The sequence below is a fragment of the Meriones unguiculatus genome, chromosome 4 (assembly GCF_030254825.1).
Source record: "Meriones unguiculatus strain TT.TT164.6M chromosome 4, Bangor_MerUng_6.1, whole genome shotgun sequence".
NCBI classification, from domain to species: domain Eukaryota; kingdom Metazoa; phylum Chordata; class Mammalia; order Rodentia; family Muridae; genus Meriones; species Meriones unguiculatus.
The window spans coordinates 45,000,956-45,145,134 of NC_083352.1; the positions used below are offsets into that span (position 1 = coordinate 45,000,956).

Below are 144,179 nucleotides of genomic sequence, written 5' to 3' on the forward strand. Positions count from 1 at the left end.
CATACATGGTCCTTGGTTGGAGAAACAGTCTCATAAAAGACCCCTGTGCCCTGATATATTTGGCCCTTGTGGAGCTCCTGTCCTCTCCAGGTCATATTAACTCCCCCTTCTTTCTTATGATTCCCTGCACTCTGCCCAAGGTTTGGTTATGAGTCTTAATATATGTTTTGATACACTGCTAGGTAGAGTCTTTCAGAGGCCCTCTGTGGTAGGCTCCTGTCCTGTTACTTGCTTTCTCCTACATCCAGTGTCAATGGCTCAGCTGTTAAAGGCTAGGCTCACACCAAAAATATAAGAAAACCACATTTTTAAGTGAAAAAAATATGTGTAATTCACACACACACACACACACACACACACACACACGTTTAGTCCTTTTAATAAGATAGTTAAGAGAGATCACCAGACAACGTATAAATCAAGTTTGAACCTAAAATAAAAAGTATGACTAAGACACACATATGAAAGAAACATTACTACTCTATCCCTAGTCACTGTCCTGTCTTTTATTTCCAATTTTATGACATTTTTAGTCATTGATAATATATTTGCTTAGTTCCAGTTGAAGATCTATAGTCAAGGAAGTCCTAAATGGCCCTATGCAATCAAACATTAGACTCTGTTCCTAATTTTGTTTCAGAGTGACACTCCCACCAAGTACAAGACACAGCTAATAACTCTCCTTCCCACATGAAGTCTCCATGTATGATAAAAAATGGGATAGTTGAGTTTTTGCAGCTGTTCACAAGCTAATTATCTGCAATCATTTCTGATTATTTAATAGGCCATGGTAGGATGTGTGTTTGCTGCTATGTGGAGTTTACACATTAGGCTTTAATGTGCTGATATGGTTAATTGTTTCCTCATTGCTGCCTGCTAATAGACCGTTCCTGAAAATGAGACCATATCTCAATGGGATTTGCTTGCTTATTTTAAATAAGTAATAACTACAAAGTCAGGTCCTAGATCCAGTGTTTACCATTTTAAGAATGCACTTTGTACATGATGCATCATTTCTAATGCACTTGACTTATTCAAGTTTGCAAAACCAAGTTATTAAACTAATGAGTCAATAACCTACTCAAATATACAGATTTAACATTTTTCCTACTCTGATCAGCTTTCTAAATTGTTTTCAGCCATTGATAGCAAAGTGAATTCTTTTAAATGGCACCAAACAAGCTAATGGGATAACATAATGATGAGAAAAAAAAATGGAGGCATAGTAAAAGCAGACAAGCATTTATTAATAGGCAGCCAAGATGTCCACTATACCATTTGGGAGCAATACAGACCGGTTAATATGGAAGATAGGTATGGAGTTTTGCCGTGAGACTATTGGTTTGTTTCGTAGTTTTGTCTTTTGTAGTAACATTTACTCAGAAAAGCTTGAACACAGTTGAAAAAATTAGAAGGCTGGGGTTGTTGTTGTTGTTGTTAATACATGTTTGATCTCTGTTCTTAACATGGACATAAGGCACACAGGTAGATGTCTTAGGTGCTTCCCTTCATTCTTATTGTCTCTAAGTTCAATTCTTTGCCATGTTACCACTTTTTCATTGCTTCACCTATTTTAAACATTGTGTATTTCCTCCTCCAGTGTTGTTTTATTAGAGAAGTTCAGTAGGTGTCAAATAATAATAGATATTAGCCTTGTTTTTGTCTCTGCAACTTCTAAGAAAAAACAAACCCTTCCATTCTCTGGCATTCCCAAGGCAGGCCCTGCTCTGTCTCTTGTAGCACTGGATTCACCCCATATTAACATATTTCACTGAATAGTACCCTGTCACATTTTTTATACCCATGACACTGACTCTACAAGATACTGCCTTCTGATCCTACCAGCCTGATCTTCTGGAAACTGTATTTCTTGAACTTAAGGCCACAGCAGGAAAGAAATGGAGAAACAATGGGATTAGAATATTTTTAATAACGAGTCAGACTCATTATTCCCATGCACAGTTTCTCTTTTATAATCTTGGGGAGGGGGCGCATTGTGTATGCTGAGAATGTACGATGTGTTTCTGAGTGCTGGTGTATCACACCAGAATGCTCATGTCGGTCAGCCTGGGGCATGGATTCTTGCCATCAAGTTATTGAGGTTGGCTCTCTCTTATTTCAGTTGTTTGCTGTGTACTCCAGGGTAGGTGGCTTGTGTTTTTTCTGTCTTTGTCTCACATCTTGCTGTAGAAGTGCTGGACTAACAGACGTGTCACTGTAGGTTCTGGTGTTCCGACCCAAGTTGGTAAGCTTGTGTGGCTTACTTTTACCAGCTGAGCTATCTGCCCAAATGCCATTTCTACTAAAAAAAAATAATAGATATGATAAAGATTAGAGAGTCCAGTTTTCATGACATGGCCCTTTAATTTATTTTCATTTTAAATATTGATGTAATAATGTTCACTCTAGCATTTTTCTAATATCTGTTTTTTTTTAACTTTAACTTTATATATATAGTTGTTCCCTTTATATCCCAATCATAGTCCCCATCTTCTTCTCCTCCTGGTCCCACCCTTCCTCACTCCCTCTTCCTCCCTCATCCTCCCACCCATACACCTCAGAGAAGGGGGGGCCACTAACCCACCCCAGCACTTCAAGTCGAATCAGGACTGCACAATCCTCTTCCAGGGTGGCATGGCAAGGCAGCCCCACCAGGGGGAAATTATCAGAAAGCATGCAACAAAGTCCATGTCAGAAACAGTCTCTGCACACCTTGCTAGGAAACCTGCAAGAAGAACAGTTACCCATCAGAGACCTAGATTTAGTAAATGCATGATTCTTGGTTGATGTTTCAGTCTCTGCAAGGCCCCCTGGGTCCAGGTTAATTTGCTCTGTTGGTCATCTTGTGAAGCTCCTGACCCTCTGGGTTCTTCTATCTTTCCACCAGCTCTTCCACAAGACCCCCTACACTCTGCCCAATCTTTGGCTATCTCAGTATCTGTTTCGATCTTTTGCTCTAATATCTTTTCAATAAAAAAAAAAAAAGTTCTGGCATTAAAATGTTCTTTTCTCAAACACATCATGTTTTTCCTCAAGTTCTGTTGTTTCTTTCTCTGTTCCTTTTGTTCATTCTTTCCTTCTATGACTAAATTTGAGCCTTTAGCCTGGCATGGTGGTTCCCAACTTTAATCCCAGTACTTGGGAGGCAGAGGCAGGTGGATCTCTGTGAGTTCAAAGCTAGCCTGGTATACAAAGTGAGATTCAGGTACAGCCAAGGCTACAAACAGAAAAACCTTGTCCCAAAGAGAAAAAAAAAATCAAGTCCTTTAACATTTTTACCATTACTATTTCTTCTCTGTAATATTAGTTAAGAAAAATTTGGACAGATAGAGTGGTAGTGCTATTAATAATGATAATAAATTTAATCCAGACTCTAACTGTTAGAGATGTGAAACCCCTTCCATTGATGTTTACATTTTATTTTCACAACAGTCCTGTAAGACTCTTACCATTATGGACATCTAGCTGATGAAGCAACTAAGACTCTGTACACAGTCACCCAAACTTTGTAAAATATTGAGTTCAAGGTCCTGTAGTCAAGGTATAACCTGCATATAATAAATGTTTCTACACAATTCTTCAGTGTGAAACCTGTTCCCATAGAACCCTGTTTACTCCCCTGGGAGGAATGCCTTGGATTGTGGACAGGACAAGGTGATTTCCTGCCTTAGCAATGAAGCTTAGTCAACTCAAAGGCGTTATACAAACAGTCCTATTTGCCAGGAGACCTTTTGTATCTTGAGCACATCTGGTGATAGCAATGAGAAATATTCTGTATGTTTTTCATTGTTCTCTGTTCCTGCCTTGAACTCTGAGCTATCCATAATAAAAGCTTCCTAGAATGCCAGGAAATGACTCTTGATCAGCATAGCCTTGAGTGCCCTGGTTCTACTCAATCTTGAATTTGACTTCAGTTCCTGGGGAACAGTCACTAGCATGGAAAGGATTAGTGCAGGCTTTGGAAATAACAGTGTGACTCCAAAACTCTTGTCTCAGAGTCTAATTGACTAATCTTTCCCTCCCAATCCTTACCTCTGTATTTATTGAGCTATTACCCCTTATATCAACTTTATTGTCTATGGGATCTTTATCCAAAAGTTCCCCAGTGTTGAATTTTTTACACAATAAATGCTTAATAGCAATTACATGAATTTGAAACTCAGTTAAAGTACTTGGCTTGTTTTTAGATAAAATGAAGAAGTTCAAACTTATGAAAATGTAAAAAAAAAAAATACTGTGGCATTTGTTCAGCTCTATTGTCATTAAAAATGGCATAGATGTAAGCTATTTTTTCTTTACAGTGAATACAGAAATACAGACCTTTTAATCCAATTAATTCTGACTTATTTGTAAGTAGATTTCTAAAAAATGTCAAAATGAGTTTCTTTCATTTATTCTATTACAAAAGTTTAATAGTTTTTAGATACTGAGAAATTTTGTTATTTTATACAAACCAGTAAATCTACTTTTCAAAGACATTTCAGGATATTCATGTTTACTAATCAAGAGAGAGGACCCTGACTAAAATGCTCAATCCCCATCCCGAAAGGCAAAGAGGAAGGACATCAGAAGAAGAAAACAGGAAAACAGGAAACAAGCTAGGAACCTGCCACAGAAGGCCTCTGAAAGGCTCTGCCCTGCAGACTATCAAAGCAGACACTGAGACTTATCGCCAACTGCTAGGTGGTGTGCATGGAATTTTATGTAAGAAGTGGGAAATAGTAAGATCTGGAGAGAACAGGAACTCCACAAGGAGAGCAACAGAACAAGAAAATTTGAACCAGAGACTCATACTCCAACCAAGTACCATGCATGGAGATAACCTAGAACCCCTGCACAGATATAGCCCATGGCAGTTTAGTGTCCAAGTGGGTTCCATAGTAATGGGAAGAGGGACTGCCTCTGACATAAACTGATTGGCCTGCTCTTTGATCACTTCCCTCTGAGGGGGGAGCAGCCTTACTAGGCCACAGAAGATGACAATGCAGCCACTCCTGATGTGATCTGATAGAGTAAGATCAGAAGGAAGAAGAGGAGGACCTCCCCTATCAGTGAACTTGCGCAGGGGCATGCATGAAGAAGGGGATGGGAGGGTGGGATCGGGAGCGGAGGAGGGAGGAGCTTATGGGGGAATACAAAGTGAATAAAGTGTAATTAATTAAAAAAATAAAATAAAATAAAAAAATAAAATAAAAATTAAAAAAGATTACTACTAAAAAAAGATTGTCGACAAGTTCTAAATTGTTTAATAGATTAAAAGCCTATTAAAGCTTATCTACTTCTAAATTCAATACATGTCTGTAATTTTCTACTACATGTAAGGAAAAACATTTGGTATAATTACATAATGAGTAAGTACGAGTTTTATGTCTGACCTGAAGTTTCTTGAAAAAAATGCAATACCTTCCTAGAAGATTCTACAAATTGATTACAACTTGATTGGAGAAAGTGGGAATGTTTTATCTTGTGCTGTCTTTCTCTCCCTTAATAGCCATTTATCTCCAAACTCTGCATCTAGCTTAACATACCTTTCATTTGCAAGCCTTTTGATTACATTAATATGTTAGCTGACCACTAGCTTCCACAAACTCAAATGTTATCAGAAGGGATCTGTGACCTATAGCAGAGATTTTCCCATTTTGTTGTAACCACCTATGGATAGCCTCCTTCAAATTGTCTGGTAAATACATTGATTTATGAATGTCTTCGCTATATAATTACAAGAGTTATATTCACTTCTATAGCAGAACAACATGTCATTTGAAATAACTTAAATTGTTCTTGGGCCATGGTCACTTATATGTGGTTTAGAATAAACTATCTTCATCCTCTTTGAAGCAGGGTCTGTGTTTTATATCAATGTATACAATTTCTAAAAGAATTTAATGTTAAGAAATGTGAAGGGTTAAAGGATGCTCCATCATACCACAAGGACGCTTGCTCAACTATGACCATGGCAACTTTATTCATATTAGCCAGAAACTGGAAACAACCTAAATATCCCTCAACTGAAGAATGGATAAAGAAAAGTGTGGTACACATGAATCTCACTCGGAAAATAAAATAGACATCTGGGGTAAATAGAGAGAAGGAACTGGGTGAGAGAGGAGGTGGGAAAAGAAACAGGGGGGTCAAGTGTCGGGAAGCTGGAGGGAGAGAATACTGGGAGAGACAACAGGCATTCTGGAATCATGGAACATCTAAGGAATGAGCTAGAAACCTAGTTCAATGGAAAAAATCCTAAGAATCTATGAGGGTGAGCCTAGTAAAGATTCCTAGCAATGGGTGATATGGAGCCATCTCTAAGCAGCCAAAACTTCTAAAGGAATAATTGGGACACCAACCCAGACATAAAACCTTCAACCTACAGTTTGTCCTGCCTATAAGATGTGTTGGGGTAAAGGCATTGAGGAAATTGTGGGACTTGCCAACCAGTGAGTGACTGGTCCACCTTATGATGAGACCCACATCATAAGAGGAGACCCATCACTAACACTGCTTGAATGGACAGGAACCGGAGCCAACAGAATTAGGAGAGAGAGGAGAAAGGGGAAACTGGCAGGATGTGAAATAAGCAATAAATAATAAATGAAATGTGAAGGTTTTAACACTAACTATAGTTGTTCAGCATTATAAGTAGAAAAAGAATAAGAAGGCAGCAATGGTATTAACATACAAAAGATATGAGGTGCTGCAAAGGTTTGTTTGTTTGTTTGTTTGTTTGTTTGTTTCAAAAGATTTTGCTTGGACACTGACCTGCCATGGGCTACATCTGTGCAGGGGTTCTAGGTTATCTCCATGAATAGTCCTTGGTTGGAGTATGAGTCTCTGGGAAGTTCCCTATGTTCAAATTATCTTGTTCTGTTGCTAAGTGGGTTACCTAGTAATGGGAAGAGGGACTGCCTCTGACATAATCTAATTGGCCTGCTCTTTGATCACCTCCCCGTGAGAGGGGAGCAGCCTTACCAGGCCACAGTAGAGGACAATGCAGCCACTTTTGATGAGAACTGATAGACTAAGATCAGAAAGGAGAGGAGAACCTCCCCTATTAGTGGACTTGGGAGGGGCATGCATGCAGAAACAGGAGGGAGGCGAGGAGGGAGGGGCTTATGGGGGGATACAAAATGAATAAAGTGTAATTAATAAAAAAAAAGAATAAATAATTAAAAAAAAAGATTTTGCTTTGCAAAATTTGTTGGTCTTTGTTTTCTCAATACCAGTTTGGATATTGGTAATATCTGACAAAGGCATTTTGTTGAGCCAAACATCAGCCAGGATTTAAAGTCTTCTGCTGTGCCCATCTATGCATTTCCTTGTAAAATCTGTTTTAGCAAAGAATCCTGTCAGATTTGTCAGAATTGCTTCCTGTTTCCTGTTTCACATTTGAACAAGTTCTCCATCATCTACCAAGCGCCAGGTGTTGTTTAATCATATTGGCTTGTCTTCAATAAGAATCCTGTTAGATGCAGGACAGCTGGCCCCACCCCTCTCAAGCCATGGCAGGGCTCTTCTCAGTTAATGGCTTCTGTCAGGTTGCAGGCAGAAAGAGACTCATCCTTGCTTGTTGGGGCTGGCCACTAGGAATTTGACCAACTTCCAGTAAGTATATGGAAAAAAGAAGATAGATTTTTTTTTATTTTATTCTATTTTATTTTATTTATTTTTGAACAAGGTATCATCATGCTGCCTTGACTGATCTTGAACTTTATATATACATAAGACTGGCTTTAAGTTTATAGATATCCATCAGCCTCTGCCTATTGATGCTGGAATTAGAAGCATATACCACAATGTCCTGCTTCTATGGTTCTTTTGAAGGTCCTGAATAAGATGTTTCACAATCATGCTTGATCAAGTGCAATTGAACATCTTTAGTATGTATAAATTGTTATAATTTAATAAAAAAAATTTAGGACAGTATATTAAAATATTTTTCCAAAGAAGAGAAATTAAAGTACCAGAATTAAAATTTTTAAAAATATTAAACATACTATAATCTATACACCTAAAGAAGCTAAGCAAGAAGGACGACCCTGGGTAAGAGATCAATCCTCACTTGAAAAGGTAAATAGGAAGGACACTGAAGAGGGAGAAAACAAGGCACAGGACAGGAGGGGACAGGAGCTCCACAAGGAGAGCAACAGAACCAAGAAATCTGGGCACAGGGGCCTTTTCTGAGACTGATACTCCAACCAAGGACCATGCATGGAGATAACCTAGAACCCCTGCTCAGATGTAGCCTATGGCAGCTCAGTCTCCAAGTGGGTACCCTAGTAATGGGAACAGGGACTGTCTCTAACATGAACTCAGAGGCTTGCTCTTTGATTACCTCCCCCTGAGGAGGGAGCAGCCTTACCAGGCCACAGAGGAAGACAATGCAGCCAGTCCTGATGAGACCTGATAGCTAGGGTCAGATGATAGCGGAGGAGGACCTCCCCTATCAGTGGACTTAGAGAGGGGCATGGGAGGAGATGAAGGAAAGAGGGTGGGTTTGGGAGGGGAAGAGAGAGGGTGCTACAGCGGGGATACAAAGTAAATAAACTGTAATTAATTAAAAAAAGAAAAAAAATTATAATTAAGAATTTTAATTTAAAAATTATGAAAAACTAATGTATTTTATAATAAATTTTATAGGAAACCAACCATTCCTCATCTTATTTGCAGTTATTATCATTTGTATGTTTCTTTTCTTTTATTTTCACTACATCTTTGATTGTTAGTTGTTTTAAACATACATTTCTGGGTACTGGAATTTTTGTTTAAAAGGTGGCAAAAAGAATATACTTAGATTATGAACTGTTAACACTTCATAAAAGTTCACTTAAACCATGATTAAATGGAACATAAATACCTTTCCTACTTAATTTACACAAGGCTTGGTTTCATAGACTGGAAAATTACTGGCAATGCTGAAAGCAAGAAAAGAAAAATCTATTTCACAGGGTGAACAAGAGGATTAAATGAAGTAATCATAGAAAATGCTCAGGAAAACAACTATGCTTGGTAAGAACTCAACAAGTAATGGCTCCTACAGTCACCTTCTTTATATTTTGTGATTTTCTTTTCTGATTTCATCTCTCATTAAAATATCTCATATTTGTCTTGAAATTTCAGGAAACAACAGTCTACCCCAGAAAGACAAACATGAAAAAAAAAATTACACAGCATCTTCCAAAAGTGAAAGATTAGCAAATGGAGGCTCTGAAATACAGCAGCCTAGTCCTGAGTCTGCTTTGTAGGATCCATATTGTCTGAATTAGTTCAAGACTTGGGTTTTCATCTTATATAGTTTTCTGAAACATTCACAGCTATGGTTACCATAATATAACGGTTTTAATATCCTTTTTAGAAACATTTCACATCTGGATTATACTAGAGTTGGTCTTGATTGGTTGTTCTCTGAAATGGACAAATTACCTGATCTTGTCTTTTTATTTGACAGCGTATTGTGCACTACAGCATAAATAGTATGAATACAATCTGGTGGATACTCTGCGTTCTCTGCCTCTCTAAATAGGGCTCATGTTTTCATCTCAGCAGCTAGTTCATTCAGTCAGAATTAACTGCAAAACAAGTAGTATTTTAAATTTATTCCTTGAGAATTTCATATATGCATGCAATATAATTTGGTCATATCTACCCCCAAACTCCTCTTTTGTCCCCAATACTTCCTATCTCTAGACTCAGTCAACATGTCAGTCTTCTATGTTCCTGTTTTTCTTAAATGTCTCACTGAGTCCAATTATTGCCAGCCCTATGGTTGTGAGTGTGGGGACATCCATTGGAGCACAGCCGATCTACCTCTGATTACATACCCTAAAGAAAATTGTTTCTCTCCACAAGTTATCAACTTTCAGTCTCTTCAGCTAAAAATAGGGTCTCACTAGATTCTGTTCCTCATCTATGATTTTTTACTCACTTGATTTTGTGCAGTTCTTATACTTTTAACTACAGCTATTGTGAAATCACAAGTGTCCAGAAGATAGCGGGACTCTTAAATTCTTTGTGTCCTCTCTTCCATGTGTTCTTTAAGCATGGGGAGTTGATACAGACATTCTGTTATTCATGAATTCCTAGTATGTTGACCAGTTACTCTGACCTCTACAGGCATGGGCTTTTGATCAGGTTTATAGCACCAGGCATGCATTGTCTCCTGTGGAACACATGCTAAATCTAATCAGAAAGTGGTTGGTTATTCCCATATCCTTCCTGTCATTATTGCACCAGTGAGCACATCTGGCAGGTCACAGAACTAAATAAGAGCACTGACTTCCCCACACCAGAAGCCTGCATAGCACCACCCACCACCATGCAAGCTGCCCAGTAAAGAGAGAATATCCTGATCAATTCCAACTGATTTCTCAAAGTAATCAAAGTGCCTTCAGCAATATCATCTTACTATCTAATTAGAGTGGGCAAACACAAACAATGGCAATATTCTATGTTGTTTTAGAAACCTGTAGGACCTGTTTGAGCAACAACTCAAAAAAGCAACCTATACCTTATACTAAAATTTACACTTAAGCACCCATATCTTTTTTTATTTTATTTTACTTTATTAATTACACTTTATTCACTTTGTATCTCCCCATAAGCCCCTCCCTCCTCACCTCCCAACCCCACCTTTCCTCCCCCTTCTTCACGTATGCCCCTCCACCAGTCCACTGATAGGGGAGGTCTTCCTCTCCTTCCTTCTGATCTTACTCTATCAGATCACATCAGGAGTGGCTGCATTGTCATCTTCTGTGGCCTGGTAAGGCTGCTCCCCCCTCAGAAGGAGGTGATCAAAGAGCAGGCCAATCAGATTATATCTGAGGCAGTCCCTCTTCCCATTACTATGTAACCCACTTGGACACTAAACTGCCATGGCTATATCTGTTCAGGGGTTCTAGGTTATCTCCATGCATGTACTTGGTTGGAGTATAAGTCTCAGAGAAGACCCCTGTGTTCAAATTTTCTGGTTCTGTTGCTCTCCTTGTAAGCACCCATATCTTTTAAGAGCAGCGTTTTTCACTAACGCAGAGTAGCTCTGTACATACTCCTTAAATTTTTCCTCTAATTTCTTTCTTAGCCCATTTGTCTTTTGTATACTGGAAGGCTACTGTTTTTGTTGTTGTTTTGTTTTTTTTTTTTCCTTTGAGTAAATCCTTCAAAAAAGCCACAAAAAACATAAAGTAACTTGGATTAATTCTAACTAAGCAAGTGAAAGATTTATATGAAAAAAACTTCAAGTCTCTCAAGAAAGAAATTGAACAAGATATCAGAAGATGCAAAGATCTCCCATGTTCATGAATTAGTAGGATCAACATAGTAAAAATGGCTATCTTATCAATGAGAGGACTAGGCCTGACCCCCCCCCCCAAAGTCCTCAGTTCCAGGAAGTAGGCCATAGGTCTCCAATTCCGGGAATAAGATCATGAAATCCCCACCCAAGAAACAGCCTGGAAATAGCCACAAGAATGGGAAGATATCTTATCTCAGGATGGGGTATTTGTGCTAGGCAGCCTTATCTTATAGCAAAACATTCATGGCACAGGAATGCAGCCTACCAACCACCTAAACACAGGCCAGCAGGAGTCAACCCTTGTCATGTCCTTGGGATCCACCAATAAGGTTTTAGATTACCTAACCTTTGCTATAATTTCTCTAGTTTCTTTTTTTTTTAATTTTTTTTTTAATTTTTTTTATCAGTTACATTTTATTAACTCTGTATCCCAGCCGAGTCCCGATCCCTCATTCCCTCCCAGTCCCTCCCTCCCTCCCTCATCTCCACCGTGCCCCTTTCCAAGTCCACTGATAGGGGGGACCTCCTCCCCATTCATTGCTCTTTGGTCTCCCCACCCCTGAAGGGAGGAGCAGTCCTGTTAGGCCACAGAGGAGGGCTTTGCAGCCAGTCCTGAAGATACCCTAGTTTCTTATAAAAAGGCCTATGAGCCTTTATCTGGGGTCAGTCGCCATGTTTTTTTGTTTGTTTGTTGGTTGGTTTGTTTGTTTTTTAACAAGTGGCCCACCCCTGCACACAGGCTTCTTGTTTTTGAGAAATAAAACACTCTTGCCAATTGCATATATGAATGGTGGTCACTGAACAGTGATTTTGGACTTAAAAACTGATAACCATCTAGAGATTCAATGGGATTGCAATAAAAATACCAACACAATTCTTTGCAGACCTTTAAAGAGCAATTCTTAACATCATATGGAAAAACAAAAACCTAGAATAGCTAAAACAATACTATACAGTGAAAGATTTTTTGGAGGTATCACCACCCCTTATCATAAGCTGTACTACAGAGTAATGGAAATAAAAAACTGTATGGTACTGGAATAGAAACAGACTGGTGGATCACTGGAATTAAATCAAAGACCCAGAAATACACCCACATTCCAAAAGGACACTTATTTTTGAAAAAGGAGTCAAAACCATACAATGGAAAAAAGATAGCATCTTCAGCAAATGGTACTGGTCTAACTGTATGTCTACATGTAGAAAATGCAAATTGATCCATATTTATCACCCTGCAGAAAACTAAAGTCCAAGTGGATCAAAGACTGCAACATAAAACTAGACACATTAAGTCCACTAGAAAAAAAGTGGGGAAAAACTTTGAACTCATTGGCACCCAAGACAATTTCCTGAACAGAACACCAACAGCTCAGGCTTTAAGATCATCAATAAATACATGGGACCTCATAAAACTGAAGAGCTTCTGTAAAGCAAAGGACACTGTCAATAGAACAAAATGACATCCTACAGACTCTGAAATATCTCCAATGACCCTATTTTCGACAGAGGACTAACATCCAGAATATATAAAGAACTCAATAAATTAAACACCAATAAATTAAATAATCTAAATAAAAATTGGGTACAGCACTAAACATAGACTTCTCAACAGAGGACTATCAAATAGCACTTAAAGAAATGCTTCATGTCCTTAGTCATCAGGAAAATGCAAATCAAAACAACTCTGAGATTCCAGCTTACACCCATTAGAATGGCCAGGATAAAAAACTCAAGTAACAGCACATCCTGGCAAGGTTATGAAGAAAGAGAACACTCCTCCATTGCTAGTACGAGTGCAAATTTATACAGCTACTTTGGACATAAATCTGGCACTTTCTCAGAAAATTGGGAATAGCTCTACATCAAGACACAGCTTTACCTCTCCTGGGCATGTACCCAAAAGATGTTCTACAATACAGCAAGGACATTTTCTCAACTATGTTCATAGCAGCTTTATTCATAATAGCCAGTATCTGCAAACAATCTAGATGTCCCCCAATGGAAGAAAGATAAAGAAACTGTGGTACATGTACACAATAGAAAACTGTTCATCTCCTAAGAACAAGGACATCATGAAATTTGCAGACAACTGGATGAATCTGGAAAAGATCATGCTGAATGAGATAACCCAGATTCAGAAAGACACTTATGGTATATACTAATTTATAAGCCAATATTAGTCATACAATATAGGATAACCATACTGCAATCCACACACCTAAAGAAGTTAAGCAACAAGGAGGACTATGGGGCTCTGCTGGATAAGGTTGAAATATGACATCTCTTGATAGTCATTTATTTGTGCTCAATCTATCATTATGAACTCCCTTTTCTCAGGGGGATGCTAAAAGTCTCCTCTAATCTGGGTGATCCAGATCTTATAAGGAGTGTCACATAGCCCTCTGGGTATATTACAGGCCAGAACCTTTCCTGATAAGAAAACTGGTTCAGCTAGCTATCTATTTCTAGAAATGCCTCCACCCTACCAGGAGATCTTAGTCTTAAGCAATGACCTTCAACTCTATGGGGAGATTTTCTGCCCACCTATGGGATAATTAAGTTCTCTATTCTCCTTCTTGTGATAGGACCATGATATTGCATGGAAAATAGGCATATGTAAATCAGATATCCCTGACCCCAGTGAATCAAACACATTCACCCCTGAAATCTCTCCCACAGCCCAAGGTTTATAATGTTAATATTTAGGCAGCCTGCTTCTGTGTTACCTAGCAACCTATGATATCATCATGTGTCACCTGCCAGGTGTCGCACCTGAAAGGTGTGGTTAAGTTGTTCCTCAAAAGGATCAACCCTCCACTTTGCTCACTCTCTTGCCCTCTTGCTCTTTTCTCTCTTGCTTTCTTGCTCTCTCCCCTTTCTCTGTCAGGGTGCTCTTCCTTTTCCCCATCATGTCTCGATTTCTCCTTCTCTCTCTCTCTTCATCTCCATTCAATAAACCTCTTTCATATAAAATCTGTTGTGGGCATCATCATTTCATTGGTCCTAATATTGGTACGATGGGCTGGAAGGGCTCTCCTGGTAGTATCTGATCTCTTCATGCCAGGACCTCCTTAATCGGACCATGATGCCTGCCACAGATTTTTTTTTCTGTTCTACCTATCCCTAACTATCCCTCAACCGCTTCTGCCTTAAAACCTACACTTTCTCTTAACTGCCCTGCCCTTAAAGGGCACAACTATCCCTCTGCTCACAGCTGCTCAGACTTGTCATCATTCCATGTACTTCAAGCACCAGGGATAGGGCAGACATTCATGCTATGTCAGAATTGGCTTGGGGAAACTAAAACACTCACGCCAGAGACTGAAACTGCTGCTTCAGACACAAACATTGCCTGCTTCTAAACTATTGCTGTTAGTTAAGCAATTGCTGGGGATCCTGCACACACAGAGATGGCATTATATTGCAGGCTGCCGTAGGCCCCACCAGTGAGGTTTTAAATCTTCCATGGAATGCCTACCATGAGAGGCTGGTTTGCAGAGGAGGGTTTTCAGTTGTGCAGACTTCCTATCAGCCATTCCACAAGCATTTAGAGAATTTCGAACTGAACTAGGACCACCAACAAGCACCTGGTATCACTACACCACTATGGCCATGAACCACACATGGCTAGCCGCCATGTTGATTTTGGGATAAGGACGATGGAGCTATGGCTTCACTGCCATTTTCACTAAGGGCAAGCACATAGTTTCACTGCCATCTTAACTTAGGGCAATCAAGGGCAGTCACATGATTGGCAGCCATCTTGGTTATAAAAACAAAACAAACCAGACAAATGCTATGGTTTCCCCCACTGCCAGCTGATTTTACTACTTTGTTTCTGTCTCACTGTTTTCAGAGCTGCAAAACTGCACTCTGTTAGGATTGTATAGCAAAGTTACACAGTGGGCTCACAAATGACTCCATGTGACTGATTCCACCTGGGAGGTTTTGTTAAGGGAAGTGGTAGGGGGTCACAGAGACTGTCTCTGGGCAGGGTAGGAGAGAGGGAGGGAGAGGGGAAAGGGAAAAGGGGGAAGAGTAGAGAAGGGCGAGGAGAGAGGGGAGAGGGGAGACGGGAGAGGGGAGAAGGAAGAAGGAGGAGAGGGGAGAGGGAGGAGAGGGGAGAGGGAGATGCAGAGTTCCTTTATAATATGACCCAGAGCATGGGAAAGTGGTTTCAGGTGATTCACAGGTGGTCTGTAGGTGGCCTCACAGATGCCTGATAGCCAGTTTGTCAGGTCCCTTGGGGCTGGCTGTAGAGATGCCTGCTTATGGATTCCAACATTACTCCCTTTTTGTTTTATTAAAAAGTAAGGAGAAAAAAAAAGTAAGGAGATAGGAAGGGGGTGATGGTGGGTAGGGCATATGGGCAACTTTTGCTCTTCAAGCTAGTTTCTGCTGATTAGGGGCATTGTCATTCTCAGAGTATAGCTTGTCCCCACCATCAGGGTTGACTGGAAGATCATTGTCATCTGGTTCTGTGGGCAGAGGTTGATAATCCTGTAAGAGTAACTGATTAATGGTTTGGTTAGAGAATTTTTGTACTTGTGGTTGGAGGAACGTACAGAGGAAGTTAATAAAGTAGGGTGCAAAAAGCAAAAGAAGAAAGATGAGCAGAAGAGGTATGAGGAAGGGCAGAATCCATTTCCATATGAGGTTCTCGAAGGCCCAAAAGCTAGAAGCCTCGAGCTGTTCCCTTCACTTTTGTAGATTTGTCTGAGGTTGTTGGAGTTTGTCTTTTACTACACCCGACTGGTTGACATAAAAACAGCATTCCTCCTGGAGGAAGATGCAAATGCCATCTTCTTGAGCTGTGAGGAGATCCAATCCTCTTTGGTTTTGAAGTACTACTGCTGCCAGTGAGTTGATCTGTCCTTTGAGAGTTCAAACTGCCTGAGCCACTTGCTGGAGGTCCTGGATGAACTGGGAAGAAAGCTGATAATAGAAAGTTAGTGAAATGGCTAGTCCTGCTGTCCCAGTACTGACAGCTGCCATGATTCCTGCAATAGCCAAGTGGGGCAAGATTTAAATTGCCCTCTTATCCTGCTGGGCAGCTATTGAGTCCACCACTGGGATTGGTAGGGGCTCCTTTTCATTTATCACCCCCAGTTCAGGGAAGAGGAGCATCAGCATGCAAACTCCTGACCAACCAGCAGACAGACGACAGTCACCTGAGTACCACAAAGAATCAAGGTATTATTGTTAGTATGGCATTGGGGTTGAGATGAGGATTATAGTGTTATTACAGTCTAAGGAATTTAACATTCCTAGAGATTGTGTTCCAGATTCCTTGAAAAAGCTTTCCATGCCTGAAAGAGTGATATGAAAAAGGTGAGGGTTGTGGCAAGATCAGAGTCAGGGTAATTAGTGAATAGTGAAGTAAGGTTACTTGACAGAGTCTGGGAGAAGCTTTCAGCAGTAGTTCTGAGTTGAGCTCAGGTGGGTCACACTGAGGAGCTTGGAGGCTGAGGTCAGAGTCTGAAGTAGGTATGAACAATTTTAATCAAAATTAATTCTCTGTTTGTCTCCTTTTAGACTAGGATAGCAACATGTCTCATTTTAAATTGGTGTGGCTTTTTATAAAAATTCAAAGTTACATTTTGCAATGTATATGATTCAACCCTGGTTCAAAATAATAATGCTAAAATTTCAAAGTTATAAAGGTCTATTCAAATTAAGCTAATTTTAAATGTATGTCTAATTCTTTATGTTTTTATCAATTCCTAAATTAATAAATGCTGTTTCTCCTGCCATGAGCTACTTATAATCCAGATTCACCACTAAGCTTTCTGGCTAGTAGGTTTGCTATAATAAATTCAAATGTAATTTTAAAATTGCTTTATACTGTTATATTGTTGGTTTTAAAACTCACAACTCAGGGATTACTATGTATAAATTTTAACCAATACTATAAATTAAGATCTATTAATTTAAGAGGCATTTATTTATGTTAAAGCTTGATCATTTTGCTATATCTTCACTATCAAAAGGTTAAAATATGGTTGATCTTGTTTCCTAAAAAATGGTAATATTATTAATCTATAGTGTAGCCTTAGACTTTTATAAGCTATGATCTTTTTATATACTAAATCATAGAGGAAACTGTTATGCTGTCACTTTAATGGACTATATTTGACTTTTAAGGCTCCAACTTTACAGGCACAAAACCTAAAGTCCTAATATTTAATGGTTAACAAATGCAAATCAATAGTTCAGTCATCTTATAGATCAAGTCCTTTAACATGTTTAAAGATATATTTATAGTTGTACAGATGCAAACATGGCCACAATGCCATCTTTAATTAACAGATGAGGATGGTCCCTGAGTCACCATACAGAAGTTGGTAAAAATAATAAGAGAAAAGTCTTCTGTATAAGCTCATCTACAGCAAAAACTGTGCTCCAGACCTTGACTGCTGCTCTGAGGGTGTTGGCATTCCTGCACAAAAAACAAGAGGTCTGCCCATCCTGCTGGGGTAGAGCCAAAAGTCAACTCTGCCAGGCAACTCTTTCAAATGCAGGCAGGAAGGACACTGAAGGAAGGACAGGAAGGACAGCAGGAAGGCTGCCTCAACAAGCCTCATACTTCCTCCTGGAAGACTGGCTTTTGGAAGTAAAAATGCTCCCATGCAGGCTTGTCCTCTGTGCCCAGCCATGGAGGCTCAACCACCACAAGAATCACAGACACTTCCAGTCTTCGAGCTCCTTGGCCTGATGAAGGAGAAATGGCTCCTTGCTTCAGTGACCTCCACCACCATTGCCCAGACCAGGGTAGCATTGCAGGTATGCTTTGGCCTCACACCTGGGCCCCACAGATGTATTGCCAACTTCTGTCTTGGGAGACTTCAGATATCTTCTCAGTCTTCTTCATATGCAGGAGAGCAGGCCTTAAATCTGAGTCTTAGAGTTGCTATTTGTCAAGCCTAGACATAATATTCCTTGTTGCCAGACACAAGAAACAGGCCTCAGATATAACTAAAGGAAAATAAATGTTCATAGCAGTCTTGCCTATGTCTCACGGTAAAGAACTAGGCCTAAGAAAAATCTTATTTGAAGGTCTAAGAAAGTGTTTTAAGATTGGTAAAAAGGTTGTAAGGTCTACAGTGATTTAAGGTATCCTAAATAGGTAAAAATGTTTAATATTTCCTCCTGTTGCTATGCTACTGTTATATTGACTGTCCAGAGTCTTGACCTTTTTCAATAGAGCTCTGATTTATTAATCTAACTCCAATAAAAAACATTCCACTATATTACCCACTATCATGGTTCCAAGCTAAAGATTTTAAATCTCCTTTAAATCTCCCTAATGCGTAATCATACTAAAGGTTAAGGTCAAATGAGCTTTTGTTCCTTCTACTTCACAAAAGGCTTCTGCCTTTTTAGAACTTACCTTAAAGAATGTGTATGCTGTTAACACAAAAGTGTACGTCTACTGCCTTTCCTACAATGTATATTTCAGTACAGATTACAATTGTGATGCTAACATGTCTAAACTTTTATCTCCTTTGTAAAACTTAAAAGTAATTCTTGTAAGCTGCAGGAAATCCACTTGAATCCATCTCTCAGGTGAATTGGGCTCCAGATAAGTACTAAACCTATTGCCTATGTCAGCGCGTGAGATTCCTCCCCTTTCCCTCATTTTGGGACTCACCTTTCCTGGCTATTTTGATTGCTACAGTCATACAACCAACACTGGCCGATTGGTGAGTCTTTCATTCTGGTTGGGATCAATTCCTGGCTACTTGATTACTACATTCTTACCCAACACCAGCTGATTGGTGAGTCTTCACTTCTGGTTGGCACATACACTTCCTACTGCTCTCACCAACATACATCCAAACTCTTTATCTAAGACCTTCTCCCTAGGGTAAGATTTTTCCTCTACCCGGCACAATTTCTCTCCCTCCCCCTCTTACTTGTTTATGAAAATCCTAGCACTAGATAAACCATGTCTGCTATGGGAAACTGTGTCCTTGGTCTCTGGACAATGCTGATGAGCTGTTGGAACAGATTGTACCAATCTACTGAGTCAAACCTTGCTCTTGGGATGCCTTGACAGGTCACTAACTCCTAACCGCCCAATGGGAATAGTCCATTCATCTGATCCTCCAGATTCTCCTCTGGGATGTCTTCTGGAGAATTTCAGAGTTCTACATCTAGTGCTCATTTAAGGGCCTCTAAGCTTACATACTTTCATAACCAAATGTGGTCTCAATTTTCTTAGATAACAGATCCAAAGCAAAACCTGTTTAATTACTGCCAGTGATTGGGTAAATGGAGGCTCCCTCAGGTAAATGGAGGTTCCCCTGTTCAAGCCTCTTTGATCCAAACCTTTCACTACTGTTTGCTCTCCCAAAAGGTTTAAATGTACACCTAAAATAATTTTCTCATCAGGACTGGCTAGAATGTCTTCCTCTGTGGCCTGGCAAGGCTGCACTCTAGCCAGTCCTGAAGATACCTGATAAGCTAGGGTCAGATGGAAAGGGAGGAGGACCTCCCCTATCAGTGGACTTGGAGAGGGACATGGGAGGAGATGAGGGAGTGAGGGTGGGATTGGGAGGAGAGGAGAGAGGAGGGTTACAGCTGGGATACAAAGCAAATAAAATATAAATAATGTAAAAAACAAAAATTTAATTAAAAATTAAAAAAAACATGAAACCTTTGAACACCATAAAAAAAAAAAAGAATTTTCTCCATAACCTACTTAACTTTGTCTTCTGCCTGTATATAAGTTCCAGTATCCTGACAGACTCAGGTGTTTCCTATATCCACAAGAGCACCAAAGCAGGCACCACAAGTGTTCCAGTCTGACCTCACAGACTTCCATCAAGCTGGACCTGTACTTTCTCTCCCAGCCATGGATGTTCTCATAGACTCTGGACAGCATCAAAACAACCTGTTTTTCTTGGACTTGGACAGCATTTCAGCCTTTTGACCTCCCTACAGCACCCCCCCCCGTGTCATCAGGAAGTAGCCAGAAGAGAATCTATGCACGTTATTCACTAATTACTAATAAAAGGCTGGAATGGTATGCTTCAGGCCCAGGACAAGTAGCTCCAGGTTCTCCCAGCATTCTTTAGTCCCTACATGCTACCTTACATAGCTGGCAACTCTCTACTGGCAACCCACTACCCTGAACTTTCCAGGGAAAGAGCTTCCTCTCCTCCTCTTGACCATGTAATCTGGATATTTTTTGCTATTGTATTTTTTTCTCTCTCTCTTAACCCCTTGCATGGTAACCAAGAGCTGCTTCCAATGAACCTATATTTATATACTTTAACTTGCCTAACATGAAAGGCACTCCAAGCCCCTCATTTTTTTAATCATAGAGAAAGGGAGGAATGTTAGTATTTAGGTAGCTTGCTTCTGGGTTGCCTAGCAACCTATGATGTCATCATGTGGACCAGCTGTCACACCTGGCAGTGAGTAAGCTGCTCCTTAAAAGGATCAACCAGTCACTTTGTTTTTCTCTTGCCCTCTTACTCTCTTACTTTCTTGCTCTCTCCCCTTTCTCTGTCATGGCGCCTTCCTCCCTTCCCCCTATCATGTCATGCTACCCTCTCTCTTCATTTCCATCTAATAAACCTCTTTCATACAAAATCTGTTGTGTGCATCATCATTTCATTGGTCCTAACATAGAAGTCCCCGATTTCAAATAAATGTGATAGGGGTACATGCTGCTCACTGGCTGAATGATACTATAAGCCTTCCACCATGCCCATCTGACATTTTTCTTTTCTCCTTAACAGCGCCTCTTCTGACTGGGCCTGCACTCCAGCATACTGGACCCCGGCCCTATCAAGCTGTGCCTCTGTTTGTGTGCTTAGCACAGCAGCGTAACCAAGAGCTGTAACACTTTGGTATCACCTGAAGCTTTGGAACACCCAAGGTTCCATTGCTACCAGTCATCTCATGTTAAAAGACCTAAACTGAAACAGTGTGGAAAACTATTTCCACATCCCAGCCTAACACATGGGCCCCACCCTAGGGTACTCTAGCTGTCCCTGAGAGAAACAATATCCTCATTCTCTGTCTGGAAGTCAGTTTCAGGACATTGCCAAAACCAAGGACTCCACCAAGATAACCCTAGGGAGGGTGCTTAATTCTCATTCATAAAGGCAAATAGACAACAGATGTGGTTGAAGGAGAGAAACAGGATGGGAGCCTTCCATAAATGTCTTCTGAAAGACTCCATCCAGCAGAGGATTGAAATAGATGCTGAGACTCTCAGCAAAACTTTGAGTAGAGCACAGTGAGTCTTGTGGAAGAGTCAGGAGATAGAAGGACCTGGAGAGGAGTTCTACAAGGAGATCAACAGAGTCAACAAATCTGGGCCCAGGGGTCCCTGCAGAGGACCCGGGTTCGCTGCTCAGATATAGCCAGTAGGCAACTCAGTTTCCATATGGTTTACCTAGTAAGGGGAGCAGGGGCTGCCTCTGACATGAACTCTATTACCTGCTCTTCCACCACTTCCCCAAGGAGGGCAAGATGGCCTTCCTAGGCCACAGGGAAAGAAGATGCAGGCAGTCTTGGAGAGACTTGATAGTCTGAAGTCAGTTGGTAATGGAGAGCTCCCCCTTTCTGAGGACTAGGGGACAGAGATAGGGGTGGAGAGGACAGAGGATGGGCCAGACTGGAAGGAGTTGGGGATGATTGGAATGTAAAATGAACAAAAAAAAATTTTTTTTAAACCTGTGTATGAAGTAGTGGTTTTCCATATGGCTTTTCCAAACAGCCTTAGTTTTGTTAATCCAACCTCTTCTTCCTCTCCATCTCCACTTAAACTGTTGACCCTCAATGCCAACCACCTTTTGTTTTCTTCCTTTCGTCTTTATGAGCCCTGTGGTCAGTTTGTCCCACAGAAGGATTATATGATTTAGGTAGAATTTAAAGATAGAGCTTGGGTTTCCCCCTCTCTGAATATCTTTCTGAAACTTCTCTTCCTTTCTGGTGGCGTTGAGAGACACAATTGAATTAATTGGGCTTCCTACAGCCATCCTATGATTTTGTTTTACTCTCAAGAAAAATGCTGTAAGAAATGGGAAATCACCCCAGTGTTTTCTTCTTCCAAAGCATCCCTTAAAAAAAAAAATTCCATGTTCTGTATTATACCACTGAGCATTACAAATTGATTCAGAATTGTGCTATCTGTTGAGGGGGTTAGATAGTCAGATATTATTGGTAAAATGGAAAATCTTTCCTGATAGGGGAATTTTGTTCAAATTAAAAATTAAGATAGGAAGAATGGTATATTTTAAACATTCAGCCTTGCTAAGCATTAGTTTTGTCTACACATCTGAGCTTTTGGTATTCCTCAGTAAGATTCTCTTCATATAGATCCTACACATTTCCCAGTGAATAGGATGTAAGTTTGTTATACTAAACCAATTGTGGTTATATTTTCATTGCGCTTCTTATTTCAGCTGCATGTTTTAGAACTGGGATGTTATGGAAATCTTTTTGGCAGTGGCCTTTTTTTTTTCTTCTCTGCTGCACATCATTTGCTTTTTCCTCCATTACTAGCGCATATTCTCTACTTAATGTCAAGTCAGCTGAGAATATCAGTTGTCCAGTTCAGTTCCTGGTATGTCACATAGATTTGTTGCCTCATTGAGCTCTTGGGTAATGATCATTGATCTTAGGTTGTTTCTAACTTTGCCTTTTCAGTACAGAGTTAACATATAAAGACTATGAATGGGATGTGTTGTTGGCAATCATTTCATGTGCTATTAACTTCTACAGTTCTGCATGGGCAATTTAATGGCAGAATAGAAAAGGGTTTGCTGCCCATTTAAAAAATACATTGACCCTTCTCTGAAAGGATTTTTCTACAAACAAGCAAAAATACCTTATGAATGATAGTTCCCCCCCCCTTTGAGAAATATAGTTATTTGTCTAACTTTAAAGAAAGAAAGTACTATTAAAAAAAAACTAGAAATAAAATGGTAACATAGGAATGAAGATCTATGGTAGAATGCATGCGCATGGATCTTAGTTTTATCAGCAACACCATGCACAGACACACCCCAAATAAATTTTTTAAAAGGCTTTCGGATAACACTTCAGGCTATCATTAGAGCCTAGTAATACATTAAGATCTGGAAATGGATTTACTTGTTTAAAGTAACAAAGGACATTAAAATTAAAAGTAGTACAAACACCAATCCCCATGTCTTTAAGCATGTGACTTTTGTCCTAAGTGTTATACTAGGTTGGATCCCCACAATTTTCTATGGAAACACTGAAACTCATTGTAGATTTCAGTGCATCTCTAGCATCTAACAGGAACTTAATATTTGTTGAACAGAATATAGTATTTTTTTTTCATAAAAAGGATCTTAAATCTTAAATTGAGTTTAAAAAAATAAGGAATACATTTAATCACATGTTGTCCACAGTGGGGTGTCTGAGGAAGGGTTCCTAACAAAATGAATGTCATCTAATGCTATGCATTTAATCACATGTTGTCCACAGTGGGGTGTCTGAGGAAGGGTTCCTAACAAAATGAATGTCATCTAATGCTATGCATAACATAGTCTCCTACCAACAGATTACTGTAACCAAAGAACTCACAAGAGATCAAAAACAGACTAACAACACTTTATTGCCATTATTATTAAATATATTGAATATGCATTTGAAAGTGAATGTGCTATTAACTTCTACATTTCTGCATGGGCAATTTAATGGTAGAATAGAAAAAGGGTTGCTGCCCATTTAAAAAAATACATTGACCCTTCTCTGAAAGGACTTTTCTACAAACGTGCAAAAATACCTGTTTCCCTTGGTGAAACAGGGTTCACTATTACAAGAGAAAATGAGAAGGTGACACATTTAAACAAAGAATACTTCTCAAATACTACACTATCTTAATTTATATGGACCACAGGTATTCTACAAGCTTTCTACTAAATAAAGAGGACTGAACATTGTGAGTTTGTTGAGTTTGCTTGACATTTGTTTAAAAAGAGAAAATATTAGCGTCCTGGAATAATTTCCATTCCTGGTCTACTTTCTGCCCACTGGAAGAAATTACACTGCTTTTCTTTCTCAAAAGGACATACAAAAAATTTCTTCCCATTATTAGGTCCAATCTTCAGCACGGTTCTCATAATGGAGCGCTTGCCATGTCTGCAGAATGGGAAGGACAAGTCGGCCCACTAAGGGAGAAAGAAGAGGCGTTATAAAGAATACATGATGTGACAGCGCTGAACAGGCAGGACTAGACTCATTTGATGTGATACTGATTGGTGACTATCAATTTGGCATTGTGAAACAGAAACTATTAGTTGCTGCACTTTGAAAGAGTCAAAGAAGCCTTTTATTTGCAATTTGTTTGAATCACATCATAAATTGCCCAAATTCCAAGCTTCACTTCATCTAAAGGCATATAAATTTCCTTCCTTTATCCAGAGTAACTGAAAACTACCAGAGCCTTGGTATTAAGCTGTCACCAGTGTCCCATCTATATGTCTGTTTTAGGTAAAATATTATCAAATATTTGTTTTAACTGTAACACTAAATTCTAGTAGTCTACTAGACAAAAGAAGATCCCAGCAGGTAGTTGCACAGACTAAATTAGGCAAATGCCAGTCTTCTTTTAGTATTTGGTCTCAAGACAGGAATTAAGGGAGCTGTGGTAGTATTAGAAATATAAAATTACTAATATTTTTCCACTATTTAAAATAGTTTTTAAGAAAATCTGTGAATCTAGTATGAAATAAGTTTATCTTAAGTGTAGGACCAAAAGTCCTCAAATTTCATGTGGGAATGTCTTTAAGAAGGTTTACACACTGGGAAGAGTAACATTTTATTTCTCAATAAGACAAATCATCAATGTTGAGGCCTCAGCACTGAATCAGAACAATATTTACCTTTTTCTATTGGATGCTGTAATAAATGTAATTAGGGAAAATGTGTGTCCTTAAACATTGAAATAATACCTAGCGTGATGAGAATATGGCATGCTAAGGAAAACAAGGAGAATGACTGAAGGGAGCTACATTCCTGTCTCTATACCAGATGTAAAGAAGCATCGTGGCTGGATTACCATAGGCTGTTCTTCCCACCTCTTCCCTCAGCCAAGTTACACTCACAGTTGAATTCACTGAGGTTACTGCAAATGCACGTCACTCATTGGCAAATACACTGAGTTTTCTCATGTACTCTATCTAATGCTTAAGTCATGGGTTTTAAAGAGTTCTTACTTAGTATTTCTTAGCCCTTAAGGCCTTTTTTTTCTCCTTCCTTCATTCCTTCCTTTGTTCCTTCCTACCTTCCATTTCTCCTTCCTTCCTTCCTTCCTTCCTTCCTTCCTTCCTTCCTTCCTTCCTTCTTTCCTCTCTCGCTCACTTCCTCCCTCCCTTGCTATAGAGTCTGACCATCCAGGCTGGTCTGGAATTCATTGTATCAGTCTGGTCTCAAACTCCAGATCTTCTTGCCCAGGACTTGGAATAGAGATGCGAGTCACTACATTTTCCCTCAATTCTTCCCTATCTATCACTATGAACAGCAGCAACATTGTTATACTTGTGATTACAAATATGCTCTTTATGACCCAATAGCTATTCTGTCATTAATATTATTTGCTGAACCCCTTCACATTGGAAGTTATTTAACACCCATGCTTTACACTGAATATTAATATAGCCATTTAAAATGGAAAGGCAAATCCAGGCGTACTGGTATGTAATTGTCATCCTAGTACTTGAGAAGAGGATTCTATCTCAAACAAACAGACATACAAATAAATAACTGTGAAAGCAAAACTGATTATTTGCCACACTACAATAACCAGAATTCACTTGAACTACAGTAAGCATGGGGGATTTTATACATACTTCAAAAAATCCACACCGTGCTTCTCTGGGGAGAGGACAGGCATAAAACTGCCTCCACTTGTTTTCTCCATCTTTCCGCACAACTCGGAGAACACAAAGGCGGTTGTGCTTCTTACACCGAGGAACACCGGCATTTACAGAGTGAGTATCATGTGTTGTCTTGGCTTGGGGTTCACTGTAACAACAGGGAGCACAATAATGGTAGGATAGCAGCACGGAAAAGGTCACTCATGCCACTCTGCCTCATCCATTTAGTGTTACACCTACAGGAAGCCATTATAGGTTATTAAATTCTGAATTTTTTGATTCCTTGGGTAATCCTAATTGATTTCTAAACTATGTGTCAAAGGCATAAACCTTACATTTCTGAATAAAAACAGCTGAATTTGTAAGTAGTATATCAGGTTTTCTTAAGTTTTCACTTCTGATATTCATTTCTTCCCTTACCATGTATTGTAGTATATTCACTTTTATTTCCTCTAAGGTATTCTCAAGTCTACTTGGACGCCATCTCACAAAGCAAGCAGGGTAACAATCATCGCTAATTATTTTCTCATCTGTGGAAACTCTCATCAGTGCCCTGAGGAGGCCATCTTTTGACAATCTATTGTCCATTTAAAGACAATTTTCTATGCCTTCCTTTGATCAAAATTACTATTTTCATCATTATAACATTCTAGTAAGAAACAGGCTGCTTGGAAGAGAAGAAATGTACATTTTATGAAGCTTAGCAGGTGGGTTTCCTCTGTGTACAATTAACAGGAGTGTTTGAAGGTCGTCTCTGCACACAGTGAAGAGAGCCCAGGAGCTGATCCTGTCCTTCAGCTGTATATGCAGTTTCATTATAATTTTTAATTTTCTATATCTTGTATGTTTTAAATAATACGTGTAGACGGACCAACCGGTTCAGAAGAAAAGCATTCACAGCAATGAAAGAAAAGGGACAGGAACTTATCTCAGTTGTAGATGATGCACTTAGCATGTGCAAAGTGGGTTTGATTCCCAGCACCAAAACAAAACAAATGCAACAACAAAACAAGGCCTGAACCTCTCCATCAAGTCCCTATGTGTAATTCTCTTAATATACAAAAGTTCTGTTTTCACATTGGGGGAGATTTCAAAAAATAACAACAATAGCAATTTTCTTAACTACCTCGTGGTCAGGAATTTTTCCTGAATATTTTCCTTTTCTCCTGGCTTCCAAGATTTGCAACATTTGTTTCAATAATTATTCTCATAAAGATGCAGCATATCTAATTGGAATGTTCAGAGGATATACTCATTCACTTGTGAGGAAACTAATTTATATGTATGAAAGATAAGATTAAATACATTACTTTAAAAGTCTGCTGCCATAGACCTTAGGGAATCTAATACAGTTTTGAAAGCTTCCATTTGTAATATTGGAGTAGCTAGTGGGATTGCTGTTGGGATCAGCAAGCAGGCATTTCTACAGGCAGCCCCTGGGGCCTGACATACCAGGTAACAGGCATTTGGAAAGACACCCAGACCACCTGCTGACCACCTGGAATCACCTGCCATGCTCTGGACCACCCTATAAAAGAACTGGGGCCCCTCCCCTTACGCTTCTTCTTCTCTCTCTCCTTCCTTCTCTCTCTCTCTGTCTGTCTCTCTCTCTCCCTCTCTCTGTCTCTCTCTATATATCTACCTCCCTCTCTGTAACCTCTACATCTTTCTACAATTCCTAACAATTGCTATGGACAGTATTTTCATTAAATATTTCACCAGTAACTATTTTGTTGTTTCTCTCTTCAGAGTGGTCGGTAAGTGATCGTAAATCTTAGAGTGATGGGTCACACCAAATCAGGAATAGGAAATCTGGAAGGCAATGGCCAGGCTTTTGTTTTCCACAACCTCCCTTCCACCAGTGATCTGCAGATTCAAAACTGTAACTGTAAGACAAGCTAAGTATCCAGGTGACAACAGAGAAGTCAAGAGATTTGAAAATAGAAATGGTGTCCTAAACAATATAAAGCAAAATTCAAGGGAGAAACAAAATGAAGCTAAGTGTAGTAGTAGAAATGAATGAAAAGATGCATATTAAAGTGTGCAAACATAAATACACTGTTTTATATATACTTTTGATGGCCCTGGTGCTTCAGGCCTGTAATCCCAGCATCGAGAAGAATGAGACAAGAGATCTGTCTTTTCAAACGCAGCCTGGTAAGCCTGGAAAGAGCCTGTCTTAAATACAAAAGGAAGGGCTAGGAATCGAGTTCCACAGGCTTTGAGAGGAGCCTGGGATTAAAATACCAAAAAGAGAGCAACAACAACAGCAGCAAAAAAACTGAAACAATGTTACACGATGTTTGAAGTGTTAAACTTGGTAGCTTTTAGTTCAACATTTCTCAGTTCACTTGCCTTATATTTTATCCCAAAATTTCACAGACCTAAGGAGAGATTTAGTCTTTACTATTGTAGCTTTTCTGAGGAACAAAGGTGGGGGTGGGGGGAGACTCAAGAGGAGAGGCTCCAATGCCTTGCCTCTTCTTCATTTTGTCTTCCTTTAGGTGTCTTCCCTGGCATAAAGGTGAAGACAAAACTGTCTATATGTTGTCCAATCCTTGGTACCTACATTGGTACCTACATTGTGTTCCACTAACTAGAAACATTATTATCACCCAGGGGCTCCTCAGACTCACTGAACTACCCAGCCCTTCCTCCAAATCACTTTGGAATCAGCATCTGCTTGCTAACAAGATTCCCAGGTGATTCATATGCACATTGAGCAGTGAAGGGCTGAGTTAATGTAACCAAGAGTGCCACCTGTGATCACATTAGCTCTAAATATGCATAAGCTACCCTCAATTTTACCATAGAAAACATTATCCCGGCTAATGAAATGTTCTGCTTCATCGAGGATACCTTGGTTCCTCTTTGTTTCAATTACTATTTACAAACTTTCTAAAATGTAGCAGAGCATTTTCCTAGGTAAATTTAGGATTAAAAAAAAAAAAAAAAAACAGTTGAACTAGTTTGGTGAATTAGGCTCATCATTTGAATATTGGTTTATAAATGGCATAGTAATAAAGTAGACCAGGATTTGGCAAAACCATTTCAGACAACACATATTTTAAGCTTGTGAGTCTTTATGGCAACTACTCAATTCTGTTGTTTTTAATACAAAAATAACTAGACAAATGGAAATGAAACATTACACAGGTGTTAGGCTAGATCTGGCCTTGTTGGCTGTAGTTTTCTGCAGTAGACATCATTGGAATCAAGGACAAAGACTCAGGCATAACAAGTTCTCAATAAATAGTAAAATGATAAAATTGCTGTCTGGAACGTGCAAAACACATCTTTAGCGCCTTAAAAATAAATACATTAACAATAAAAAAATCAGATATTGATTCAAAACTATCTTTGTTATGACAAACTGCTCTATTATCAATAACTAATTAATTCATAAGTTATTGATTTTATATAACATAAATATACAACTTATTTTGGATTTTATATAACTTATATTGGAACTAGTTACTGACTGAATCGGTCCAACTAAATGTGTATCAGACCATCCAACATTATTTCAAAGATTAAAGTAAGCCGAAATTTAATAAGTGAGGCACTGAGAACTCCAAAGGTGAAGCAGCACAAGGGTATGGACTTGGAGACAGACTGACGAAGCAGACATGGGAAAATGGGAATGATTTCCGAGGTGTCCTTTTACTGTTCCCGTGACCCTCTGCATGGTACTCTAGCTAGAACACATGGCTTCTTTGAAAATGTACCACGTTTCTTCTGTGTTTACAGTAATTAGATCAAAGATTTTAAACTCGTTTTAGAAGCTATTGTTAACTGCTTAAAAATTGGTTCAATTATCTAATTTATCATCTGGTAAGTGAATAACATTCAAGTATATTTAGAGACCAATCCAAAAATAAGCCTTGTCAACGTAGCCTGCAACAGCATAGCAAAGAGATCACTAATTAAGGGAACAAAAGTCAAATTAATTACCCTATGATTACTAAAGAAAATAAACTGGCTATAAATTCTGAGTGGACCACCTGTTTTAACAGTGTTTTGTGGTGAACTTCTGGTAAGCATCTTGTCCAGGAGATGAACACTCTAGCTGCCAGACAAGGAGAAAAAAATGAAATAAATGACAGTAATTTGCAATTTATTCCTTGTAAAGTAGCTGGGTGCAGAAGGGCTGCTGGGTGAATTCATTTCATCACTTGACATTTATTCTGCTACTTGATCTTGATTGATTGTGGAGTTTCATCCCGATGCTCTTCTATTCAACACACACACACAGCTGTAACATTTCTAAGCAATGCTGTGCACTGTGATTAATCATATGATTCTACTGTTAATGGCTTATGAAGAAATCATTTAAATTTAAGGTTACATTAACGATTCTTTAAATTCTTAATTCATTAGTTAAATTATTTTTTTTAATAGCATGAAAGAAATAAAAATATGCCAGATATTTCATCTGGGTAACTTTAAAACAAGTACTTCTACTTCCTTCCAGTCATGCCGGTGAAGAGAAACATGATTAAAAGCAATTTTCTTCCACAGGACGGCCTCCCAACTCAGACTGTAGCTCTTCCTGATTTTTATTTTGAGGCACTAGTAAGAACTAGAGTGAAAAGATGTATTTATCTAGTCAGTTAAAAGTTCAGGCCGCCATAGCTTAGTTCAAATATATCACAAGCTGCAGTTATACCAGTAGTGTTAGATGATTATGAACAAAATATTAAAAAAAAATTCAGTTAAGGGTCAAATCATCAGGATTAACTCATGATAGAAGATTTAAAGGCAGGATAAGATGTTGTAAATAAATGCACATACTGGGCAAAAAACTGTCTGAGAATTGTTATGAAGCAAGCTTTAAGGATTCCCAGAGTGTGGATTACACCAATTGCCTGCAAATTTCATGATTTCCTTGTTTTTAATTGCTGAGTAGTATTCCACTGTGTAAATGTACCATAATTTCTGTATCCATTCCTTCCTTGGTTGAGGGACATCTGGGTTGTTTTCATGTTCTGGCTATTACGAGTAATGCTGCTACAAACATGGTTGAGCAAATGTCCTTGTTGTGTACTTGAGCATATTTTGGATATATGCCTAGGAGTGGTATAGCTGGATCTTGAGGTAGCACTATTCCTATATTTCTGAGAAAGTCCCAGATCGATTTCCACAGTGGTTGTACAAGTTTACATTCCTACCAACAATGGAGGAGGGCTCCCCTTTCTCTACATCCTCTCCAGCATGTGTTGTCACTTGAGTTTTTGATCTTAGCCATTCTGATGGGTGTAAGGTGAAATCTCAGGGTCATTTTGATTTGTGCAGATGAGACCTGATAGGCTAGGGTCAGATAGAAGGGGAGGAGGCTCTCCCCTATCAGTGCACTAGGGAAGGAGCATAAGGGGAGAAGAAGGAGGGAGGGTGGGACTGGGAGATGAGGGATGGGGCTACAGCCAGGATACAAAGTTAATAAATTGTAGTAAATAATAAATCAATTTTAAAAAGTTCACAACAGATGGTCCCTCATCCCACTGTTCAGTGGAGAAATCTCTTCATCAATAAAGCATAGATAAGGAACATCTATTAATCCAAATTCCCCTAAAAGTACTTCAGGTTCCATGGTAACTGTCTTCCTTTGGTAAGAAAAGACATCATTCATTTTATTTACTCTTCATTTAAAATGCAGTGAGATGGCTCAGTGGGCAAAGGGTGTCAGCCAGCAAGTGTGATTACCTGAGCGCAGCACCTGGAACCTACACAGGGGAGCTGAGGAGAGACTTCCGTAGACTGTCTTATGACCTCTGCGTGCCACCCTACCCCACACATGCATACCTCTAAAACAATAAATTCTACATGTGAGTGTAGCAAATGATTTGCAGTGAAGGCATTTGCAAAAACCACTTGTGGCGAGACGTCTTTTTCTGATGGATGCTTACTGGGCTGCGACAGGGAGCCTAGGTAAGGAGAGGGAATGAGGCCAGTAAGGGTGATCAGCAGAGACTGGCTGCCATACTCCTGAAGCAAAGGGGGATGCCCCACTTCTTACAGCTCAGCTAACAATTGGGGATCTTACCCTGGCCAGGTAGCTGATGGCAGTTTCATGAAACACATCTGGCATGTATAGTACTTAAAAGGAGTTGTAATCTCTCTTATCAATAAAATTAACATGGATGTTCTTTGAGAAAATTTGGTTAAAATAGAAGAAGGAAAATTCCACATCACCAAAGATACAGCCAGCTTTCTGACTTTCTGTAACAGAAATGCAACAAAGGGTCTCGGGTTTCGCTTTTTTAAAATAGAAGATGCACACTAAACTTTTGTAGATAATGGTTTCCCTCAGAACTTTGCTTTTCTAGGAAGAAATGCAGATGTGCCACTCACAATGCTTTGACTTTTCCGTGGTATAAAAGAAACTGGTACATAGTAAAAGCCAGGGCTCAAAATTTTGGTCTTTACTCAAGCTAGTGGCACACACGCTAATGATTTCTTTCAATTATTAACAAACTTTAACTCCCAGAAAGGCACATGACATGAAGGAGAAAACTGGGACCCTACAGTGCCATGTTTTGCTAGACTGATGTTAAGAAGACTAAGTGAAGATAATGAATTTTCAACTTATGACAGGCTTATTGGGCTATGACTACCTTGGAAATCAAGAAATATCTGTATATAAGATATCAGCAGATAACTGGTATGACTATGGGTGCTTTAAAGAGTTTTCTATATTTTCTGATATTTTCCAAATATATCATATTGAACATATGGTTGTATTCAGGAAAAGAAGAAAAAAAAAGCTTGTTGGAGATAAGGGAAAATATGTTCCATTTCTTTTCTGTGCTAACATTAATTAGCTAGAGAATGAAAAGCAAGCAAATTGTTATGATAATTTTTCAGGGCTTATGTTACTAAAAGCAATTTAACTTCCTTTGCAATGGATAAATTTTCCACCTGCTTTGAACCTGATGCAATACATTTGTATTGTCTGTATTGCTTTACAGATTGTAAAAATACTAAGGTGGGTGGTGATGGTGCAAGCCTTTAATATTAGTACTCAGGAGGCAGAGGCAGGTGGATCTCTGTGAATGACTTCCAGAGCAGTCAGGGATACACAGAGTAACCAGGTCTCGAAAAACCAAACAAGCAATAAAAACAAAAACAAAAACAAAACCTTTAATGCAAATACTCTAAAGACCAAAGTTAGAAATACCATACCTGTTAGAAAGTCCAGAGTTGTAACTCTTATGGTCTGTTGCCGAAGAATGAGCTGTTTTCAATTTTTTATGTGCTGAACTAAATAATTTAGACTGGGTACAAACTGTAGGTGATATGTTTGCCTTGTTGGATTGTTGAGTTATACAGTTTATTCCTTCTCTGGAGAGGTGCTGTGGATCACTGAAACACAGGTCTTTAGGAGGAAAGTTTTGAAATTCCCCACCTATTATCTGGTTTGGGCTTTCCTTTCTGGCCAAAGTACTGGATTTATTGCTGAAATCAGTCAAGACAAGGGTCATACTTCCAAATACAGTTTTCCTGTTGATCTTCAGTTCTGTATGTGTCTTCTCAAAATCATTACAAGGGTACTTCACTAAGCTGTTAGAGGCAGTGAAATTATTTTCATTCCTGAGCACTGAATCTGAAAAAAAGATAAGTAATTTTACAGTATTCCTAAAAATATAACATATACTGACTATTTGAAAGAGATTTGATTTTAAGTTTTAGTTCATTACAGTAAGCAAATAGGCACAGCCTCGAGGTGGTTGTGATGCTCACTTGGACACGAGATAGTGAGTCATCTTCAGCTTAGAAAATAAAACACCAACAACCTATAGGAACTGAAAGGTGGTGGTAACAACAATTTACATTTGCCTTTTGATGTTTAAATATCTAAAGATTAATCAGCTAGCAGTTCTGTTAATAGTAGGTGAAGCATTAAACAGTGGTAATTAAGAATGATACCCCACAAAGCCTCGGCTTGGCAGCTAGAGACTAATGTATGGACAAGAGTATCTCAATGACTGCAGGACCAAATGAAAAGTTTTCTTAACATTAGTAAAAAAGAAATAAGGACCCTTTATGCTGGTGAGACTAAAGGCTTCAACAAATATCCTAGAATTTTGGAATCAGCATCACAATATAATCGATATTATAGGTAAGACATGTCTTCATATACAAAAACTGAAAACAATAGTTAGTGAGACCCATAAAGGCATTACAGAATTCTGAAATAAATGTAGAAATCCAAGACTGATTTTCAGCAGCTTCTCTCTTGGGTGATACTAAAGGAGGTGCAGTCCCTGCGACTTAGCAAAGCTGTTGGAGGGGTGATTGCTGCCTCTCAGGCCCAGGGAACACAACACAATACAGCCCCTAATACAATGCAGGGGTCCTTAAGTCAAGAACGAACTTTCTCATCTCTAATTGGGGAAAGAAATAACACTCTGAGAACACAATGGAAGCTGCATCAGTGAGATGGCTCTTAATCACAGGTTTCCTCTGAGGTTTTACATTCTCTGAACGCATGAGGATTGTGAGCTGTAAAGAGTTATTTTGAAGGATTTCAATGAAATCAGTACAATTGTCTGGGTAAAGATTTTAATAACAAGGGGTAGGAAGGAGAAAGAAGAGAAAAAATTCAGCATTTTTCAATTCCACCTGCAAAGACATTCTTACAGAATTCCTCCCTTTCAATTTATGAAACACTTGGACTGAATAACAAACTAGAAAGTTGCTGAAATCTGCATAAAACAAAGCTTTATTGAATAATTCATTAGAAACAGTAGAGAACAGATGTGATCATCTCAGTGTTTGAGATACAAAGGCACATACTGTTTTAGGAAAAGCATGTTTTCCCTCTCTGCTTTTTTTTTTCCTTTCTTTTTTTTTTAATATTTTCAACAGACTATCAGCCTAGTTTACAAGAAAAGGCTGGCGATTCCTCTAAACATGAGACAGAAAGCACTTCATTTGGTTATGGACTATCAAGGTAGAGCACGATATCTACCTGCCTAGACAATAAATCCTCTTACAAGTTTTATGAACTCAAAACAAAATGTCATGCTTACCAACAGGCCTTGCGGTCAAGCAAGCATCACAGGCCTTAGCAGAGGGTTGGTTTATGAGAGTACAAACCACACAGGACCACTGCTCTTCAGATTTCTTAGCCACTGAGTCTGGAAGGCAATCCTCTCTCCTAGAAGTCCAGCTGATTGCAGCATTTCTTGCTGGCAGTTTGCTGTAAAATAATCTTCTAAATCAATCATACATAGACATGTTTTAATATATATATAAATCTTATTCTTACATGTTCTAGATATTTTAGAAACATTGATAATGCAATTCCATTTATTATTGTTTAAAAGTCACTGACTTGGAGAGGTGCATGGGAGGAGATGAAGGAGGGACAGTGAGACTGGGAGGGAATGAGGGAGGATGCTACAGCTGGGATACAAAGCAAATAAAATATAATTAATGTAAAAAAATAATTAAAAAAAGTCACTGACTTAGATAACTAAGTTTTACTGGTTGTTGCTAAATTCAGAAATAGTACCATGTTTAAAAAACAAAACAACAAAACAACCAAAAGCATTTGCTATAACCAGCAGGAAGCATTTTGCAAATATTTTAAATAGTATTTTCCAAAGCAAAGCTGAAATATTACTTATTCAATTAATTCAGAAAAAGAAAACGTTATTCTAAGGATAGAGCACTGAAAACAAAATGAAAAAGAAGACATGCATTTGAAAGAGAGCATGGATGAGTATATGGGAGGGCTTGGAGGGAAGAAAGGAAAGGGAGAGGTGAAGTAATTATAATATAATTACAAACATTTTTTTTAAATGGGGATAAAGGAGGAAATAAAATGAGAAAAGCTTTACCTGACTTCATGTTCCCAGAAAAGGAAATTCTAGAGATCCTAGACTTTTCAACAGTATTTCCTAAGCAATATACTGATTACTTAATCCATAATGATGAAGAAAGATATCCAAGTGTTAGTTCTCATGAAGCCTCTTTATGTCGACTAAGTCATCACTGTTACATATGTAGTTTTTAGGTTAAGGAACAGTAAGACCAAAGCTGATGTTTAGTGATGAATGAAAACCATGATTCTCTACCCACTGGTCATTACTAATTGACAAGTGTGCTTCTAGGGCTCTAATACACTTCCTGTCTCAGGACCCAGGCGGGTAGTGCTTCAGCAGTGCCACCAATTCCAAGTGTTAACCACGAGAAAAGCTCTTGCAGAATGCCCACACAGTACACATTGTTTTAAGAGCATAGCTTCTCTGACTCTCAAAGGTAGCCTTGCCTTCTGTAACACTTTCCCCTTTTTATGCAAACACACAAGCTCTTACATCCAGGCTTGTTTGGTAAAATAATGAATAGCACAAGGAAATCTAAAAGTTAAGATGCATCTCATTATGATCCCTTTATCTTTATCTTGATTTCTAACACAGTATCTCATGTGCATATGAAACTCTCAGCGTACAGAATTGTTCACCTGACCTAACTCCTGGGCACCACAACTTGCTCTGAAAGGCAGCAGGCTTTGTTGAACATGATGAACACAATTTAAATGACCTTCAGATTCCCAGTGTGCCTCAAGGCTTTATTATTGTCATCTTCTACTACACTAATCATGAAAGGAAGTATATAATTTTATCTGGAGGCTTCTGGATCTCTTTTGCTGTTGCTGCTCCATCTGTTAATCACACCAGTAATAAGTTCTCCCCAGTCTCTACAAGCACACACAGCAAGAATTCACATTCAATGTGCTGTAGTACACTGAAGAATGGCTTTCCAGGTCATAATGTGAGATAAAGGAAAATGTTGCTTTATGAAGAGTCTTCGCAGGTGAAATTGAGAATACTGACCTAAAGAGACCTGTCCTTATAAGGGGTGGAAAGGCAGACCTGATACACACAGAAACAAAGGTACTGTTAAAAAAGGCAACAACTATCATGACATAACCACATGTCAAAAATGCTGGCAACTAACAGAGGCTCAAAGAAGCAAAGATGGATCATCCCCTAGGACCTTCAGAAGGAAGAGAGACTTGTCAGCACTTTCTTTCAGATTGATGATATTACTCAGGCTTCTGGCATCCCAACTAGAAAGAATAAATTTCTCCTGCTTTACACTAAAAGCATGGTAATCTGTCATAAAACCCACATGACACTGGTACAGACAACATTCATGATCCCATAGTCTATAGCTCTGCCATTTTGTTTCAGTAGAAAGTATCAGCATTTTCTCAACAAAACAGAACTCTAGATGTCAACCTAACATGTGCTTACATCTTACATCCAGCCCTTCAACAAAATCCTAGGTTTAGCGTTCTAGAGCTTTGCATGTGCTTCTAACAGTATGAGGTGGAGAAGGCAGGTATGGTATGGAAGCAATGAGAGCAGCTTCCTGCCCGAGGCACATTGACAGCCCTGGTTAGCTGAGTTACCTGCACAGCTTCTAGTCCTTGAGGCTCTGGTTTCCTATAGCTTTTCTATTAAGTCTAAAGAATACCTCAATATTAATCTGACCTCTTTAGAGCATATTTTGTAGATGGCAATTGCAATCAAACTCTCTTCCCCAAAGAAGCTAATTGCATCAATACTAAGTGAGCACAGTGTTTCTTTCAGTCTTCCAAATGCCCTCAAGTTGTTCCAGCCCTTCAAATACCCCTGCAGGTGAGAATCATGGTAAGTTCTCATTAACCTACAACCTATCACAAGCGCTTTCTATTCTATATGGGGTTTTGAAGCTAGGGCTGTGTCCTTATATGAGAACAAATCACCTGAACACTCACCTTTGTAGGAGTCTCCAAATAAGATAGATGCTTTTTTCCTTATCTTTCTCCACATTCTGGTTTCCCTTCTCGGAAATTCCTCTTGTTTGTGATGAATCCCTACTTAAATCCACACTAGAAAATTGACCTTGTCCATCCTAGATACATTTGCTTCTGCCTCTGTAGCTCTCTTGCTAGTAAAACTGATATAGCCCTTCAGAGCGCCTCCACTTCTGTGCTTAACCATGCAGGTGCCCAGGGCCTACCTCAGAACTTGAGAGGTTTGAGGGGTTGTGATATTCTGCCTTGCATTCCCAGAGTCTAGCAGATTATAAGAGGTAAATAACACATCATAAAAATTATTTTTAAAAACCTGTTTAAGAAGCTGGGTGTGGTGGCACATACCTTTAATACCAGTACTCAGAGAAGCAGAGGCAGGCGAATCACTGTAAGTTCGAGAGCAGCCTTGTCTACAAAGCCGGTCCAGGACTACCAAGGCTATACAGAGAATCCCTGTTTCAAAAACCAAACCAAAACAAAAACCCACAACAAACAAACAAACCACCAAAAACCTTTATAAGACTGTAAGAGTCAGTTTCACCTAGTAGGGTAATATTCTTATACATAGGTTATGCTCACTATATATTAACAGTGAATAGAAAATTATATATGCCCTTAAAATGGGAGTTGTTTTTTTTTTTTTATTGTTGTTTTTTCCACAGAGACTGATACCCCAACTAAGTGTCATGCATGGAGAGGACCTAAAACTCCTGCTCAGTTGTAGCCCATAGACTCAATCTTCAAGTGGGTTCCCTAGTAAGGGGAGCAGGGAATGTCTCTGGCATGAACTCAGTGGCAGGCTCTCTGATCACTTCCCCCTGGGAGGGTGCAGCCTTGCCAGGCCACAGAGGAAGACAATGCAGCCAGTCCTGATGAGATCTGATAGGCTAGGGTCTGATAGAAGTGGAGGAGGACCTCCCCTATCAGTGGACTGGGGGAAAGGCATAAGGGGGAGAAGAGGAGGGAGAGTGGGATTGAGAGGAGAGGAGGGAGGGGGGTCACAGCTAGAATACAAAGTGAATAAATTGTAATAAATAATAATAATCAATAAAAATTGTAAAAAAGGGAGGTGACCACCAAAAATCAGAAACATCAGAAGGATTCATGACAGTTAATGGAGTTGATAGATTTTAATGTGTGGACAGCCATTTTGATTGTAGCTCTTGGGCTTCCCAGACTTTTTAAAGCTATGTTGAAATCCTCTCCTCTCCTCTCTCTTCCTCTTTCTCTCCCCCCTCGTTCTCTCTTGTCCCCCTACCGCTGCAAGTTCTCTAGCACCTAGGGATTGAATATTAGACTGAAGCCTTGCAAGGCAAGTGTGCTACCATCAAGCTGTAAGCTCAACTCTTGAAATAACTTTGTTAAAGTTAAAAAATATTAGTTAATATAAAAAGTGCTCAAATATTTAGCAGATATAGAGAATATATTTATCTTAAAAATAGGGCAAGTAGTATTGGTTTTTAAGCTTTAAAAATTATACATACATTTATCTTGCAGTGTGTGAATGGTTCTCCAAGGTCTTAAACTGAAATCCAGTATATAAAACAGGATTAGGGCGGGATGAAGGAGAGGGATTACATGCCCCATGACACTTCTAATATAGCAGGGCTCACAGGTAAACCTAAATCTCTTTCAGGAACCCAATGAGTCTTTAAAACCCCATTTCCAAACCCCTTGGAATTGACAAGTATCTTATTTATATGATTAAATATAATTTACTTCACTACTTAGAAGAAAGAGGAAAATGTTAACCTCATAAGCTGGAAAAAGTGATAGATTTCTAGACAAACATGGAACATTAGTCATTTATCCAGTAGGCAGATAAACCGAAGGTCTTCCATGCACTTGACAATGTGTTAAGTGCATGGAGTCACACAAACACATAACGGTATCGTGAAAAATAAAATCAGAACCCCCTACAACAAATCCAGTTAATTGTCTGATGATATTTTCTATCTCTGTGATAATAAAATAGGCTGACAGGAGAGGTATATAAAAAAACAGTTTAAAACAGGAAACCAGAGTATAGTTTCTACAGAAGTAGTATAGTGTTCTACAGAGTATAGTGTTCTACAGAAGTAGAACACTGTGGGAGAAATGGCAGGTAAATGTGGAAACAGTTATGAAAACATAAGTCGTGAGCCTGTGTTCTCCACAGAAACAAAGGCCCAGCCTCCTCCTCAGCTTCTATACAGCTGATCAGTACCTACTTTCTAGCTATTTCTAATTGAATCATTTTGTTTCCTCCCAACAAAAGCAATAGGTCATGGAAGCTCAGATCATTTCTTCATCTGTTCTCAGTGAGTGGAGCATTTTATGTTTCACCTAAAACTACCACGCAGGTAACCCTAATGGGTAGCATACTTACTACCACTTTTCTCAAAAATCTTCCTCACTCTACCCCTAATTTCTCAAAGCCAATAATTCTCATAATTGGTTTTGAGTTTTTTCTATCATCCTACAAATTAGACATATCATAATTCTTACTAACTTTAAAAACAAGCAGTTCCGGTTCTAGCTCTAGTGCATTGACTCTGGCCTGACAAATATTCTCAGGCATTCCTCTGTACTGTTGTTCATAGGTGTTTTCAGTCTCATTGTTCTATGCTAACTAAATGCTACCAGCAGCCTGGCAGTTCTGGTACATGCTCTGATTACTAGCTATCAGAGAGATAGTCCAAATCAGACATCTTACCATATTTGAGCATGTTGAGGGTTTTCTTTCTGACACTGAGGACAGAAATATGTCATCCTGCTGTTCTCCCCTAAGCGACACACAGTAATTTTGCAGTGACACTGACCACAGTTAGGACGCTTATAAACCTTATAGTGCTTAGAAATGGCAGATCCTTCTTTTTGGCACTAAAAAAAAAAAGGGGGGAAAATAAATAAAATTATGATGTTATGTTCTAGACTGTTACTATAGGAAACAAAGATATATTCTGGAAATCAAGTCATCTCTGAAAATGTCAAAAAATTATACATACTCTCATATAATAATTTTTCATCAAAGCAAAAGGTATTGACAAAATTCAGTAATGTCTATCAAATAAGGTTTGTATGAAATAATTGAGTCATTATGCTTTAACTTATTAGTATTCCAAACTGTTCCCAGCTTTATCCTCTTATCTAAATGATATATAAAAGTTCTGTATTTTAAAATGTCTTTTATGCTTTTAAGGCTTTCTTAATTAAACATAATTACATGGTTGTAAGAAAAGGGCTAGATTAGCTTCAAATCTGATTGCTTTTAGAACAAGGAAGCTGCTCACTCAGTTTCAACGGCCAAAAATACTTATTTTTAGGGGATAAAATTTAACGAGAGCATTTTCTTTGTTGGCCTGATAAAGGGCTTTTTTTTTTTTTTTTTTTTTTTTTTTAACTCTAGAGATTTGCTAGAAAAGAAAATAAAGCCTCAAATACATCCTAAGAGAGAATATGCTCTGTTTTGGTATAAGCTTCATTTCAAAGACATTTTATTTCTTCTGCTATAATTTTATTCTATATACATGTGTTTAAAGCACCTACAAAGATAATATTTTTGGTTTCCAACAGCAGTATGAAAAGGTAAAAACTCAGAAATATGACTATACATGGGTTGAAGCTACATAAACAACATATATTAATTTAAGCAAGGTAGTGAAACGCCCAATTTGATGTAGGCAGAATGGATTGTTTTCTATAGCCAATTTCCTCTGGAAGAATAAGTGGGCATGGGTCACTGTAAAATTGTCATTACTTCTGAAGGCAGCTAGGTACTGTAGGAAGTTCATTAAGTCTTTATCTCCTTAGATCAATTAATGAAGACCGTTATAATACCTTCATCTCTGAGCACGGTAAAAACATACATTTTGAATACAGAAAACAGATTGTGGTGGGAAAACAGGCTTAGTTATCCATCGTTTAAAAGATGAAGCACTTTTTACTGAGGCCTATATGAGCATTACACGGCTTGCTAATTAACATGTTAGTGAGTGCTTATGTCATCCATAGGACAGCTTTTATTGTACATGCAGAAACATAATCTCATACTGCAGATTTTTACAAACCTAAACATCATCTAAACAACCTAAACGACACATAACCAATGGTAGAACCTGAATGAACCCAAGTCTATTTATCCTTACAAAGTCTGTCTAAATGCTTTGTGTTTTCTATGTCTGAATACAACAGTAATTCAAGGCAAAATAACAACAAAGCTGTTATCAAACTTAGCATAACGATAACTAAATACATTCATAGTGAGGCAAGGTGAGACTGACTTATTGACCTAAAATTTTAAGACACTAATTGTGCCTGCCCTTCACGTGCCACTCTTGTACTCTTACCACTAGAGGGCTCCCTACCGCTGCAAGACCCTGGTAAAGGCAAAAGGCAACCACATGGTTGCATTGCACAGGGTTGAAAATCTTTGCTCTTACCCTGTAGAAGAGAATGCTGAAATCACGGATCATCTTCACAAGGTGCTGGGTCTGTTTGTCTGACAGCTGACACACCTTAATAGAGAAACATAATTTCATAATTTACTAACGACTATAACAATACCTCACCAGTTCTCTTAAACAGAACTACAGATGTAAAAATCCGGCACCTCTCCCAGTCCACTGATAGGGGAGGTCCTCCTCCCCTTCCCTCTGACCCTAGTCTATCAGGTCTCAACAGGAGTGGCTGCATTGTTTTCTTTTGTGGCCTGGTAAGGCCGTTTTCCTCTCTGGGGAAGGTGATCAAAGAGCAGGCCAATCAGTTCATGTCAGAGACAGCCCCTGTCCCCATTACTATGGAGGCCATTTGAATACTGAACTGCCATAGGCCACTTCTGTGCAGGGGTTCCAAGCCATCTCCATGAGTGGTCCTTGCATGAGTGGGGAAGAGGGAGAGTGGGATTGGGAGGAAAGGAGGGAAGAAGGTACGGGGGGATAGAAAGTGAATAAACTGTAATTAATAAAAATAAAAATAATAAAAAAAATCGGGCACATTCGCTTTCTTTACTGCGTTCTCGTATTTGCTAGATAAGCCATCATCCATGCCCTTGGTTCTGTTCCGAAAACATTCTCCAGAGAAGCCTAAGTGATCTTAAAAAGCTCATTTCTTTTAAAGCTTATTATTTTAGTATTGCTGCATTAAACTAAGTTTTTCTCAGTGCTATAAAGCAGAATCTAACCTAAAATTATCATTAACTCGTTTCTTTTAAATTTTAATTTCTAATGATTTGGATTTTATCAAAACCAGCCAGAAACTATGTGCAAAACACAAAGAGGTACACATGGACATATATAAAAAAAAGTTACTTAATATATTCTACTTAGTAGAAATAGTTGATACAGTTAGAATTTAGTTAGTAGTAACAAATCTGGATAGGAGCCTTAAATGCATACTAAGAAGAAACAAATAGATGGATGCTGCCATTTCAGTCTCTCCCTTCTCCGTACCTTATTCAGCTAGTCACTATTCTTTAACATCTCTCTCTACTAATTCTGCCTCCTAGAAAAACAAGAGCTCAAGTCTCTTCAGTTAGGGAAAAAAAAAGTTCCATTCCTTATCCTAGTATCCCATTCTAAAAGTCTAATTCTTTTCTCTTCGTGCCAATCTAAGCTAATTGAACAAGGCCTTTGAATTCTCTTTTGCTCCCTTCTCGTCCATTCTTTAGTGCCGGCTACCTGAATTCCATCCTTATCATTCACTGGAACAGTTTTTTTTTTTTCTATTGTCAACAGCTATAGATGGGAATACATGCATGTGGTGAAGAGTATATATTTAATATGCCAGATAGAAAAAGCAAATGGTAAGCCTAATTCATTCATTCATACATTCCACAGATACCTCTCTAAAGGCAAAAACTCAGAATTTAGGAAACAGCAATAAAGGGAACAAACTTACCCCCATTACAGGTGACATGCTAGCTGAAGGAGTCACTTTTTTTTTAAATAAAAAACAATTAAGTGTTAATGAGTAAAATACATTTAAAAGTAAAATCAATATATGGTATAGGGAAAATAAAACCAAAGAATGCTAAGGACAATTGAGGGCAGGAAATGGGTCACTGCAGAGCTGACACTTGAAGCCAAGAGTTAAAGATAACTGGAATTTGGGGAGCAGTGGTTTTCAACCTTCCTGATGCTGCTACTCTTTAATACAGTTCCTTATGCTCTGATGACCCTCAACCATAAAATTATTTTCATTGCTACTGCACAACTGTAATTTTGCTTCTTTTAAGAATCATAATGTAATAGGTGTGCTTTCCAATGGCCTTAGGTGACCTCTGTAAAAAGATCATTTGATCTCTGAAGGGGTCTCAACCCACTGGTTGAAAACCACTACTGTATAGATATGTTGCTACAGCACAGGTTCCTGTTTCACATTGGATCCGTACAGACCTTAAAAACAAGTTAGAGCTCCTTCCCCCTAGGAGAGCAACAGAACCAAAAAATCTGGACACAGGGGTCTTTTCTAAGACTGATACTCCAACCAAGGACCATTCATGGAGATAACCTAGAACCCTTCCACAAATGTAGCCCATGGTAGCTCAGTGTCCAAGTGGGTTCCCTAGTAATGGGAACAGGGACTGTCTCTGACATAAACTGATTGGCCTGCTCTTTGATTACCTCCTGTTGAGGTGGGAACAGCCTCACCAGACCACAGAGGAAGACAATGCAGCCAGACCTGATGAGGGTCAGAGGGAAGGGTGGGAGGACCTCCCATATCAGTGGACTGGGGGAGGGGCATGGGAGGATTAGACGGAGGGCAGGTAGGAGTGGATGAGGGAGAAGGCAAAAGCTGGGATACAAAGTGAATAAACTCAATTAATAAAAAATAAATTATTTTTAAAAAGTAAAAAATAAAATAAACAAGTTAGAAACAAATTTTAAAATGCTTCTACCTTAACAGCTGGATGGAGACCACTGTCAAAGAGAGCTTCATTCTTGATGATGTTCCCTATGCCAGGCAACACTCTCTGATCCAGTAACACATCACATAGCATCCGATCTTTCTGCTTCTTAACTTCACTTTCTGCTCTTGAGAAACTGAACTTCGGTGAGCACACATCCAGTTCTTCCATCATTTTTATTCTCTGTTGGCTTTCCATTGAATTTCTATAGAAATATATATACAACACATTAACCTTAGGTCTGCCTTATAGTTTTGGAGGCTTTGATATATCTTATCAAACACTTATCTATGTTATAGCATGTGAGTTATTTGGGTGAACACTATGGCCCTAATAACGGTAGTTGAAGGTCCCTTTACAATGATGTTTTATCGATTATAAACGTTTTATTATGCAACATGTATGATGTCAAAACCAAACTGCGGATCCAGGCTCTGCTGTTTTGTAGCTAGAGTACTTGATACCATTATCAGAAACTTGCTTTACTAATCTTTATTCTCGTTGCTACAATTTCAGCATCTCTGCTAGTTCTTCTGTCACCAAAACCCTGCCCCCCCAAAAAAAAGTTCAAGTCCAGCTGAAGAAAAATAAACAAAAACAAATCTATTCCTTGTCCTAGTATCTCGTTTTTATTTTATTTAATTTTTTATTAAAGAGTTAAAAAAATTTTTTTTCACCTGAGTTCTACTGAAGAGTCAAAGAAACAGATCAAGTCATTGGTGAGCTGCACTTCAAATGCTGGAGAAGCCCCACCTCTATTTTCACACTTGCGTGGGTTAATCAAAACGGAGCCTTTCATTCCAAAATGAATCCTGAAACAGAGCCAGGCAATTTTTGAGTAACAGAAGCATATCATTATCACTTTATTTGCTTTTTAAAAATTGCTTATAATAACCAATAGTTATTTATAAAGAGGAAAAAAAACAGTAGATAAAATCACTTCCTAGAGAAACAGTGAGGTCTGAACCCTTAGATTTCCTAAGTTGGATAAAATATTTTTGTTCACAGAAGAGTCTAGCATTTTCCCATATTTACTTATTCAAAAGCATAAGCCTAAAATTGGTCATAGTTTGTTTATATATTCTACAAAGCCCCTGACATTCAGATTCCTTGTTTTGGCCACAGTGAATTGGAAGATTTACCTACTGCAACCGAAGGTTTACGGGATAACATATGCTTCTCTTGCCCACGGTTTGAACTAAGCATGAGACGTCTTCACACACGCACGAGCACACACATACAAACCTGCACACACACAGATTTGTGAGAGACACAGATGGAAGGAGGATGAGTCAGAAAAGATACCTTGTACGATTCTTTTCATTTTCAGTTACTTTTACACATATTGGGAAAAGGGTATTTATAAATATTTACAGTTCACTTCAAAGCCACAATAGTGATGAAAAATTTATAAACTTTCAGATTTTGAAGAACTGATTAACCTGTCCAGTTAAAAAGAAGTGATTTTGTGAAACCTCTGATGAAGATCAAAAATTATTCTCAAGATGAAATACTGTGTTCTGCCTTTCAAATCTGTTTCCTTATAGCTTTGTTGAGTTAATAAATATGGTTCTTTTGGCAGCGAATGTTACTGCTATGTGCTTCTAATTCCAAAGTACTGTGTCACAGTATTGTACAAGGTTAACAAGCCTAACTTTTAAGATGCGGGTTTTAAACTCTGTGTGCCCCACTATCAATCATAAACAAATTTTACATGACCCATAGTTCTTGACAGGAAAAATGTGTGCCTGTAAGTATTCCATAATTTAGCTTATGGAGGTTTAGCCCCAGTGAAAGGTGTACAACTGTCATGCCCAGAAGCCATCGTATCTAAAATCCTTTCAGCTGCATGGCTCATAAAGTGGATTCTAAATCACTTCCCATAATGAAACCACACCACATAAAAAACCTCAGAGGTTAAGACCCAAGTCAAACTCAGGAGTAGCACCAATAAGAACTAGAAACAAAGCAAGCACACCTTTGTCTTGAAAATACATTCAATTTAGGGGGAACATGCACATAAAACAACTACTTTATCTCTTATTAATTTGTGCTGATATTATTAAATTGCTAATTATGGTTGAGCTCCAATCCACAAATAAATGTTGCCTGTATTGTTACTTGCCGTTTACAGTAAGAATATATTGGCACCATGAAAATCTTTGAGGCAAGGCAGCATCCATGCTGTTCTAACAATCAACACTGAGGATTTATGCTCTATCTATCAGCTTGTGAGCCCATATTACATTCAGGAAAGATATTTCAAGAGAAAGCCAGCATTGAAAAAAAATGGGTAAGGAGAAAACAGTTAATTTTTTTTTTTTTAACGTAAATAAGTTTGCAAGACGTGTAAAGACCCAAAATACCAAACTAGAATAAAGAATGACAGGGCCAGGTGTGGTGGCATGTGCCTTTAATGCCAGCACTCAAGAGGCAGAGACAGGCAGATCTCTGTGAGTTCGGGGCTATCCTCGTCTATACAGTGAGTTCCAGACCAGCCAGGACTACATACAGACACTAGCCGCAGGAGAACAACAACAGCTGGACCAAAAAAACAAAGCCACTCTCCCACCTTCAGAAGAACAGGAAGAAGGGTGCACAAAAACCACCTCATAGACAAACTCAGCCAGGAAGCAGTTTTACAGGTGTGGAAGCTCAGTGATATTTGTGAGCTCACCCCCCAACCCCAACCTTATCACTGGTGACAGAGGGGGTGCTGTCTAATGTAGAAACAGACCCCTGCATGACTGTCCATCCCTGGAAGGATGTGTGGAAGTGCTGGAAGGTGAGAAACATGTATGCAGCAGGCTGTGTTAATTGCTCTCTTCAGTTCTGGAGTGTAACCCCAAACTGTGGCATATTCTGGGGAAGATATTCTACCCTTTATCCTTGAGCTACATCTTAGCCATTTTCTTTTAAAATTCATGTTGGTATAATATTCTTGTGAAATGTGCCCTCATTCACTTAAATGCTGATTTCTCTACCCCACTATTTGGTTTCAATCTGGACATTGCATTGTGCTGCTTGTTCTAAGCATCATCTCTCTCAAGTTTGTGTAAACATGTCATTTGTTCGCTGTAATTGTCAATTAAATAACCAGCCAATGCTGTGCAATGGAGAATAGGGTAAGACATCCTGGTCCGGAGAGAGAGAGGAAGTGAGTAGGAGTAAGAGTAGAGACTTGGAACCATGTAGAGGTATGAAACAGATATCACTAAAAGCATATATAATGGGTGAAATCTGAATGGTAGGAAACTATGTGGGCCTGGAGGTTTAGGATGGAGTAACTATTGCCCAGCATTGTGCTATAAGTTAATTAAACAAATCCCAGTCTCTGTGTGGTGATTTCGGTATACAGCTGGTTTAGGACTAACCGCTGCTTAACTAAAAGATACATCAACAGTAAATATTAATACCCACAACAAATTAATTTATTTATTGAGACAAGATCACACTGAGTTGTTTAGGATGGCCTGGAACTTTTCATTCCTCCTGCCTCCGCCTCCTGAGTGGCTGGAATCACAGATGTCCACCAGCAAGCCCAGTTAATGCAATGTTTTTTGTTTCTAAAACATGCAAAATAAACCTGTCCTGGTGGTGCAATCACAGCACTGCGGTGGGAGGTTGGGGGGTGAGATGGAGGCAGGAGGGTCAGAAGTTCAAGGTTCTTCAAACTTGCTCTACTATAAAGCAAGTTTGAAGCCAGCCTAGGCCTTCGATAACTGTGCCTCAAAGAAACCAACAAATCACTGTTGATTACATGTGTAATTTTTATGTCTTTATATATGATTCAAAATGTAGTATTTGTGTTGGGCTTGGGATGAAGCTCAGTGGTGGAATGCTTACCTACCATTTGAGAAGTCCCTGAGACCAACCCTCTGTTGTCTAAGTTTCCTCTGGGATTAAAGTACTCCATCCTGCAGGGAAGCTCCTTAAGCGGAAGGTAAAAAGCGCAAAATGGCTCCAAGACTTCCCTGAAACTGAGTAGTTTCTCTAGGACTCTCCCTGCCGGAGTAAGCAATACAAGCTCTCAGAAAGGCAAAGTCAAGCTGCGAAAAGACTCTTGAGACCAGAACAGTGGCCCCAAAGAAGCAGAAACCAGAAGAGCTGCCCATAAGAGGTTTAGACCAACTGAGGCACCTGGAAAGGACACTCTTGAACCTGCTGAACAGCCTGCAGGCTGTGCAGTGTGCTCCAGGCTCCCAGCTTTTCTGAGCTGTCACACATGCAAGAGTGGGCTTTGGAGACACAGCTGTTTTTCAGTCATTTCTGCTCCTAAAAATAACCCATCATCCATACTCCATGAGTAACCCCAATAAAACTCATTGGTTCACCAATTCATATTTTGGTGGCATCCATACGTAATCTGTCTGTAATAGACTCCTTGTCTGGAGTGAGAGGACATATGTATTGTATTTCTCCAGGAAATAAAATACATACAATACCTTTAGCATCACATATACATACAAATAAAAGTAGAAAACCTTCCAGGAAGATATACAGCCAAGTAGTGATTCATGGAGAAAAGTGTGACTTCTGCATCTGGTCTGGGAAGGGATATTTTACTTTACAAACATGCTGATGTGTCCTGAACACTTACCATTTTGTTATTTAAATAACAGAGAACTATGAGCCAAAACCCAGAGTCCCTGGCTGGTCTCTCCTTCAGCTTTGCCAGATCTTCCCTTTAACCCTTAAAATTCCCCATATGGAGATAAGACTCACCTGATTTCTTCCTTAGAGGCTCTCAAGGCCTCCATGGCACCCCACATTGTTGGTCAGTGTTGCAGTTTGCCTGTGGGATAGACAGACAAGTCCTGCCTTTTCCTTGCTGTGCAGCTTCCTTGCTGTGGCTTAGCCTCTCTGAATTCACATAACTAAAACAAGACAGAATGCTGTGTCTTCCAGTCCTAGAGGTGTACAGCAAACTGAGAGACTGGATGAGAAGCAAAAGGCTTAATTTTAATGAAGACGGATTGAACACACAGAGGAAGCAGACAAGAAAGTGACAGGACCCAGGTATCTGAGGATGAGAAGGCCTTCAGGAATGTTTTTAACTTACAGAAGCCCGAAAAGGCCCCACATAAACCTGGGGACTAGTCACAGTTTCTTAGACCACAAGGTGATATGCCAATTGCATTTCAACACCAGCTTCCTACATCTGCCTCAACTTCTCGGCCTCTTCTTTGTTTGGGGCTTCTTGCAGTGCCAGCACAAAGCCAGGCTTTAGTATTTTCCTGGGACACATTTGAATACACACCCAGCGACTTGTAGTTTGCCACGGTGCTGGTGCTAGAGGCAACTAGGTGGACTGAGTTGTGGCAGCCATACTGTGGGCCTGAAGTAACATACCCCACCCCTAAGGATGGGAGAGGTGTGTATGTGAACTCAACTGCCACATTTATTACCCTTAATCATTACAGGCCTCATGATGGTGTCTGCCCCAGGGGCGGGGCTGACTGTCTGTCATCTGTTAAATTCATGTGTTAAATCTGTTAAATGCTCTTTCCATTTACCAACACTGACTGGAGCCTTCCACTCCTTCCTCAATACTGTCAGCTGGCCACTCTCCACAATGCGTTTATTTTGTTTGTTTGTTTGTTTGTTTTGTTTTCCTCCCTCACAATCTTGCACCCATTCACTATTTTTGTTGCTTCCAGATCAAATGTGAAAGACTTACATAGACCTCCTGGGTTTGCTTTTTAGCATCTGCCAGGGCTTCTTAGGCCTCAGACAGCAACCTGAATTTTTCTGCCTCCTGGCTGTTTGGTGAGTTCTTGTTGGGCTGCCAGTGCAAGGCCAGACTGCAATATGCTTCATTAATTTCCTTGAAGGAGGCATTTGATCTCACACCTATCAAAGAGTAATAGTTTGCCATTGTGGTGTAGGGACGGGGTGGACTGAATCTGTAATCTGGAGCTCAGTGTGTTATGGAGCCTGGCAGACAAAGATCTCCTGGGGGCGGGGCCTACACTGAGGTCACAGAGTGCCCTTTCAGAGTTAGAGCCCACGGCACAGCCTATAGCTACTGCTTAACCCAGAGTAGCACCACCTACACTGAGAGGGGCCAGGGAAGGGGAAGAGCAGTATTTTTTCCTAGGGAACTTGGGGAGTTCCAGTGTGCGCTGGGGGTAGAAGGATAGATGGGCTAGGTCAACAGCAGGCAGCCTCCACCCTCTCCACGGAGCAAGCCTACCACAGCCATTCCTGTTCTGCCCTTCAAGAATTGAGCCATCCTATTTTTACCACCGGCCTTAGCTTCCCCAGCTTCACGAAAGCAAAAATAAGGTGGGAGGAGGGAAGGACCTAGTGGGAGGATGCAGGCAGGCAGGCCCAGAACCACCCCACTGCATCCCACAGGCAGCCTTCAGCCCTACAGGAAAAGGACTTAGAAAGAAGGCGCTTGCTCAGCAACGGGCACTAGAAGGACCACTCTTTATTGTATGGCTTCTCAAAGGAACCTGTACCTGCTTCCTTCCTGTCGTCCTTACAGGAGGTCTGTAAGGAGCTGGAGTTCTGAAGCCATCAGAGCAGTGGAAAGCAACGACAACCCACCAAGCCCAATCAGCACACAACTACTTCCTAGATTCACTCAGTTCCATACTCTAAAGACACTACAGAAAAGTCATTACCATTTTTAATTTTAAATATTTTGTAAAGCTCTTCTAGAAATTTATGCAGGATTTTATGTATACATGCGTGTATTCATATATACAGATTATAATGAATGTATACGCTTATACATGTTTATGTGATACAAGAAATAAAAGACAGAATATCAACTGTGAAATAGGAAAGTAATTTTAATTAAATAGTACTTATAGTTATTTTACATTATATAATCACTCATTGATATATTAAATGACCTAGTACTAAGACACATGAACAGATGAAGTTTTAAAAAATTTAACTAAAAAATATCAGAGATAAATTCTTCAACAAGCAGATTAACAAACTGCACGTACAAATGAAATTAAACATAATGACAGAAATTAAAAAAAGATTGACTTACACACTAAACAACAACAACAACAAACTACTGCTGTTTTCTGTGTCTACTGTTCTTTTTTCCTGCAGACTAAAATTTTTTACCAGCTATTTATTCCACTGTGAGACAGACAGACTTCTCTCAATGTTGTGTGTCTGCTGTGTTGGATTCTCATGGCTTTGTTCATTTGTTTCCTTTAAAGTCTTTATCGTTCCTTCATTTTCAATACATTCTTTTGGTGAGTTTAGAATTCTCACTTGAGAAGTTTATTGTTCTGGCAATTTAGAGGCTTCCCTGCTGTCTTCTGTCTTGCAGAGTTTCTGATGAAAACCCCAATGCATTTTTCAACTTTGTTTCTTCATATGTCTTTTAACCTAGTTGTTTCCAGGATTTTTCTTCATCTGTGGTTTTTAGCACAATGACTTGGTATGTGTGAGGGATATTTGTTTTTATTTGAGGTTCTTTGAACTTCTACTATGTAGGGTTTGCTAAGGAAAATCCCAGCAATTTAACTCTATAAAAACATCTCTTCTTCCTTGGGGGTTACAGTTACAAGTATTTGTTTTAGACCATCTGACTTATCACAAATCTTCATTCATTCTGTACAAAACTTCTCTGTCTTTGTTAATTTGTGTGTTGTTGTGAAGAACCTCTGACAAAACAACCTAAGGAGGAGGAAAGGCTTGTTTTGACTCAAACTTCAAGGATGTATACATATATATCCCTATGGTTGCAGTATGTATCTCTATCAAGGCCGTGTATATCCATATCCAGGCAGTATATATATATATCTATAGAGGCAGTCAGAGCTTGACAAATCTTTCTATATTATCTCTGCAATAAGGAAGAAGAAAGCCATTTGTGTTCTGTTCAGCTATCTTCCTCCTTTTCATGCAGCCCAGGACCCAAGTTACTCTTCTTTGCACAGTTTTCATAGTTCATTTAACTTCATCAAGATAATCCTTTACAGGCATGGCTAGAGGATAATCTAATCTAGATAATCTTTCATAGGTAGGCCCAGAAGCTTATCTTCTAGGTGATTCTAGATCTTGTCAAGTTGAGAATATTAATCATATTGATTATTACAGTTTTTTAATGTTATCTGCTATGCTTTCTCCCTTCTTCAAAGGCCTTCAAACACACTGAGGAAGATAATAGTGTATCAGTACAAATTTACATAAAAATCAAATAGGACAGGAAAATTAACAATTCATTGGAAGACAGTATTATCCTAATACCAGAATTAAATAGAAAAGTATATAATAACAAAATTTTAAGCCAACATCTTTCATTGTTTTATGAAAACAAATAAAAACATTCTCAGTGAAAGAAACCTAGCAATATGTAAAAAGGAGAACCAACATAATGAAGTAAAGGGTACAATATACATATGATAAGAATTAATCTGTATTATTCACCATGTATGTGAACTGAAAGGAAAAGAGCATCAGCACAGAGTATGCCCTCAAACACTCTTTTCTATTCCCACATCAAGGGGCAGTAAAAGACTTGAACATGTAGATAAGGGCTCCCTGGAGGGCCTCAGAACCGAAACAAGGAAGCATGATCTAGAACAAGTTGTATTATTTAGAACAGACCTGTTTTCCTGGATGTTCAGTTATTTCTTGAAGGGCTGGGCATACAATGGCAAAGGAAGTTGAGCTAATGCCACCGTGATTAGTTTAAAACTCTACTCCTTGCATTAAGGAAAGTAAGGGAGCAAGCACTTTCCGTCCACTAGATTACACCAGCGTTGTGACGGCAGCACTCTCTGTTCAGTGTGAACAAAGGACTAGGGATTCTGGCGAGGACCCATGAGGGACAAAAATGCTTCTTGTCCAGCAGGCTACCACTGGACCTGAGCAGTGCTATAGAGCAGATAGTGGTCAACTCTTCACCTGTTAGCTTCCTTGTTAGCAGCTTTCAATAAACTGTTTTAGCTCCCAAACCCCCCTGCTTTGTTTTAACCTGTCTGCCAATGACCTATCCCCACTGCACTAGTGCAACGATGCCGTAGATGTTATACCATATACACAAGAAAGGTCCTACTTGATGCAGGAAAAAATTGAAGTGAAGCAAATATCAAAGAGAATAAGGGCAAGTTATCTCACGGTCTCTTCAACATCACAGCAGGGGTCCTAGTTAGTGAAAAATGGAGAAATAAAATATGTTTGGGAAGGAAAGAGTAAAAACATCTCATTAATAAATGGCATAACTGTTTACATAGATTTCCCACCTTAAAATAGAGCAAAACACATCATATATGCCAAGATATGCAATAAGAAAGCCAGAATAATTGAGGTCAGCAAAGTTGCAGGATACAAGGTCAAGGCACACTCAAAAGCTTTACTAGAGATGAACTGAAAGTTCAAATTTTTAAAAGAGCATCCTTTTTAATAATAGTCAACTGTTCTAGATAACGTTGACCGTCAGCTTGACACAACCTAGACTCATCTATGAGAAAAAGCCTCAGCTGAGAGCTTGCCAGGGTTAGGTTGGAGTGTGGGCATATCTGGGGCATGCTCTTGATGACTAATTAGTGTAAGAGGGCCTAGCCCACAGTGTGTGGTACCATCCCCAGGCAAATGATCCTGGGCTATAAAAGAAAGCTGCCTAAGTGTGAGCCAGTAAGCAGTGTTTCTCCATCGTTTTGTTTCACTTCCTGCTAGAATTACTGTCCAACTTCCCTCAATGATGAACCATAGCCTGGAATTGTAAACTAAAATAAACCTATTCTTACCTAAGGTGCTTTGGTCATAGTGTTCATTAGACCAAAAGAATGCAACTAAAAGCATCAACTTACCTAGAAATATAAACCATGCCTGAAACTTAAAACTAGAAACACAGAGAAAAGAAAAGAAAAAAAAAAAAAAAGACCTAATAAACATGTGTTCTGTGTTAATAGGGCAGGTCACAATATTGTTAACCTAACAACAATCAGCCAGTGATACACAAATTCAGTATAAACTCTGTCAAACCTTCAAGTATCCTTAGACAGACTTCTGTAGCAATCAAAAAGCTTAGTCTAAAATTTGAAAAATGCTAAGAAATAAAATAGCAAGAATAATCCTGAGTGCAGTGCTTAGCCTCGCATCCTGAGCGTATCATTTTAGCTTTTTATGGTATCCAACCATGCTTGGGGAGAATGTCCTGCTTCAATGGCTGTAAAGGCCTGAATGATCATGGCTGCATCACACTGTTGTGAGACTCTAATCTTGCATATATACCACAGGCAAACCAAGGAGACCAACACCAGAAGGCCTGCTAACACTCCCATGCCCGCCGCTTTGGACCCAGAGAAGAGCATGTCTGATTGCATGCGGGTTGATGCCCCAGGTCCCGCCTCTGAGAAAAAGGTATCGGACTGGTCTGATGCTCTTTGGGTGGATGACACCTAAATGAACATCAGTACAAAGTCCCAATTTATTTCTAATATCAGAGATCAGACCTCTACTCTTGCCTGATGCGTCTAAAACAAAAAGGGGGAACTGTAGAGAGCTGCGGAATGCTATGCCTTAAAGATGGAGCTGGTTTCCGCCTTCCACCTTCCCGATGGTGAGTGCTCTCTGTCACGAACAACTCCACATTTGGCTAAGGCCGAGGATCTGGCTTGCTTCCATGTATGTGGACCTATCTGCATTGCCCCCGTGGCACGCCTGGGTTGGCTACCCAGAGGCTATTTAAGCTGTGGGCTGGCTTTCCCCGGGGTCCGAGGATTGTTCAATGTTCCTGAATAAACTGCATTGAAAAAAAAAAAAAAGATATGAAAAAAAAAAAAGAATAATCCTGAAAGAAAATGGAAATCTATTACTATTAAAGCTTCCTAAAATATATGCACATTTAAATTTAATACAGAGCTACCGTATCATGGGGAAAACAAAACCCAAAGTAGACATTATATGCTACCAAATAAACCTCCAGTATTAGGAAAGGATGACATCTTTTTGTGTCATTGGGAAAACTGGTCCCAAGATCTTTCCCCCAAACATTACAGGCTATCACCAAACTGGATGGTAAGATACTGTTGCTGAAGATACCACATAGTGAGAGTATAGAAAATTAAGAAATCCAGCTGGTACTCAACTGCAAGCTTCTACTGGCTAGAGTTCATAGTACTAGAAGCTATTATACACATAACTGCAAGAGGAAAGGAGTCATGAATCTCACCCAACTTTGAACCCTGTAAACAATATACCCATTGCTACAATAGTAACAGGAATGTGATGGGAGCAACTGAACACTTTTTTTTTTTAATTTGTACTTAAGGCCCACTGTATTAGACAGAACCCAAACCTGACATTATTAATAAAGCCAAATACCTGAGACTAACTAGGTTACAGGCGCTATAGGATACCTACTACTATTATTTTGCTCAATGAACAAAGCAATAAAATGCTTCCTGATGACATATTGTTGTAACATAGATGAGTATATCACTAAACCCTAGTAGAAGCAGCTTCTTGTTGATGGTAATTAACACAGAGACCCATACTTGGACAACAAGCAATAAGTAAGAGACTTTAGAGTGTTCAACCCTATAAGGGATGTCTTCATCACATCCTTCCCCTCAAGACCCAGGGATCTATATGGAGGTAGTGGACAGAAAGATTGTAAGAGCCAGAGGTGGTGGATTACTTCAAGGACACAGTGTTTTCTACACACACCAGGAAAGGTGTACATATGAACTCAGAGACTGTAACAGCATGCAGAAGTAATGCATAAGTTCAAAGAAGGCAAAATCCCAGGATGGAGAGAAGAAAGCCCTATCTAAGAACTATTCACAATTGATAGCTTTGGGGAGAGATCTTCAATTGAGTATTTAGAGTATCACTAGATATATCATCCAGACTTCAGAGCAGGCCCCATGCTTAGGAAAAGCTGGGCAAAACAAACAGAACTTCATTTTTTGTTTATTTAAAGAGAGAAAAAGAATATGAAGTTTGCTAGGTAGAGTGGGTGGAAAGGCCTGGAAGTAGATGGGGGAAGGGAAAGAACAGAATCAAAATATATTGTAAGAAATTCTAGGGGCTGGAGAGATGGCACAGAGGTTAAGAGCACTGGCTGCTATTACAGAGGTCCTGAGTTCAATTCCCAGCAACCACATGGTGACTCACAGCCATCTATAATGAGATATGGTGCTCTCTTCTGGCTTGCAGATGTACATGCAGACAGAACACTGTATACATAATAAATGACTAAATAAATAAATAAATCTTAAAAAAAAAGAAATTCTCAAAGAATAAATAAAATGAATAAAGCAAGATGATTCATCTACCGTATTTGAACTTACTTCAATAGTTCTTTAAGATACTGTATTTAATGAAAATGAATATCTGAATCCATTTAACAATATGGTGGGCTCAGAAATACACATATGAGGTCAGCTGTTTCTCAATTACATTCAAAGAACTTTACTAGAGAAATGGTAATCCCTACAACAAAGGTCTCAGGACGATTGGATGTAAACAGGGAGAAAACAGCAAATAACAACAAAAAAACACAACACTTGACTTGTACTCTATTCAAAGTTAACTCAGACTACGTCAATATCCTAATTTTAAGTGCTAAGACAGTAAAAAAAATACAAAAATAAAACGAAGCAAGTGAATTTGTAGTGGGGAACATTTCAAACTTTTTACAAAATGTTTGATCCCAAGAAGAAAACAATAATTTAGAAGTCATTAATATTAAAAATAGTTGATCTTGCAAAGACATGATTAAGAAAATGAAGAGACAGGACACAGACCAGGAGCAGCTACTTGTCAAAAATATATATGAAACAAAGCCTTACATCCAGCAACACATATGGAGCTGGAGATATGGCTCAGTGGGTAAGAACATTTGCTTTATAAGCATGAAGGCCTGAGCATGAGTCCACCGCACGCATGGAAAACACCAGGCATGGTTGTGAACACCTATAATCCCAGCACCTGGGCAGAGACAGTGAATCTCAGAAGCTCACTGGATAGATAATAAGGTCAAATGACAAGTTCAGTGAGAATTCTTATATCTAAGCAATATAGTGGAGATCTATAGTTTCCGACATTTTCCTCAGGCCTCCCTCCTCACATGTGTAAACATCTATAGTCATATGCATTCATCAAACACATATACACAAACAAACAAACAAACACAAAAAGAAATCCAATCAAGGGCTAGAGAGATGGTTCAACTTTTTTTAAAAACAATATTTCATTAATTCTCTGAGAATTTTATAAAATGTGTTTTGAACATATCCCCTCTGTAATTCCTCCTAGATCCACCCCAACTCTTATACCTTCTTATACCTTCCAACTCTGTATTTTTTTATAATTTTTTTCTTTACAATTTATTCATTATATATCCCAATTGAAGCCCCCTCTCTCAACTTTCCCAGTCCCATCCTCTCTTCCTCTTCCTCTCATCTCCTTCCCTTAGTCCACTGAAAGGGGGAGTACTTCACCACTGCCATCTGCCTATAACTTGTTAAGTCTCATCAGAGCTGCCTGGATACTCTTCCTCCATGGCCTGGCAAGGCTGCATCACCAGGGGCAAGTGGTCAAAGAGAAGTCAACTGAGTTCATGACAGAGACATCCCCTGTTCCCCTCACTCAGAGATCCATATGGAGAATGAACTACCAATTGGCCACATCTGAGCAGGGGGTCTAGGTCCTCTCCATGCATGGTCCTCCATTGGTGCATCAGTCTCTTCAGAACCCCCTGGGCTCAGATCCTTTAGTCTTGTTGGTCTCCTTGTGGGGTCCCTGTCCTCTTGCCAAAGATGTTAAAACCACACAATGGAAAAAAAGATAGCATCTTCAACAAATGGTGCTGGTCTAATTGGAAGTCCACATGTAGAAAAATGCAAATAGACCCGTATCTATCACCTTGCACAAATTAAAATACAAGTGGATTAAAGATCTCAACATAAAACCAGACACACCAAATCTGTTGGAAGAAAAATTGGGAAAGAGCCTCGAACTCATTAGCAGAGGAGACAATTTCCTGAACACAACACCAATAGCTCTGGTTCTAAGATCTACAATTAATAAACGGGACCTTATGGAACTGAAAAGCTTCTATAAAGCAAAGGACACTGTCATAACAAAATGACAGCCTACAGACTGGGAAAAGATCTTCACCAACTCTACGTCCAATAGTGGGCTAATATCCATAAAATATAAAGAGCTCAAGAAATCAGACACCAACAAACCAAATAATCCAATTAAAAAATGGAGTGCAGAGGTAAGCAGAGAATTCTCAACAGAGGAATATTGAATGGCAGAGAAACATTTAAAGAAATGCTCAACATCCTTAGTCATCAGGGAGATGCAAATCAAAACAACTAATATTCCATTTTACACCAATCAGAATGGCTAAGATAAAAAAACTCAAGTGACAACACATGCTGGAGAGGATGTGGAGAAATGGCTCAACTTTTAAGAGCGCTTGTTTTTCAGGAGGAACTGGACATCTCTATTCTTTCTCAGGGGACCTGAGCACCCTCTACTGGTCACATAGGGCATGCATGCATGTGGTGAGCAAACATACATGCAGGCAAAACACCCCCACACATTAAAAATTTAAAAAGGGGGGAGGGGTGCTGGAGAGATGGCTCAGAGATTAAGAACACTGGTTGTTCTTCCAAAGATCCTGAGTTCAATTCCCAGCAAAAAAGTGGTGGCTCACAACCATCTATAATGGATCTTTTACTGTCTTCTGGGATGCAGGCAGAACACTGTATAAATAATAAATATTTTAAAAAGTTTAAAAAAGTGAAAGAAGATTAAATAAAAAATAAATGTAATCCAATAATGGGAGAAAACCCAAAAAGTCTCACCATAAAATGCCCCCATTTAAAAAAAAAAAAAAAAGACAGTCGTTACAGCTGATGATGACTAATTTCCAGAAAAACATTTTCCCCGAAGCTAAGTGGGGCAAGTGTCTGAAAACAATGTCTTTATGACTCTGATGTATATGGTTTAGTTCAGAATTCTTATCATACTTAAATTTCATCCCGCATGCTTTGTGATGGAATGTGAAAAAATTTTACGCTGTAGATGTCTTTTATAAGTAGTTTGTAGCTCCCATGAAGACAGGTTAGCAAACTAAGAAGGTTATACTACCTCCTGCATATCATGGGGAAGCTCATATCACTTAAACTACAAAACTGATTATGAAAGTTCAATGGCAAAATCCACAAAATACTACAAATATAATTTCTGGTCTCTGACTAGGTTTGCAAGTCATAGTCAGTACCAGCCACATAAGGCATAAGTTGGAAGGAGCCAAGTGCTTAGAACAGTTATATCCACTTTGGTGACGAAAGTCTGTGTGGTGGACCTGCCTAGCTGACTAGATAGATACATGCACATGCTGTGTTAGCCATGTCTGCATCTAAAGTAAGTAAAGGTTACATTTGCTAGTGCATTATTATATATATTTATTTTTCTTAGTTTATGGACATATTTGTTGCATGTATAGCAGAATTAAGAATTGGGGCTGGCAGGATGACTCAGTGGGTAAGGGCCCTTGCCATGTAAGCATGGTGACCCAAGTTTGCTGGCACCAACATAAAACGGAAGGTAAGCAGGGTCCACAAACTTGTCCTCTCACCTCCACATGTGTGCTGTAAGACTGTGCCCACATATACAAGCACATGCCAGACAATAATAGATACAAACATTATTTAGCCTTGTTTTAGTTGAAGAGGGTATTTGTATAGGTAGTAGTCCCACAGTACTACCACTGTGCCTGTAAAAGAAATGCATATGAAATACTGTTTACTGTTCCATGGTGCTATTATGATCCCTTGGATAAAGCTTTTACTAACAGAAATGATCACTCTTTAATTTGAATTTTTTTCTGAAGTGTAGCTTTTGATACAGCAAGCTCTCTTGTAGTGGACCGTGACATTATTCTCTTGTAGTATATTCTACTTTCACAAACAAATGCATCCCTGAAGACTGATAATTTCCCTGTCAGTGAATATGCATCATGACTAAAATTCACAGGGATATTGGTCATGCCATTCTGGGTATTTGGATAACTGGAAGAAATAATCTAAGTATGTTTCTTGCTATATACTCTCTAAGAAGCAGTATGGTTAGAAAGCAAGTTAAAACAGAAGACTAAATTTCTATCTACAGTGCACAGACCTGCAGTTTCACACAAAGATCATCTTTCTTTGATGCAGCCATTTATTCCCTAAGAAGCATAGGTTAGGAGTGCATTTTTTTTAAATGAAAGTCATATTGTAATATGGAATGCAGTTGAGTTTTGATTGCTAAGTTCAGATTCCAACAGCTGTCTGCCAGTGACCTTGAACTAATACACAGAATAGTCATTAGGACTGCAGGAAATTCAAAGTAAGCAAGCCAGTGAACTTTTTCCCACCCACTTACTGAGATAGGTACTCTCCAGGGACGGTACTGGTTCATGTAGCTTGGAGATGTGATTGCCCTTGTTTAGAACTTCATGGAACACTTACTGACAGCCCTTCACTGAGAAATGATTCCCTCTTTATCAGTCTGGTGGGGAACATTTGATAAAAAGCCTCCTTCTCATCCCACCAAAATAAATCTGCGCTTAACATCAAGAATCAATAACATATCAATGTTTGCAACTACCATCCATGGATCCCATTGTGCATGACTCTGTCTGGAGCTTAAGTGTTTTCAACGACATCTATCTGTTGAGGTAATAATATAACTGGCAATACATCATTACTGCCTGAACGAAAGGACATGTGCTGATGTTATCAGTTCCATGCAAAGGAAAATCATGAAGTGACAATGTGGCCCAAGGACAGAAGCTGCTGACAAGTAAGAGAACACCTGAAAGGAGAAGCAATTACAGAAAACTGAAGTACACCAATTATGCAGGAGAGGAGATGCAATAAATAACAATCAGAGAGTCATGCCACCTCCAGGAGTGTTTTACACCTTCAGTTAGAAGCACAGGGTCCAGGAACAGCTTTTCCTTGTAAGGTGATAACTGGCTGGTATCTTAAAGGACCACCAAAAAAGGCTCTAGGAAGCAAGCCAATATTCACAGTTTGCAAAACCTGAGGCTAGCCTCTAAAACCACATGGTGATTTGAGAGACATATTGACTCACAGACCTCTTCTTTTTCCCTGAAAAAGTTCAATAGGTGGTCATTCAAGTCCAACTGTTATCAACTTAGACAAGGCCATATATATATATGGCTTGTCCTTCTTTGCCAATATATTATCCATGCATTCCCATAAGAACTCTGAAACATGTATGGATATAACCTAGAACTTCCACTCAGATGTAGCCTGTGGTAGCTCAGTAACCAATTGGTTTCCCAAAGTGAGGGGAACAAGGACTATTTCTAACAGGAACTCAATGACTAGCTCTTTGGTCTCCCCACCCCCGAAGGGAGGAGCAGTCCTGTTAGGCCACAGAGGAGGGCTTTGCAGCCAGTCCTGAAGATACCTGATAAAACAGGATCAGATGAATGGGGAGGAGGTCCCCCCTATCAGTGGACTTGGAAAGGGGCACGGTGGAGATGAGGGAGAGAGGGAGGGACTGGGAGGGAATGAGGGATCGGGACATGGCTGGGATACAGAGTTAATAAAATGTAACTGATAAAAAAATAATAATAATAAAATTAAAAAAATTAAATTAAATTAAAAAAAAGAACTCTGAAACAATGGATAACTTAGTATATCTGTGGGAAGCTTGTGAATTCTTTAAGTTCCCAAATTCCATTTAGAGATTCAGAGAAAGAAGACAGAAAAATACAAAAAGTCTAGGGATGCGCTTAAGCCAAAATAGTCTGTCACAAGTACAAAACAGCCTATGTTACCATAAGTAAAATAACATCTGCTGAAAATCAAAACAAGCATGACTCTGCTGTACTAGAGAAGTCCTGCTAGCCTCTTAACATTTCTTTTTTAAAAGAAACAAACTGATTGTCCTACAAGTAATGATGACATCACAGAGCATTCCTCCCACACTTATTTCTTTCCATGATACAATCCCAGACTGGAACTCTCTTAAATCTGGGAGCACTTTCTACATGATTACATGTGAAACCTGGCAAACAGCACACAAGTCTTCCGCCCACCTTTAAACATGGAGCAGCATGATGTATTGGACAGGTTCATCTTACCGTAAAGCTCTTGGGCCAAAGTACATAAACAGCTCCTTCCCCAAGGTTTCCACGCCACTGTAAACATATCCGTTAGACAGGCTCAAGAACGTCCAGCCAGAATCCTTAGCATTCATTGTAGCGGCCTAGTAGAAAATACATACATATGTAACACACATATATGCAAACTCTACACACAATTACAATGCAATTCTTAAACCCAGTTCTATTACTCCATGATGAGGTTCATCCCTAAAAATAAAAAGGACCTCTAACAAGTCAAATAATGCAATTATCTATTTACATATATTTTGTCCAATTACTGTGCAGTCACTGGAAAAAGAGAATAGGCAATATTTAAATTGAAAAATAAAAGTCACTGTAAATAATTAAGATGACTTTTTCCAAGACCATATTGTGCATGTGTGCACACATACAATTACAGGAAAGCTATGAGAATGTTGTAAAAATAACAACTAGACTATAAAACTTTCTGCTTCTGAAATGCTATTTAAAGTTCCTTGGAACAAATATTCCAATCAGAGTGTACTGCTAAAAGTGATGATGAATAAAATAGGAAAACAAAGATTTTTAACTGCACTGGTGAAACTTTAGGGATAGTTGAGTCAAAAGTCTGCAATAAGAGAGACAACCAGCAAAGTCCAGGAGCTTTCTTTTTTTTTTTTTTTTTCTTTTAAAACAGGGCATTTAAGAATGAAGCCTGGCATCCAGCGTAGGAAATTTAATTCATGATCCGCCCCACCTAAGCCATAATGTGAATACAAAGAAAGGGAAATTCACTTTCCCATCAGCCTTCCAAAACAAAACAACATAGTTAGAATTGAAATTCATGTAATCACAAATAAAACATAATGTGAAACATAAATACAAAATATAGTTTCCTTCGTAGGGGAAGGTCCAAGGAATGGGATTTGATTTAAATATTGGTAATGTTTGTTTTCTTAATCTGCACATTATGTATACCAGTGTTTCTTATATCATGTTTTATTGTTTAAATGTTTCACAGGCATCATTTAAAGAACACTCAAAATTTAGTAAAAATGTTAAACTTATATATATATATATATATATATATGCGCACACATATATATTATAAGAAAAAGAGGATGGAGAGACATCTCAGTGATTAAACAGAGTACTTACTGCTGTTGCAGAAGATTTGAGTTTTGCTCACAGCACCTAGACAAAACTCATAACTAACTCCAATTCTAGAGGATTCTAGGCTTTTTTTCTAGTCTCTATAGGCATTAGATACACATATTCTTCATGAAATGATCTGAAGAGCTGAAGTGTCTCTCCAGCTCTCCCCTGCCCACCTGAAACAATTTTATACACACACATACACAACATGCTGCACAGTACACATAAAACATAAACTCTTAATCTGTCATTCCCCTCAAATTTCTTTTTCTTTCTTCTTAAAGGGCCAACAGTTGCCCAGAAGATTCTAAATAGGGCTGAAAATGTCTCATGTTGTCTTCAGTTTCAGGTGGAGTAATATTTTCCCACATTTTTTAAACTTTGGGCTCATGAATGCTTAGTTGTAATGTCTATCCTTTATTTTATTAAATTTGTCTTAGTTTCATATGTATATATATATATGAAACAATAGTGTTTATTTCTGAGAAATAATAAGCTGATATATAAGAAGACTGAGAATAGCCACCCTTCCACTATTCAAGGTTGTGGTAGACACGGCTCATGCCAGAATTTTCCACTACCTAAAGCTCAAGGATCTTTAAAGGGTTTTAAAATATGCCTTTACCTTTTCTTTTTTTTTTCTTGGTTTTTTGAGTTAAGAGTCTCATTACGTAGCCTTGGCTGTCCTGGAATGCACTATGAAGACCAGGCTTGCCTCAAATTCACAGAAATCCTCCTGCCTCATCCTTCCAAGTGCTGGCCATTAAAGGTGTGCACCACACCACAACTGACTTAGGTCCCATCTTCTGTGGTAAGTACTTGGGAATTAGTTATAGGCTCAGACTGATTGGCAAATGCATCAAACAATTGTTAAAAGCAAAAGCCTTCCACCTCTGCATAAAGCACAGGATGAGCCTGGGAGATTCTAGCATCAGCTAGAGGCCAGCTGTCACTATGTCCTCAGAACTTCTGCTTCTAAGTTACTTTTCAGAAATGGACTCAAGGTCCAATGGATGATTATTAAGTACTACTAAGGCAGGCTAGAGTACTGAGTGAGGAGAAAACGAATTCACATCTGCTTTGCGTTTTATAAATGAGTATGTTACTGTTGTAAATTGATAAAAAAAAAAAAAAACCCACAAGTCTTGCATTTCTGTCTCCTGGAGTCGCTAAGCCACTTCTATACACTTTGAGCCAAGTATAGACTGCAATAGCAGATTTCAAGGTAGGTTTCCATAGTGACCAATTAGTATGTACAAAGTTCTTTAAACTAGCCAGGACACTTTTAAGATGATGAAATACAGATCAGACATAGATCTATTATAAGTAACCTTTGTCTAAATATAGACTGGCTACATTTTCAGGATCTCATATTTAAAGGCTTACTTTTATTTTAATTCTTCTCTTATAAATGAATGGCTCAGAACCTTGTTTCTCCACCATTCCAATGTCAACTACCTCTTACCCAGCCCTATGATTTTTTTATTACTTTCTGGTTTTAACTATACTTACTCTCTAAAATGTTTTATTAAGGCTTCAAGCAGAGGGTCAGTGATGAATTGTACCCCATTTAACACACACACACACACACACACACACACACACACACACACGCACATATACACATGCGCACACACACTCTCATGTTCAGCAGGTTCCCCCAGTCCTTGGTTCAAAAGTAAGTAGCTACTTGTGCTATGTACCCAGTGTTTTGACCCAATGTTTTTACAAGTTAAATATCAAACTTAACATCTACCTACTATCTAACTGGCCAATTACAAATCCTTTCGTAAGGTGCCACATTACTGTTTGTCTCCTGAGGGTCCTATACCACATTGTCCACTTCCCTTCTCTATGTGGGAACTCACATAATTAGACGATTCTCACTTCCCATCTAGTCCCTGCCCATACATTTTTTCCTTCTTCCCTTCACCCAGTTCTGGCTTCACCTTGTTTTATAATGGCTCTTGGCAGAGACTCAGATGCTGTCACAATGCTGAATAAAGTAGTCAGTGAATCCTAATTGTCTCATGTGAAGTCTCCTCAAATTGCTAAATTAACAGCTTTGACAAGAACTTACATCATTTACGTAAAAACTGTAGAAGCCAACAGCTATGACAGCTTATGTTATTCTCCTTGCTTTGTCTACAACTGACATTCTCTGACAACCAAAATGGTACATGACACCTGGAAAGACAACTCTTTCCACTAAAAATGGCCGATTCATGGCTGTTTAATTGGATTAATTTATTTCAGAAAAGTTTATTGACTTCTTTGACTATTCAGGCTGTGTTCTAGAAGCTGGGCATATATCAACAAGTAAAAAAAAAAAAAAATTAAATTACACCACATGTAGAGTTTATCCTCTGGTAGGGAAAAAGACCAGGAGAGAAATAGAAGAATAAGGTTGAGGGCAGGGGGTACAACAAGTTGCAGTTTTAGAGGGGCATACCATAATTTCACTGGGGAGTTGGCATTTGATCAAGTTTTAAATGAGGTGAGGCAGTGAGCCACGGCTTTGGAGAAAGGAATTACAGTGTGGTGCCTTTCTTGTGTCACAGGCCAGGGTAGCCACTGCACAGAGGACTAGGAATGAGATAAGTGAGATTTGACATATAAAAGAAATCAGAATGCATGGCCCAAGGTCCAATGTAAGGAGTGGCTTTTTCTCCTTAATGGAGTTGAGCAAAAATATGACCTACATTAGTACTTTAAATGCACTCAGTGGCTGCTGGGTAGAATTTTGGCTGAAGGAGTTAAAGGTAAAAGCCTGAATATTACTTATGAGACAACTACAAAGATTCAGCTAAGCAACACAAGCATCTGGGTCATTGAGATGTTGTGGTGCTAAAAGGGCCAAATTTTTAAACATATTTTGAAAGTCAAACAAAGTGTTTGCAGATGAATTGAATGTGGAACAGGCGAGTCAGAGATCTAAGTCAATGAATTTGGGACCAGAATAATAAGAAAGAAAAGTCACTGAGATACCCAAGGAAAGAATAGAGGAAGGGAAAGCGCAGGTTTAGTTTAGCAATTAAAGTTGAGGCATTTGTTATGAAAATATCAAGACGATAAATATGGGATTTTGGGTTTTGCCGGATGTCTGAGCTTGAAGAAGTAAATTTTATTCAGTGTTCTGAAGAGAAACTGTCTGGACCAGTGATGTTAGAGGAGATAGAAGGGACTATGTACAGACAAATAGCATAGGCACAAGAAAAGTCTAGGGTACTCCAGAGTTAAACTGTTGGGAGGAAGAAGAACATGCTAAGAAGGCTTAAGATGTTAGGGAAAAGGGACAAGGAAGCAGCAAAGGAGACCAAGTAGGCAGCCAGCAAGGCAAGGGCAAAACCCAGCCACTGTGGCATCCCAGGAACACCTAAAAAACACATTCCAAGGAACAGGATAAGTCAAAGGCTGCTGACAAACCAAGACAAAGTCTGAGCCTAGACCCTGAACTCAGTCACACAGCAGTAATTTATAGCAATAGTTTCAGAGACATAATAATGGCAAAAACCTGATTAAGCACCAGGACTGAGAGATCATAGAGAACAGGAATAGCGGCAGGGAGGCAGTGAAATCACAAAATGTATGGAATATAGAAAGGGGGAGGATCTGAGAGGAAATGGAGATAAGTGGATTTTTGCTTGTTTTGAGATGACTCATGTTTGTGTGTTGATGGGAAAATTCGGTAATGGAAAATGATCATACAGCAGAGCAGCTGCAGAACCAGTTTTATGGAGCAGGAAGGTTCAAGGACACACAAAGTTTAATATCAGGATGGAGGGCAGACAACGCAGGTATAAATGGGAGTTGGTATGAAGTCATGCATGTGTTATTTATCTACTGACTGATTAAGTCTCTGAGTAAACAAGGAAATAAGATTATCAACTAAGAGAAATGCAGGCCCCAGGGATCTGGATCTTCAAAAATATCCTGTAGTATAGTAATGCTACTCTAACTCATCATTTTCAGGTTGAAGCCAATGTCCTCACACAAATGGTGTCACCGGCTCCATCCTATCACCTGAAATCTGCCATAAATCATCTATGAAAAAGATGGCATTGAAATTGCACTGGAGAGCACACAGCTCAATCCTGCTTACCCGAACTCAATCTCATCAGTTAATAGTCACTGAAAAAAAAAAAAAAAACACTCTCAGTCCTTTACTACCTAGTCTTTGCTTTACCTACATCAGAAAGCACCTGAATTTTGTTGTTGTTATTTTAATCATATAGATTCTGAAAGCCAGGCCGGTATCTGACAGATATTTTGTACCTTATAAGTACAACTATCTCACTATCAGAACACTTAAGTTTAATTAAGCAGCAAAATACGACTATTTATGATTGTAATTGGAGAACCAAAATATTTACAAGTAAAATTCATATCCAATTTTTAATGTTAAACCACCATATGACATATATTTCAAAAGCAAACTATAGAAAGTGGTTATTAGACATATAATAGAGGATAAACATACTAAATCTATATTCCTAAAGAAGCTAAACAACAAGGAAGACCCTAAAAAAGATGCTCAATTCTCATTCAGAAGGGCAAATCCCATAGACATTAGAAGCAGAAGAAGACAGGGAACAAGAACAGGAGCCTACCACATAGGGGCTTTGAAAGACTTTACTGACTGAGGTATCAAAGCAGAGGTTGAGACTCAGCCTAACTATGGGCAGAGGGCATGGAACTGTATGAAAGAAGGGGGGAAAAGAAAGCTGGAGGGGACAGGAGCTCCAAAAGGAGACCAACAGAGCCAAAAATCCTGGGTACATGAGTTTTTTTCTGAGACTGATACTCCAACCAAGGAACATGCGGGGACATAACCTTGAACCCCTGCACAGATGTAGCCCATAGACTCAGTCTCCAAGTGGGTTCCCTAGTAAGGGGAGTGGGGGCTGTCTCTGGCATGAACTCAGTGGCAGACTCTCTGGTCACCTCCCCTTGGGGGGTGCAGCCTTGCCAGGCCACAGAGGAAGACAATGCAGCCAGTACTGATGAGACTTGATAGGCCAGGGTCAGATAGAAGGGGAGAAGGACCTCCCCAATTAGTGGACTGGAGGGTCATAGGAGAAGAGGAAGGAAGGGTTGAATTGGGAGGAGATGAGGGAGGGGGGCCGCAGCCAGGATACAAAGTGAATAAGTTGTAATAAATAATAATAATAAAAGAAAATAAAAGGACAAATATGAGTTTTAATGGAAGTCTAAACTTTTTGCCCTAATATTAAAATATCCAGGGCTTCAAATAATACCTATTAGGGAGAGAACAAACCATCTTCATATTGATAACCATTCTGGATTTTTCTCAGATGATTTCTAACCATGTGCCAAGTTATGATACAAAGCATACAAGGTGGAGAATATATATATATATATATATATATATATATATATATATATATACAATGTATAGCATGTACAGTCTGTAAAGAACACATAAAACACATAAACCACCACACTCAGGTTAATTTCAACAAATTTTTGTTCTGTACCCCTACACACACACACACACACACACACACACACACACACACACATACACAGTGTAATTACTCAAGACAGAAAGGATTTTCTTAGAGCATCAATCAGTACATCTACTGTTATCTATCAGAAATAGTAGAAATATCTAAAGGTGGAAATTTTAGTCACATAGTATTATAAAGCAAAACCTTGGTGGATTGTCCTTCAAACCATAAACCAAACCTTTATGATCAATGGACCACATACTTATTAACAACTTAGAGGAGACCATATGCCCTTGCAAATCAATTCTGTTGTGCCTAGGAGGAGAAATCCAAAAATATAAAGGCCAATATACTTAAAATGCATGAGACCATTATATATCTTCACGCAGCTGTCAGTTCAAAGTGAAATATGTTGTCCTGGCTGAGAGAGCCTCAGAGAGCCTCAAACAAAATCCTTAAAGGTGTAATATGTGTCTCACTTGCTCTACTGGTATTTTATCCTATTCTCCATAACTAAAAACAATACACACTATGACATCATAGAAAAATTGAAAACAGTTATGAAATTGAAGGTTTTACCAAGTTGAAAAAAATGTTTATGGCCCAATGAATGTCAAAAGTCTAATGTAGGTGGTAGCAGAAGGGCAGGCAGAGGAATGAGCAGAGATGGGGAAAATAGTTACTTATGGAAAAACAATGACCTGAAACTATCAAGTGACTTCAACATGACAGAAAGTCATCCAGCCACAAATGCTGTGTGACCTTAGCTTGAATATGTTTTAAAGAAATGCATTTTTTTTTTTAACCTGATGAGGTATTCGGGAACTGGAGAAGAACATTGACATAGTTTCTTCCTTATTCATACACACACACACACACACACACACACACACATATTGTAAACCTCCCTAGCTCTCACATTTTCCTATGTGCTTACCTAGGGAGCTGAAAAATCTTGAGGCTCTCTGCTGGCTACGCTGAGGAGAGGTTTTCCTAGCTACCACTATGGTTTTATTACACTGAATTATTCCATATCCGTGACTTGTATTTCTCCCCTATCTATATAAGTTCCCTGGGGACAGAGATTCTGTTTAGCCAATATCCCCAAGGGCTTTCTACAATGTCTAGGGATATTTGTAATATTCATGGAATTAAATAGGCCCTTTCCCTCCTAAAGCCAGGACTGGATTTAAAATATAGGACTACTGTCTCCACCACCAACATTTTTTATAATTACCATAACCAAAAACTCTTCACACACAAAATCAATCAATCAATCAACAAATAAATAAATAAGAAACCTATCTTTTATTTTGTAATTATCTGCAACAGAAGGAACACAATTCTTACTACTATCAATGGTTTATACTCACTCCCTAAAATTTTCCATGAAGTAAACTACACACTCTATGGAAACTTTTTCTAATCAGATTAACTCATGTTTAACAACCAACCCCAATGTACCCCCCACACTGTGCCTCCACCTTTCTGACAGGTCCATTTGGCATTCAAACAATGGCTTTAAAACAGGCATTCAGATACTTCATTTTTGAAGGAAAATGATATAGATTAAATGTGCATTATCCATTATGCAGGTGCCTTGCCCAAGACAAACTGATTCAGTTTTAAATAATCAACTATACATAACACTTGGGACAAAATAAAAATTTTAGCTATGCTTGACTAAGTGTCACAAGCCCCTTCATATATTTTTTTCACCACTTTTTCTGCACCATCTCATTTTATGACCTTCTGCATACAGACTGGGCAAGGCTTTTGCAATAAACCTAAGATATTTACAAGATACTCGCTTGTCCTATTGTGGAATCTAAGGTTATCACCTCTTTCTATAAGCTTCTACTGCCCAGACAAATTCAAAAAATTAATTTCCACAAGGCTATTATCTTTGCTATAACTATACACAATTGCCCAATATGTACTTGACTTTCTCATGTTGACCCTTATAATCCTGTTACTGTGTTATTTGAACATTTGAACCTTTTCTTTCTTTGTCTGAAATAGAGATGAAAATCTCCTTTGCCACAATTTTAAGTATGATTGAGTAGGGTTCACCTTCCCATTTTCAAGTGGCTTAATAATATGAAATCTTGAAAACAACATATATTTTCAGAGACAGCACATGATTTATTGTGCTGATTACCATTTATCTTGCCTATTCGTGGGTGAACCAGGAATATGAACTTTGAAGAACAGAATAAGACTTTTTCCTAGACTAATGTTTTGACTCTCATTCAATTGCACATTGTTGTCAGAGAAAATGTCAAACTTTCAGAGTCTCAGTAATATACTTTTTTAAAATTATAGGTCACTTGTCTATCAATCTAAACCCTCAAAACCCCTAATTTCAAAAATGATTCCTAAAATCCAAAATAATATATTTAGGACCATACATGATAATGTGTTCCATAGCCTTTAGGACTTTTGTGTAGTCCAAATACTCTGTACCTCATCTTATGATATCAAGGGATCACACTCTTCATGAAAGAGAGGGTGTTCTAGCATGTTCTAACATAATTGAATCCGTAGAGAAAGCTATGCTCCAGGAAAAAGAGAAGCAATCACAGGGAAGTTTATTTTGCTAGCTTCTAAGCTAAGAGGCTTTAGGTACTCTAACTTGATGTGACCATAAACATCTCCAGAGGAGAAGGTAACAAAAGTAACAATGGCCAGATGTTCTTAACAGCATCTGGAACAGTGTTGGATCAAAGCTACAACAGCAACGGGACAACTCAGAACCTGCAGAAAAATTAGAATCTACTTCATTACCCCTCATTTCCCAAGTCCATGTGGGTGCAATAATGACCTTGAGTCTCTGGAAAAGTCATTATTATAAGTATCCATTTAAAAGACAAGACACACACTATGCATGCTCTATAAAATATATAGAAAACCCTTTTGGCTATTTAATTAGCTCATTCTTTCAAATAAAAGGCAAGAGAAACACCTAGAATTTTTTTCCTACTTTGAACAAGTTTCTACTTTGAAACTTTTACTGCAGGGCTTCTGTACTTTGATGTAGTCCATGTCTCCAAATGACACGTACAACTAAAGGTTGAAATAGTCATAATAAGACACTCCAGATAGACTCTTAAAAAATACTTAGCTATTTTACATTATCCAAAGCTTTGCTTTTCTCTATCCATTCAACTCATATTTAAATGCCTAGTCTGTTCATGAAGATCTAAAGTATCATATAGATGACTAAATGTAGGTGACACTAAATACATGTATGAAATCTTAAAGAGTCATCAGAGTAACCAGTGCATGCTTCAAAATGATGGATGCTTATAAATAGACTGTTTCTTTTTTTTTTGTGAAAGGAGATTAAAAACACATGCAGATTACACACTGATTTCACTAAAATACCATATCCACCCAACAATTAAAATTGGAGGATGGACTCGTTAAGGCTCATTAGCTAGACATGTTCATTTACATTCTGATATTGTATCTTACCATAAGGTTCCACAAACTCCAGCAGAGATTGATACAATGTGCAACCCAGTTGCTTGATTTTTAAGCTGACAAGAGAGTGGATCACAACTTAGAGAAGTGATGCAGTGTGTGGATGACTAGCAGATGACAAGATCTTCTACAGCAAGCTTTCTTCATAATATGAACCAGTTGTCACATGGGGAGAGGAATTAGTGGCTTTTCTATGGACTTTAAAATATAACCAAAAAATGCTATATGATAAACAAAGTAAGTAGTGCACTCTGGCAGTAGCTCCTGAGGTAAGAAATTTTATGTTTGGTTTTTAGAATAATGATTATCTGAAGTTTGAATCTTTTATATTAAGTGGCCACTTAATATTTCTTTAGCTCTCCTTTGTTATTTTTCATATTTATGGCACTGTAAAGAATACAATATGCAATTATTTTTAAATGCTGCTTTGAGAAAAACTAATCATTTCAAGCCAGTCGTAGAAACATTAAATAGCTTTAGCTCTTTGGCGAATATGCCTAAGAAATGGGGATCATCTGTTACAATAATGATCTTGCCAGAAGTTTGTGACAGTGGTCCATATTTTAATGAAATTTAGTATAGATCCAACATCCCTCTCAAGTGCAAAAGACTGTTGATATTTACACGGGTTGTTATTATGCTTTTTAGATCAAAGGCCCAGAAAATGAAGTCATAACAGAGTATTTAGGATTTCACTGAAAGCCACATTATTAATTCCATATTGATTTTCAATCCAGTGTCAATAGAAGCAGATCCGTCATTCTAATCATATGGCTCTTCTTTCTATTAAGGCACTATCCATAATGGCTTTAAATGCAGGGCTATTTATTTGTGGAACATAGCTTAGTGAGTAGTGTTGCCAAGTGCCTCTAATCATTGCTCAACCATTAAGGAAGCACTTCTATTAGGTTATCAAGATGCACTCTTTGGTGCCATCTGAACACAGAAATGAAGAGAATTATCAGAGCAGATAATTGACTGAGGTGAACAAAATTTAAATGGTGGAGGACACCTCCAAAACCCAAGGTCACACTTCTTCAGTTAATAAGAAATCGCTATCACGCACAGGACCTTATGGTGTGCCATCGCATTAACCAGTCTATTACTGAATCTTTTATTACTGAGAGTAGCTATAACATACATAAAAGTGTTGGCTGCAGAGTCTGGAGGGAGCTCAAACCTTGGCCCCACACCTTACAACATGTGATAGTGTTCAATTGACTTAAACTCACCTTCAGCTCCCATGTTCCTTTTCTGTAGTACCAGGCTTATCTTTATTGTAGTATTTATTCTTCCTCATGACTAACTTTTGTCACAGATAATCAAAATAAACGTAAAATGAATTGTTAATGCTATTTTGTCTAAATACCAGTAAGGTGATTATTTAAAACAGTCTTGGTTTCTTGCTACAGGAATCTTATTTTTATAAACAATAATTTTTTTAATAAATAGAACTGGTTTAGTTTACCAGGAACTAATAAAGAGTATACCACAAAATATTATTGTTGAATGACATCCATCATGGTATCAATAGGATGCTCATATCTTAGGTGCTGCTAAGTGCTACAGTCTTTACTTCTAAAATACTGACTGGCTTTCTTCACTTAATCTGTACCACCAGCAGCTGAGCCCAAGATTCTCACCTGGGTCAATGCAATGCCTACTTGAGATTTCTTCTAGCATTTTCTTCTCCAATATGCAGTGTTCTAGCCACACTGTAAATAAATCTTACTACAATTCAAAGTTTCTCACAATGCCTAAGATAAAGAAAAAGTCTTGAATGTGAAGCATTTGAGATGGCTCAGCAGGTAAAGGCACCAGTCACTAAGGCCGAAAGTTTGGTTTGGTCCTTGGAACCCACACTACATAGAAAACCCTGCAAGTTTCCCCGGCTTCCACATGCTCTGTGGCACACATGTAACTACTTCCACACAAACAAGTACACACAAAAATAAAATTCAGCTCAACTAATCAAAGTCCCAGTTGTGGTATATGGAGTTCTTGATAATCCACCTATCAAGCTGAATATCAAACCACCTTCTCATTCTTTTACATACACACAGGTTTTCGTTCAGGCCCTTTTATGCTATTTTTCTGCATGTATGGCCCACCTTCATCCCAGGGATCTGCTACGCCCCCTTCACATATCAGCTTTGTTCCCTCCAGAGGGAGACTCCTCTGGTCTCTTTGTTTGATCCAAGAGAGAACCACCACATACTTCCTCTGAAAACACATCAATTTCTAATTCTTTATGTTACCTTTTACTGAGTAGCTATGCATTTCCCCAACCAGAAGGACAAACTTATTTTCCCTCCCCTGTACTTTGAGACTATTCAAAATTTTGCTGAGTGATCTTCATCAACACTAATCTTTTAGAGAACTATTACCATAGATCTCTATAGTGCTCTGAAATAATTTCGAGAAACATGATAATTACAAAAAAAAAATACAGAGCACTTGCTGATATATCAAGTCAAAATAAAATAGAAGCACAACTGTTAAAAGATCCAAAACTTTTCCACCCCAGCTTCAAAATACATTTTCCTTCTTTTTTTTCTTTCCAAGTTGGGAGCATATGCTAATTTCATAGCAGGCAACTTCTTTCCTAGACCAAAGGCTATGAGGAAGCTTTGCAAAAGAAATTGAAGTACAGCACAATATTGCATGTATCCATAAAATACAATCAGCCACACATCTAGAGGGCTTTAAAAGCATGATAGTTTAATCAGAATATTTTCAGTATAGTTCTAAGTTCTTACCAAATGACTATCCAGCCATCTGCAATGTATGCCTGAGTGGCAAGAAGCTGAGCTACAATTTACTTTAAAAAGAAATAAATTCACTTAAGGAAACCAGAACTAGGTTTTACTGCCCCTTCATTAGATGGCAATATTCAGCTGAGTGGGAATTTAGTGCTAAATTTTCCATGTGCAACTTTAAAATTATATATTACTTGTCAACCACAGAGTTTTAGGCAAGCGAAGGGCTAGAATTTTAAAAAGTTCAGACTTACAATGTGAACAGAAAAACACACCAGACATTGCACAAGTCTGATGACATTGTCAGTGAAAGTAGACTGTAAACACTAGAAAACATTGTTTGCTGACTGACTTACAGAGTTGTAATAAAATACCTTCCCTGGATCTGGCACATTTGGCTAGGACTCACTTCTTAGGGAGCCATAAACACTGGGAAACAGTGGCCCTAAGCCACGTTGACCCAAGTAGATAGATATGCCACGGATCCCCGAAACCTGGTGATATTTTCACTCCAGTTCCCCCTGCAGGCTCCACGCAGGCATCAGACTGACTCACCTGGGAAGAGACCCCAGCCAGGGAGGCTGCCGGGGACCGCTCAGGGCCTACGGGGCTCTGGAGAGCTCTTCCCCGCAAGCCAATCACGGCCTGTCCCGGCAGCACACGCGCCCGAATCCTCTCTCCATTCAGTTTACAGCCTGGCCCTTCCACCATCTCAGTAGCCTGAGGGGAGCCCCGGCTAGGTGCAACGCCTAACAGAAAAACAATCAAACAACTGCACTTTCCCGCGGACACAGACTGGGCGGAAAGAAAGTTCAAATCTCCCGCGTGCCCAGCCCCTCCCAGGCCCCGCCCACATGGTGCTGACTCCTCCCCGAACCCTAAAGGCCAGCGCACTCCCGGGTGCAGCAGGTCACACCCAGGTCATTGGTCTTCCTGTGGAGCCGGTGCACAGTGAAAGGCGTCCACAGAACCAGGCTTAATGTAAGAACTCAGGAAAGGGAGCTGAAGACTTACAAACTACATTTGAGCTACTCAGCCAGCGCTTTTTAAGCTGAAATATAGCACTTTGAAACAACGTCAGTTTGTGGTTTTATAAAAGCTCAGCGCTATGCGCCAGTTAAAGTGGAAAAGTAAATGTGCAGATTTGTCTAACGGCTTTCCAGTGTGGAGTGATGAGTGTTTCTAATTGTCTGCATCAGACTCAGGACTGCCTGGAGTCTGCATTCTGGTTCACTCAAATTCAGTTCTGATCTCTGTGCTCTGAGGGAGAAGAGTCTGAAATAGCCTCTTCCCTTTCACCTTTGTGTTGTTTGTTGTTATCTAATGAATGACATCATTTGTTATTTGAAAGTTTCTGTGAGTCAGAAGTTGGCAAGGTCCAGCTAGCTCCACAGTTCTCTAAAGGTTACAGGGTAACCAACTTCCCATAATTCGGGAGGCTGAGAACCTCAAGGTCACAGTGGCAATAGTTCGGTTGTCTGGTGAGATCTGGTTTTGTTTACTAGCTGGTGATTTGAGTAGCATGAGCCCTTCCGGGAGAGTGGGGTGCTGTGTCCATGTCCTAAGACATCCTCAGGATAAAGGATATATAACCATATTCATGCAGACCCATTTTGCAAAGGCCACACTGGGAGTTAAATCGCACCATGAATTTTACATGAAGGACAAACACTGACACACACCAGTCTGTTACAGTCACTAATTCCTCATCACCATACACTTTGGTGCACTTTTAGTGCTCTATAATTAAACTGTCGGTAATCTCTGAATTTCCTTGCACTCTGTAATTTCTTTTTCATATTGTTTCATATTGTTCCTCATTATTTCCTGTTCTCCACAACTTACTCATTGATAACTTTATTCTTGTCATTAATTTTCCCTAAAACTCATTCTCATCAGCTGTACAATAAATAATGACATTTTGTTGTTGTTGTTGTTATAGTTGTTTGGAAGATGACATGAATTTTCTAAAACTCAGCCCAGGGGCAGCCCTATTCCTCAATGCAAGGTGGTTGAGGTCTGTCTTTGTTAGGGTTTCTATTACTGTGAAGTGACACCGTGATCATTGCAACTCTCACAAAGGAAAACATTTAATTGGGGTTTACTTACCGTTCAGAGGTTTAGACTATCGACATCATGATGGGAATAATGGCAATGTGCAGGCAGACATGGTGCTGGAGAAGTAACTTAGAAGTCTGCATTTGGATCCTTGGGCAGCAGGAAGAGAAAGTGACACTCGGCTTGACTTGAGCATCTCAAACATCAAAGTGACATACTTCCTCCCACAAAGCCACATCTCCTAATATTGCTTCTCCTTATAGGCCTATAGGGAGGGCATTTTCATTCAAACCACAATAAGATTGAAGCTATTTGAGGTGGTAAGTAGATGCTTTAAATGAATTACTGTTCACACAGAGGCTCTGACTCTCCTGGGACTACGGTTTACTTTTACAAACCAGTTATTGCATCAGCAAGATGCCTCAGAGTGTAAAGGCACTTGCCACCAAACCTAATGACCTGAGTTCACTAGGTCAATGTCTCAAGCCCACATACTGAAAGGTGAGAATTGCCCTCAAGGTGTTCTTTAACCTCACATATGACTGTGGCATGTACTAATCCACTGACACGCACACACACACTTTTGGACACTAATAAGTAGAAGTAAAAGATATTAGAACTCTAAGTGTTATCAATTGAGCCTGATAGCTTTGCTAAATTTTTCATGCCACCTTTGCACATGTGTCAAATATGTAAGCTTACCTTTTATGTTATGACATAGGAGGCCCTCGCTAGATGTAGACATCTGATCTACAACCAGAACTTTCACCCAAGTTCAAGATTCTTTATAAATAGCAAGTCCTGCATGTTTTGTATTGCACCCATCTGCACAAAATGGATGGAGACACGTTGCTCTAAACATTTTTTTGTTATTTCGTATTCTGGGAGCACTCTGTAAAGTCGAGGAGTTCATGTCTTGAAGTTCAAAGAAAGTCAGTCCTACTTTCTGTTTCCACAATGTGCTTTGTACTTTTTGTGTTTTCCTTTCTGTAGTAATTCTTTTTGTCTGCCTGCCTGTCTATCTATCTGTCTACCTATCTATCATCTATCTGTCTGTCTGTCTGTCTGTCTATCTATCTACCTACCTACCTACCCACCTACCTGTCTGTCTATCTATCTAGTCAGAGGAATAGAACCTAGTATGACTATATTAAAAGGGGATTTATTAAATTTTAATAGGTAGTCCAAAAATGGCTGTCATCATACTGGAGAGATCAAGAGCCCTTTTTTCAGACCATAATGAGGCCAAATACTTTAATAGTCCCAGTGTGATGCTGAAGACCTGGAGGAGTCCTGGAGAGCCACTGGTCTTTCATCTGTATTGAAAGTTCATAGAAGTCGAGTTCTGATGTCAATGAAGAATGGCAGTGATAGCAGTAGAGTAGATTATCTGGCCAACAAGACATGAAGTCAGGCTATTAAAAAGCAGAAGTTTTTCTCTTGGTCTTCCCTTTATACAGGCCACTGGACGGCACTGTGCATATTTATGGTCAATCTTCCCATTTCAAATAACCAAATCAAAAGAATAAAATCACTCACAGTTATTTCAAGAGACTTATCTCTTTGGTGATTCTAAGTCTTGTCAAGTTGACAATCATTATTAATCATTTGTATTTCTAAAACGAAGTTTTGCTATATAGCCCAGGTTGGCTTTACTGTGTTGATGATCTTTCTTTAAGGCCCCCTAAGTGCTACAGTCATAAATGCACCACAATAAATGCCTGGATATTGGAATGGTTTGCTTTTGTCTTTTCTCTCTCTCTCTTTTAAAACCTCCCTTTTCATCCTAGTTTAATGACATTCCCTTGAAGTTCAAAGAACAGTTACATGATCTCCTCTTGAAACCTTCCAGTTCCTGCTAGAATGAGTCTCTTGGGTTATGTAATTGGTCCTTCAGAAAATTCACCAAAACATCTTTATATTAATTTGTGTATACAATGGGCTTTCATGAGGATAGATTCTCACTCCTTGATGACAGGTGAATATCCTGCACATCTTTTTTTTTTTTTTCATAGCCATGGGATGCTTTTTGACACATAATAAATATTCAACAAATATGAGATTTAAAAATATTCAGATCTGTTTCACTAAATTCTTTTCATGTTAGCTACATATATTTTATATATTTAACATTATTTATTGGAAGTAAAAGTTAATGTTTTCAGAAGCTAGTTCTAAAATAAAATGTTATTGAAATTAGATAATACATACAGTTATTCTTTAATGTGCTTGCTTTATTAGACCAGCAAACTCGTAACCTTGGCTTATTCTACAGGACACCAGACAAACAGTAAGAACCGCCATTTGTATACATTATTTTATATGTATTTATCTTGACAACATTATAGCCTAGTCAGAATAGATGTAATTAATATTTTACAGATAAGGAAATTGAATTTGATGATAAATTTTCATTGTTCCCTTGATTGCATTAAGAAACTGCCTAGAAGATCAGAAAAGTTCATCTCTAAACGTGTCTATGAGGGTATTTCCAGATCATGGAGCACGGATCTAATCAATAGCTTAATTCATTAATAGATTCAAAATTTAATAGACTACTGGGAAGTGATGGAGCCATATAAATTAGGGTCGGATTGGAGGGTAGTAGGCATAGGTCATAGAGAGTTTGCCTTGCAAAACATGTCTTCCCCTGGTCTCCTCCTGGCTCCACCCTTGTTCCTGTGCACATCAGGTAAAAACGCCTCTTCTACACACCGTTGCCACCATAATGTTCTGCTCAAGCGTGAGGCCAAGTAACCATGGATTTAAACACTTTAAAGCAAAGAGAATGGAAGTCTTGAGAAATGGTAAAGTTTTTAAAAGCAACTGTAGCTCTTACGGAAGACCCAGGTTTGCTTCTCAGCACCCCATAAAAGCTCACGATCCATAACCCTAATTCGAGATATGATCCTCTTTTCTGACCTCCTTGTGCAGCAGGCATTCACTCACTGCACATACATATGTACAGGCACAAAACACATATACATATAAAAAATAAATAAAAATTTTAGATCAGGAACAAAAATAAACCCACCATCCATCATTGTCAGGTATTGTGTTGTGCCAATACAAACTGTAACTAATGCATGAAGGTGCCAATACAGAAACAGAAACTGAATTTTGTGATTTTTTTTTTAAACTAAAGTCTTTCCCTTGGAGCATAGTCACTGATCAAATAAAAATATCTGACATATGGGGAAAGACAGTTTACTTTATAGCCTCAGGCAGTCAGTATACAGTCCTCTATACAATACTGATTTAAACAGTTCTTAAATGGCATAGGAATTTTCTAAAATGAGATAGATGGAAGCCAAACATAAATGTCAAATTGACTTTGAACTATTTCATTACCCACCCCCAAGGATGTTTGTTTGACACTGGGTGTGGTGACCTATGACTATAATCCCAGTACTACAGAAGCCAAGGCAAGAGGATTGTGAATTCAAGATCAAAGGCCAGTCTGACCTACACAGTAAGTTTGAAGCCAGTCTACATACTAAGATTTTTATCTCAAAACAACAGCAGCAACAACAATAAAAAAACAGCAAACAAATCTCTTCTCTGTGAGGTATGAAGTCTTACTCTGAGGTACAAAGTTCTGAAGTTGAACCCTTGCTACTGAAAAAAAAATTACAGTGTTAGAGATAATGACATTTTAAAATGCAATGAAAGCAAAAGAGGCTTGATGTCACTCCATATACAAAAAAACGATATAGACTGCAGAGATTTCATTGAAGGAAGAATGTTCAAAAAGACCTGGGAATTGAGTGGCCTTAAGAAGTGGGACCTCCAGGCAAGTTAGAAAGGTCAACTAAGGTAATTCATAACAAGGTTAAAGTGAGAAAAGACAAGATGTATTTGAGCCATGGTGATTAATGTAATAATGTCAAGCAAGGAAGAGATAGATAACATTGGGAAGATTACTAGTGAGTGTATCATAGGCAGTTTAAAATAGGAAAAGTTAAATTCATTTTCATGGAGTACTAGACAGTCAATGAAGCTTTTGAGCAGGTACAGTAGTCCTTAACTCACTAATTCTCAAAATTTTCTTAACCTGAAATACTGACTTACTAAGTTTACTGAACTTAAATCCAGAACAACATTCAGCTACGAGATGAACTGAAGCTGTAGTTTGGATATGGGTTTCTTATTCTTCCCTGAGGATAGTTACAAGTGCCGGGTAGGTTTATTTTCCTTTGTGATGGTAAATCCATAATGGTTTGAAGAATTTTTAATACAAATATTTCTCCTTCATCATCATCATCACAATTCTCTATGGGCGGACTGTTACGGTCATATACAAGTGAAGGAAATAAGACACACAGAGGCAACATGACATATTAAAGGTTATAGGTGTGGGATTGAGCAGGCAAGCTGCGGTCAACCAGACAGTTTTCTGCAATATCAATTATATTAAACTGACTCACAACCACATGTTTTCATCAACAACTCAAGTTGTTTGGTGGAGAGAAGAAAATCTTTAGTCAGCCTCCCATGGAAATTAAGGACAACCTAAAAAATTCTCTTTCCTATTTACTTTCCTATTACTGTGAAGAAACACCACGAGTAAGCCACTTATTAAACAACAACAACAACAACAACAACAACAAACTACCTATTTTGGGTTTTCTTACTGTTTCAGAGGGTAAATAAATTACCATATTGGCAAGGAACATGGGAGCAGACAGGCATGGCAGTGGATAGCTTACATTTTATTTCTGAGTTGGAGACAGTGAACTTGGGCCTGGTGTGGGCTTTTGAAACCTCAAAGCCCACCCCCAAGTGACACACCTCCTTTAACAAGACCACACCTAATTCTTCCAAAAACAGTTCCACCAACTAGGGACCAAGCATTTTAATATAGGAGCCCATGGGGGGCGTTCTCATTCAAACCACCACACCTACCATCTAAATATTTCATTTTGACTATTTTGGACTATGAAACTTCTTAAGATCTTTGAGGAAACTTCTAGCCAAAATGACAATATTACAGCCTGGGGAAAAAAAATGGATGCTAAAAGACATTTTTCCCCCAGGCTGTAATATTGTCATTTTTTTCCTCAAAGCTATCTGAATTTTATTTGAATCAAGAAAATTGTCAGCCATGAACTAAGTGGCTGGTTCTTTGATCACCTCCCCCTGAAGAGGGAGCAGCCTTACCAGGCCACAGAGGAAGACAATGCAGCCAGTTCTAATGAGATCTGATTGACTAGGGTCAAATGGAAGGGGTAGAGGACCTCCCGTATCAGTGGACTTAGGGAAGAGGCATGGGAGGAGATGAGGGAGGGAGGGTGGGATTGAGAGGAGATGAGGGAGGGGTCTACAGCTGAGATACAAATTGAATAAACTGTAATTAATTAAAAAATAAATTAATTAAAAATTATCAGCAATTGAATATTATAAGCAGATGTTTTCAGTGGTACTTACAAAAGTCTCCAGTTTCTAAACATTAAGAGAAACTTTTAACATTAGATTATCATTACTAATATAAAACATGTAGACACTTTTGTTGTTTATTATTAATATTGTTTTAGTTTTTACAATTTATTAATTTTCTATCCTGATTGTAGCCTCCTCTCTCAACTCCTCCTGGTTCCATTCTCCCTCCTTCTTCTCCCCTATCCCCTCCTCCTAGTCCACTGAGAGGGGGACTTCTTCTCCCCTACCATCTGACTCTAACTTATCATCAGGACTGCCTGGAGCTTCTTCTTCTGTGTCATTTAGACAAAAAAATCAACTCATCTGCTCTTTTGCAACATTGGGAATTTGTGTCAAGGTCGCATTGCTTGGCCACATTTCCTTGTTTGCCACAAACCCCCAATGTTGCAAAAGAGCAGAAAAGCTGATTTTGTTGTCTAAAATGAGAGCAGAGGTGCATAGGTGGTAGCTGTCAACTTGCAGAGACAACATCAAAATTGTTAGTTCAAGCTTGTGCCCCAGTACATAAAACTCTCCACGTAGCTAGCCTTTCCATAGTATTGTGTCATCTTTGTTTGTGGTACTATCATTCTAGTTGGGGTTGCCAAATTCTTCCAAGGGGGATTTTTTTTTTTTCAAATTCAAATTTTGACGTTTAAAATGATTTTTTTCTTCTTCTTCACAGAAGTAGTAATCTTGCTGTTGTCATATATTCATCAAGAAGAACAGAATTTACTGTGTGTTGTCAGGACAGGCCATTGGATAACTTTTATTCAACTGAATGTGCATTCTTTTCTCTGATCATAAATTCATGATTGAAAAATAGTGTTTACTGTCAAAAGTCACCGAGACATAGGATGAGTTGTTAATGCAGCATAATCTAGGAAGATACTATCACCGTACCTAGATGTTTTATCTACGATGAAACATATATAGTGTTTTTATAAACAGAAATGAAAATCCCAGCTATTCTATTTTACCAATAAAGACCCAGGAGCCATTGCTGGGGTGAAAACCCGCTAGCTCAGAGAAGCAGAGAAAGCACGCAGCTGTCCTTCCTTCTTATCTCAGGTCAGGATGAAAAAAAACCTCAGAAGGCTCACTAGCTCAACCGACAGCACAGGAGGAAAAGGCCAAAATACTCAAGGCCAAAGGCTTGCTAGCTCAAAGCCTCCCAAAGCCAGGGAGCTGAGGTGATTAAGCTTAAGCTAAAACCAAAACTTAAGGTAAAAGCACCTTTTGATGTCTCCATGCTGTCTTAAATGCTCCTCAGCTCAGAGTCCCTCCTACTCTTTAATCCCTGTCAGCTGGTTTCTATCTCCACCTCCTGACCTGGGGTTAACTTCATGGAATCTGGTGCACAGAAAGCTCTTGGATTAAAGGTGTGAGCTAGGGCTGGCTGAACCACACCTGAAACAGAACAAACTCGTTCACAATAAACAGAAAGGTCTTAGATTAAAGGTGTGTGATAGGGCTCAAACACCAGACAAGAAACAGGATTTTACAGTTCATGGTTTTGGGGTTCACAATGGGATCAAATAACCTGCCACAACATTGACAGAGAAACAGTGTCATAGATAAAAGTACGCAATATATTCAGTTGCTTTCTTTTGTTTCATTAGGTTTATCTGCCCCTGCCCTGTTCTTTGCTACTTATTTATTCAGTTATTTCATTTGATCTGGGGTCAGGTAGGGAGTCTGGTTATCATAAGCCAGCTGTCTTGAACTTGCCTGTGAAAGTGATTTTATCTTCTCAGCCTCCTGTGTAGCTGGGACTACAGAGCATGCTCTACCACACTCGGCTTCATCTGGGCTACTATTTTTTTCCCTTACTGAAGCCTTATAATATGTCTTGATATCTTTTAAAGCGAGTTTCCACTTTTAGTCTTTCTTCTTGAAATTGCTTAGCTTTCCATGACTATTTAAACTTTCAAGTTATATTTAGAATCACTTGAAGTTCCTACTGAATTCTGATGAGACTTTAATTATAAATACATGAAATTTATAGATAAATTTAGGAAAAATTAATAGCTTTACCATATTAATGTGTCTCTTTTTATTAAGTTTCATTTGATTAACTTCAAGAATTTATGTTTCTTTGTGAATACAGTGTGCTTTTTTATTGGCTTAGAGCCTTCTCATTCTGTGGTTTAGACTGACATTTTGAGTAGCATATTATTTTTTATTAAAATTTTAGCAGTTTTTAACTACAGTAGGCACTGAACTCCATTGTGAAATGTGTTCACATAAATGAGAAACTTGAGAAAATATTAGCACTACTATCTATACTTATTTTTAAAATGTATTTAATTTTATTTTATGTGTATGGGTGTTTTGGATGCACATATATCTGGGCACCACATGTGTGTGGTGCCCATAGAGGCCAGAAAAGGGAACTGAATTCTCTGGAACTGGAGTTACAGATGTGGTTAGCACTGTTTGAGTTGTGGAAATTGAACCCAAGTCCTCTGAAAGAACAGCCAGTGCTCTGAACCACCGATTTTCCATTCTTTGCATGTATACTTATTTTTGAATACTTATGAGAATTGGCAAGAGGAAGAGGGACTATAGTTACACATCTCCTTCAAGGTTATGTATCATAATGATTTTAAGAACCCCCTTTAGGCCTATTTTCTAAAGTTACGATTATCATCCAATTGTATGAAGTTTAAGAATAAGTAAGCTTTTATTATGCCCTTTGGTTTGGACATGCCAGTTCAAACTAATGTAGTAGGACTAAATAATTATACATGAATGTGGAGTGATTGTATTAAATTCATGTTGAATGTAACTTGTATGTAAATTCATACAGATAGTAAATGGCCCTCTCAAGACTTCAGCTCAGGCACTCTTGCTCTTAGCCGCTATATCATGAAGTATATGAAGCAGTTCATACACACTACACTCATACACACACTGGTATGTTTTATTTATACTATGTTTTATTTATCAACTTTAAGGGGAACTAATAGTTTGATACCAGATTTGTAAAGAATTTTAATCTCCAATAACCATGATTTCACTAGCACTAAGTAGTTAGCAATGTTTCCAGTACCATGCGTGGTATCCCTCTTGTTGAGTAGGTTTTAAGTCCAATTAAAAAGCTATTGGTTGTGGACTTGTGGAAGGGCATGCGTGGAGAAGGGGGAGGAGGGGAGGGATTGGGAGGGGAAAAGGGAGGGAACTAGAGGGAGGATACAAAGTAAATGAAGTGTAATTCAAAATAAATTTAAATTTAAAAAGGAAAAAGTGAATAAATTATAATAAATAAATCTATAAATAAAATTAATGTTTAAAAAAAAGCCATTGGTTACCACCAAAGTATGTGTGCCACTACTGTATCCTACATGGCACCATGCTGGACATTGGTGTGGTTCGTAGATATCATACCTGGCAGGACTGTTTTTTACTTAATGTCTTTGGAAGTTTCCATGGTGCTTTCTGGAGCCATGATATTTTTAAACTTTATCTATGTCTAGTTATTTCATTTCTCCATTTTTTGTGATACATTAATTTGATACACTAATATGCTCTTGGTTATTCACCGAAAATCATTTTATTATTTATGAATTACAATCACTTTATCTTTTCCTTTCCAGTTCTTACCATTTGTAATTGTTTTCCTTGTCGTGTTTTATTGGCTACCACCTTCTGCACTGTATTGAACAACAATACTGATAAAAGTTATCTTTATCTTGCTGAGTTTACAAGTTTTCAATATGCCCCATCTAGACAATTCCTAAAAGAAATATTTTTTTTTCTGAACTGTAGTGAAAACAGAGTTTGATTTTAGATCTCCTAAAAAAAAAAAATCACTTTTCTGAAAGATAGGATGCCAGTTGTTATTCAGAGTGAGCTCTTTTCACACTTGCCTGAGTTTATATTAATATGGTGACTTAGAATAAAGACCCTTTCGATAGGTTCATATGGAGATGGCCACTAATAAGACCAAACAGAAGATGGGTACACTTTACTCATTAACTTAAGTTAAAGAGAAAGAGATAAGACTGAAGGTTGGGCTTAACAAGACCTTTGAATGGATGTTTGGGGAGCATCGTGGTTGGTGAAAACAAATATGTTATGATAGTGATGTTAAGAAAGGCATGGAACCTGCCTACTTTCTCTCTTGGACCTTGCCCTAAATCACCTCATCAGCTGTTCCTAACTTCTCTCTTTTATAATAAGACAAAATGTATGAGGAAACTGTCTTGCTGAGTGCTGTGAGCCTTCCTAGCTAATATCAAAAAACATTAGGTCATAGAAGTTCCTCATAAGAGCTGTCAAAATTATAAGTGGTCTGGGACTTGCAGTGTCAGTCAGGACTGGATGGCAGTCTTTTGGGATAAAGCCTCTAAGTGGTGTGGACTGCATTAGCATGTGCTTATGGTAAGAATTGAAGCAAATTTTGAGCACAGTTTATGTCTGGAGACTTAGATAAAATGTGTGGGCAGGGGAAAAAAAAAAACAAACCCGCAAACATTTGCTGTCCTGTGGTGACAGAAACAGATCATAAAACAAAGTTATCTTGTTTGCTCCCAGATTTTCTCACAATTCTTTGTTTTGTCTTTGAGTGAAAACTTTTAATAAATGCTTTTTGTCTTACATCTCTTTAAATTATTTTTTCTCAATTAGCTTGCTCTTATGATGAATTATATTTGTTTTGCTTTGGTCAGTAAACCATTCTTTGATTGTCTTTATTTCACTATCTTTATTGAACTAGTCCTAATGCATTCAGATTTATTTGGTTAATAGTGTCTTTAATATTTTCCCATTGTATTAAAAGATGGTCCAAGAGTATGCTTTCTTTTTCTTCTATATGATCCTTATCCAAATTTATCAACAAAGTATTGATTGGTCTTGTAAGATAACTCATATAGTCTCATAGTCAGTCTCCTTTCATCCTTTTGTCCTCTCTCCCTCCCTTTCTTCCCTTTTCTTTCCTTCTTTCTTTCTCATTTTTTCTTCTATATTCCTTCTTCCCTTCCTTCTTCCTCCTTTCTTCCCTCCTTCTTTCTCTCTTTCATTTTTTTTTCTGCATCCTTCCCTCACTCCTTCTCTTATTCCCTCTCTTCCTTCCTCCCTCCCTCCTTTTGTCTTTTAGAGCACTTTCACAAGGTAAAGATTATCTATTTCTTAAAGCTTCACTTGTCAACCTTGAAAGGACTTTGTTTTAGCCCACCATCGGGTAAAAGGCATTTTCTGGAGGAAGCTCATTTAGCCAGTTAAATATTCTCTATAATTCATCATAAGATAAGTAAGTTTTGAGGTTTCATAACAGAACTTAAAAATTTACATTACTTGGCAAATTTGGAAAGGGTTGAGCACATCCATGCTTTTGTACATATGCCTCCTTTGCTGTTCTCATATTTCCTGTCAACTATTTTTTCAAGCTGTTTTTTTTTTTCTTTTCCCAGAGTCCTACCAGATTTCTAATGCAAAAAATGAAAACAACTTTGTCACTGGAAGTTATGCTGGATAGAGTTGAGGGTTGTAAGACAAAAAGGGTCAGGTCTTAGAAGGCAGGAATCACTATAGAAATTAGATTTCTGATGGAGACTGCATTTGTTCCAGTCAGAGGATACACGAATAATTGCTCTTTGAAACTGGAATTCCCCCCGGAGGTGAAGGAACAATTCTTATCCACCCTGATTGAGTTGACTCTGAAGGGGAGAAGCTAGTGAGAAGCTCCTGCATGAATAAAAGCTGTAGGACTGAGAGCATTTTTGGCTAAGATTTATTTAAGTCACTTTAGACCTAAGAGAGAGTAAAAGAGATTTGAAAACATTTTTACAGACAGACAAATAATCATTTTGAAGGCTTGTGATGTAACAATAAAGAATATCTGGACAACTCTGAAAATAGAAACAAACTTTTTAGAGGTAGGTGGTCATTTGGAGAAGTGGAAGAAAAGGCTAGAGTAGGAGGTGATGCCTCATAGAAACTACAGTCAACCTAAGTCCTCCTGAATGCTATAAAGAAGAAAAAGAGAGCACAGCCTTCAGAGGAGACCCAGAGTTTTAAAAGCAGAGTGCTTGAACTGTGTCATTATGCCATATTATCCAGTCTGTGGATATTTCAAGCTCAGCTTGATCATACCGAGATGTGATTTGAAGCAAGATAACAACAAAATTGATAGCTGAGAAATGACAGCAACAGATGGCCCTTGCTAGCATGAAGCACTCAAAGATGTACAAAGTTTAAGCAAAAATACTCCATCCTGAGCTTGACAGACCATACAGAAGCAGGTTATAGCGTTAACTAAAGGTCACGTATAAATATAGTGTCCTTGTTTAATAGTTGGGCATGAGCTAACTTCCTCAGTCACATGTATAAACCTGGAAGATAACTTGTCAGCTACACACATAACCATCTCTACTTATGTAGTGGCAGGCATAGAAATCTTGGGAGCCAATTTTGTTCAATCTCTTGTTTATAATGTCTCAAAGAGAGTGCAATTTCTATAATGCAGTACAATGGGCTGATAATCTTACTAGAACAAAGCAGTCAGTCTCAGCAGCCCAATAAAAGATCACTTACTGATCTTCTACCAGACCTGCAATTTTAATCAACTGACAAAGTCAACAGAACAAGCCAGTCATATGTGATTTGTAGATATCTTGACATCCATTATAAAGGAAGAAGTGTTTTTTGAAATGTTTCATCTTTAGGCAGGCTGGGCTGAGTTCACAGGCTCTTTGTCCACATCCTCAACAAGGGGTTCTTGGCATTTCTGACTAAATTGTTACTGGCTTAGACACAGATTGAATGAGTGACCAAACCATAATAGGCTGTATTTTCCATTATTAATGTTTTGGGTTTGAAAGCTTTATCAGAGTCAAACTCCTCTAACATTTTTAAATCCCAAACATTTCTCTTACAAATTTAACACTAGCATCTGCTTTGTGTGTGTGTGTGTGTTCTAGTAATTTCGTTGAAAAATACTAAGGTGTGGCTATGTGTGTATGTGTGTGCTCAGGCATGCACACAATTATGCACAGGTATGCACATAAATATGCACACGCTTTCGGCTCCTTCAGGGACAAACACACACTCTAATTTCAGTTGGTAAAGCCGAGAAACACTGCATCCACTTCATGTACTTTCAACTAGGGCATCCAGAACCACGTCCTAGAATGCTGACTGGAATTGTAGTCTGCCTTAAATGGGGAGGATTGCCTTGGTAGGCACTTCTCTGACAGCTTGATAATAAATAGATGATTAATGTCTCTGCACATGCATGTTAGATTTTGCTTCTGAGTGGGTCCTGATGTGAAAAGGATTAGCACAATTCAAAGCTGTCCCTGAGAAAAGGGTTAAGCATAATATCAACTCAGAAAAGCCAAGCTGTTACAGAAACGTGTTTGGGAGGATTCCAGATATGAAAATAATTTCATGCAAATTTTACCTTGGAAATGTCTTTCAAATTCTCTAGGAAGTTGAATTGATTTACAGAAGGGCAGTCAACAATCTTTTTTGGTATAGTCTGAACTTACTGTTTCGTTTTAGAAAAAAAAAGTAGTGATATTTCAAAAAGAAGGAAAAAAAAAACACCACCACTTGGAAGGATCTCTGATTACCAAAATAAGGACGCATGATGGAGAAAAGCCCACACAGTTTTCGGCATGATTACATAGAAACTTTTAAAGCTTGTTCTTTAAGAAAACGATTCTAGAGTAGAAAATGTGCAGGCATAGCTGTCAGACAAGTATAGCTCTGGCTTCTGAGGGACTCAGGAACTTCCTCAGACTTTCTCTTTTGTTAGCATTAGGGGTTATGTGCAACTGAATGTAATAGAAACATGGCAGAGGTGGCTTTTTCATGTATATTAGTATACGGCACAAATAAGCAAGGGTGATACAGTGGCTTCGTGATTTTTGCATTTCCTCCTCCATCCTCATGTTTCTAGTAGATTTGTGAAACAGTATTCTTCTCCACTGGTCTCCTTTCTCAGTTCCAAGAAGGATTTGCTGATACCTGGGTCAGGAATGCAGAGCTACAGAGGAATCTCTGGCAGGGATCAGCTAATCTCCTTGCCTTAGCTAAAATGCTCAATCCCCTTTCAGAAAGGCAAAGAGGATGGACATTGGAAGAAGGAGAAAACAGGGAACAGGAGAGGAGCCTGCCGCAGAGAGCCTCTGAAAGGCTCTACCCTGCAGGGTATCAGAGCAGATGCTGGAACTTATGGTTAACCTTTGGACAAAGTGAAGGGAATCTTATGAAAGAAGTAGGAAATAGTAAGACATGGAGAGGACAGAAACTTCACAGGGAGAGCAACAGAACCAAAAAAATCTGGGCACAGGGGTCTTTTCTGAGACTGATACTCCAACCAAGGACCATTCATGAAGATAACCTAAAACCCCTGCACAGATATAGCCCATGGCAGTTCAGTGTCTAAGTGGGTTCCATAGTAATGGGAACAGGGACTGTCTCTGACATGAACTGAGTGGCCTGCTCTTTGATCACTTCCCCCTGATGGGGGAGCAGCCTTACCAGGCCACAGAGGAAGACAATGCAGCCAGACCTGATGAGACCTGATAGACTAGGATCAGAAGAAAGGAGAGAAAGACCTCCCCTACTAGTGGACTTGGGAAGGGGCACGCTTGGAGAAGGAGGAGGAAGAGTGGGGTTGGGAGGGGAGGAGGGAGGGAGCTACAGGGAGGATACAAAGTGAATAAAATGTAATTAAGATTAAAATAAAATATTAAAAATAAACAATTCTTGTAGGTTATTTTTGCTTTAAGAAAACCTGTGAGTTCCCTAGTAATGGGGATAGGGACTGTCTCTGACCTGAACTCAGAGGCTGACTCTTTGACCACCTCTCCCTGAGCGGGGACCAGCCTTTCCAGGACACAGAGGAGGACAATACAGCCAGTCCTGGTGAGACCTGATAAGCTAGGGTCTGATGGAAGGGGAGGATGACCTCCCCTATAAGTTAGAGAGGGGCATGGGAGGAGATGAAGGGGAGGGGGGATTGGGAGGGAATGAGGGAGGATGCTACAGCTGGGATTCAAAGTGAATAAACTGTAATTAATATAAAAAATAAAAAGAAAAATAATTGATGATAGATAAATAGAACTGAAAAGGCAAGTGTTTAGACTATCATGTGGTTGGGCACTTACATACATACTCTAAGTTAACAGTGAGAGTTATTACTAATAAACTCATTTCAGTATCTTCTCTCCAAAACTTTAAAACAATTGATCTTTCAGTAGGGCATGAATCCTCTAACAGACATGAAATGTGAAACTAAATTTGCCATCCGGATATCCCTAGAGGATCCTGTGTGCAATAGCATTGTTTGGGGGAAAAGTGTTTGTTTTGTTTTGTCTTCTTTGCTGGCAAGATAGAGGAACAGAATGTAAAAGGATAAGAAGTAGTATTGCTTCCACTGCACAATTCAACTGTCTCTTCCTTAACCTGTTACTGAAGAATTTTTAAAGTGAGTATTCTTGGGTCAAGACCAGGATGGACAAAAAAGTATTTACCCATGAGTGCCCATCAGTTCACATATGAAAGAATTTTTTTTTAAATGAAAGTTTAAATACACATGGGAAAAATATAAATGATAGGTTCAGGAAAATGAAGTCAAGAGATTCTCATCTATCTTCTCAGGAGTGTTCAACATATGCATTCTAATTATGTGTGAGAGAGTACCATATTCATAATTATAAAACTGTGATAATTTCCATGTGAATCATTACATAAATAAATGTGATAAAAATGTTCAGAGGAAAAAAAAAAGAAAGAAAGCCTGAGATGTGGGTTTTCATTTTTAGTTGCTTTGCCACTACAAATAGATGCAAGCTCTTTAAATGAAGAAAAAAAAAGGGGGTTGACATTGGCCAGGCAGCTCTGTGTTCTTCAAAAGATTTACCAGTGTCCATTCTGAATTTCTATCATCTTCTTGTGACATTGGATTGTTAGTTATCTTGTAAGTTACACATTCTCATCCATATTTTACTTGATTAGACATAGACTGTGTGCAAAGTAGCCTGAGTGTGCAAAGTTGAAGTTCTTAATGACGTACCGTGAGCTTGTGTTACATGCTATATTCCTTCAAAGTGCCCTGGGACAATAACAAAAGCCCAACTACTCACACATACAAGAAGGCTAAGGAGGTGATGCTCTATTAGTCAAGCTGGGTAAGAAATCAAGACAAGATCCTCCATTAGTCTTCCTATGGCTTTGAGAGTTGACACCTAAATGATAGAATGCATTGGTACTGAAAATATCCAAAACAAAACATAGTCGAAATAATGGGAAAAGAAACAGATAAGTCCAATGGTGATTTTAACCTCTTTCATCAAGTGCACAAGTTCCAAGATTAATCATCTGTCGTAAAACATTCAATAAATTTACTTTGCTTTATATTGTAAATTGCTAACTGGTAGCAACAGAAATAAATTATAAATCAATAGCATCTAGGAGTGCGTAGGCATTTGAAAATTAAAGGGTTCCCTTCTAAACATCCAATGAATCATTGAAAAACAAATGAAGACAATCTGAATCAAATTTAAATGAAAATACATTTTATAAAAATGTGTGGGATGATGCTAAGTCAAGACAAGCTGAGTATATAAGGTAGGGTTTAAGTTATTTCAAATGAGGATTCTGGACTGAAAACAGAATAGCCTACAGAACTTGGGGCTCCGTGACTGTGGGAGGATCTCAGTCTTCTGCTAGAACTTGAAGCAACTATGCGCTCATCTTCAGTTTTCTAACCTAACTTAGGTTCAGGCAGGTTTTGTTGTTGTTGTTGTTTTGTTTGGTTTTGCTTTTTTTTTTTCTTTTGGACAAGACAACTATTTGAGAGTCTGATAACAGGTAAGATTGCCATGGGTATGACATGAGCCTGGGCTGCATGGTCAGTTTCAGGTCAACTTAGGGCTATAAAACTAGACATTGGTCTTGACAAAAACAAACAAAGGTTTTTGAGGCCGTCTGTATCCTGCATCCTTGCACAGAATTATATACCTTAGGTAGATTTTAGTCTCAAGGTGACTTGTCAGATCACTAAAGATGTAGGTATTTCTTTCCTCAGAAGTCTCCCAATCTGTTTCTTCCTGAAAAGACTCCTTCTCCCGGAATTTTGACAAAGTAAAAAGAGTGTTCCATGACTGCCCATCCAATCTCTGATAGGTTTTAAAGTGTCTTGCTGTTTTTCAACTTAAACATCACATCAGTACACAATAGCATTTCCTGTAGGTGTAATGAATCATATTTATCTCTGAGCCATGGTTTAAATGAAAATAATGATGCTTTTTTCATAGATACTTTGTGCAAAAAAATAGGCAGTCCAGGGCACGAAGTCATGAAAAACTCCTACATTCCTGCTCTACCTTCATACCATGTGGTCTTTGTGCTTGCTAGTTCGAATATCCCCTCCTACCAATTCATGTGTAGAAAACCAGGTTTCAATGCATTGCTATCAATACATTGTTTTTAACAGATGAAACCTTTGGAAGTGGTTGTGTTCTGTCTGGGACTATTATCCCTATAAATATGGCCCCAGAGAGCCTGCTTCCTCTGCCCCAAGAGGCCACAGAGAAGTTTTTACCTCTGAAGACCTAAGTCTTACCAGATAGAAAGTCTGATTGATCCTGAACCATGGACTGTTCATCCTTCAGATCCATCTGCAAGGAATTCTTCTTGCTTATAAATTACCCAGACGAAGGGGTTTGTAAAGCAGCCCGAACAGAGGAAGATGGTGTCCATGTCTGCAGGATGGATGACACTTCCTGTTTCAGTTCCCATACCAGACAGGAAGAAAGAGATAAAGTGATTTTTTTTTGTCTTTTCCTCAGAAGGAAGGCTGTTCTTTGGTTTGTCTGTTATATAGTATTGGCTGGACTGGGAGGCTTAGCTTCTCTTAATGCTAAAGGAATTGTAAGAGATGAATATATTTATTTATTAGGCTGGGAACACAGAAACTCACTCCCCAGTAAAATAGAAGTGCATTTAATGGAAAGTGGTTCTGCTGTAGGCTGAATATAGAAGAAAAAGAAAAAGAAAGAAAGAAAGAGAGAGATAAAGGAAGAAAGAAAGAATAAAAGAAAGCAAAGCAAATACAGATAAATATCTCTCAGTTCTTTTTACTTCATTCATTTGTTTATGTATCATGTCTGCTCCTTTCTTCTGGTCTGTATTTGAGCCACCATGTGGTTGCTAGGAATTGAACTCAAGACCTTTGGAAGAGCAGCCCATGCTCTTAATCTCTGAGTCATCTCTCCAGTGCCCCTGTTCATATTTGAAAACACTTTTTTTTTCCTGGATTTACCTTAGATAGTGCACAACACCCAACCCCTTTGGAGAATTTAGTATTCCTAAAATGGAGCTTTTAAGAAAAAAAAAAAAAAAGATGTAAATAAGGTTTCAGGGCAGCAATTGAAAATGGCTTCATGACAAACCGTCAGAATTTTATTTGGGTCACAAAACAAGCTATTTCTCATCTTCTCAAAGTACTCTTCTCTTCAGATCGCTGCCCTGTAACCTCTTGTGTGTGAATGTCCTCTGCTAGTGTCACAGAGGCAAGATCCTCCCTCTTCCCAAGGGTATGGCTTTTTCTTAATGGCACTAGAGACTGATTGCAGGGCCTGGTCCTGTTCATCATTGTCATAATCACCGTGGATTATATTTTTTATGCGCCCACAGGGGGCACAGCACTGTATTCTGCATAATGTTTACTGTCCTATTTCTGCATCTCAATCATTAGATGTTTTGTTCCCACTGAGCTTATCTCTGATTGCAAGCAACACTGTCCACTGCTATCAGCCAGCTCAAGTTAAAACATTTCATGCTGTGAACATTCCCTGAAGGAATCTGATGCTACCACTTTTAGCTTGAATTTTTTTCATCATTAATACATTTACTCCGCTCTTACTAAGAACTATTTTATTTTTCACTATGTAGCTCAGTGATGACATTGGTGAAGTAAAAGTTTTCCAGAACCTTTAGGATTTGGAAGAAAAAGCAAGCCACTAATGCTTATTTGTTCTGAGGATACTATTTAGATGTTTCCTATCTAATCTTTCAGTTATTCCTTTGAAGGGATAATTAGTACATACAGCCTGTAGACAAAGCTAGGAAGCTGCAAATGAGTCAGGGAGAAAAAGAGAGGGGGGAGATGACAAGTCAACCGGGTAGTAAAATTTAAAACTGCAAAAGAACCTGAGTCCTAACTTAATTATCACTCAAATACTATATATTCTTTTTCAAAAATGTTATAATATTTCATGATGAGATCACAAACTCAATGCTTAACAAACTCAGTTAAACCCAAAGTATTCTAAAAAGATTCATATCTTATATGGACAGTAGTTGTTGTTTAAGAAAAATAGATGCTTTCTTAGGTTAATGAAGGTACTTAGAGAAATCAAAGAGACTGTCAGACTGAAGTATATTGTTTACTTCAAAGTATATTAATTACAAGGTCCTTTCAATATAGTGAAAGTAAAATCATATTATCTTCTTGTTCAATGAGGTTTCTTTCCCTGAACATATTTACAGCTTTGTTTGGCTTCTTATGTTATGAATGAATCGTCCATCAAAATAATAGTTTTCTTGATTTTCTTGCTCTTAATACTTCTTTGCTTCAGTGGCAGATGTTAATGTGTGGCTGTATTTGACACATGCTTCCTTTGTCAAGCATGCTTTCTTTCACAAGGCACTTGCACGGATGCACACCAGCTTCCCTCCCTTCCTGCACTGTGTCTAAGTACTAATGGCTGCACATCTAATCCTAAATATGTTTTAGACTCCTCTTCTCCCTTGGGGTTGTGCAGTCAGGGCTGGCTTTTCTGTTGCCTGCTTATTGTCTCACGGTCTATGCTTGTCAGCGCCTGATGTTCCTGCACAGTTTGCTAAGAACATTGCAATAGCTATTGAGTGTGGGAAGCTTCTGCTTCGTAAGTGCTCTAATTTCCATTATTCCTGATAAGTCCATCTACAATGATTTTCAACTTTATTATAACCTTAAAAAAGGAATCAGGATATCTTTTCCTGTGTGTTCTCTTTCTTCACAGAATGTAATGTGAAGGAGCTGGCTGCCTTTTCCTCTTACTGTTCTCAGGAATGGAAATATTTATGCTAAAAACTAAGGCTTAAATCCATTTCATTAATCTCTGCTATTTCTTATAGCATATTCTCTAACCTTTAACCTACATTTCTTACCAGGTAACTTGAGACATAGTCTGTGTTTATAGATATTCATGGCTTTATTCATTAGACATATACATTCTTGACACCTAGACATTGACTTTGGCAATAACAAACATTTGTTTTTGGCACACATAATTTTCTATGATGATATAGTTAGTAGAAAAAAATACCAGTTGTATAGCATAATCTGATAAAGTTTGAATCAAAGCAGAAAAACCAATCTAAAAGTACTTTTCAAATAAATAGAACAGTAAAGGAAATGGGCTAGTTTTGAAATAGAAAACTGTGTCTAAACTAATAACCTTATGTTATTTGCATTGTGTGTATAGGGAAGTATATGGTTTTGTGTGTGTGTGTGTGGTGTTTTACTAAGAATTGAACTTCTGTCTCTATGTTAGCTAAGCCAAAACCTCCACTCTACCTTTGCATATTTTAAAATAACACAATCATGATTGTAGTTATAATTTTAGTTTCTTAAAAATATCCAAATTTAAAAAATGCTCAAGATTTTAGTCATTTTGGAAATTCAAATCAAAAGAACTCTGAGATTCTATCTTACACCAATCAGAATGGCTAAGATAAAAAACTCAAGTGACAATACATGCTAGAGAGGATGTGGAGTAGGAGAACACTCCTTCATTGCTGGTGAGAGTGTAACTCGTACAACCACTTTGGAAATCAATGGGGTGCTATCTCATAAAACTGGGAATAGCTATATCTCAAGAATCATTGATACAACTCCTGGGCATATCCAAAAGATGCTCTACCATACAACAAGGACATTTGCTCAACTATGTTCATAGCAACTTTATTTGTAATAGCCTGAATCTGGAAACAACCTCGATGTCCCTCAACTGAAAAATAGATACAGTAATTGTGGTACGTTTATACAGTGGAATAATACTCAGTCATTACAATTGAGGAAATCATGAAATTTACAGGCAAAAAGATGGAACTAGAAAAGATCATCCTGAGTGAGGTAACTCAGAGCCAGAAAGACACATATGGTATATACTCACTTATAAGCAGATTTTGGCTATATAATACAGGATAATCATACTATGATCCACAGACCTAAAGAAGATAAGTAACAAGGAGGATGCAAGGGAGGATGATTAAATCTCACTCAGAAGGAAAAATTTAACAGACAACAGAAATGGTTAAAGAGAGGGAACAGTGTAAGATCCACACAGAAAAATGAAATCAGACCTAAGGAGAGTGTGAGCAGAAGGACAGAGGTCTTGCAGAGAAAAGAAACCATGGGCAAGGGCATCTCTGTGACAAACTGGAGACCTACAAGAGGGTAGGTAGGCTTTTGGGAGGATCTAGGAGTGAATCTAGCTGAGACTCCTAGTCAAGGGGTCATGGAGACTAAAAAGGCCACCTTCTAGCCAGACAGCATTTCTAGGGGAGGGGAGGAAACATCAATCCACGCACAAAAACTTCGACCCAAAATTTGGGCAGGTAAAAAGACAGAGCAGAGTTTGAAGTAATGTCCAACCAAAGCCTGGCCCAACCTGAGACACACCCTACGGGAGAGAGCCAACCCCTGCTATGCTTGCAGAGGGGAGTCTAGCATAGCTGTCTTCTGAGAGGCTACACCCAGCAGCAGATCGAAACAGCTGTTGAGACTCACAGCCACACATTGGGAAGAGTGCAGGAAGTCAGGGAACAGGAGCTCCACAAGAAGACTAACAGAGCCAACTAATTATGATTTGTCTCTGCTATAGGATGGGAGATGGTTTTTGCCAGCGGCAGATAGTTTGTGTTTGGAACTCTGTGGACTCTATAGAGGGTAAATTAATGTCAGAGCCCCAACAGAGGCAGCTGCTTCTGCAACTGCTTCTAGTTCCTGGTTGGTTATATTGATTGCCTTTTGCTCTTTGCTGGATTGCTTGTTGCTGGTTAGAGATATTCTGATCGGACTTGCCCCAAGGAACTTGATATCCCTACCCAGCAGGGAGTAGTCTAAAGAGATCTATGCTACCTTTTCTTTCTCTTATTTCTCTCCTATCTAGTGTTGTAGGGTTGGAAGGCATTGGGGTGAAGAAGGATGGTAGGTAAAAGAAGCCAATAAAGTAACCAAAAAGTATAGTTACTTATGATATAGTTTCTCTCCCCCCAATTTCTACAGAAAACAAGAGCAGGGATGGAGAGATAATTCAGGATCTGTTTCTCTTGCAAAGGACCTGGGTTTGATTCCCAACACCCTCATAGTATCTCACAACCATTTGGAACTCCTGTTGTAGGGGTTTCTGATACCCTCTTTCGGTCTCTGTGGGCACCAGGCATGCATGTGCTACACATACATATAGGCAGGACAAACATCCATATCCATAACATATCCATATCCATAACCCACCCCATGCCAGCTCATCCTCCCCAAAACAGAGACCATCAAAACTATCAGCAACAAAGAGCTGAGAAGGTCCTGAAAGAGGTATTCCTTCACGGTGGTATTATCCTAATAGGTAAGAACGTAAAAGCTGTAACTGAGTGTCATGGGGAGCCACTGGTATGATGCAGCAAAAAACCCTCACCACCTGCTTTTGGGCTCCCCAGCCTCCAGCACTAGGATCTAAATAAACCTATATACTTTATAGATACAGCCCATGACACTCAGTATTATGAGGGTTTTGCTTTGTTTTTAGAAAGATGGAGACTTTCTTGGCACTTGGGGAAACTGGATTAGGAAATCTAGGGTCCCAGAAAACTCAATGGCCTCCAAAGCCCTCCAGAGAGAAACAGAGATACAGTGAGAGACAGAGAGATTCTTGAATAGTGGAAAGGTCCCTAGAAATATAATAGCACCATTATGGGAATTGTAAAGATGCATGCTGCAGACATTTGAGTGAGGCTAGGGAAGGGGATGAACTAAATAGTCAAGATGATCCAACTGCAAGATTTCTAGCACACTTTTAACCATGTTCTCAGAGGTATGAGAAAAGGTGGAGTTATTAATTTAGAAGATCTAACAGGGACATGGGAAGCAGAGCTCTCTCCTGCATTCTGCCTCCAGCAAGGATTTCTCAAGTTCTGCCTCAGAACTTTAGGGTCCCTGATCAATTTCTGTATCCTGTATTCATCACTTTTCTGTTGCTTGATGGAATTTTGCTTTATATGAGAAATCTTATATATTAAAAACAACTAATTTACATGAATATGCATTTTTCCTCTAATCACATTCATGAGGAGTTATTTGTTATTTGTTAACAGAAATCCTATAGCATAATCTTTATTGTACACCTCAAATACATTATTACATTTTTCTCCTTTTGTTTTTATTAAATTTATTTATTTGATCACATTCCTTCCCCTCCAAGTCCTCTCACATCCTCCCCACCTCCCTACCCACTCAACTTCATGTTTTCTCTCTTTCTCTCTCTCTCTGTATGAAATCCCCCTCATCTCTAAACAAAACCGAACACAAAAAAGTCTTTCTTCTAGCACAGTTGCTACTATGTATCTTCGTTTTATAGGTTTCCCATGTATGTGTACTTTAAAAAACAATGGTTTGATGTCTTCTTCTGATGGTATTCTCATTGTTTTGCTTGGAGTCCGACTCAATAAATATCAACTAAAACCAAGAATGCCTGCAAGCATTTTCGTATTTGGTGCTCTTAACCTTATTCTCCTTAGACAAGAAAAGAGCCAAACAACTTAATTAAAGCAATAGCGTTCATAAGAAATAACCCTAAGAGTTAAACGAGGCTACTTGAGTGGGGAGCATTTTCTTTTCAACAGTTCCATGCTGTGTCTGTTACTAAAGTCTATGCCAGTGTTTAGAACTTTTTTCCTAGATAATTTTGCTATGAACAATTTTTCCTTATCTCTGGCACTTGTGTGATGTTTAGACCCTCCAAAATAGCCTCAGACTCCCTTAGCACAAAAGCTGCAGGAAGGCCAATTGAGAAATCTACCACAAAACTTACTGGGCATCTGCAGAGTATTAATTAGTACCCCCATAAACAATTCCTGGAACTCCCCAAGGAGTGCGGTGGGAAACTGTTTCCTAAAGTTGTTTAGAAGTTCCATGAGGTTAGCACATTTCTGTGCTGCTGGGCAAATGTGTTGGCTGTAAACGAATTTCTAAAGTCCAAGGACAGAAAACATTGGTGATAGAAACTCTCTGAGACCTTTGTCTCAGAATGAAGGCTCACTTATCACAAACAAACCATTTCTAAGAGAAGGAACAATTTTGTTGACTGCATTTAAAGGCAGAAACACACAGTTCCCAAATGTGATTTCAGTTTTCTAAGGGACAGTTTTATTCTTTTGTGGAAATGCCTTGGCGATTATGTTTTAGCGGTTTTGTTTAGAAGGTTTCTTGGTGTGCTTTTTCAGTGGGCATGAAAACAGAAAAGAACAAGCAAGTGATGAGACCTCTGACTGCCCTGGGCAAGAGAGTGAAGACATCTCTAGTGAACAAGAAGGGAGTGGTTAAAATTGGTAGAGACTTGATGAGTCAGGTTCAAAAAATTAAGCACAGACCCCAGTCAGACTGATGCATTGTTTGTTTTTCATGAAGAATATCTATTTTCCATATTAATTTTTAAAATTTTCTTTGAAAACCCTAAAATACCATCAACAAAGTGACAGTCTCTGGTATTAAGAATGAGATTTAATCTACTTATAAGAGGTAGCCTTGAATTCTATTATTTAGCATATGCATGTCTTTGGCGGTTACTGCTTTGAAAATGGTCAACTATGCTTCACAAGCTCATGCTGTTAGGTGGCTTTGTTGAAACATATATCTGTTTCTTTGAAATGGGTAATCTTGATAGGTTGCCTAGGCTGGCCTTGTATTCTCAGTTTTAAGCAATCCACCTGCCTCAGTCTCCTGAGTAGCTGAAGCTACAACTACATCACACTACTGCACCTGACTTTTACGGAGATTTTCAGTTAGCTTGGCTTTTGATGAAGTATCTTCACAAGAATTTAAGAATTTATTACTCAGACTAGCAATTACTCCAGCATCTTAGGATACTTGTACAGATGTTTCCTAGCTTAACAGTGACTATATAGGAAAATTTTCTACTTCATGATGATATGAAGGCAATATGTACTCAGAGTGCTTAGAATTTTGCGTCTGGAATGTTTCCTGGACTAGCTTTCGCACATTGCATTCAGATATTCTAGGATGGTGAACAGAGACAAGCCACAGAAAAGCACTTGTCAGCCACAGTGTAAGGAGAGTATTTGTACTCCGTAGTCTACTATGTTCGTAGGTTTTGATGCTCAGTACTTCAGATATATTAAGTTCATTTTATAATATCTTTTTGAGACAAGGTCTCTCTGTGGAGCCCTGGCTAGCCTGAGACTCACTATGCAGAACAGGCTGGCCTCAGACTCACAAGGAACTACCTGCCTCTGCTTCCTGAGTGCTGAGATTATAGGTGTGTGCCACCATGCCTGGCCATTTAATAGCATTTTCAGCTTGCTTTGATTTTCTTGGTGGATGATACTGACAAGAGGTGTGTAGCTCCCGTACATTGTTTTGATTGCCATGTTGGCTACTTTTATGTCAACTTTATACAAGCTATCTGAGAGGAGGGAGCCTTTATTAAGAATATGCCTCGAATAATCAGGTTGTAAGCAAACAAGACTATAGAACATTTTCTTAATTAGGGATTCACAGGGGAGTGCTAAGCCCATTGCGAGTGGAGACAATCCTTGGCTGGTGGTCCTGAGTTAAATAGAAATAAAGCAGGCTGAGCAAGCCATAAGGAGCAAGCCAGTAAGGAGCTTTCCTCCATGGGCTCTGCATCAGCCTTTTCCTCTTGGTTCCTGCCCTATTTGAGTTCTGGTCCTGACTCCCTTTGATAAAGAACAGTGGTGTGGAAATGTAAGCTGAATAAACACTTTCCACCCCAGGTTGCTTGGGTCATGCTGTTTCATCACAGCAACAGTATCCCCAACTAAGACCTTTCATATCCCCGATACTTACTCAGGTAGGACATACATTATTTAAGTATGCATGATATTTGAGAAACTGTAGTTTTTTTATACTAACTTAGTTAACAAATTCACCTTATTTTATATAATTTGTTTAGATGCAATACCTTGAAAAAAAGCAAGAGAGAAAGGATTTATTTTGGCTCATTGTTCTAAGACACAGTGTATCATGCCAGGAAAATCAAAGCAGCAGCAACTTGAGAGATCTGGTCTCCACAATCAGAAAGCAGAAAGAGATGAATGCTGGTACCCTGCAAAGTGTGTACTTTTGTGGAGTCTTAGATGCAAGCTCAGGAACTGGTGAGTGCCCCCACCTCAGTTAACGTAATCAAAATAATCTAGAGTTGTACTTTGAGGTTGCTCTCCTAGACAATCGCAGATCTTGTTGATCATCAACACCATCATTAATTTATATACTAAAGCTTCAGAAAATAAAACATGTTAGAATATTCACTATGTAAAAATGAAGGCAGCAGCATATTAAGTTTGCCTTTGAGGGACACCTGCCTAGACTGAGTTTTTCTGAGTAGCCTTTTCTGTCATGCACTTGTGCACTAACTGAATGGAAGACACTGAAACCCTCTTTCCACTCACACAAGGATTAGTTCTAACTTGGATTTTGTATGCTCTGCAATTGAAAAAAAAAATAATTACACATTTAAATGGTTGTACTATTAACAGAAAAATACATGACAAGGTTACTAAGATGTTTAATATATTAATAAGATGGCTAAATACTTATAATGTAGCTCCTACTTACAGTTATAAAACATTTATATATTTATAGTATGGCTTTTAATTGAAAAGTTTTTTTTTTCAAATCTACTTTTATTTTTAAATACTAATTCTTTAATCTGATGTCAACCCCATTTGAGAAGTGAATTTATCTAGGCAGGGAGATGCTGTGACCTGCCTACCTGTCTACTCTTTCTCTCCTATCAATAGAAACTCTGTTATGTTTGGTTGACAATGTGTCACCTGCTGAGGGGACGGACTGGTTACTGCCAGTTCTGTCATGTGCTTGCTTGCTTCTTCGTTAGGGACTGATCTGGAATAAGCACATGACTCACTCCTGGAAGATGAAACAAAAGCAGAAATAAAGACTCCAAAGATACATATTATTCCTTAAAATACAAAGAGAACTTTGGACCTTTGTTCCCATGGCTGCCTGATTGGAACTTTTATGTGAGGATGTATTCCGTATCTTTGCAGTCATCACATGAGCATGTTTGAAGGAAAAGGTCAGCATGTTGCTGACCCAAGACATTGGTCACTGTGGCACAATCAGTGTGGCTCCAGGACAATGCTGTGCCTCTGGACTGCTTTTATGCAGTAATACAGCATACCTTTTCTGCTTAAGCCACTGTTAATTTTGTATTCTGACATTTGCTGCCAAAACATCCAAAATGATTGATTCCTTATTTTAAGTCTGCCCTAACAATGAGCTCAATTAAGCTTCTGAGATTTTGTTTGGAGAAAGGAATTCTGAAATCGTGAGTGAAATTATAGTGTCATCCAGATGGGGATTAATGTGACATGACAGTGCATAATCTTGGAAACAGCCAATTGAGTTTTAATTTGTATAAGGAAGGAGAACAGGGCAGTTTCAACAATGAAAAAATAATTTTCTCATCTGAGATGTGTATATGTTTATGTGTTTGTATACATGTTCTGTATAAATGTGGATTTCATGCATTTAACTAGATGTTGTTCAGAACATGATACATTCGGAATTAAGGGAGATTCTTTCTTTGGCTTTTCAGTAATGATATTTCTTGTCTGAACTCTAAAGTTTATGGTCTTGAATTTCACTAGGAAATGCCACTTTCTTTTCTTGGTGCATGTTTCAGAATGGAAAGAGGTGCAAAGTTATTGTGATATTGTTTTACCTGCTTCTTTAAGTTCCTAGTCTGACAAACTGCATTTCCCTTCTTTCCTATGGGAAACTTACTAGGACCCTTAATTTGAAAGTAATCTATCTTATGCTGATGTTGGCTTAGTTTGGATATGCTAGATATTAAAAGTCTGCTACAGGAGAACATTCATTTAGTTTGGTTGGATGTTTTCTGAAGCCTTCAAATGACTACTGTTGAGACTAGACTTCTCTGAGGTGTGTGCTTGTCCTGCCTATCAGTTTTGTATGGCACAGAAAGCACTTTGGACAGCCTTCATCCACTCACCAAGTCTCTGATTTACATTATTTTCAATCATTGGTTAGCGTGTCTGTGGAATTTTTTCATTATTCTTCCTTTGGGCATTATTGTAAACTTTTGACTACTTAGTAGAGACTTTGTAAGTCCCACATTTGTGAAAACACAACTCTTTGTTTCTTACCAAACTGACTTCATCTTAAAAAAATAATAGAAGATATCTTTATCTGAATAAAGAGGTGTAATTCGTGAAATTACAGAATATACCCAGTGCTTATCAGTATGAAGATCATTCATTTTTAAAAAGTTTTGTTCTCATACAAACACCATCTTATCAATAGTTATTGTTTTTTAATATCCATTTTATAGTTGAAAACAGGGGCTTTGAAAGTCAGAAGGCAAACCCAGGTCACTTTCCTTTCAAATGGCAGATTCTGGCTCTATACTCTGTTTTGCAGATCCTAAATCCATCCCAGGGGTAGGATATTAGATTTTTCTTTGGTTTTGTTATTATTTTTCTAAATGACATTGGAGAATAGGTAATTTTCAAAATAGAATGTGTCAAATCTAGCCAGTTATCCTGGCTTCCATCTAACGTCTCATGGAAACCTGTGAGCTTGTGAAGCCAGTTATCCCGCTGGACATCTGATGTCTTCACCAAAGTCAGTGTGCCTATTTCAAAAGCTTTTTGCACCATGTTCTCTTTCAAAACTGTAAAAAAAAATTACTTATCACAGACTAAGAACTCATAGAAATCATTTGGAAGACATATGAATGCTGAGACCAAAATCAGTGTGTGTACAACTACAAAGGCTATTGAAATAGAGGGGCTATCTTTCTTCACCTGTATTCTCCACAGATGGCAGGAATCAGAACACCTGACTGTCAAGCTTTCTCGGTGGTCCAAGTATGCATAGCCTACATTCCATTTTAATTAACCTCAAGGCTCTGGTTTACAAAGCAGAGCGGGCTCCCTAATTATTTTCATAAAACCAGTGATCTTGTAAGCTGTCAGAAGCCATGGATAAGTCTCAAGTAAGTATGTATACAAAAAAAAAATTAACAAAGTAATATGTTTTTAATGAGGAGTTTCTTTTATATTCTTTAATTTTATTGAATGGTGTTGCAGTTAACTCTAGAAACTACTCAGAGGCTAATTTGTTTTTCTTTTTGTGCTGCTATTAATCTACCAATATATTCCTTAGAGTACATTAAAGAAATCATGCCCCAAGGTAACGTTTTTCATCTCTATAATGTATGTGGAAAGTTATTCTTGTTTTATCCTCTAAGGAGAGCTACGACTTGGAATTGAATTCACTGTGACTCACATGATGGCCTTGGTGAGAAGGCCCAGGATTAGCCTCAGAATCAAAGCTTCATTATGGAGATAAAATGAAAGAGACTTTACCACTCTTTATGCAATTAAATGCAATCATTGTTAAGAAAATTTTTCTGCATAGCTGTCAGATTGAAGAAAATCTTTCATTATCAGTAATCCCTTTATATCTTTGACATGATTCATGGCTCTAGTCTGAAAATTACAGAATTTTAAACCTTCTGAAGTAAATAGTGCTTCTTGGTGGCTTTAGTCTCAAGACTTCAAGTTCCTTCTTTTTTTTTTCCCACTGAAGGACCCACTCACGTGGTTGAAGTGCCATGGCTTGGACATTTGTCTATTCATTGGCTCATAAATAAAAGTTCAAATGGCCAAGCAGGACATAAAATGCCCAGTTTAGTTTCAGAATTTTATACAACTGAACAGCTCCAAACCAAGATGTGAGTGAAGGGATTCTCATATAATAGACACAGTGACATAGGGTTTATGCTGTGTTTCAAATAGTTCTATAGTGAGTAGGAGTGAATAACATGTCACCTAATCTACTTGACCATGTCTAACAATTTTCTCAATTATGTTTATTAGACTTAAATTTTACTCTTTATTTGTTATTGAGATTGATCTAAATATGAGTTTACTCCAAATTCATCTAAATATGAGTTTACTCCAAGAACCTTCTGACTTACACTCTTTGTGATTCCTTAAAGCTCTATGGATTGAATGAGCCTCAGCAATTCCCTAAAAGTCAGGGGTTTCTATTTCTGCCATATGGTATACAGTTCTATCTGCTCTGAAGACAGGTAAGAAATAATGGTCAGTTTTATAGGGTCCTCGCTTCAGGAGAATTGTTTTACTCATTAGGTGAGAGTTTCTCACTCTTCTAGATGTGGTTTATGATTAAGAGCTACATTAGCTAACTTGTCCTTCCCTGTACTATGCAGATCTGTCTTCATAGCACAAAGATCGTTTTTCATTCAGATCAAGTAGGGCCTTACTCCTTAGCCTAACAAAAGACATCACCATCAGTTAGCAATTTGTAAGGATCTCCATGGGACACATCTTTCTCATTATCCCTGAGTTAGTGCTAGTCTTTGTGATGATCAACACCTTGTTTTTATGGTAAAGTACTGTCATTTAGACTCTCCCACTCTGGGATCCTTCATCCTCACTAGACTCCTAAGACTATATAGAAGTGGAAAATTTCAGCTTCCTACCTGGTGTAAAAGCAGCACCTTGCAAGGTACCATATGAACATTTTATAAACACAGATATTTTTAATTTTTAAATTATAAATAATTAAAACTTATAACACAGAAATGAAAATAAAATATAACATCGCAATGCCTTTATTCAGAATTTTTTTCCTTAATATTCATATATTTTTTCATTTTAGCTCACAGGGCTGACCTCCTGGCCTTGTGCCATTAAATAATTATTTCCTAAGAAATTATTGTGTCCGTAACTATTCATTTAGCATCCCCTGTAAATTTAACATGAACTCACTGTGTTATATAATCTGTGGTAAATATTGTGTTTCATCATTTAACACAGCGTTGTCCTTTATTGAGCTTGATTGTCCTTCAGCAAGTCTTAGTTGTCACAATTTTTGTTCATTTATTTTGTATGTTATTATATTAATACTTATATCAATTATAATCCCCATCATTTAAGAAATAGAATAAGCACATGGCATATACTCACACATAGGTGGATATTAGCCATGTAATATAACATAAACATACTAAAATCTATACTCTTAAAGAAGTTAAACAACAAGAATGACCCTAGGGAAAATGCTCAATTCTCATTCAGAAGGACAAACACAATAGACATCAGAAGCAGGAGAAGTCAGGGAACAAGACAGGAGCTTATCACAGATGGCCTCTGAAAGACTTTACTGACTGAGGTATTGAAGCAGAGACTGAGATTCATAGCCAAACTTTGGGTACAGGAAATCTTATGAAAGAAGGGTGAGATAGAAAGACCTGGAGGGGACAGGAGCTCCAAAAGGAGACCAACAGAGCCATAAAAACTGAGCCCTGGAAGCCCTGTGAGAATGATATCTCAACCAAGGACAATGCATGGAGAGGACTTAAAACCCCAGCTCAGATGTAGCCATAGACTCAGTCTCCAAGTGGGTTCCCTAGTAAGGCAAGCAGGGACTTTCTCTGGCATGAACCCAATGTCAGGCTCTCTGATCAACTCCACCAGGGGAAAGGGGATTGCAGCCTTGCCAGTCTCAGAGGAAGACCATGCAACCAGGTCTGATGAGACCTGATAGGCTAGGGTCAAGGTACAATAAACATAACAGGATTGATTGTGGCAGCATGTACAAGACTCATGCCAGCTCAAGAGAGTTCAAACCTCAGCATGGAGAGACAAGATGGCATAAAGTGCCACCCCTAGCTAAGGAGCTAATGACAGCTGTTAGCTGCAGGGAGATGATTCAGTTCTCTATAAGAGTGTAAGTCCTGGGAAGTTCCCTACACTCCAGTGATAGACTACTCATCCAAGAATGCATGAGCGGCAAACATTGGATTAGATGGCCAAAAAAAGTGAGGACATAAAGTTTGGTGGGTAAGGCAGTGGAGGCTGAACCTGGGAGGATTTGGTGGAATAAATCTATATGATAAAAACATACTACACAAAATTCTCAAAGAACTGATAAATGTCTAAAAATTTATACTAAAGACATAATGGTATTATTGCTTATGTTTGTGTCAGATACTTACCTACTGTGACATCTCCCCAGTCCCTGCATTTGTTTTCAATAACCAGTCAATGGTATATAAGTTCTGTATTAATTAGTTATTTTCCCTTGTATTAAAATCTTATGCTTCTTATTAAAAAAGCATCTGATCCTTAGATGAGTGTATTGGTAGGATATCTGGAAGTGAGCATGGACACCAGGAATTCCAAACTTATTGGATTCATAGGATTGAATCCAATAGAGTTCAATCATACTTGGAGAGGATATCTTTGATATTCTCCTTTGAGGCTTCATACACATATTTCTGCTAATAAGCCACCGATGTTTTGGGAGTGGACTGTCGCATACCATACATCTGGGCTCTAAGACTGCCACCCTTCACATTGACTTGTTTGTCTCCTTCAGCAAATCAGTGTTTGCCCAGAAGCAGAATGGGCTGCAGTACCTTGCACTGAGGCTTTCATGGCTCAATCATGACCAAGAGATGCTGTTCACCTTGATGAGGCCATATCCCAAGTTTCAGTGCACCAAGGCTGGGCCTGTCTCCTGGCTTCTGAAGTCCTCACTGATGACAGTACCCTGGACAGTGTGAGTGCAAACATGAATCCAAGCTCCTCACTGGAAATGGATTAACTACATGTTTTTTAAACATTGAGGTTAATAAGCAATGTGTAGAGAGACAGTTTAAGGCTTGCTCCTGTGCTCCTTCTCAGACTTAACATCTGAATTTCATCATCAGATGAAGGTTCCTCTCCATGCTGACCTTTATTACAATGGTTGCATTATGATGGATTTCTTCCAAGTCCTGAAGACTCTCCACTTTCTCCAATCATCCCTTGACATTTTAAAACAAGTGGTCCCACAACACTGTTTGTTAATTTTCTTATTTATTGTTTTATTTGATTATCTTCTCCATATATGTGTGGGTGCTTGGAATTCAACTCTGGTCATCTGAAAGAGCTGTGTATTCTCCTACTTTCTGAGCAATCTCCCTACCCCTCTTGCCTTTATTTTGTTTCTCAGTTTACTTCTAAATTGCCAATGGTAGAGAACCCTCTTGTGGCAAGACAGAGGAGGCATCCCTGTTGACATGAAAGAAGCCAGCTGGTAGAAAGACTGGAAACCTTTCTTTATCAGATCTTCCTGTAAGAAATAAGAACAAGCAGAAGTCTTTTGGAAAAGGCTGTTATGTAAATGATGCATAAAGCTCAAAACTCAGATAGTGAGGGGCTTTTGAGCATCTGTCTTCTGACACCCCATCAGGAATACCTTTTTTTTTCCCTCTCATAATAAACTACCTTTAAGTCTATACTGATCTATGTGTCTGTGCTCCAAGTCATTGTTCTGGGACAAAAGAACCCACAAATATTAGCAGACGGACTTTGATCTGCATCTATTCCATTCTGACCCTCTTTAAGAGTCCTACTTTTAGACTGAGGATAAAGGGGACATCAATTAAACCCACTTTATTTCTGTCTCTCTGAAATTCAAATTTCTTTTTATGTTTTCCTTTAAATAATGTTAGGAGTCTCATCTTCATTTTTTGCAGGAGCACAGATTCCAGTCAGTTCACGCAGCCAACATTCCATAGCTTAATGGCAGACATGAGTTATATAGCACCTTGAGTTTATAATTTCTGTTGGACATTGATATATTTGGCCTGATGCATACATTTATTTCTCCCTGTTCTGCTATATTAGAACCTATTGTTGCACAAAATTCCAACCTTCTGTTAATATCTAATTTAGCCAACTTGTGAATTTATTTGATATGAAATGTAACCCATGCTAGGCTTAGATTCTTCCATTAGAGCAAACTGGGCCTTTGTCACAGGTGTAGGACCCATGAGATATAATAGTAGTTCTGTCTTTTCTTTGGGAGGTGGCGTCGCAGGGTCCCAAATAAATTAGGGCTTGTTTTATAGGGAGGACTGTTTTCTCTGGGCTTGAGGCTTGTGGAACCCTCAGATTCACGAGAATTCCACCAAAATGTTTTCAGTCAGGTTTCCACTTTTTCCTGCAACATGTTCCAGCTTTGACATATGAGGCATGGCAAGGTTTGCATTCAATTTATGTTGTCATTTAACAAATCTAGGAACTGACTCTGTATCTGATTTCTGGCTGTGTCAGTTTTGAGGCTGCAAGAAATTGTAATAGATGTTCTGTAATCTTCTACTTACGCCTTGAGCTGCGAATTTAAAACTCAGAGCCAGTCCTTTCTCCCCTCCTCCTCCTCTGCCGTTCTTTCTTTTTAAACGCTCACGTATAATGAGAAATAGCTAGAGTTCTGTATTCTTCATTCCCTCCATAATGGTCTATCACAGGAGTCATTTCATCTGTCAAAATCTTCTCTTCGACAGGCAGTTTATTTCAAGTGACTGAAGGTGATAATATGAGTAACTGTGTGCTATGGGCTGCGTGTTTTCCATTTTTTAATGGCATTGGGATCATCCTTGTTTCAAAAAATGGGTTTTACAATCACTCTCCATTTCCCATCTGTGAAGATATTTTCTGCAACTACTGCTAGTCTTAATACCAGTCAAAACTCAATGTAAAAATAAAGTTTAGTGTAAATATTTTTAAAGAAGAAGATTAAATAGAAATTTTAGCTTTATATTAAGGGACAACGACTAGTTGAGCCACTGGGTATGACTTCTTTAATCAAAAACCTTTCAGTAGGGGAATTATTCCTATAAAATAAGTACTGGACTTGGATCCAGGATAACAGAGTAATTCCACCACTGTTGGTGGCAATTCCTTATGAAAATTAAGGAAGCAGTGAAGATAACAGCTCATAAACGAAGCAATTAATCAACAAATTTCTATGTGGTCATTAGAAAAACCACAACGCATTTACCTTCTAAATCTCACTCAAGCGCAATTAAGCTGAGGAACCTCATTTGCATTCAGCATTCCAAGCCTGATAGGCAAATGCTGTCAACAATCTCCTTGAATATCAATTTGATTGACATCAGACTGCAGGTTGAGCAAGACACTTGACAATGTTTCACATGGTTCAACAGTAAGAAGTGCCATACATACAGACTCAGGCATACTCCAACCCAATAATGTGTTTTTAATGATAGCTGTAAGCAGTAAATATTTGACTCAATTTTCACAGTGTGTGTTTAGAAATTATATCTCAGACAACTTAAATACATGTTGCTGATTCCCCCAGAATTATTTATGACATATATTCTCGTTTTATTAATATATGTTACTTTTTATTCATTATTATTATTGATTACAATTTATTCACTTTGTATCCTGGCTGTAGCCCCTTTCCTCATCTCCTCCCAATCCCACCCTCCATTGCTCTTCTTCCCCTATGCCCCTCCCCTAGTTCACTGATGGGGGGGGAACCTCCTCCTCTTCTGTCTGACCCTAGCTTATCAGGTCTCATCAGGACTGACTGCATTGTCTTCTTCTGTGGCCTGGCAAGGCTGCTCCCCAAAGAGGGAGGTGTTTCAATAGCCTGGCACTGAGTTCATACCACAGACAGCCCCTGATCCAGGAAAGACATAGTATCTAGTTCATGGCTAAAGTGGTTTTTGACATTCAATGTTATATTTAATGATGATGATGCAATTTTCTTTCTAATGAAATCTTGTTATATTAAAGTCAGTCAGTAATTACATATTACTCATTATATATTTGGATTTCAGGCAACCAAGGGTGTGGGGGGTAGTAGTGAAATGATAAAGTATTTGCTTAACTTGTATAAGATCTTGGATTAATCCTCAGTGTAGGGATTGAGAGAGAGAGAGAGAGAGAGAGAGAGAGAGAGAGAAAGGGTTGGAGACAGAGAGACAGAGACAGACACAGAAAGAAGGACAGAAGCAGAAAGGAAAGTAAATGAATGAGGGACATTCTGAACAACCTGATCTTAACAGTATTCTATAGAGTATCCTATTCAACGGAGCCAAGAGAATTTTACTTTCTTTGAAATTGGACCAAACAGTAGATCGTACATGTTAATGTGATATAGCATTTTGAGTACTAATTAACAAGATTTCTAATTTCATACATTTTAAAACATAGGTTCTGTTCTAAGGAGAAATTAACAATAAACAAGTAGAAACAATCACTGTATGTTAATTTGCTTTGAAGTTTAAGGGCATTCATCTTAAAATGGGTTCATTCCTGGATCATGGGTAATGCTGTCAACTGTCTTGCTCAACCTGCATTCCAAGGTCAATCAAATTGAGAGTCAACTGAAGGTTTAGTGTACACAACAACCTGAGAAGTATGGACCCCACACAAGTCTGGGAGAAAGCTTCATCTTCAATGATGTCTTATCCAAAGGTATAGACAACAGAAGCCAAGCTCCTCTTTGTTCTGTTATACTTGGTTGCCTCTTCTAAAGATATCCATCTCATTAACAGAAAAAGAATTCAATGAAAAGAAAAAAAAGACATTATTTTTAAGGAAAATGATTTAAAAAATCTTTCAAAGCATCTACATTAACCTTATTAACTGTTGCTGAAAAATATTTCCCAAGCACGGGTAAGAGATGAAACACCCTAGAATAAGAATTGCGTTACAAAAAGTTTTAAATGTCTTTGGAAGGAGACAAGAGAATAATTGTTGTAAATGACATTTGGACGTAGTGCCAGCTTAGGAACTAATGACCTTCACTATGAAAATTCTATCTATATTTTTCATTTTTATTTTGATAAACTTTTGGAGAAAATGGAAGAGGTCTCATTGGTGCCATGAGAGGCCTCCTTAGACACAGTGTGTGTCATCACTTCCCACATAGTGGGGAAATGCTATCGTAATGTCACAGATGTCTGTGTTGGAACAGGATTATAAAGTCACTGCAGTGGTCTCGGCATTCCTCTGTCACATGGATTGCTCCTTCTCTCCTAGTCACTTTTCTTTAAAAAGGGTGGTTTAAGCCAGTCTGTTGACCTAAGGCTTAATTGTTGGAGTTCCCAGCATGAGCTTCATTGGCTTTTTCAGCATTTTTAATGTGTTAATTTCCCAAGTACATCTGATAGAAATCAATTTCTGGAATAAAGTCTTTCTTGGTGTAATCAGGACACATATAATAAACTTAAGGAACACAATTAGCCTTTATTAAGTACTTGCTGTGTGCCAAATTCCATAGCCAACAATTTGCAGGTATTGATTTACTTAGTTCTCAATGATTTTCTGAGCAAAGGGCTGTTATTATCCCCATTTTGCAGGTATGGAAACAAAAACAGAAAAAGGTTTAGTAACTTGAGCAAGTACACTCAGTAGGAAAATGCTGCTTTGCTATTTAAACAACTATTTTAATGTTAGGGTATTGAATTAACATAAAAATGAAACAGGAAAGAACAAAAGCCACTGTAATGACAGTAACAAAAAAAAAAGCTTTTATAGCCATTGTCCTTTGTGCACGCACATTAGTTCAGAAAGTGAGTATTTTGAGTGACACACATTACAACAGCAAGCTTCACTGGGAATGCGTCACCAATTTAGGTAGCTTCTACCCGACTATACTTGTATGTAACCGGTCACCTCTGAAGGTCCAGAATCCCTTAGTAATCTTTAGAAAATAGTCTGAGATTTTTACAGAGGGGGTTTTCCCGATACCCAACTACATGTGTCTCTAGAACTGGAAATAAGCCAAATGTGCCCCCTATCGATTCCCACTATTTTTGAATGCAAGTACAAAGATACTTACTTGCTTTGTTCCATCATATCCCTGATCATTAGAACACTGTCTGGAAGATAGTGGATGAAGGGAAAAAAATCCTAACAATTAAGGGAATGAAATACCTTCCTTTTACCATCATAGGAAATATACTAGCCTTTTTTTTTTTCTTTTCCTAAATCTGGAAGTATAGGATATTGGAATGGCAAAGTAGAATGGAAAATGATTTCAAAGTTCCATTAATTAAATTACCCATCCCTCTTTTTACTCATCATCATTCTTATTAAGGAATGCTCAAGAAAGCTCAGATACAAGTCTGAGTGGAGTAAAAGCATTCCTTCATCAATATCTTGTTTTCTATGAGGACATGGAAAAGATTTTCATTCATGCATTCAGATAATGAATCCTTTTTTTTTATACACTTCTATATTAGTTTTGGGATAGACAGTATGATAAATATGTCCTAGATGACTTTTTTTTTGGTGTATGTCAACATCATAGAGTGTATTTACATAAATCCACATAGCTATTTATTCTCTATAACCTCTTGATGCAAGCAAGAGGCATGGTAGGGCCTGGGGAGATGGGTCAGTAGTCAAGAGAGCATACTGTTTTTGCTATGAATGCAAACTTGGCTGCCCACATTCATGGTGGGCAGCTCACAAAATTCTGTAACTCTAGTTCCAAGAAATCTTATACATACATACACACACACTAAATTATTTCAAAAATAGAATGAGACGTGGTACACCAAGCATGATATTACACATGATAGTATCTGTTGGTATTCCCAAGAACACTTTGTCCCAACTTGGGCAACATGGGGACATATCTTCTCAAATTAGAGAGCAAAAGAGGTTGAACATGGGACGTATGACTTTTCTAATAACATGACATAATGTCATACCTTAGAGCAAACATTTTACAGGGAATATATTCTACAATTTCAAGAAAGAGCAGCATTGCAGGTATTTAAATTTTAATTATTTTCTCTTATCAAATATTGTATCCTCTACAGAGTGGTATGACCTCATACAGGATTAGCTCTTCAGTGGACTTGTGACGCCCAAAATCATCACATCATAACAGTAATCTCCTGCTCTGTGATGCTACAGTGGCTGTTTGGTCAGAAAGCAGTAGGTATTTTTAATCTCTGTGGTAACTTTATGCAACCATAGTCATATATGTAACCTGACATTGACTGATACACTAATATGTGGCTGAATACTTTAACAAAATACCATACAAGCTCCCACATACTAATTACTTTAAATCATTCATATATGGCATATAATGTAATATATATGTATTTCCTGTAAAAATATTTGTGACAGATATCTTTCAATCTTTCACAGCTACAAGAGTAACTTTCCCAAAGCTACACTATATATAATATAAAAAAATGGATACATATGTGATATACATGTATGGCTGTTGAACGGTTGCCACATTTCATAGATGAGAAAGAGCATAAAGCTAGCAATTGCCAAAGTTCATATGGACAAGTAGCCATTGATTAAAAGCCAGTTTTAGCCAGTAAACCATGGTCCATAGCACAACTACAGTCGAAATGAGGAGCACTTATTCACATAAGTGCCTGTCAAAACCTGCCAGTATTTCAAGTGTCATGGAAGCAACACAGAAGTTATGAGTGCCCGTGTTAGCTAGGACTCTAAGAAGATGACCTCGAAACTGATATCTTAAAGCAGATCAGTGGAGAAAAGTCATTTTTAGAAACCAGGAATTGTAGGCAAGGGCCAAGAAGGGCCGGCACATAAAGAGCCAGGATTACATGGAGATCTAATGTTACCATTAAGCCCAAACAAAGGAATGTCAGACACTGGAAGCAGAGGCTAGAAAGGGAGGGGCACAGTGTGTTAACTATGTACACTATAAAAAATGGGTACTATATGCTTATTTCAGTGCGATGTCACCGTCACCGTAAGATTTTAGCAGAGTTTTTGTGTCTAGTCTAGTTATAGGGTGGCCTCTTCATGACCCCTGTTACTCAGAGTCTCAGCTAGAGTCACCATCATATCCTCCCAGGAGCCTACCCTGTCATCGGTCTCCAGCTTGTCACAGTGAAGTCCCTGCCCGAGGTTCCTATTCTCCCCGAAAGCCTTCAGCCTTCCAACCTCCCCTCCCCTCCCACCCCCTGCTCTTCCCAGGTTTCTCCTAGCCCCCTCTCTTACCCTGTTCCCTCTGATCAATTACTTCCACTGTCTATTCTATTTCTACTTCTGAGTGGTAGTTAAGCATTCTCCCTTGGTCCTCCTTGTTACTTAACTTCTTTGGGTATCTGAGTTGCAATATGATTATTCTATATTATATGGCTTAAATTCACTTATAAGTGAGTACATACCATATATGTCTTTCTGGGTCTGGGTTACCTCACTTGGGGTGTTCTTTTCTAGTCCCAACCATTTGCCTGTACATTTCATCATTTTCTTGTTTTTAATAGCTGAGTAGTATTCCATTGTGTAAATGTAGTACAGTTTCTTTATCCATTCTTTGGTTTCTGTCCAGATTCAGGCTATTAGGAATAAAGCTACTATGAACATAGCTAAGCAAGTGTCTTGTTGTATGGTAGAACATCTTTTGGATATGCTCAGGGGTGGTATAGCTGGGTCTTGATTCCCAGTTATCTGAGATAGCACCAGATTGATTTCCAGAGTGTTTGTACAAGTTTTTATTCCCACCAACAATGCTGGAGTATATCCCTTTCTTCACATCTTCATCAGCATGTACTGTCACTTGTATTTTTAATCTTAACCATTCTGATGGGTGTAAGGACCACAATTTACCATGCCTACAAGATGTGCAGGACAAAAATAGAGAAGAGATCGAATGTCCAACCAATGACTGGCCCAACCTGAGCGTCACCCCATAGGAGATAGCCAACCCCTGACACGATTAATGATGCTCTGCTGTGATTACAGATGGGAGCCTAGAGTAGCTGTCCTCTGAGTTGCTCCACCCAGGAATGATAGAAACAGATGCAGAGATCCACCCCCAATTATTGGGTGCTATGCAGGAAGCCTTGTGGAAGAGTTCGGGGAAGGATAGAAAGACCTAGAGGGGACAGAAGCTCCACAAGAAGACCAACAGAGCCACCTACCCAGGGACCAAGGGGGCCTTTGGAGACTGAAGTGCCGACCAAGGACCATGCATGAACTAGTCCTAGGCCACCTCTACAGATGTAACTAATGGGCAGCTTGGTCCTCATATAGGTTCCCTGGTAAGGAGAATAGGGGCTGACTCTGACATGGACTCTGTTGCCTGCTTTTCAATCACTTTCCCCTGGCCACAGGAGAAAAGAATGTACTTGGTCCTGATGCAGCTTGATATGCTCTGGTGTGGGTGGGCTCCATTTCTCTGAGGAGTAGGGGAGAGGGGATAGGGAAAAGAAACGGGGAGGTAGCTATGACCAGGATGTAAAATGAATAAATAAAAATTAAAATTAAAAAAGGTTTTTAGCAGAGGTGTGATATGATCCTATTTATGTGTAATGAACTCCTGTTTGAGGTTTTTACTTCATGTTAAGGATCATGACACTAAACAGAAAATTTCTGAAGAAAATAAACGTTTCTATCACTGGGTGTTTTCTTCACTACTTTAGCTAGCTCATTAATATCAGAACAACACATGGAAGAGAGTATGAAAGCAGACCCCACATACATTAAATACATGTTTTTGAAAAATATTATGAATATAAAATATAAAAATCAAGTTTATGAAAACTTTACATTTTTACATGAAAATAAATTGAAGGATGTGTGCCTGAGACACTATTAGGGTCCTAAAAGTGTTATTTACAAAGCCACTATGAGTTATATTTAGTAGTTTCCAAAACTACCTACTGTGTAATTATTAAATAATATTAACACACTTAAGTTTTTAAGCTATATTTACTCTAAGTAGTGTGAATATAGCAAAAACACAAGTGGGTTTATAAGTAAAATCTGTCATATGATTCAAGTTTACTATTTCAACCATATTTTAAATATTATAAACCAAGAGGCAAAAAGTAATTGTCATCATTTTAATGAAATCAGAAAGGAAAAGACACTTATATGATTTTATTAAAAATAGCAGATTCTTGGATCCTAGTTCCTTGAAAACCTATCACCTAGGAAAAGAATTTGGCTCTTTTTAGGATGGGTGGTCGTCGTTCGTACTTATTGATATACACAAGTTGTCTTTTGGAATCAGAAGTTAAAAAATCGGTGGCCTGTAGCTCCAGTTAAAGAGCATGCATCCTTGCTCTAACAAAGAATTTTTCCCTTTTCGGGCCAGCTGGAAGCTGTCAGAAAGGCAGCGCCAAACAGCGAGAGCCGGCTCGCGGTCCAGCAGCGCTCCCAGGAGGGCGATAGAAGAAATAGCAGGCTCACAAGCTTAGAGAGCAACGCCAGGAGCCACATATCCCGGGATGAGCAGGTGGGGCAAGAAAAGGCTTGCAAGGGAGAAACAAGACATAATTTGGATGTATATAGTGACCCTAGTAGCTTTTGACCACTGAGAATATTACAAGAAACTAGAGAAAGAAGCAGGAGAAAACCAGTGTTATTCAGCTCTCCATAACAGGAAAATTCTCAGATTTGAGTATCCAGGACACACACCTAAATATGTAGATTCCATGGTAACCATCCACTAATACCGGTTTCAAAAAGCCAATCTGCCACCTGTCTGGTTTGAGCATGAGCATGAAAAGACATTGTGAAGATGAATGGATGTTCTACTGGTCAGTTTATCGCTGGTAAATTTGAGGCGTAGCCAAAATTATCACGGGGGTGTGTGTCTCAATAAATTATACAGATTGTATACATGTAATAAGATAAGCTAGAATATGCAAAATGAAAATATACGTGGAAAACGTCATTTTGGTAACTATTCTTTCAACTATAAACATGCAATTATTGTTCTATAAGGAGGTAGGTAAGAGATGCCTGGCGTAATGAGAGCTCTGTGGCTGTGAGGTAGGAGCAGGGACAGTTTTGCTTTGGCAACAGCAGATTGCTGTAGTAGGTATGGTAGAATTCTCAGGAAAGAGGATGTAAAGAAGGTTGCTCAATCTTTCTTCTCTGAGAGTTCTGGTTCCCTGCTCTTCGCTGTTCTTGGGCCACTTAATAAGTACAACTGCTGATAGGCAGGGAGCATGTTTGAGGGTCTTACAGTAAAGCCTATTGTTGAAGGGTAAGTTAATATTACTCATATTGTGATCAATGATTAACTCTTATAGTTTCAGAAGGTTGTCTTTTTCACTTAGAAACCACAGGAGCATTTGAATTCGTAGCCCCAAAGATGAGTTATTTTTGCATATTGGAAGTAGCTAATGGCTCCGAAGACTAATGTTTTATGAGGCACATGCCTCTATGCCAGGCTCAGCTTTGATAAAAGAGACCTGGTCTTTCCCCTTCATAGAGCTTAGAGGATACATTTTTAATTTTACGGCAGTAATTGATTGTGGTTAATTTTCAGCTTGTTTTAGAAAAAAAAAAGAAAAGTGGTTTAGGATTTTTAAAGCTTTGGGTAGAAAGTTAAGTGTCGGCACTCCCAGTCAGACAGCTATATTTCTGTGGTATTAACTAGAATAAGGCCATGTTGAGTAAGAATGACAATGTGGACCATTGTTGGGGGATGGTCATTGTGCATTACACGGTATTCTAATGCAACCTCATGTTAGAGGAAGCAGGTATTATTCCCATTCAACCTCAGAGGACCTGAGGCTAAGGTGCAATTAAATTCTACTGTCCAGGTCACACAACTAAGACTATATATTTAGTTTTATCTCCCTCACCTAAAGAAAAGGGATAAAAAGAAAATTTTAGAAAGAAATAACTGAAAGTGTCAGGACTTCGATACACAGAAGTAGGTAACTGGAACAGCCACAGGTGCCAGTGGAACAAAGTAATTGTGATCTTTGCCTCTCTTTATCCTTTGCTTTCGTTATTGTGAAACAGCCTCTGTCCAGTCAGAATGTTTCACCGATTACACTTAAACCTGAAAGGTTAATCTGTGTCGGAAACAATCTCATACACAGTCTTTAAAAAGAAGGATGTGTGTGTCCTCATGAATGCATGTGAACATGGGTGTGTACGTGTGTTTGTGCGTGTGTGCATGTGCAAGTGTGTGTTATAAGCTGTTTGTGCTCAAATCATTCAGCCGGGAGCCAGAAATCAGAAATTCCTAGCAGGAGGCCAATGGTGGTCAGAACACATTGCTGCAGTCAGTGGGTACTCAACTGAAGGAAACTTCTGACTTGAAGGCAGGAAAGTCTCGGCCTCCTTTGGTTCATGATAAAATGCTGACACGGCTTTAATTATAGTTTTATAAACAGTGCAGTTGGACCGTTGCTTCACCATATGGGATGGAGAATGATAAATATGCTAGATATTGTTTTTTTTTTTTAAGAAAGAGAAATGTAAATGTAGAATATACTCTTTGTAGGAATCATATTTTTATGAGGCTGCTGAACTGTAGCTGAGTGTTGAATCAAATCCCGAATTCTCAGGGCCATCGTAATCAAAGTAGGAAAAGTATATATTTGCTCGGGGAAACATCTGTTAAGGAATTTCTCCTGAGTCTCATCAGGAGTTGGCAAGCTTTACAGCTTTAGCTATGTTTTCATTATTGGCTTGTCTGCAGAATAGTTTACATTAGTTGTCCTCCCATCGTTAATTCACTAGTAAAGAAATAACCCTTTCAATGGCCTGCCTTTGTTAATAATGCCCCGTATGAAATTCAAATAAGCAAGTCACTTGCAAGTTCATATTTTATTTAGTTGTGTTCTTGGATTCTATGTGCTTGCAGGAACTTCTGTAAAGAAGAGAAATTATTGTAAGTGGGGAAATGAGCGTGAACCTACCACGATGCCTTCAGAAATTCCAAGAGCTGTATGCTTACCTTTTAATGTTGGGTTCATAATAAGCAGTATTTTTAACACTTCACTGAAGTTATTGAAATTGGATACATTACAATTCTTTTAAATCCAAATAGAAGTAACCTCCAGAAAAGCACATGCTTTTATGAAACTATCAAATTGATAATAGATTATTACAGTTTTGAATGTCCCCCATGGGCTATTGTTTGGGAAGCTTGAAGGCATGGAAAGTGGAAAGTAGTTCACTAGCAATGGGCCCTTGAAGGTTATGCCTGCCCTTGGCTACTGCCCTCTCTGTTTCCTGTCTACCGTCACATGATGAAGCTTCCTGATGCACCCATATCACATGTTCTAGACATGATGGACTGTCCTACTTCCATTCTTTTTTTTTTGTGTGTGTGTGTGTGTGTGTGCGCGTGTGTGTATTTTTTTAATTATTAGTTACATTTTATTAACTCTGTATCCCGGCTGTATCCCACTCCCTCATTCCCTCCTAAACCCTCCCTCCCTCATCTCCTCCCTGCTCCTTTCCAAGTCCACTGATTGGGGAGGACCTCCTCCCCTTTCATCTGACCCTCTTTTATCAGGTATCTTCAGGACTGCCTGCAAAGTCCTCCTCTGTGGCCTAGCAGGGGGGTGGGGAGGTCAAAATGCCTGCCATCCAGTTCCTGTCAGAAATAGTCCCTGTTCCCCTTACTATGCGAAACTAGTTGGTTACTGAGCTACCATGGGCTACATCCGAGCAGAGGTTCTAGGTATTATCCATACATGGTTCTTGGTGGAGTGCAAATCTCATAAAAGACCCCTGTGCTCAGATATATTTGGTCCTTGTGGAGCTCCTGTCCTCTCCAGGTCATACTAACTCCCCCTTCTTTCATATGATTCCCTGCACTCTGCTAAAGGTTTGCTTATGAGTCTTAGTATCTGCTTTGATACACTGCTAGATACAGTCTTTCAGGGGCCCTCAGTGGTAAGCTCCTGTCCTGTTACTTGTTTTCTCCTACATCCAATTCACCTCCCATTTGTCTTTCTAAGTGAGGATTGATCATCTTACCAAGGGTCCTCTTTCTTTTTTATCTTCTTTAGGTGTATAGATTTCATTATGTTTATCATAGCTTATAGGTCTATATAAATGAGTATATACCATGTGTATCTTTCTCCTTCTGGAATATCTCACTCAGAATGATATTTTCTAGATCCCACCATTTGCCTGCAAATTTCATGATTTCCTAGTTCTTGATTGCTGAGTAGTATTCCATTGTGTAAAAATACCACAATTTCTGTATCCATTCCTCTGTTGATGAACATCTGTGTTTTTTCCAGGTTCTGGCTATTACAAATAAAGCTGCTTCAAACATGGTTGAGCAAATGTCCTTGTTGTGTACTTGAGCAAATTTTGGGTATATGCCTAGGAGTGGTATAGCTGGATCTTGATGAAGCACTGTTCCTAATTGTCTGAGAAAGTGCCAGATTGATTTCCAAAGTGGTTGTACCAGCAATGGAGGAGGGTTCCCCTTTCTCCACAACCTCTCCAGCATGTGTTGTCACTTGAGTTATTCATCTTAGCCATTCTGATGGGTGTAAGGTGAAATCTTAGGGTCATTTTGATTTGCATCTCCCTGATGGCTAATGATGTTGAGCATCTCTTTAAGTGTTTCTCTGCCATTCAATATTCCTCTATAGAGAATTCTCTGTTAAGCTCTGTACCCCATTTTTTAATTGGATTACTTGATTTATTGCTTTTTAACTTCTTTAGTTCTTTATATATGCTGGATATATATATATATATATATGTATATATATATATATATATATATCAACCCTCTGTCAGATATAGGGTTGGTGAAGATCGTTTCCCAGTCTGTAGACTGTCGTTTTGCTCTGATGGCAGTGTCTTTTGCTTTACAGAAGCTTTTCATTTTCATGAGGTCCCATTTATTGACTATTGATCTTAGAGCCTGTGCTGTTGCTGTTTTGTTCAGGAAGTTGTCTCCTGTGCCAATGAGTTCTAATCTCTTCCCCAGTTTTTCTTCTAACCGATTTAGAGTATCTGGTTTTATGTTGAGGTCTTTGATCCACTTGGACTTTACTTTTGTGTGATAAATATGGATCTATTTTCATTTTTCTACATGTAGACATCCAGTTGGACCAGCACAATTTGTTGAAGATGCTGTCTTTTCCATTGAATGGTTTTGGCTTCTTTGTCAAAAATCAAGTATTCAAAGGTGTGTGGGTTTATTTCTGGGTCTTCTATTGGGTTCTTTTGATCCTCCTTTCTGCCAATACCATGCAGTTTTTATTACTCTTGCTCTGTAGTACAGCCTGAGATCAGGGATGGAGATCCATCCCTCCAGATGATCTGTTGTTGTACAGGATCATTTTGGAGATTCTGGGTTTTTTGTTTCTCCTTATGAAGCTGAGAATATTTCTTTCAAGGTCTGTAAAGAATTGAGTTGGTATTTTGATGGGAACTGCATTGAATCTGTAGATTGCTTTTGGCAGGATGGCAATTTTCACAATGTTAATCCTACCAATCCATGAGCACGGGAGATCTTTCCATCTTCTGATATCTTCTTCAATTTCTTTCTTCAGAGACTTGAAGTTTTTCTCAAACAGGTCTTTCACTTGGTTAGAGTAACTGCAAGGTACTTTATGTTATTATTGGCTATTGTGAAGGGTGTTGTTTCCCTGATTTTTTTCTCGGCCTTTTTGTCTTTGGTATACAGGAGGACTTCTGATTTTTTTGAGTTGATTTTGTATCCTGCCACTTTGCTGAAGGTGTTTAGCTGCTGAAGGAGTTCTCTGGTTGAATTTTTGGGGTCGCTCATGTATACTATCATATCATCTGCGAATAGTGACACTTTGACCTCTTCCTTTCCAATTTGTATCCCCTTGATCTCCCTTAGTTGTCTTATTGTTTTAGCTAGGATTTCAAGTACTATGTTGAAGAGATATGGAGAGAGTGGGCAGAAATCAGTGGGCAGCCCTGATTTCAGAGGGATCAATTTAAGTTTCTCTCTTTTGAGTTTGATGTTGGCTATAGGCTTGCTGTATATTGCCTTTATTATGTTTAGGTATGTGCCTTGTATCCCTGATCTCTCCAAGACTTTAAACATGAAAGGGTGTTGGATTTTGTCAAATGCTTTTTTGGCACCTATGGAGATGATCATGTGGTTTTTCTCCTTCATTTTGTTTATGTGGTGGATTGCACTGATGGATTTCTGTATGTTGAACCACCCTTGCCTACTTCCATTCTTCCATGCATTTCTGTATTAGGTGCTTTTATTGTTACAGAGACAACACACTTGACCAAAGAACTTATGAAAGAAGGGCTTATTTAGGCTAACAGTTAAATGCTACAGTCTTTCTTGGTGGTAAAGGCATAGCATCAGGGGCATGAAGCAGCCAAGGCATTTTGCATCTGGTTTCTGGAAGCAAAAGAGATCAATGCTCACACTTGACTCACTTGCTCCTTTTTCTTCTGTTTAGAGACTCAAGCCCTGGTATGGTGCCACTCCTATTTTAGTGTAAGTCTTCCCTTCTCATTTAACTTAGTCTGGAAACAAAACTCACACATGTGTGTAGAAGTTTGTCTTCAAGAGGATGTTTGATCCTGTAAAGTTGAAAATATGTGTAAACCACCTCGCTTCCTCATAACGATATCAAATCCCTCTTATAGCATGAGCCAAAATAACTCCTTTCTCTTTTAAATTGTTTCTGCCAGGCATTTTGTCACAGTAACAGAAATGTAAGTAAGTACGAAATATAAGCAGAGATTAAAGTGCTTTCTGGAAAAACCAAGAGAAGAAAAGCACAAAAATCATTCTCTCTGACAGTGGTATATAAAAGATACATCACAAGTGGCATGCAGAATGTGCCATGGTGTATATGTGTGTATGTGTGTGTGTGTATATATATATATATATATATATATATATATATATATATGCTATATTTGACATTAAAGCAAATTGACTGACATCCTGTTATTTTCAATTAGGCCTCCATTTTGTGCTTTCAATGTGTCACATATCCAAAACAATACTGTGTTGAAGCCCCTATCAATGTCGGTAGTATGAAATATATTGGAGCTTTGAAAGTTAATTATTTTTAATCCAACAAAGAAGTCTCTAAGACTCAGGTGATTGGCAATGTGGAACTGTATCTTTCTTTTACATTTTGTGTTGTCAAACTGTTGCTATAACTCCATTCACTATATAAACAAGGACAAGAACAGTATCCTAGCCTTGTAGCTCAGCATAGAGTGCTGGCTTAACACACCTAAAACCTTGGGATGGTTCTCTACAACAGGAAAAAATTGTAGTATTCTGCTGTGTAAAATATTATCCTGCAGTTGTTGTTGCTATTATTAGGTCTCTGTGATTGTTTAGGTCATCAATCTCTGGCAAGGAGCTTTCAGAATGCTTGATGATATTGCTAGCATCAAGCTGTGTTGCATTAAGAAATGATGAATCTCTTTCCAGGTAAAGCTTTGGCCTTTGGCTATCATAATGTATCACCATTTTGTTTACAAATGGTCATCCACTCTGTTAAATGGCAATGGGGGACATGGGATCTGGCTAACAGGAAATGATGGTACTAATCAGTATCAGAACCAACAGAATAATCAGAAGTCTAGGGAAAATATCTACAACTACTAGTAAAATTGGTAAATTCAAATCGTTGTGGTCTAAATGATTAAGAATATTATCTTAAATAACATGTTGAAATATGTTTAACTTATGTAAATTATGTAAACAAACGTGCTTAACATATGTAAATTGATTTTTTTCCTTTGTGGCAAGGGCAAATCAACACCAATGCTTCATCCATGGTCAACATGTTATGTACACAGAGTGAGACCTACAGGCAAATATCTAATTTTACGACTTTAGTTCTCACTTCAACTTTAGTTCTCATTTCGCTTAGTGTTCCACCTAAGCAAAATGTTTTAACATTATACACATATCTGACAGTTTATAGATCCCGCGTGGTCTCTTTCAGTCCTTTTGTGTTTGATTCATCAGACCATCAGGTCTTCACTACCCAGGTTATTATAGTTTTGAACTAAAACTTTTTTTGTGTATGTGGCTAAAAAATACAAACACTCAATGAAAATGACTTGGTTTGCTATTTTGTTGATTGGAAAAAGGGAAGTTGATGTTAGTTTTATTCTTCTTTAAAAATAATCAAAGTGCCATTTTACACTTATAGAGGAAGAAATTTACAACCACTCTCGATTCCTTTTTGTTTTCCTTTTTCCTTGTTTTAACTTTTTTTCTTTTTCTAACTTTTTATCCTTGCATTTATTTTTCTCTATAAAAAACATTTTACATAAGATTCTATGCACACTGCCCAATATTTTTCCATAAGTCTCAGCATCTGCTTTGATAATCTGAAGGGTAGAGCCTTTCAGAGGTCCTCTGTGGCAGGTTCCTAGGTTGTTTCCTGTTTTCTTCTTCTTCTTTCTTTTCTTTCTTCTTCCTCTTTGCTTTTCAGGATGGGGATTGAGCATTTTCATCAGGGTCCTTTCTCTTGATTAGTTTCTTTAGATGTACAGATTTTAGTAGGTTTATCCTATATTACATGTCTATATGAGTAAGAAGCGGGAAATAATAAGATCTGAAGAGGACAGGAACTCCACAAGGAGAGCAACAGAACCAGAAATTTTAACACAGGGGTCTTCCGAGAGACTCATACTCCACCCAAGTACCATGCATGGAGATAACCTAGAACCCTTGCACAGATGTAGCCCATAGCAGTTTAGTGTCCAAGTGGTTTACATAGTAATGGGAACAGGGACTGCTTTTGACATGAACTGATTGGCCTGCTCTTTGATCACCTCCCCTTGATGGGGGAGCTGGCTTACCAGGCCACAGAGGAAGACAATGCAGCCACTCCTGTTGAGACCTAACAGACTAGGATCAGAAGGAAGAAAAAGAAACTTTCCCTACCAGTGCACTTGTGGAGGGGAGTTTGTGCAGAAGGGGAAGGAAGGGAGGGATTGGGAGGGGAGGAGGGAGGGAATTAGAGGGGGGATACAAAGTAAATAAAGTATAATTAAAAATAAAAAAATCAAAAAAACAAAAAACATTTTATTTGTATAATAACCATAGTCAAAAAAGCTCTCACCAAAATTTTTTTTAAAGTACAAGAGTCTACAGAAACAATCATTATCACACCAGATAATGTTACCAAACCTTTAACAATTCAATTGCTACATTAATATATACCAAAGAAAGGAAATATGGCAGAAGGAACTATAAAATCCTGTCTACCTTCACCTGTCTGCTCTTTCTTCATTCACTCTTGTTACTTACGCTACTTATTAATTTCAGTTCATGTATATATCCATATTGATGTATGATTTATCCTTAAATATATTGCATTTTAAAATATTTTAGTGTTTATTAATATATGCATGTATAATATAGACTTCTGCATTACTTGCTTTATATTTAAATATTTTACTGATATGATATTCCAGTATCATATACATATATTCTGTACATATATATTGTGCATATATGATTACATATTTAATTTCTTTTTTCTTGAATATCAGCCTTCTTAGTTTGAGCTTTTTGAATCATGCCTATGAGTTTTTCCCTACATGGTTGTCATAAAGACATTCTATATTTTCGTTTAGGAGGTATAGAGATCAGATGTTTTATCCACCTAAAGTGAATTATAAGGTATGTCTCTAAGTTTACCTCTATAAGTAAAGTAAAGCCTGTTCTTAGAGTGACATTTATTCAGTATGCTGTTCGCTAATTTTTTTATGACATCTCTGTATGTGTGAGGGTTCCAAATAGTCACACACGTCAGCCTTTTCAATTCTCCTGAAATGGTGCAGTGTCCACCTGCGTAAGAAGGTTTGGTATTTGTTAGGATAAGACCTTCAGAGTAAGGGCAAGCTCATGTGGCACCAACGACACAAAAAGATCCGCAGAAATGTCCCTTAGCTTGTTTATTTTTTTTAATAATTTTTTTTATATTAATCAAAGGTTATTTATTTTGTATCCCAGTCATAGCCCTCCTTCCTCATTCCCTCCCAATCTCTCCCTCCCTCATCTCCTCCCTGCTCATTTCCAAGTCCACTGATAGGGGAGGTCCTTCTCCCCTTCCATCAGACCCTAGCTTATCAGGTATCTTCAGGACTGGCTGCAACGTCCTCCTTTGTGGCCTAGCAAGGCTGCTCCTCCCTCGCGGGGGGGGGCAGGGGGAGGTCCAAGAGCCAGCCATTGAGTTCATGTCAGAAATTCTTATTTTTAAAAATTGTTTTATGTTTCATTATTTACTTTTGCTAATTTTAGGATAAATTTGTAAGTTCCTTGAATGCATTCACTTGAATGCATATTCTGACTTGAACCAAAATGAAATTATGAATCATTTGGAAATATTTTAATAATCTTTTAGCTACATTTTATCAACAAGCATGATTTTCTTGCTATATTCAAGTCTGCATTGTCATTATACAGCTTCGTATCATAATTTCCACTATATTTATCATTCCTTAGTAGAGTTAGATGAAGATTTTCTTTAGTTTGGTATTTGTTCAAGCCACTTATCCAGTGTACCTTCAAGCATGGTTTTTAAATATTTACTTTTATTATTTTAAATTGTGTATCTGTGTGGTGGTTTGTATAAGAATGGCCCCAGTGGGCTGCTGTATTTGAAAACTTAGTTATGAGGTTGTGGCACTGCTTGAGACTGATTAGGAGGTGACATTCCTGGAGTAAGCGCGTCTCTGAGGTTAGACATTGAGTTATCAGTCCTCCAACCCAGGCTCAATGTCATTCTTCTTCTTGCTGCCTGCCAGTCTGAACTTAGAACTCTCAGCTTCTTCTTCATGGTGCCTGCATGCTACCATGCTCCCCACCACGACTGTAATGGACTAACTCTCTGAAACCGTAAGCAAGCCCCAACTAAATGCTTTCTTTTATAAGTGTTGGCTTGGTCATGATGTCTCTTCACAGCCATAGGACAGTTACCAAGACAGTGTGTGTGTACACTGGGAGTAGGTGAACAAATGTGAGAGCAGGTGCCAGGGGAGGCCAGAGGTATCAGATCTCCCTGGATCTCAAGTTACAGGCAGTTGTGAGCCCTCTCAAGTAGGTCTTGGGAACCAAGTTCATGTCCTGTACAAGAGCAGTATCTGCTTTTGACTTCTGAACCATCTCTGCAGGCCCCCAAACTTGCATTTTATAACCAAAAAAAAAAAAATAGTTTTAATCCAATTCCAATATAATTCTTGGCATTCTTAAGCTTGAATATAGTAAAAAAATTTGCAATTTCAAAGATTTATTTTATAGATAATGAAAATTACAATACCTTAACATAAAAAGACATTATTTGAATTTATTATACATATATGAAAATTCACATTCAAATGTGTATACAGTAGAAAATATTTTGCAGTAAAATTCTACTGCATATATTAGCACAACTTACATTTTGAAAACTTTTCAATATTAGATGTAGAAGCAGCCATGAAATGCAAACTTAAAAAGAACGTTGAAAATCTGTCAGATTTTCTTAGAGAGGTGGCTGATTCCAGGGTGGAGCAGGGAAAGTCAGTACCGCCTGGAGCAAAATGAAAAATGGGGAGTTGACATGGTTTACATGTAGACTCCTCTTAATCACAAATGCGTAGGTTGACCATATTCCTGGCTCCAACTCCTCACCTGTCCCCAGAGCCATCCATTATCATAGGACTGTAGTTCTTAAGCGTCAGAGGGCTGTTAGTGACCATGGACATTGCCTTGCCGACTGACAAGTTGCGGCAGTAGATTGAAAAGCATCAATATTTATCCGTACTTTTACTCCTTTGCCACTAAAATTTATTATTCAAGACTGTCTCTGACATGAACTGATTGGCCTGCTCTTTGATCACCTCCCCCTGAGTGGGGAGCAGCCTTACCAGGCCACAGAGGAAGACAATGCCGCTACTCCTGATGAGACCTAATAGACTAGGATCAGAAGGAAGGAAAAGAAAACCTCCCCTACCAGTGGACTTGGGGAAGGCATGCATGGAGCCAGCCAGCACACTTCAGTCTAGCACACATTCATCTCACTCAAGTCTTTGAGAAAACGTCATTAGGCACTTGCTGGTTCTTCTGAGCCCTGAGCTGTGGTGCCTTCTTAAGCATACATTTGCAGAAACACACATAACACAATTCTGTGTTCTTCCTTTCATTTGACTTTCCCTAATTTTTCTCAATAATGTTGTGTTATAGAACAGCCTCATGCATGCCTCATTCATTATTCTTAAGAGTTTGATTTTAATCAATATTTAAGTGTTATTTAAGAATGAAATTATCTGTTCCTACTTTAGAGGAATATATTTGATTATTGCACTGTAGCTTTGTTCGTACTATTATTAATCTAAGGGCTCATTTCTTTTTCCTGGGCAACATTTTGAATTATTGTCAAGTTCTTTGCCATTCTATCTAATACTTTTCTAAAAATCTAATTAGATACATGCTACTTCTTTATAATCCATCATTTGTGTCTCTTAATTGTTCTAACATTTTTAATCTTTTTCTTTCTGTGCTCCAATCTGTGTGAATTTATGATGTCTCAATTCATAAAAATCTTCTAGTTTGTCTGGTGTCTTCAGATGTAAAGATTCTATTGCTTATTTTTCTATTTTGTAGATTTTTCCTATACTTTTTTAGTTGTACCAGTGTTTGATAAATAATTTCTTTAATCAGGTTTTCATTTTTACCTATTCTGAAAAGTTCACACACTTTAAAAAAATAAACAAACCAGATAATTTTACTTTTTAAATTAAATTTTATTTTTTATATTAATTACAGTTTATTCACTTTGTATCCCAGCTGTAGCCGCCTCCCTCTTTCTCTCTCAATCCCACCTTCCCTCCCTTATCTCCCTCTATTACCTTCTCCAAGTCCACTGATAGGGGAGGTCCTCCTCCCCTTCCATCTAACTCTAGCTTATCAGGTCTCATCAGGACTGGAAGCCTTGTCCTCCTCTGTGGCCTGGTAAGGCTGCTTCCACTTCAGAGGGGGGGGGGTGGTCAAAGAGCCTACCACTGAGTTTATGTCAGAGACAGACCCTATTCCCCTTACTAGGGACACCCATTTGGATACTGAGCTGCCATGGGCTAATACATCTGAGCAGGGGTTCTAGGTTATATCCATCAATGGTCCTTGGTTGGAGAATAAGTTTCAGAAAAGACTCCTGTGCCCAGATATTTTGGTTCTGTTGCTCTCCTTGTGAAGCTCCTGTCCTCTCTAGGTCCCACTATCTCTCCCTCCTTTCATAGGTTTCCCTGCACTCTGCCCAAAGTTTGGTTAAGATCTCAGCATCTGCTTTGATACACTGCTAGAGAGAGTATTTCAGAGGCTCTCTGTGGTAGGCTCCTGTCCTGTACATTTACACTATGAAATACTACTCAGCAATTAAAAACAAGGAAATAACGAAATTTGTAGGGAAGTGGTGGGATCTAGAAAAGATCATCCTGAGTGAGGTATCCCAGAAGCAGAAAGACACACATAGTATGTGCTCATTTATAACTGGATACTTGACCTATAATAAAGGATAAAGATACTAAAATCTGTACACCTAAAGAGGCTAAGCAAGAAGGAGGACCCTGGGTAAGATAATCAATCCTCACTCAGAAAGACAAACGACATGGACATTGGAAGAAGGAGAAAACAGATCCTTTTACTTTTAGTATAATGTTTTCATTTACTTGATCATTTTAATCAAATTAATTAATTTTTTTGTTAGACTCTTTGATTGCTACATTCTGATTGCTCTTCCATGTGCCCTATCTATTCTGTTTGTGCTTATACGGATGGACTGGTAAATTCCCTGTCAACTGCTTCATGGTTGCTTTTAGGCCAGGCAGCAGAAGGTCCAAGCATGGGAGGTGAAATCACCATATTTAATCCCCTGATTGTCTGTAGTGCAGCCCTATAATTTTGTTGAGCTATAGCTATAAAAATCCATATTTCTTTTAGATTATGCTGTCCACCTACTGCTCAAACAGTGACCAGTAAAACCACTCAGCTGGGGGTCCAACCATCCTTTGCAATGGCAGCAAAGAGGTAAGACAGTACTAAGCTGTACTCACTGCCTAAGATTCCTCTTTCTTATCTCCATTGATAACTTGCTCTCACAGTATAGCTTAAACCTCACATCATTCTTCAATTATCCTTTTCATGAAGTTATGAAGATAAAATATTTTTTTTGTGTAAAATGATCTTATTTAGTCATTTGTTAGACCATTGAATATACTAGTCAAGCTAAATTTAATTATCTTCATGTGGTACTTCCTAATATGTCTCTGTTTATTGGCTTTTAACAATATATAAGCAACTTTGTACGATAATACTGTATTATATATTACTTGTAAAATCTCCTGATAAAGGATTAGAGGAGTGTGTGTGTGTGTGTGTGTGTGTGTGTGTGTGTTATATGGCATTTGTAATGTTTTTATAGCATGCTACTTTATTAATCTAAAAAGAAGTCCTAAATACACTTCATATTTGTATTTGTAGTAATTTCATCTTTTATTTGAGAATATCAGTGTTGATTAAATACTATGTAAGTGCATTGCAAGTATTTTATTGCCATATATAACATACTGTATCAGTCAACTTCCAGGGAAAAACATAGACAAAATATTACAATTGTTAAGGCAGTTTCTTTTATTCATTAATACTCTCACTAAAATAGTGAGTAATATTGAAAATTTGTATGAAGACTAAAGTAACTAAGTAATCAGCATTTTGTCAGATGTTAGATAAAAGTTTATATCTAAGTGTCTTGAAATGCTGACAAAGACTTTTTGTTTTTTTGAGAGAAAAAAGTGATATTCAGTAATTTTATGTTTAAAAGAAAAGCTACATTGTAAGGGTTTTAAAAATTTAAACCTTATCAGACCAGAATAGAAATTCAGAGCTCAAAGAGATTTTAGAAATAATCCCGTCCAACCACATGCATTGAAACAGTCCTGAGGAAGTAAACTTACTCTGAGAGAAAGCAGCACATTAGGCAGAAACAGAACCACAGATTAGCTGTGCTGGGCCCTGTCAAGAGTCATTTGTAGAGAGTGAATTTTATAAACCATGAAAAGATATGTTTACAACAAAATTCACTATCAGAATGACTGTGGATCATTTGCACAAGTCCATCTGCCGGATAGAATAGAGAGGTGTGGTTTTTGTACCTCACCATTCCCTTGGCATCAATGAACTCTGCCGGAAGTTACTGAAGAGGAAAGGGTAAGGAATTTTCACTAAATAACACCCTCAGCATTTACCACACCTTCTGCCGTAATGATGACTCCGTATTCTTCTTCATCATCAAGCTTTGTAAAGTTTTCTTCATAAAGGCGATTGTTTATTCTGCAAGACTTTAATAAGAATCTATTCCACAACCTAGGAACCTGCCACAGAGGGCCTCTGAAAGGCTCTACCCTGCAGACTATCAAAGCAGATGCTGAGACTTATGGCCAACTGTTGGGCAACATGCAGGGAATCTTATGTAAGAAGTAGGAAATAGTAAGATCTGGAGAGGACAGTAACCCCACAAGGAGAGCAACAGAACCAGAAACTTTGAACACAGGGGTCTTCCCAGAGACTCATACTCCAACCAAGTACCAGGCATGGAGATAACCTAGAACCCCTGCACAGATGCAGCCCATGGTAGTTTAGTGTCCAAGTGGGTTCCATAGTAATGGGAAGAGGGACTGCCTCTGACATAATCTGATTGTCCTGCTCTTTGATCACCTCCCCCTGAGGGGGGAGCAACCTTACCAGGCCACAGAAGATGACAATGCAGCTACTCCTGATGTGATGTGATAGACTAAGATCAGAAGGAAGGAGAGGAGGACCTCCCCTATCAGTGAACTTGGGGAGGGGCATGCGTGAAGAAGGGGGAGGGAGGATGGGAATGGGAGGTGAGGAGGGAGGGCCTTATGCGGGGATACAAAGTGAATAAACTGTAATTAATAAAAATAAATAAATTAAAAAAAGAAATAAAATATCACAAAAATCAACTGAAAAAAAAAAAAGAAAAGAAAAAGAATCTGTTCCTGTCTGTTAACTGGTAAGCGCCAGGGAGCCAAGCATGTCAAAGTGAGAAGATACATGGCATTTCCTTAACATACGTTTTATAATTAAGACAGTCTTTGCATGTTTTTAAGATATATGACACAGAGCTGGAGAATGGGCTCAGTGGAAAGGCATTTGCTGCTCTTGCAGAGGACCCAGGTTTGGTCCCCAGCCCTCACACAGTGGCTCATAACCATCAGTAACTATGGTTCCAGAGGAACTTATGCCTCTTCTGACACTATTAACATCCAGAACACACATGATTCACAGACAAACATGCAATCAAAACACTATACATAAAATAAACAAACTTAGAAAGAAAATTTTAGGATACATACCCACAGACATGAGAGTATATTATGTGCATGTATTATTAAGATGAATGATGAATATCAGGATCAAATAAACACATACCTATTTTTTACTTTTAAATTTTAATGACAGTTTATTCACTTTGTATCCCAACTGTAACTTCCTCCCTCATTCCTTCCCAATGCCACACTCCCTCCCTCAGGCCTTCCGTGCCTTCTCCAAGTCCACTGATAGAAGAGGCCCTCCTCCCTTTCCATCTGACCCTAGCCTATCCAGTCTCAGCAGGGCTGACTACACTGTCTTCCTCTGTTGCCTGGTAAGGCTGCTCCCCCATTAGGGAGATCAAAGAGCCAGCAACTGAGTTCATGACAGAGACAGTCCCTGTTCCCATTACTAGGGAATCCATTTGGAGACTGAGTTGCCATGGGCTAACAGCTGAGCAGAGGTTTTCGATTATATCCTAGAATGGTCCTTGGTTGGAGCATCAGTCTCAGAAAAGACCCCTTGGCCCAGATTTCTTGGTTCTGTTGTTCCTGTCCCCTCCAGGTCTTTCTATCTCCCTGTTCTTCCATAAGATTCCCTATATTCTGCCCAAAGTTTGGCTATGAGCCTAAGCCTCTGCTTTGATACAATGCTGGGTAGAGTCTTTCAAAGGCCCTCTGAGATAGTCTCCTGTCCTGTTCCTTGTTGTCTAACTCTTCTGATGTTTATCCATTTGCCTTTCTGAGTGAAGACTGATCATCTTACCCAGGGTCCTTTTTCTTGCTTAGCTTCTTTAGGTGTACAGATTTTAGCATGTTTAAACTATGTTATATGTCTAATGTCCACTTAAAAGTGAATTTATACCATGTGTTTCTGCTTCTGGGTTATCTCACTCAGGATTATCTTATCTAGTTCCATCCATTTGCCTACACATTTCATGATTCTCTTGTTTTTAATAGCTGAGCAATATCCCTTTGTGTAAATGTACTACATTCTTCAGTTGAGGGATATCTAGGTTGTTTCCATATTCTGGCTATTACAATTCACACTGCTATGAACATAGCTGAGTAAATGTCTTTGGTGAATGACAGAGTATCTTTTGGATATATGCCCAGGAGTGCTATAGCTGGATCTTGAGGTAGCACAATTCCTAGTTTTCTAAGAGAGTACTAGATTGAATTCCAAGATGGCTGTACAAGTTTGTACTCACACCAGCAATGGAGGGTTCCCCTTTCTCCACATTCTCTCCAGGATGTGTTGTTACTTGACATTTTGATCTTAGCAATTCTGATGGGTAAGATGAAATTTCAGAGTCTTTTGATTTGTATTTCCCTGATGATTAAACAAAGACATTGGGCATTTCTTTAAGTGTTTCCCTGCCATTTGATATTCTTCTGTTGAGAATTCTCTGTTTAGCTGTGTATTCCAGTTTTTAATTGGATTATTTGGTTTGTTGGTGTTTAACTTCTTCAGTTCTTTATATATTTTGGATATTAGTCCTCTGTCAGATGTAGTGTTGGTGAAGATCTTTTCCAAGTCTGTAGGCAGTCGTTTTGTTTTGTTGGCCAGAGGCCTTTGCTTTACAGAAGCTTTTCGGTTTCATGAGGTCCCATTTATTGATTCTTGATCTTAGAGCCTGTGTTGTTGGTGTTCTGTTCAGGAAGTTGTCTCCTGTGCCAATAAGTTCAATGCTCTAACACACTTATTTTTTTCTAACAAATTTAGTTTGTCTGGTTTTATGATGTGGTTATTGATCTACTTATACTTTAAGTATATATCTATTTGCATTTTTCTACATGTAGACACCCAGTTACACCAGCACCAATTGTTGAAGATGTTATCATTTTTCTATTGTATATATATATATATATATATACAATATACATAAATATACACATATATACATATACATATATGTATACACACACACACACACACACACACATATATATATATATATGTTAAACATCAGGTGTCCATATGTCCATAGTTGTGTGGGTTTATTTCTGGGTCTTTGATTGGATTCTACTGATCTCCAGTCTGTTTCTATGCTAGTACCATGCAGATTTTATTACTCTTGCTCTACAGTGCGCTTGAGATCAGGGATGGTGATACGTTCAGAAAATTATTTATTGTACAGAGTTGTTTTAGTTATTCTGTGTTTTTTGTTTTTCCAAATAAAATTGAGAATTGTTCTTTCAAGGTCTGTAAAGAATTGTGTTGGTATTTTATGGCAATTTCATTGAATCTGTAGATTGCTTTTGGTAGCATGGCCATGTTAACGATGGTAATTCTACTGATCCACAAGCATGGGAGATCTTTCCATCTTCTGATATCTTTTTTGATTTCTTTCTTCAGAGACTTGACTTTTTTTCATACAAGTTTTTCACTTGCTTGATTTTTCACTTGCCAAGGTACTTCTTAGCACATTTTTCTTTCATATACAGGAAGGCTACTGATTTTTTTTCTTTTTCTTTTTTTTTTTTTTTTTTTGAGTTAATGTTGTAGCCAGCCACTTTGCTGAAGGTGTTTATCAGGTCTTAGCACTTCTTATCGGATGTTTAGTAGAACTGGGCAACGAGTGGGGAGATGAACGAGAGAGTTCAATGTCCCACACATGAAATGCCCAGGGGCCTCTTAGATCCCATCACATCCTCCAATATAAGTTCCAGTTAAGGATACTCAGTTAGATAAAAGAGGAAGATGGTAAGAAATTAGAACAGGAAATAGTGCCTCCTTTGGCATTCTTGGTTTCTAATCAGAACCAAAGATTTTTCTGGCTGCTGGGCTAAGCCAAGAATTAAACTGATCTCTCTCTCTCTCTCTCTCTCTCTCTCTCTCTCTCTCTCTCTCTCTCTCTCTCTGTTTCTGTCTGTCTGACTTGGTCTCTCTTTGTCTTCCTCCATCTTCCCCTGCCATACACCTGCTTTAGCAGTTTCTATCTCCCCTTCTCATTAGTGTTAGGCTACTGGCTGCTTCTCTTATGGAAGTCACACATTTGGTGGTGACATTAGGTATGTGATGTACCTAAAGTACTGTTGGAGTTGATCTAGAGCTATTATGTATTTAAGCATTAATTGCTTGACCCAAATATTCTTTTTGTCTCACGAGCAAATTCTCGGGTATTCAAAATGACTTTGTGTGAACCTTGGCTCCCAAATTATCCCTGATTGCCTAATAAAGTTGCCTAGAGCCTGGACTGGGAAGAAGAGAGGGAAGCAGAACAAAGGTTTGAGGGCTTGTGGAGTCACAGAAGAACCATGAGGGAAAAGAAGGAGAAGGAAAGAAGCAGGTTACCATGGGGTAACCAGAGGACATGTAGCTTGCATTGATGACTGGCATGATGGAGCAGAAGCAGCCCAAATAAAACATGCACAAGTGTACTGCTGTCATATTAATAACCAGCATTAATTAATATTAATAGAACAATTTATTCCTTTTCAAACAATGCCTTAATAATTATATAAATCAATGGTAAACATTATTGGTTTTACAAGGTACTACTTAAAAACATACTCTGAAACCCCTTGCAGTTTGTTTCTTTGGTAGGGCAAATGTAACATAAAAATTTCCCAAGTGCTTAGTTACCTTGCTATAATATTTTATTCTCAATGACAGAACATTTAATGTTTCATGCAACTCATCCACTGTGGCCTAACAGTGCATTCTATTAAAACACGTATTTATTACTGTCATCACTACAATTATTTCAAATTTACAAAATGATGATAAGAAAATAGTGCTATTGTGTTACATGTCGTTAGCCTCATGTTCCAATTATGTAATTCTAATTTTAAAAAGAATTTGGCTTTATTATCTATATTATCACATATAAAAGACAAAAGCAGTGCACAGATGGTTATGCAGAGGGAGCCCCTGCTTTGTATTTTCAAATCCATGGGTACAGCATATGCATTTATTTGCAGCTTGAACATAATTAAGCTGGGTGGAAGACATTCATTTGAACCATGGTAATACTGTTCTATATTTAAATACAGAAAGACTGCAGAATCTGATCCAAGATTTACAACAGTTTTACTTGAAGAAACACACACACACACACACACACACACACACTAGTTAACCCAGGAGAAATACTGATGTAAAAGGTGAGTGTAAATCTTATCTAACTAAAATTATAAAGTTTCATTTTTAGAGCAATTGAAGGAATCAGTATCAGCTCTACATTAACTCTTATCCTAACATGCTTTGGTAAAATATAAAATGTCAACCATCAAACATCACCTTCCAAGCAGTTCAATGCTCAAAATGATTTCATAAATTTTTCCAGTACAGGAGCATTTTCATTTTACAAACAGTGGTTTAAAAGTTTATTAAATCAGAGAATTATTTTATGGAAACATTTCCACTGAGTGCTATATCATAGATTGTCATCTTTATTCCAAGAAAAAGAAAAACAAATATTATGTATATTTTGTGAAATTCTTCCATTGTATTTAAAAGCAAAACAGATTCCAAGGAAATTCCATCTCGTATTGCCTTAATTGAGGTCTAATCACCTGAGCCTCTGTGAGCTCAAATATATAAAGTGAAAGAAATAAGATACAGGACAAACAGAAGGATGTTTGACCACTTCTTACTTATTTCACTTTAGTATAGGTCTTTGGATCATATTAGGTATATCGCTAGCACCTATGTAGAACACTTAAAAACACTACAGTCCTCTTACCTGCTTGATACAGTTTTAAAGTACAATAAGTGAATTAATGAATTAGTCTTTTAATACTGTTGAATGCATTTTGAAGGTTTTACACTGTGTTTACTGCAAATCTTGTTAGTTGGAAAAAGTATGTGCTAGCCACTTTACAACCTCCTTTGAAATTCTCTCACATCCATTAAGTAAATGACCAAATCAGCAGACAAATGCATTGCATAAATTGCAGACTCCGTGCCTGTAGATACAAGATCCAAATGTTAACAAATGACTAATTTACGCCTGAGACTTCCTCTGGCCTTATAGCGTCTCTCAAAATTCAAGTTTATCTGAATTGCTTACTGATGGCATATTTTCTTTTGGTACTTATAAAATAATTTTAGCTAGATTAAACAAATCTAAATGGAGACATATGAAAAAGACGAGAAGCCAGTCTTTGTTTTATTTTCATATACAGCTTAAAATTGTGAGAGCATTTACCTGTTTTAGCTCTAAGTCCCTTGTCAGCACTTGGAGACAGCCAATGCTTTCTTCTTCTTAATAAGTGTACTTCTGAGCATGTCAACATCTTCTCATCAAGCAAGTGTAAATGTTAAAAACAGCTCTGCTGCTTCACGTCATAGCTGAGTGGATGGGAGTTTCAAGATCTGCCTGGGTTGAAATATCAGACTGTGTAGATGTTGTTGATAATTCTGGTAATGTTTTCTTTAAGAAAATATTAAAAGTTAGAGGTGAAAGTCCTAACATTTAATTTACTTGCATTTCACAGCTATTTGGTGAACGATAGTCATCGTATTCATTCCTCGTATTTACATTTCTCTCTTTATTTTTAAAAAGTATCAGCTGGCTGCAAGAGGCAGAAAAGAAATCACTTCACATCCTATATTTGAAATGGGAGACTTTTAATGATTTGAAGTTTCAAATTAAGAATAGAAATGAATTGACTATGAATTGATCAAATCAACCATCTCTTCTAAAATAGTCTCACTATGGCATTCATTATACTGCTATGTGTGTCTGTGCGTGTGCGTGTGCGTGTATGTGCATGTGTGCACATGTATGCATGTGATCTAGGATCTGCATATGAAAGAAATGTGAAATTTATCATTCTGTGTGTGGGTTATATTGTTTTACATATTGATCTCCAGTCTAGTTTCACCCAATTTCCAGCAAACAAAATAATTGTGCTTCTTACGCCTGAATAAAATTTCATTGTGTCACTATGTTATATTTTCTTTGTTAGGTTATCTATTATAAGACAAGTACCGTAAGTAATGCTATCAAAAACACAGATGCTCATGGATCTGTGAGGAATGCTGACATAGACTCTTTTGAGGTTATTCTCAAGAGTTGTATAGCTGGATGGTATAATAATTTTATTTTTAATTTGAGGAATTGTCTCATTTCCATTGTGACTTGAATATTTTACATTTCCTCCAGCACTGCTTGACATTTCCTCTATTCTGAAACCTTAGTATCATTTGTTATTTATTTTCTGTGATATCCATGCTGGGGTGAGATGGAAGTATAGTGACAGCTCTGTAGCCATGTCAATCTACGAAGAAATGTTGCCTAAAAGACACCCCTCACCAACTCCACTTCACACAAAGAAAGAGCCTTCTTGAATTCATGAGTTTCATCCATTTGACCCAAGATAATCATACCATCTGAAGATGCTTGCCATAAACACCCTTGAAGAGTCTCCTTTACCATATAACATACCTACAAGAATTATGTTATGAATGTCTGTGGTGACTGGTATTATATCCACATTTATATCAGTATTATTATAGACATATATAAGGAATAAAATACTCAGTGTAAGGGCCGATACCCCTAACTCAGCCGTGAGCAATGATTGCCAGAAGGCCAGATAAGTGGCCCAAAGAACTTCTCCACTCTTACACCAGACCCAATATTCAGAGTCACCCCTAGCAGTGCAACAGAACACTGGCTGCAGTTCCCCCTGTTCCGTTTCTTGTCTACATGTCCTATAGATCCTTCAGATCATCTCCTCCTGTCTTCCCTTTCCCGCCTAGAGCACCAGCGAGCATTCCCCTATGGACATACTAGCCTAGCAGAAAAGTAAAAATGGAAGGCACCATTCGTTGGTCTACACACTTTTGCCACTGGGATACTCCTCCACTAAGAAAGCATTCTTTTTCAAACAAGAGGTCATTTAATTCCTACTTTACAAGTACTCATGCATTTATTAAATAAATATTTGTGGGTTATGTATGGAATATAAAATGTGAATAGACATATTTTATCTCAAGGAAACTGTTTGTTAGCAAGATGCTTATTGATACTGCCAGCAGTGGAGTTTAGTAGAGGCAATGAAAAAATGTGCTGCAGGTATTATTTGAGATCTGAGGTAGAGATTGAATCAAACAATTAAGTTAGCAAAGGCTTCTATATTTGCTGACAGAAGACCTAAAACAAACAATAGGATAGATAGACTAAAATATATCTATTTATTATTATTATATATAATATGTAATATATATTTCATCATACATTTGAAATTAACAACATAGTATATTTTGTTATTATACCTTATACATATATAATATATAATATCATATAAAATATATTATATATAATTATAATATACTATTATATATATTCCAACATACACACACAACACACACACACATACAACACACATACACACACACAATGCTGGAGTCAAACCTCAACAGTTCTTCATGACTAGGGACATATTTTCAGTTCAACTAAACAAAGTAATTACTAAACTCTGAAGTATGCTAGAAAAAAATGCTCAGCAACCATTTAGAACATTTAATATCTATACTTCCCCTCATCAAGGGGATTGGAGAATGCATCAAGGAGGAAGTTACAGACATTCAAAAAGTAATTACAAGTGTGATGAATGCTCTGGAGCAATGCTGTGGTAATGCCAGGAATAATCATTTAACTTAGTTAGGAGGGTCAGGGGCTGGCACACTAATAAATTCACAGTTAAATTGAGATCTTATGGATGCATAGCATTTAACAATGGAAACTCTGGAACAGTGAGATTTCAGTATGGCAGGAATGTGGAGAGGGAGAAAGATAGAAGGAAGTTGGTTTTAACTTGAGAGCTATTTCCAAGGCCTTGTTGTTTTAACATAGGGATTCACTGATGATCTTACTAAACTTGAAGTTTGGAAATGGCATAATCACATTTGTAGTTGTAAAAGATTTTCTGGTTATAGGATGTAGATCAGAATTATAAGCAATGTTGGAGGACACATACCTATATATGTGACATACAAAAAATATCACAACTGTAGGGGGATATAGGATCAGTGAGTGTATTAGAAGATAACATATTTATTAAAAGCATATGTGGAAGGCACTGTATTCTACGTAGGCTATCCTGTATATACAATACACAGGTACAACACATGGCCCCACAAGTCTTTAACACTTTTAAATTGGTTAACTGTTCGATGTAGAGGCGTGAAATACAAAGATGTGGACACGCATGGAGGTTTGATATGTGTCTTTGCAGTAACTAAAATAGAAGTTAGTTGACCTTGTTGACGTTTTGGGCTTACTTGTTGTTTAGTGGCTATTTGGAAGACATATCTAAAGCTGATAAGATTCAAGAAAGGAGTAGACGTAAAGACCTTGTGAAGTACTTTACATGTGATGGACTGCGAACCAGTAGAATATTAGAAGCTACAGAAAGGGAAAATCAAATATGAGGAACAGTTAGAAGGGAAAGCCACAAGTAGAGAAAGGAAACAAAAAGAGAGCCAAACAAGGCATACTTTCAAACATAAAGGCCTGGAATAGTATGAATCCAGGAATGACAGCCACAGAGAAAAAAATAACAAAATAAAAAGATTTCAGAACCATGTGCTGATGACTAGGATGGTTTCAACCTACAATGGTCAGTGTGAACCCAAGGTATACATTGCTTCTGACTTCTTTATTTGTGAGTATTCAAACTTTTGTTTTTTTAACTTACTAGCAATATTTGACTTACCTTCGATTTT

General features: G+C 38.3%; 1 protein-coding gene across 1 annotated transcript; it reads right to left on the bottom strand.

The window, feature by feature from the left end:
• Nucleotides 1-23,928: 23,928 nt before the first annotated feature.
• Nucleotides 23,929-76,586, bottom strand: Neil3 (nei like DNA glycosylase 3). The gene is made up of 10 exons (XM_021664158.2): nt 76,364-76,586; nt 62,953-63,077; nt 45,524-45,658; nt 44,838-45,051; nt 42,382-42,456; nt 40,656-40,822; nt 35,184-35,353; nt 33,334-33,754; nt 26,125-26,299; nt 23,929-24,444 (listed from the first exon to the last, which is right to left on the bottom strand). Exons 1-10 carry the CDS (start codon nt 76,517-76,519, stop codon nt 24,262-24,264), a joined length of 1,821 nt encoding a protein of 606 aa, XP_021519833.1. The 5' UTR covers nt 76,520-76,586; the 3' UTR covers nt 23,929-24,261.
• Between the last annotated feature and the right edge of the window lie 67,593 nt (nt 76,587-144,179).

Bases quoted from the DNA above. Each gene is read 5' to 3' on its own strand.
- Neil3 (XM_021664158.2), bottom strand. From the start codon at position 76,519: ATGGTGGAAGGGCCAGGCTGTAAACTGAATGGAGAGAGGATTCGGGCG. The intron at 42,457-44,837 runs GTAGAAGCATTT...TTCTCTATTAAG, and splicing joins GTCTCCATCCAGCTGTTAAG to GTGTGTCAGCTGTCAGACAA. The intron at 35,354-40,655 runs GTAAGATGTCTG...ATTATTTTACAG, and splicing joins CCTCAACATGCTCAAATATG to CAAACTGCCAGCAAGAAATG.